Below are 104,176 nucleotides of genomic sequence, written 5' to 3' on the forward strand. Positions count from 1 at the left end.
GGAATAAATTTGATAACAGGCACGATACTCTTCCGTGTTAAACACAAGAAGTCCAATAGACATGTATAAAGCAGCTGAATGATAATGAAGAAATTGGAGATTTATTTTGAAGTTGGTTTAGGTAATCAATAGAATCTCAAACTAATATCCTTAACTTCAGGTACTATATCTGTAGGAGTTCCATGTGGTATCTGGTGCCGGTTTCATCAACGTTCGCCAAACGTACTAATGTGAAAATGGTAAGAAGTATAATACCATGCATAAGATGCAGGTTTGCATGTAAAAGCCTGCACCAGAATTTCCAAGGCAAACTATACAAACCGTCCTTCATTTTGTAAGTACTAAAATCTGCAGCAATCTGTAGATCAGCTAACCGTATGTTTGGACTACATGTCATCATTTTAGTTTGGAGAGGTTGAACGTTCTCGCAACAACCGTGGTCGTATGATGACGGGTGTCAAGGGGGCACCTAGAGTAAGCATTTAAGAATGAAATGACAGATTTAAGATACGAAGTTTTGCAATCAGAAGATCTACATTTTATTTTGGTCTCTCTAATGTTCTCTAAAAATAAGACCCCGATTCTTCAGTCGTCGAGGAGACACTTATAAAGGAACATAGTGCACATACAGAGAGCATGGCTGAAAGAAAGGAAGAATTTAAAATCCCATGTGTTGTAATGGAGGTAGAAACATATTTTGGACTATTTCGACTCTCCTGAATCTTTGACACCTTACAGAAAAATACATCCATGTAGTAGCTAATATATTCTTCTTCTTTTGTGGAAAAGGCGTCTTACTATGGAATTATATATATAAAAAAAAAAACGATAATACCACAGCCCCAAATTCCTCGCTCTTACATTTAAATCCAAATTCTTTTTTTCACCTCATATGGAACATTTGAAACATAAATGTGCAAAAACACTTAATGAAGGTGCAATCGGTCAAAATTCCAGCATTGTAATTCTGTTGCTGCAACAAGGGGATGAAAAAAGTTGTTGCATTGCAATTCGATAATCAAAATCTTAGCATTGCAATTGATATGAAAATGTGAATTTGAGATTTAGATATCCGTGACTCGGAACTTCTAAACCATCATTATGCTATTTTCGTATTAATCTAATCTGATTGATTATCAACTCCAACGTGTTGAAACTGAACATTGACACACAGACAGTGTAATACCAGTTTTATACAAGGAGTGTGGTGTTCGAGGTTATCTACAGCCAAGAAGATAGATTCAACCATTTTTTACCATAGCACCTGGTGCCAAGGCAATTGATAAGAAGGGTACGATGATTACGTGTTCTGAAGAGTGGACGGAACCACAAGGCGCAGTCCTAACTCGCTTTTGACGTATACCCGGACCTGCAAGTTGTGTAAAAACAACATCACATGTAGCAAAAAGCGGTTCGGATAAGGCAAATGTATTGGTAAATTCACTATTGTAGCAGGAAACCCCAGGAGAGTTCCCTCCGTTCTCAGAGAGACTCAAGGGTCATCCATTTCAAGATACAGCATGCAATGAAGAAACTTCTCGACGATTAAGATGACAGTAAATGCCCTGGTTTGGTTTGTCCGGGTGTATTTTGAGAGGCTGCATGTTGGGCCAGATCGGAACTTCGAGGTGTACTTTGTAAACCCATATCGAATGCTTTTGATACGTCGTAGTCAAAGACGCAAGTATACAGCCATATATATAAAAAAAAAAGGCACAAAAAATCATCGTGAAAACTACCGACCTGTCAGTCTTACAAGTTTTGAAAAGACTATGGACTAATTTCCTAATGCTTTTCTTATATGTATTGTCCATGTGTTTTGCATCATGTTACATGTATATGCTTTATGTCATTGTTATGTTTGCTGTATAATTTCATATGCTTGTCGAAGTACAAGCTCTTGAAAACTTATGTTAGCCATTGTCATATTCGACGTGAAATAAAGCTTCTTGTATCGTGTATCTTGTACTGAATTAAGAATATTCTATCAAAACCGATAATGTAATTCTAATTATCTGTGGTCTACATGTATAATTACGTGTGTCGTTAAGATGCTACATATTGGCCTAAGCTGATGATAAGAATATAGAGGTAATGGAACTAGGAAAATAATGTTTCATCTACGAGGGATGATTTATATGTTGTGAGCCTCGTATTGGAGGAGATACTCAAAGATGTTATTTCTAAGTTCTGCTATTCTCTGACAATATAGGGCCGTGTACCCATAGACTGGTCTCATTTGGTTAGTTTATATCGACGAAGTAGCACTCTAAAGTAAACAAGACAAGCCGCTTTTACAAAATGGACAAAATCGGTGAAAGAGCAGTGATCCAATATTTGGATAAAAAAGTTTAACACCTAAGGATATCCATAATGATATGGTAGCAACACTAGGGGAAGATGCTCCTTCATATGTTACAGCGAAAAGGTGGGTGGCGGAATTTAAGCGCGGCCGACAGAGCCTTGAGGATGGCCCTCGTCCTGGAAGGCCTGTCAATGTTGCAACCCCAGAAATGGTCAATACAGTTCATGATATTGTTATGACTGATAGACGACTCACAGAAAGATATATAACCAGTAAAGTTGGCATTTCACAGGGAAGAGTACATTCTATTCTGACGGAGGATCTTTCAATGGGAAAGTTTTCGGCCCGATCAGAAGCACACAAGACGCACCTTATAGTGCTTATCTTAAGATCCAGCCAACTTTCTTCAGAGATTTGTCACTATGGATGAAACATGGGTCTATCATTTTACCCCAGAGGCCAAACAACAATCGAAACAATGGAAGCACCCTGGCTCTTCCCCGTCAAAGAAGGCAAAGACTGTTCCATCGGCTGGGACGGTTATGGCCCCGGTTTTCTTGGATGCAGATGGTATTCTGCTGATAGATTATCTCCAAAAGGGACAAACAATCAATATGACATACTAGATTTCACTTCCGAGGCAGTTGCGGGAAAATATTAAACTTACGCGCCGCGGAAAGCTCACTAAAGGTGTGTTATTCAATCAGGACAATGCTCCTGTTCACAAATCTGTCATTGCCATGGCTGCCATTCACAATTGTGGCTGTATGTTGATTGAGCATTCGCCTTATTCAACTGATCTCGCTCAATCAGACTTTCATCTATTTCCAAAACTAAAAGCAGCTATTTTAGGCACCCACTTTCAGTCCTATGATGACGTCATACATGCAGTGGATGACTATCTGAACAGCCAAGAAAAGGAGTTATATAACAATAGCATTGATGCCTTTAAACACCGCTGGCAAAAGTGTATAGATAATGAAGGGGGGATTATGTTAAAAAATAATATAATATGTCCGTCATAATTCAAATCCTTTAATATGAGGCTCACAACATATCAATCAGCCCTCGTATATCATTACCCAAAGTTTTTGTTTAACAAGTTGAATTGGTACTTTCCAATGTGCGTGTTCCTCATTATACAAATGAGAGAGAGAGAGAGAGAGAGAGAGAGAGAGAGAGAGAGAGAGAGAGAGAGAGAGAGAGGAAGTTACATATATATCATATAATGTTTTATCCCTGTTTTTTCAATGTTCATTACAGATATCAATGATGTTGCTTGGGCGATAGAACTGTACCTGCTTTCCCCATTACATGATCGGAAGAAGCATCTGAATAAGAGATTTTACCTTTTCTCTCTCAAAACAACTTTCCTCTTCCTAATGTCTGCTTTGACACTTCCTTACTTTTGGCCTTTAGTCGAGCGTTCACCATTGTGAGGATGCTTTGGGTTCATTCCCCTGGCCGAAACATTCCAGAGTCTATCAAAATGATAGTTTATACTGCTATAAACTCAGGATAATGGTTCGTCCGTAGTCAGTATAATGCGACCAGATGGATTGTCCTGCTGGGTGTCTAAGGCAATATGCTTCAGTGAGGTAGCACTATAAAGCCGACATCAGTTCCGCGATATCACAAGGAGACAAACGCTTATATACCACAGGCTGCCAAAACACATACGCGTACACTTTCCACACGTATCTGATACACAGGGGAGACAGACATTCGATGACCTTAGCTGTTGTTAGGACGTTAAATAATACTAAACTTATATCACCCATTTGACCTAAGTAGCCGTCTTCACAGCACAGTTCGGGTATGCATTCCTAGCAATAAGAAAAACGTGTGCTTGCCACATATAGATAATACAATATATAACCCCAAAGTGTCGTCCTTTTCCTGTCGTTAATGAAACATTTTGCGATTCGGACAGAATTGTTGCATTTGGTTACTATTGCATTAGAGAGGGTCAGTTAAATTTCTTAGGGTGTTTATTTTGTTTGTTGACAAATATATAGATCTGCCAATTCGTTTAATAAAAAGAAACAGGATGTAGAGTTTGAGATACTCCGTAAATTAGATGAAGCCTTATACCATTTCCATCTGATCGCTAAGAAGACCGATGGAAAGTGATACAATACGCGTATAAAGGTTCACATCGATTGATTTCAAACTTTATTTTACCGATTTTAACCAATTGTAACTTTGTCTTTTATATCAAGGTAGCGAAATTGAGGGAATCATTCGCGCGCGTGTGTGTGGAGAAGGACATCTTAAACATGTTACATACCGCCCCTGCAACACTTTGAATCTGAAATATTCCCTTCTTTCGTCACTGATTTCTTTGCTTTGTTTTCTGACACTCGTCCTCAATATATCTATGGCCATCACACGAACCATTTAAAACGAATGCTTTAATAGAGTTGCGTGATTTCCAAGTTGTCCCTGCTTGCCGTAAGTAAGGTATGGCATAGGACACATCCCTACTGACATTGTATCTCGGTCCTTTATATACATTTGTACCCAGACGTGCCTTAATACCAGGTACAGTTAGGACATTCTGCATGCGTTTATCTTGTTAATCTTCCTTTAACGTTACCCCCCCCCCCCCCCCCCCCAAAAAAAAAATAAAATAATTTAAAGAAAAACAAATGAATAAAAAAAAATAAAAACTTATAAAAATTCATTTCCTATCTCAGAGTGTCAGAGTCTTAGTCGCGTGCTTCCTGAAAGTCGGCACGTAAACCTGTCTCCATTTTCTCACTCTCATATCCGGTAAGCTGTTATATATTTTGAGTATGTTAAGATGTTCACGTCTCTTATCATGTTGCAGTTTTATCTGATCTCTTGTTTTTAAGAGTAAAATTGTCGAACAGGATCTTTTAGCATTCGAATCGTGCAATATGGTCATCAGAGACAATTCCTTCACTGCCTTGTAGATAAGGGGTAAGAAATTTGTACCTATTTTCCCCATTGACATGATTCGTAAGAGGCGAATCAATGTTGGATCTTTCTGAACAGCTTCATCTCATTCCTAAAATCTTCATTTTGGCTCTACTGTATATAACCCTGAATTGAAGGATCTTAAACAATACAGTTTAATAAAATCTTGAGTGAGTATAATGCTTCCTTGGCTGAAGAAAATTCCTTTGTATCTCACGTGTATTTGGTATTAACCAGTATACCAAGAGGGTATTACTGTACATCATTTACGGCATAGATAAGCCTAATGGAAATGTGCAATAGAAATCATACATTTGATTGACCACGCTTGTGACAAAATTTATTGAATGAGCATCGTCGACAATACAGACTACTTATGTACAGTAGATTACTTATTGATGATAAATATACGATAATGAAATATACTGAACATTTGGTTAACAAAATGCCGAACGCGATATATGTCCTTTTCTCAGAATGATTCAGAAATAGATCATAGATAAACTATTGAATTATAGAACTTGTATAATCTTAGTAGGTTGAAATTATTAAATGTGTATCAAAGTCAGTGTTATCTTTTCTCCAAATCTTCTTATCCAAAATTGACTACCACGCACAGGTATATGACCACAGCCATCGATGTCAGTATTGTCATTGGACGTAGACCTACAACAAAACGGTATAAAAATCACAAAATAACGTAAATTTCCCTCATCAATAATACCAAAGTAAATCATTCTTTCCATTCTCACATAGGCCAGATACCACAACGCCAAGTTGGAATTGCTTTTTAGGTGTTTGTTATTCAGCAGGAAATTTGAAGAAAATACTACACCTCATTTCAAATAGATGATTTTTTAACATATATAGGAGTCCTTAAAATATTGTACAACAAATCGCGTGTAACGTTAGGTGTCTCCATGACACCCGTCCTCATAAATTATGAACCTGTCTGTTGGTGTCTCCTTAACACCTGTCTTCATATGAACCTGTCTGTTGGTGTCTCCTTGACACCTGTCCTGATATGAACCTGGCTGATGGTGCCTCCTTGACACCCGTCCTCATATGAACCTATCTGTTATGAGGAAGTTAAAAACCTAAGAGCAAACCAATCCCAGCAGTAATATACTCACCACCTGCTGAGCTAGGACAGCTGGCCTGAAGTGCTGCGTCACATCCGGCATACCCTACCGTCTCGTCACTTCCGTCGTCACAATCATTGGAACAGTCACACATCAGCGACCACTGGATACAGCGCATGGCTCCAGATTCACAGGTGAACCAGTTTGTAGGGCACAACTACAACGATGTAGAGTCATCGTGAACTATTTTATCGGACAAAAACATAGATATTAAAACAGTTCCATTTGTTAACCTATTAAGTACCATATTTGTTTTCGTATTTTTTATTTCATTCTGTGATTTATATAATATAATAATCTATTTTGTCCATTACGAGTATTTGTTGGCTGGGCGTGGTGTCCTGCTGGGCTTCTTCGACAGAATATACTCCATAGTTTCTTAGTCTTTAACGTCATATTATTATGTGGGCGAGATAATATCCTTAGATAGACATACGGACATATACCCCTTGGAAAACTTTGGAAAATTAATATTCAACATTCGGAAAATGTGCATCTACCGCTAAGCAAGAACAGTCTTGAATTGTTTCGGAATAATAATCTGGACACAGCTATATTTTAGTAGTTTTCTGAGGCAACTCGAAAGATAAGAATAAGAAATGACAGTCATAAGGAAGGAAATACAAGAAAAAATCTTACTGATGCATGAGAAGTTACGGGAAGTTTATTTGATTTTAACGTGATAGTCCTCACAGGTTAGGATTTCGTTAAATTTGAAATGTGTTTTTTTACCATTTGCACAAAAGCATATACTTCTGTTCTAATGGAAATGACCCACTTCAACTAATCACCAAAACAAACATATGATACTTCTCCTCTGTTTTTTTTTGCTTTTTGTTTTTGTTTAGTTTTTACGCAAAAGTGACCCTTTATCGTCAATGGTGCCATGTATGAAAAACCGAAGTAAACATTATTACCTTATTCTTTCTTCTTTTTTATCAAAATCATATTGTATTGATAAGATGCAATAGTTATTGGTAGAAAGTGATATTTGGTGTATATGACAGTGTATTTTATGACAAAGTAAATAATACTATGGTGCTCTTAGCACCGATCCATGTCATTATTGTACATTTTGTTTTATCATTGTTATTGGTTCTTACAATTCTCAACTAGCATCCTCTGTCATTCTCGTTCATACACCATTTGCTGAGACGTTGTTTAAGCATATACACGTATACAAACGAGCAAATGTCGCATTATTGCTCTCTATCTGGAAATCTCCTTAAGTTCCCTGTCACAATCACTCGGTTAAGTGCTGGGTGTGGTGTTTTAACATGTTTGTTAGTTGGGAATAAAAGGATAATCACGAGTCATCCTACATGTATATTGCAAGATAACAGTTTTTATTTTGTTTCATTATAACGCATCTAAAATATGAAATAAAATGGTCTTGCAAGGTCATTTTGAAAACTTTATGATCCACGATCGCATTTGAAAAGGTTTGAAACGGAGAACCATGTTATTGCAAAGGATTTCATTAGTATCTAACATGGCATGTGAACATATGACATTGAATTTGTTGAAACTCTTTATATATCTAGTTATATCTATTTATAAACGTTCCCTTGACCCTGACTGCGTCATAACGGGTTGTTTTATACTAACCAATCAATATTATAAGGCAACAAGCTGTGCAAAATAATGATTGCAAAGCAAATAAATTACTGTTCCAGTAGAAATGATAAGTGAACAGTGTACACCTTTGTGTATTTATCGAATATTTTGCATTTAATCCAACGCCACTTCAGTTTACGATCCACTAATGCGCTAAAATTATTAATTGGGGTCAAATCTTATATTAGCCGCGGTAATATAACCAATTTCGCATTTCCAAACTAACTAGAATGATTTGATATTTCATGCTGACAATAGTTTTAAAAGACACGGGGAAAAGTTATTGAAAATTAAAGAACAGCCGAACATTTTACATGTGTGGACATCCCATTAAAATATGCTTTTTAATCTTTCATTCAATATGATATTCTTAGGTAATAAGTTCAGCAGTTCTGCTTCTTCGAAGATTACCGTTACCCTCTAAACCAAATTAATATACCCGGACAAATACGTCAGTGGCAGTGTTATGGATAGAAACGTATAACTGTACTTGTGACGTCATCAGAACCCAATGTAAAACAACTGTAAAACAATTGGAATGACTTTGAGGCGAGAGGTGGAGTGAAGGACTAATGCATAAGTCAGCCATTCTGACAACACTCTACAACAAAATGATGCGACTTATAAGTCTACCATTCGGACGAGACTCTACAACAAAATGATGCGACTTACTTGTTGGTATACCCCGGCCGCTACAGTCGGACAGGGGGCCGTGTTACAGGTGTCCATTTCACCTGGGGAGCCAACACACATGCTTCCGTTGTTTGATGGCGCTGGATCAGTGCATGTACGTGACCTTGACCTGATGCCCGTGCCACATGACTGTGTACAATCTCCCCATTGTAGCCACGCCGACCAGTTGCCATCAACTAATAGCGAAGAAATTTAAATAGAAACGGCGTTCATGGAACTGTCAAACAGTATTGATAGCTGGTAATAGTGTATATAAAAATATGGTATTATTTACCCATGGGTTGCTTTAATGCAGCTGCGTTTGCACTATTTTATCAATGTAAATAATCTCATACTCAAAACAAGCTCATTAAGCAGTAATCTATGTGCAGTTTTTTTCAACTCGATACCTTGACCAAACAAGTCCGTCTACGTGCAATATGCAGTATTTCATTTCAACAAATTTTATTGTTTAAAAAAAAACCAATTGGATTGAACATCAGGCTTAAGCCTATTTAAAGTTCTCTCCGTATTATAATAATATTAACAAAATAAAAACATCCGGTATTAATAGCATACAATGTAGAGTAATTTATAGTATTACACACACACGCACACACACACACACACACACTCGCACATGTTATACATGTATATGTACAGGGGAAAGAAATTCAAATACTCTATGTATATAAACAGTGGGTTTTCCATTACTATTATGATTAGAATTTATAGATTTGTTTGATATTGCATGTTATCTGCCTGGATGGGAGGCAGGTGCCTAGTCAAACCAAGAGTTTCCGACAAAAATGTCCATGAGGTGCTTACACCCAGTAGTCATCCACTCATGGCTGAATACACACCTGCCCCCCAACCCAGGCAGATACTATGCACATATATGTGTTTTTAACTTTTTCTTTCCAACTTAGAATAATTACGGTAATTATAAACTCAGAGTATTAAATGGTTTAGTATTACTCATCCAAAACAGGGTCGCCTACACAGATTCTTGCGAAAAAAAACTGCACAGACATGAACAAAATTTGTAAGATGTTCATAATATCTCATCAACTATATACAAGGATAAATGACAAATACATTTTACTGAGATCTTAATTTGATCAAAAATTTGATAAAAAATATACATGTACTAATGAACCACTAATTCCTAAGTTACACTGGCTTAGGCTGACCTTTACCCTTAGGACCAACTAATAGACATATAATAGACTTCCAGTACTAAAGACTTGAATCAGACCCCGACTTTTGACTTAATGACTAATGTAATAGTATATTTGTGTTTTTAATATATCTAAATACATTATCAAAGATATGAGTGTTTATATCATCACTGTAACTGTCAGAGCCATTTAGGAGTATGTCAATATGAAAATATTCCTGCTTATGTAGAGAATTTATTAGAGTATCTATATGCACAATATAGTTAGGGCATAAAAAGAAAAAAATGATATGAAATTTCAAGTCCATATCCACAACTACAAACAGGCGATTCTATCAGGTGGTCTTTATAAAGATCATAATTTAATTGGCTTGCTATATTTCTCAATTGACACAAAAGTATGTTTTCATTTCTATTTCCTTTATATTTAAAGATTGAGGAAGTAGTATTTCTTATATCATTACCCGCTGATATCAAGTTTCGAAATTTTGTAATGGTTGGTGCATTTAATGTATCAAAATCAAGATCATTAAACTCTCGTACCACGGAGGGAAAAAAACTATGAAAATAATTTTCAGAGTGACATAGTGGTGGGTTGAAAGCCCTGATGGTTCTTAAAGAGTAGTTCTGTTCATCAATATTATTTTTAAAAACGTTTACAATCTCAGTAAGATAGGAAGGTGTATCATTGTGTATTATTTTGTACATCAGCAGATATTTATGTTTCTTCCGTCTGGACTCCAATGTTTCCCCTCCTAGCTCATTATACAATTTTTCATGTGAGGTATATGCAGTATGTCGATGATATCGCCGTCACATACTTTGAAATAGCAATAATGAATTACAAGGTAGTCATGTTAAATACTCCGGGGTACGTAAGCGTGATGCGGGTCGTATATGTGACACACTCCTTGTTTACATATAATCATGTATGTGTTTTGAAATATGTTCCTGGATATTACTTTCATCAAGATCTTTGACAATAACATATAAAGTGTTGTTCGAATGTTTACAACCTGAATAAGTGAAATACACATATTTTGTGTTTGTCGACATACCTTGGCAAGGCCCTGTGCACGACTGACTCTCTGAGTCTGTCCCAGTGCACGTGATTCCGCCATTTTGTGGAGCTGGCGACGTACATGTGCGCGTGCGATTTGCGGTACCAGGGCCACATATGTTACTACATGCGCTAAATTGGCTCCAGGAAGTCCAAGCGCCATCAACTGAAACAGATATCGAAACATATCCTTATACAATTTTCATAGCTGATTGTGATATGTTCTACACTTATCACTTACTACAATAATGATGGTCATCAAAACGAAATTGTCGTTACCACTCTTAGGATGTTTCATGTAAACTTATTAAGGGATAACAAAAACTTGCCCGTGTACATTGCACGTGATAAACCATTTATTCACATTATTGTTTAAGTAGTGTTGACATTCAAGAGATAAATATTAGCTTAACATGCTTCGCGTTTCTAATCAGAACATTTAGCATTATTATTTTGTAGCATCGGGAAGGTGTCGGTCTATACCACAAGACAAGTTTTATTTTATTTGATTTATTCGTTTGTTGGATACTTCACCATTATTCACCATTTATAGGCCCTGCGCTACTGAAGGACCTTTGAGAATATAAAAAAATAGTTATGTTTCGGGCAATTCTGATACGGAAATTTAATAATGAAAATGCCATTTCGACTTTTCTACAATGACAAGCAGGCAATTGTGTACAACCAATATATACCTGGGCATCCTTGTGTGTTGCATATTCCGCTGTCCGTGCCACTTCCGGAACATTGTGCCCCATTACCAGACGGCGCAGGGTCGGTGCAAGTTCGTGTTCTGGAAAACGAGCCGCTATTACACGTTTGTGTGCATGTGCTCCAGGAAGTCCAAAGATTCCAGAATCCGTCCACTGGAACAAATGCATGTATAAATACTTACAGTGTTTAAAGTATGCCTTTTTGTGGGCGGGCCCTGAATTCTTGATTACTATCATCTCAAACGGCCAGAATCAACTCATTCCGCATGTGGGTTAATGTTGCATTTATAATTAAAAAGAACAAAAAACATCATGTTTTAATATAAATTCAATATTTAATGATTTCCCGGTTAGTTCTGTTTGTTTTTTTGATCGGATTTTAATGTTAGGTGTCCAACGTCTTTATCGGGATGTTTTCGTCTTTCCTCGTGTTCTCGCGTGGTCACGTGACCGGCACGAAGGACTACATTAACACTTGGTCGGTAAATATGGCCAGAGCACCCGACCAACGTATTTTGTCGTACAAACAAATATGATACACTTATTCATCGTGCTAAGAAACCGAGAAAAAGTGCTGTACATTCTTCTATTTATTCAAGTATGGTTACATAACGGCGTTATAAACTGGTGTTAATTGAAGAAATGCCGATTAATTGACTACTTTTTAAGTTATTTTGACGATGTTTGTCATTTTCATAAGAATGTACAGCACTTTTCGTTGCTCTCATACAATTACCTTCACGCTCGTACCTGTTTTATAAGTATTGATTTAGGGTAGTCGGGTGCTCTAGGACGATTCATAGAGCAAGTGTTAATGTTCATTCTCCAATATTGGAACTCTTCAGTGTTTTAAGTATCGAAATCGGCATATAGAAACGAACAAACGTTAATAAACGAATGAAATGGATCGTAATTAATTCAATTAATTATTTACAGATGATTTCCAAAGACATAATGTATAGTTGGAAGTTTTCGGCTGTACACATGCAAGTTTGTAAATTCGTCACTGTGATGAAACCACCGTCCTCGTCGTTGCCATGACAGCCGATCGAAGCTGCGATCACGAATGCACTGACAAAGTGAAAGTTGAAGTATTTTTCGCAACATGCGGTTTAAACTTAAAATTACAATCACACCTCATATTGATTGGGGTTGTTTAATCATACCTGATCAATTGAATTATCAGAAAACTAACAAAAACATTAAAAAACACAGAATGAAGCCTTCGTGACAGGCAGTGCAGACACAACGCGGGATCTGTAAACAATGTGACGTCATTGGAATATACAAGTTGCAACAATGTACAACAATGTATATTTTACATGAATACACTAATGAGCAACAAAACGGGACGCAACATTAACCCACATGCGTCTTCACAAGCAACCTGCCTATTTCAAAAACAGGGAAAATCACCCTTAATCATACTAAGATTTGAGATAAATTTTTTTCACTCCATGAAATTTTATTGACAAAGCTAATTTCAGTTAATTGAATAAAATGACAGTCAAATCCGATATAATTTTTCTACATGCCATTGCAAAAGTGAAATATTCATTGACAGTAACACTTTTATGGTATTAACCCGTGTAGGGATGTTATAAAAGATTATTAATCATTGGTCATTACCAGGATTTGAGGTTTGTTTCTCCGATGTAATCTGGTTATCAGACAAACTAAAGGATACAAACAAGCACTGCTTTCCCTTCCGCGAGTTGATGGCATCTAGCGACTAAACCATTACTCTGCCGGTAAAGAACGTCGAACCTACATGTAGGTCACTCATGTGCTAATTTTGTGCGCCGAGTCCGAACTGTGTATCAGACATTCCGATTTAGTTTAGTATTTCCCCTCAAAATGTCGTTAAAACTAAGGATATGGCCACATAAACAAGTTGTTGGGTCATTAGTATTTTTTGTCTTCATTATATCATTGTTATAGATACGAAAGAAGTCATACGAAAGTAATGTAGTTCAAATGTGAAATATTGAAGAAACAATACTTCTAACCTCAAGTAGCAAAAACGAAATATATGAAGGAGTACCTGAACAATCTGAGCTAGGTGTGCAAGAGTTGTCCTCTTGGTCTGACCCCGGGCACTGCTTGCCATCATATTTTGGAACAGGATTGGTGCACGTCCTCATCCTCTTCTGGGTCCCTCCTGACGCCGATGTCTGACCGACACAAGTACAACTTCCCCAGGACTCCCATACACTCCATCCGCCATCGACTGAGAACAGAGGGCATCACTTGAATCAATCTGTACTAGAGCACCACACGGTAGATTATATTGCGTAGGATATATGATATAACTAGGTCCAGGGTATGTCGCATGGTATAATACATGTACGTCAGGAGACTCCACGTGGAGCGCGGACATTTTTATGACCTCATAGATGGAATGGTGTATATGATAAAGGGCATCACACGATAAAAATATGTCGATGGAAGTGAGGACTGTGTTTTAAAACCAAAGCGATTCGGTTCTTCTATCAGTCATATCAACATAAAAGCACATGATGCGCACGTTGTAAAATTCATAAAACAAAGTTGAATTGGATACACATGTAATATTTATATAAATAATGTTCATAATTTATGTTGTTCTAAATGTGTGTATAGGAACTCACGAATACGTTATCGAATTAAAAACAGAGGATTTTACATTAAATTATTTTTGTACGTTTTTATTTTGGTTTTAAAAAGATAGATTGGCAATTCTAGGTAAATGACATGCCACATTTCACTCTTAGATAAATTTAATTAATTTGAAATCTTCTGGGTGCTATAACTCAAAAATCAGTGTTTGTAAACAATATATTATTTTCATTATAACACGGTTATCATACTGGTAAAAAAATTTTTTTTAAAAATCGAGTTGTTCCAACGTCGGGCTCTTGCTCATAAAAAAACGGTGTTATGATCATTTTCGTATCATAACAAACCAATCTGCATTATAACGAGAAAATTGCTTGTAAATCATTGCAATAGAGTTTATGTTTTGTTGTTAAAATTTGATGAGTATATATTTTACTAGGGGCGGGACCATGTTTGTAGATAACGATTTAACGATTCGCCTACCAAACTGTTGTAATATGAATTCCACTTACTTGGAGTCGGCTTTGCACAATCCTCTTCTGCGAAACCATCACCGTCATCATCTATGGAATAAATATCACAATTGCAGGTTACTTACTAAGCATGCATACATTTACTTACATTCAAAAGTCTTTAAAAATAGTAGTTGAAGTTCCTTACTTGTCAGCCTCAATGTAACACTAGTTTGTCTGCGATACGACAGTGACAGGGCAAACAAAGGGACACAACATATATCGGTACAAATTGAGAAGCAAATCAATAGGAGCGAAAATGAACTGAATTTTTAAGGGGTTTCTTAAACCTTAAATTCATTATTGTCATCACCGGATTCAAAACGAAAACGAAAATCAATATGAAATGTCTGAACCGTGCTGCTCTGTTAAAATGAATGAAATCCTCGATGGTTAAAGTCAAGCAATAGTGTCTATCACCTATAGTTTAAACATTGTACAAAATGCAGTATATACCTGTAGCGTTATTATCCGGTGTACAAATCTCCTCATCAATTAGGCCGTCACAGTCGTTGTCAAGGCCATCACCAGTAACACTCTGAGAGGGGACACATACCTGTCGTATAAATAACCTTAAATGTACTGATTATCGACAATGTGCTTGATACAAGGAGAAGAAACTGATTAGTACGTGGACAATCATTTACACAGAAATTGACTGACACGTATAAGAAAGATGGCGGAAGTTTTTGTATCAAAAGTTACGTGCTAAAGACACTACTTTCCAGGAAAGTTTAACTCGACGACACGTTTATAAAAAGCAATAATACGTGTGTGGACAATGTTTTCGTGGAATGTTTAAGTTGACTGACACGTTTATGAAAGGTTGTGTAAAGTTGCGTATCAAAAGGAGAAATCTGCTTTATTGTGCTTATTGCAAATCGACCTGGCGGAATCCATATCTGACCATGGCCTTTTAAATCAATTGGAGATTCCTATTTGATTGGTAAACATTCTAACTAATATATGGTTTAAATATACTTTTAAAGCTTTTTCTGTCTTGCACACAAGTATATTAAGTAACACAGCCAGAATTATTTTCATCGTGGAGCCAGATCTTTCTCAATGTTTTATGTTGTTTCTGTTAGAATATAAAAAGATATTACCTCTGTCATTACCCCACTGTCATTAATATTGACATGAGGAATATGACCAGTATTGTGTAAATTCGATCTTAAAGTTCACATAACACACGTTGGATGTGACAGAAAAAGAGTACGAGTACGTGGTCATTGACATTATCATAACATTCAACTGACATGTGGTATGACAGTGCGGCGTTGACCATGTGGTGTCTTAATGAAATGCACATATTTTATTTCTACTCTACTTCTGTCGATGAACTCGTTCCTAAATGCTAAATATTCGGAATACATTTGATCGAAATTCACAATAGGTAATAGAGTGCAATGTTATTACACAAATATTCGTCTGTTAGTTGGCCCGTGGTCACCACTCTACCAGCATATTTAGAAAAACCAAACAGTTAACAACAAATCTTGATGAACCCATTGGAACGTCTATATGGTATTGTTCTATCTGCGGAAATATTTTAGGACGCCAGATAGTCTCAATTTTGTATAAAATATTTGTTTAAAATATTTTCGCGAAGCTTGTATGTTATGCTGTAATTTATCACTGTTATCAATTAAACGAAGCATTCTTACTGTGTTGATTGGAGACACTCTCATTCCAGTAGCAAAGGCATAGGATTCAGCATGAGCTCTGCCGAAGAGATATCCACCGAAGACCGAGATGGGAGAGTTATGCCTCACGGTGTGTGAGCCTTCTGTGAGTGACACAAATCCACCGACAAGGTCCGTCCCTGGAATAGTGTTGTACGCTGTATTTGACGGCAGCGCCTGCTCATCTAATCGAAGTCCGGCCTTTTCTGTCTCCTTGACGACGAACATAAAATAGTTGGTGTAGGAACCTAGCGAGTATTTCGGCGTTGTGAAAGTATAGTCTGAAGCAAACTGCTCGATGGGAGGGATAATCATCATCGCCGGATCGGCTGCCTCGGTCACCTGACTGAGGACGTACTGGGCTACTAGAATGGGTTTGTTTGAGGTGACATACGCGTAGAAGTTCGAACTATAATGCTTTTGCGAAAAAGTTCCTCCAGATGCAAGATTAATAGTTTCACTTTTAGCAGTATTACCATCCATAGCGCTGACTGTAATAACTGTGTCAGTTTCAGACGCTACAAACTTGTAATAGTCCCCGGTCGTTCTGCTCGCGATCGGAATTAAGGCAAACCGCTTTCCCCAGGAACTAACCGGCGTCAGATGTTCGACCAGATGGTCTTGTGAGTTACCAGTACCGATTTTAGTTTTCTTGTTTCCGCTAAACACGGAGATTATTTTATCCGCAACTATATATGTACCTGTCAGATCACCATATGTGTGTATTTGAAAGGTATCAAACCTGTCGATGGTCAGATTCAACCAATCATTTTTACGATACGTCACTCCGTTATACGTCACGCTGATATCATTATGGTTTGCTAACCGAAGTCCGAGAGATGTCGAATCGTTCACGCCGACAACAAGAATCTCCGTGTACCTGGTCGGCGGATACTGGCAGATTGCGTAATGTTCGGTTCCTAAAACATCTGTCGGAAGACCTAGGAAGGCATCGCAAGAATACCTCTCCTTATTGACTCCGTATATGACTACCTCGTCATCAGCAGTCAACAGAAGTCCTTTTGAACCCAACCCAGTTGCGACCATGCGAAGGCTGTTGCTAATTGTCAGTTGTTCCACTGTTCCCGCTATGACGGTGAATGACTGGTCTATGGACGGACTTGTATATCGTGGTGATGTCAGACGTACATTCACGGTTGTTGTTCGTGACGTAGTCACGAAGAGCTCTAGATTGTAGCTGGTTCCTTGATTCTCCATGAAGCCAAAAATAAACTCGGTGCCTCGATTGTCTGGTGCCCCTAAAACATATATTTGCATCATTTTATTAAAAGACATTTTGAATCTGACTCCAGTGTAGTCTTTAAAGTGGATGAGTACGATATCATGTAAGCGTTCTCACAAATTGACAAAATTTGGAATGGACACCGAAGTCCCTCCAGAAATTTATGCTGTGAAATGGCCTTAATGCATATCTAATATGAGCATATACTAAACAATTAATCAAACAAGGTTTTTTTTCATTCTTTGAACATTTCTGAAAATAAAAGAAAGAACTTATATAACTACTAATTGGTGTAATAGGGAACAACCAACCAATTGAAAAAAATAGATTTTTGAAACATCCCCTGTGTATAGAAAGTTGAGCCAAGGATAAAATGTCTTGCAGCCATTGAATGGCCAGTTTGTTATGAAGTAAGAAAATAGATATGTAGCCTGATAGGTAACTATCCATAAGAAATGTTGATATAAATTTCATAAGTCCGATTGCTTTTTTTTTCCAAAAGTTCAGGTAATAATAATTAACAGGTAAACATTTCAGATTTTTGAGAATTTTTACTGCGAAATTCACCCATTTTCAAAATGGCTACACTGGAGAAAATTTGAGCTGCAGGACCCAACTTTTTTTTCGTTTGTTTATGTGTTATATGAGACCCTAAACTTTCGTTATAAACCATAATTGTCATATTGAATTCAAGAGTTTCAATGAAATACTCCTAAACGTTAACACTTAAGTCTATGGAAAAACAATTGGTTGGTTGGTCCCTAATACGATAACGAACTGTATTTGACAACATTATACAGATAAAAGCAAATCTTGAAATCCATTTAGATTTCAAAAGATTTACAAATATAAAGCAAATTACATTAACTCGTTCGATATTTCTCGTTACGATGTGGCGACATTAGTTTTGAGGCCTATATATCTCTCTATTCTACTGATCATTCGTGTACTTATAAACCTTTGTGTTATTATATTCCTTATTTGAACCATCTCAAAGCTGTATCAAAATATTTGAGTAACCATAGCCACGTTTTCGTTTTACACTTGTCGTGGGCGTACTAATATTTATAATATATTACCAGTGGAATACCGAAAATAAGTCATAATAGTGGAAAATATCACTTTATTTCTGATATCATTCCCTAGTAAAAATATCGTTTTTTTCTGATTTCACCAATCAGAACACTGCTTGCAAACGACAATTGGGATAATTAAGATTTGCATATAGTTCACTGTCATGTTATATGACGTCATTATGCAAGATAGAATACATAACGTCACGATTTGGCGTACATTTGTGAGCCGTTGACAGGGGACCGCTATGACTATCGGGAGAGATTGAGCTGCCGCGGTGTATTTTGCTATAAAATGTAATGAAAAGAAATCTAACAGTATCTTAAGTAAGACCAAATATACTCCACTCGTGTGGCTAATGTTTTGTAAGTCGTCACTCGTGATGCACGCGTGACAAAAATATCAAAATAAGTCGTGAAATATATATTTAAATCAATAATATAAATTATATAGCACCAATCATGTTTTCTCGGGGGAGATTTAAATCAATAATATCAATGATATAGCGCCTGGAAGGGGGGGGGGGGGGGATTAATAATATAAATTATATAGCGCCGGAGGGGGGGGGTGGTTAAATAAATAATATAAATTATATAGCGCCTTGGGGGGGGGGGGGGGGTATTAATAATATAAATCATATAGCGCCTGGGGGAGGTTAAATTAATAATATATAGTGCCTGAGGGGGGGGGGGAGGGTTGTTAAATCAATAATGTAAATGATATAGCGCCTGGAAGGGGGGATTAATAATATCAATTATATAGCGCCGGGGGGGGGGGGGGGGGGTTAAATTAATAATATAAATTATATAGCGCCTTGGGGGGGGGGGATTAATAATATAAATCATATAGCGCCTGGGGGAGGTTAAATTAATAATATATAGTGCCTGAAGGGGGGGGGGGGGGTTGTTAAATCAATAATGTAAATGATATAGCGCCTGGGGGGAGGGGGGGTTTAAATTTATAATATAAATTATATAGCGCCTGGGGGGCGGGGTAAATTAATAATATAAATGATATAGCGCCTGGGAGGAGGTTAAATTAATAATATAAAATATATATCGGCGTGGGGGGGGGGGGGGGGGGGGGGGGTTAATTAATGATATAAATGATATAGCGCCTTTTCGTATATGAATTTTCAGTTTTATGATATACTTTATGATAGCAAACGGAATCGACTGTCTGGGTAACGATGATATATGTGAAACAGAAATAACAAAAAATATGATAGAAAATTATTAATTGAATAAGCGAATATACCTATATTTAAAAACTAAAACAGAAATAAAATACCTTTGACTGACGCCAGCAGCAGGACAAACGACACCACAAACGTCCAAACGACTGCCATGATCAGGTCTGTAGCACATCAAATATTCATACTTCATGATCCCATCATTAAAACAATTATATCACTTTTGCTATGTTAATGGATAACAATATTTAAATATGTGTTGTATATCTTTCAATATGCTTATTTATTATCTTCGTTTATTTCAATAAATCAAGATTTAAAGTTATAGTTTCTTTAAAATGTGGTCATAGGAATGTTCTGTGTTTGACAATTAGAAAATTTATCGATGCAACAAATATATAACAAAAAGAATCGAAAACCTAAGATATTTCTTTAAAAAAAAAACATTTCGCCTTTTTCTTATACAAACAAATGTCATCCTATTATCCACGCAGTTTCAGGAAATGTAGGAAAAATGCTAAAAAGGCGGTAACAGAAATGTATATCTGATTCGTATAAAAGAGAAAAAAAATAGCCATGCTTACAGACAATTCGGTAAAAAAAACTAATGAGAATGATGATGATGGAATCCCAAAAAATTGAATTTAATAAGGAAGTAAGAAATAGTTTCGGTAATATGCATAGAAAAATATTCGATATTGATGTTACGAGTTGAGATGACTTTATGTTTTATTTAATGATACATTATGTGTTTATTTTATTTAATAATACATTACCTGTTTTATGTTTTATTTAATGATACATTGTCTGTTGATGTTTTATTTAATGATAAATTATTTGTTTTATGTTTTATTTAATGATACATTATCTGTTTTATGTTTTATTTAATTATACATTATCTGTTTATTTTATTTAATGATACATTATCTGTTTTATGTTTTATTTAATGATACATTAACTGTTTATGTTTTGTTTAATGATACATTATCTGTTTATTTATTTAATGATACATTATCTGTTTTATATTTTATTTACTGATACATTATCTGTTTTATATTTTATTTAATGATACCTTACCTGTTTATTTTATTTAATGATACATTATCTGTTTATTTTATTTAATGCTACATTACCTGTTTATTTTATTTAATGATACATTATCTGTTTATTTTATTTAATGATACATTATCTGTTAATGTTTTATTTAATGATACATTATCTGTTTATTTTATTTAATTATACATTATCTGTTTATTTATTTAATGATACATTATCTGTTTTATATTTTATTTACTGATACATTATCTGTTTTATATTTTATTTAATGATACATTACCTGTTTATGTTTTATTTAATGATACATTATCTGTTTATGTTTTATTTAATGATACATTACCTGTTTATATTTTATTTAATGATACATTACCTGTTTATGTTTTATTTAATGATACATTACCCGTTTTATGTTTTATTTAATGATACCTTACCTGTTTATTTTATTTAATGATACATTATCTGTTTATTTTATTTAATGATACATTACCTGTTTATTTTATTTAATGATACATTACCTGTTTATGTTTTATTTAATGATACATTATCTGTTTTATGTTTTATTTAATGATACATTATCTGTTTATTTTATTTAATGATACATTACCTGTTTATTTTATTTAATGATACATTACCTGTTTATGTTTTATTTAATGATACATTATCTGTTTTATGTTTTATTTAATGATACATTATCTGTTTATTTAATTTAAGGATACATTACCTGTTTTATGTTTTATTTAATGATACATTTATCTAATGATACATTACCTGTCGGTGATCCTGAGCTAACTGTCGCACCTGACACTGATGTCACCTCCGTCCAAATTACAACCTGTTAGGCATATGTGTGTTAAGTGATATTTTAAAACTAGACGATTACGAAGCGATTTACATTGTATTTTGTATCAGTTGATTTAATGCTCAAAACCATAATATCATATGCAGTCTACAAAAGGGCCGATTATAAAGATGACCTAAATAACTGGTGACCGCTGGTTCTTGGTCTTGACCGAATAACATGAATCTCGTAAGACCTCGTAATCTGTGTTAATGCGGATATATGTATTGATCGCCAAACAAATATATATATATATATATATATATATATATCAAGTTAATAAGGTGACTATACTATTAGTGCAGGGTGTGTATACATTATTACCTCAGATCTGCATTGGATTATTACATGCAAATTGACCTATTTTAAAGTAACTGTTAGCCCTGCTTTTGGGATCTTCGGGTCGACAACTACGTTAAAGGATGATATGTTTTAGAAGAAAATTGAAACCATCAATATCAATATTAAGGAGTGATATGTATTCGTATTTAGAAGACACCGAAATGAAAAAGAAGTCAGTTACATATGTACTTTTTTATAATTCTGAAATTTGAACGAGCTTGTAAATTTTCGTAGTTATCATCCTGTGTGTCGTATATGAATCTGAGTGCCCTTTCCTGGATTTTGTCCATTTTTGTTCGTGTTGGTTGCTCCGCAAAAGTGCCATGTGAGTGGACAGAAATTGAAGTTTGAAAGGATAAACGAGTGTTTTATCGTGAGTTTGCCTAGTCTGTTTAGGTGTTTGCCAATGCGTTTTAGAGTGTTAAGTTGTCTTGATGCACTGGCCAGGGTGGGGTGCCCTGCTGGGTGTCTTCCGCAGTATGTTTCAGTGAGGTAGCACTATAAAGTCGACATCATTTTTGTGCTATCACAAAAAGACAATCAGCACATAGCCTCTCAAAGTACACTCGCATACACCAATTTAGACGCATGCATTTCGCACACGGGGGAAGCCGTCCTTAAATGACCATTGCTGTTGGTAGGACATTTTACACTACTACCACAAACCAAATCGCCTTGCTGATTCCTCGCAGGAAGAAGTGTACTCTCTTTGTTTAAAGTATATATTATCATTGATATGGTCCCATTGAATAAACCTGAATGAGCCTTTTTACTGACACAAAGGCCAAAATTGATATGTGGCATTTTTCACTTTGGTCGATGTCGGTATTGTTTTCTCTCACTCTATCACCTGTCATTAGCTAATACTGGACAAAAAAAAACTTAAACGGAAGCGTGGTGGCAATAACATCCGGAAATCTGTGTCTGTATTAGTCACTACTAAATACAAGAGAGGGAGAAGGAACAAAATATTAAACATTTCAACTTTATTTAGAAATGCCAAAAAGTCAAAATGGCATACAACTGCGATTTTCTTATTACATATCTTTACTGTTACTTTCACTCTGGTCATTAACTTCAGCCAATAACGGTTTCTCCTTGATCTTCAAAACTGAAAAAGGGTAGACATTTAAATTAAAATCGAGTTCTCGATTATATCCTTACTGTCAATTACATTACTGTTAATATATATCATTACTGTCAATTATATTACTGAAAATATATCACTACTGTCAATTACATTACTGTACATATACCATAACTGTCAATTAAATTACTGTACATACATGTATACCATAACTGTCAATTAAAATACTGTACATATACCATAACTGTCAATTAAAATACTGTACATATACCATAACTGTCAATTAAAATACTGTACATATACCATAACTGTCAATTAAATTACTGTACATATACCATAACTGTCAATTAAATTACTGTACATATACCATACCTGTCAATTAAATTACTGTACATATATCATAACTGTCAATTAAATTACTGTACATATACCATACCTGTCAATTAAATTACTGTACATATACCATACCTGTCAATTAAATTACTGTACATATACCATAACTGTCAATTAAATTACTGTACATATACCATACCTGTCAATTAAATTACTGTACATATACCATAACTGTCAATTAAATTACTGTACATATACCATAACTGTCAATTAAATTACTGTACATATACCATAACTGTCAATTAAATTACTGTACATATATCATAACTGTCAATTACATTACTGTACATATACCATAACTGTCAATTAAATTACTGTACATATACCATAACTGTCAATTAAATTACTGTACATATACCATAACTGTCAATTAAATTACTGTACATATACTATAACTGTCAATTAAATTACTGTACATATACCATAACTGTCAATTAAATTACTGTACATATACCATAACTGTCAATTAAATTACTGTACATATACCATACCTGTCAATTAAATTACTGTACATATACCATAACTGTCAATTAAATTACTGTACATATATCATAACTGTCAATTAAATTACTGTAAATATACCATAACTGTCAATTAAATTACTGTACATATATCATAACTGTCAATTAAATTACTGTACATATACCATAACTGTCAATTAAATTACTGTACATATATCATAACTGTCAATTAAATTACTGTACATATACCATAACTGTCAATTAAATTACTGTACATATATCATAACTGTCAATTACATTACTGTAAATATATCATAACTGTCAATTAAATTACTGTACATATATCATAACTGTCAATTAAATTACTGTACATATACCATAACTGTCAATTAAATTACTGTACATATATCATAACTGTCAATTAAATTACTGTACATATACCATAACTGTCAATTAAATTACTGTACATATATCATAACTCTCAATTGCATTACTGTAAATATATCATAACTGTCGATTGCATTAATGTAAATATATCATTATGTCTTTTAAGTCTTATACTATAGGTTTGTCACATTACCCGTATCACAAATATCAAATTACTTACTCTGTCTCACAAATAGGCTTTAAGAGGGTTCGACAGTCCCATGCTGACAACTTGTAGTCATATTTACTCCACAAGCCTAGACAATCCCTGCCAAGGGAATGATCTGGTTCCCCTGGTGCCCAATCTGCCGTTAAAGTTAGACGTTCACCTGTTTCATTCCATATCCACTCATTCTCAGTAAGGGCGTCTGTTGCTCCAGTCCAGAACCCATTGCCTACAAAATCAGCTCATATTATTAGGACAGGAGTTGCCTATACATCAGGCATTTTATAGATATTAAACAACAAACGAAAAATGTCAAAGAAATTATCATAAAATTATTCTGTTAAATATATGTGATGTATACAATCAATATGTTTGTCTTTGCAATTTTATCTTTTCAACTAACTGAAAACATTGGTAAGTTCTTGACCGATTTTGAATTTCAAAAATCTCAGAGAAGACTGAAAGAGAATGGGTACATTTTGTATGCAACTCGATGTTTCTCAAGCCATCTCGAGAAGAAAATACCCCGAATATTTTAGAACGATGGATGTAGCGACAATGATCTACCTCCAGCCTCTGCAGCCCTTGCCTTGACAAACCCAAATTCCGACTCTGTGTCCAAGTAAACCAGATGAGTGTTATAGCTTCGACAGAACGACTGAAATACAGAGAAAAAACTTTAAAGACGACGTGAGATGTTGACAGATATGCCAATATCGTAATGTTTGTGTATTTTATACGTGTACATTAATATACATAGGGATGAACTATCTGTTGTGAAGAATAGAATATATGTGTATATAATATCAGAATGTGATGGTGGTGTTTAAGCCAAATATCAAGTCGTAGAAGAATGGTACAGCTTTTTATGTAGATTTCTATTCTTTCATATATCGTTACCGATTATTTATTTTAAAGTGTTGTGAACTTTTTTAATTAGCTAGATGTTATCAAAACATGAAAAAAAAACAATTTTAGAAATTGTCCATTTTTATGGAGCGACGAAAATATCCGCTTTATAGTAGCATTCTAATTGATAAATCAATGTCATCGCTGCCGTTTGCTTGCTGACACTGACATTGATAAGTTGCGTCATTTGCAATAGAATTGAGTATGTTTGCCTCCTTCAATCAATTGAGGTAAAAAAAATCAGAATAGTGATAGTTTGATAAATATTCAACTTTTTTTATCATTTACATCCAACCAGTGTTTTCAAAATTTATATTACACTTTAACACATATTTATTTGAATGCAAAATAAACACGGAAAGTCCATGGTTATTTTCACTGATTTAGACACTTACCGATGCTTCTGGCCATGTAAACGCGCTATGAAACAATCTGTAGCATGAATCCTCGTGTCGGATAAACCCGTCGGCACATGCTGCTGCCGCTACAGTTAAAACATAATAACAACATAATTCACAATCAAATAATCACAAAAAGGCTGAAGTGTCTCGGTTTTATTACCGACACACATATGGCGTGCTATAAGATTTGTACCTTTACACATCAGGTGGTTTGGCTTGGTTTGTATGTCAAATCTGTATGTCAAGTTCGCCTCCGTTTAACTCTCGGATGCCATTTTAGTGAAACAGTACATTCCCAATCAACTGTCGCCATTTTCTTCATATATGAAGATAAAACAATAGTAGGAAAGGTTCTTTCTCTTTTCTCCGGACAATTTATGGACGGAGTTATAGTATTCGTTTGCCAGAGTTACCCGGTGTACACAATGAGATGTGATTTAGCTATTGTCTTCTCGATACGTACTGGTTTTTAATGTAGGCATTGAGTTTGACTTTGTGTGTTTTATGTTATTGTATTAAGGAAAAGGTAAAATCGGGGTGATGTTTTTGAATCTCTACTTCTTGACATAGCTCGGAATTGACAAGATTAAAAACTGCATTTCTCTTTTTTAATGGATTTCGGGATATTGATATAGCTGATGGATTATGTACACAATATGCAATATCGTAATGTTATGAACTATTTATTTTTAAAACATTCCAATAAACTGACAAATCATTATAGAATGTGAATTGAGGGTTTGTTTAGTGTGTTAAGTATTTGGACATTATGTTGTAACTGTCGGCGATTTTGATATCGATTTGACGTCTGTGAGGGAACAAACTATGTCCATTATATAGTTACACTGATATATAAATGAACAGGTTGGCATACCTATGTACTAATGGGATCGCATACTTTGTAACTTATCACATTATAAACATGGCGTGTTAGTCGAGGGGCCATTTCGATAAGTATTAACCGTAACTGTATAAGCTAACAATAACTTCGTTTTTGGTAGGTTAAACAAAATCTTCCGAAATTCACATGATTACTGTAATAAACCCGATTAGCAGCAAATATCAGCCAACATAAATCACGTCTTTATCTGTGAATGTTTGAAGTATACAGTCCTTGTAATTTTTTTCACAAAAAAAGGTTGTTTGATTTTGTCAATATTTCAATATCAAGTATTTGAGTATTTGGTCAAATACAAATGCAAGGCGAAATAGATGATAATCTAATCATTTAATCCTTTTCAGAATCCTACCGATGGCTGTGGTCGCCTTGTCTCACTCCCTAAGAGTGAATGACTGGTTTAATCTTACACTTATTGCCTTGTTATGTATCCAACATTAAAATTGAAAGAATGCAGCAAAATGCTGAATTTACGTAATTGAATCGTCGACGTGACGTCATCTTTTTGTTGCCAGCATGTGATATTTGTCATACCTTAGGGATTAACATAAACAGTCTAGGGAGAGAAGTGCTAGATATAACCAGAGTGTAAGAGTTTGATTGGTCAGCACGAGGCTTCCAAGTCTTATTCTTTTACTATTCAATTTTAAGTCGATTAGATTATAAACGGAACCAAATCGATCTTCGAAACAAAAGAAAAACTTCTAGACTAATCCTTTGAAGACATGATTTCTGCATCACATGTGACAATTTCGAACAAACTAAAACAGATCTAAGTAAAAATAGCAGTAATTCTATGATGTATAACATCATTACATTGAGTATGCTATTTACATGTGAGCTTATCATTTGTTGACAGGAATGGCGTATATATGTCATTACACGCCATGTACAAAGGTATATAATATAATAAAATTAAAATCCATACATACCTCCCTGGACTGCAGAACTGAGACAGACAAGACAAAATAGGACAAGCATTGTGTTGTGAGACTTGTGAATAGAAGTACAATGTAGTGGTCACCGGCAGAAGATAAGATAAGGTCGTTCATGTCCGTACAAAGTATGTATCGCAATTTTACACCACATCAAGTGCACTCTTAGCTAAGTCATACGTAATTATTGTTGATATTTCTTGTGTGCTTGGTTTGGAAAAGAAGGAAAACAAAGTTTAAATATTTCGCTTTTCATAATAACTCGTAATTACCGAGTAACCATTGCTCCATGGAACCCCACAATCGCACATCCAATGATATGTAGTTTATTATCCCGAGGTTTGATAGCAGTAATGACGTCATTTGATTCCTAGACAAGTATGCTAAATGCACCTCGTCACATATTTCGGGGAAGTATGTCGACATTGGTAATACGTAAACATTGGCGAAACATGCAGTACCCCCGTGGGCTTATGTATATCTGGACTTTAGGGGGATGCCTATAGTGAAGGGACCTTTCGCTCTATTATATAGTGAACAGGTGACTCTCCAGCATCGAACTGTTTAGGTAAGGACAGTTCATTAATCTGTTCTTGTTTTAATCTTTGAACAAGGTTTGCTGTGTAGGTATTTTCCTGTATTCAGATAAGAACACTTCGGAGTTTTGATGTCATGCAGGTAGGGTGTAAGAATTGTACCTGCTGACATACGAGAGTGTAATGGTCATCAAAGGCTACTAAATTAGGGAACATATCTTTTTATTCTTCCATCTAAAGAACTTTCTTCCCCTAATGTCTGGCTTGGCATGGCCTCACGTTTGGCCTACCATCAGCGTTCGTCACTGTGAGGAATGCTTTTGGTTCTGTCCCCTGGTCGAGACTTTCAGAGTATAGAAAATGGTAGTTGCTGCTCATACTTAACGCTCAGGATATGAGGAGTGGGAGGACAGGTTCCCCCGTGGTAAGAGTAAAGGGATCAGATGGGGTGTCTAGCTGTGCACTGTCGAAATCAACGATGGCCGCCTGTAGGTTATTTTGTTCTCACGATCACTCATAATTCAAAGGGTATAACTATGGACTAAGGAGAGCTTAAATGTGAAGTTTGAAAAATACCCCTCAACTAAGAAATAGAAATAAAAAGGATTGTTTACAGACAGACCATTGGCCAAGGTTGGCAACGAATTCAGATATTAAAATATGAAAATCCCAATAACGTTCTTATCAACCTTTATAAAATACACATATACCTTCATGAAATATCTCCCCTTATAAAAACTGATCTACCCCATAAAATACTACTCAGTAAGTTGCTAATCTACCCTAATAAAATAATCATCAACCCTCGACATTTTCTCATCTGGCCCTATAAAATACTCATCTATCCCCATAAAATACTCATCCGATTCCATAAATAACCCATATAACCTACACAATATTCATATACACTAATTTGATATAGATACGTATCTGCTGTAATAACTCAAAAAATGCCAAGAGTTTTGTCTTTAAGCAGCTCCATAAAATAGTATCTGTCTTGATATATACAGGTATTTTTACTTTAATAAAATTTTAATACTATTCTACGTTTCATACATATTTGCCTCTCTTCGACGAATATATCATTATATAGCAATAACTTTTAGACACAACTCTACTTCCTATGAAATATCATGCATCATTTAATACAAATTGATTAATAAATCTACGGTTTATTACATGGTGTGATCATGTATGCTGACCAATTAAGCCTAACACATGCTGGTAACCTCTCACCTGTAGCGTAGAATACCTGGCCTGATACAAGGAAGCAGCTAAATCAGAGAAATTGATAGTACTGCAAATTGTATACAAATTGTGTGTCAAATTTTCTGAATGTTAGGGGGTGTATATTTCATAGGGAATTATTGAGATTCGAATAAAATTGTTAAAATTAAGGGAAAACTATGATATATAGAGAATACATGGTTAGTATCTTGCAATACAAGGTTTATTTTGGGCGAGTGTTATGAAAGACGAGATGGCGGCCTTTGGCGAGATACTAACCATGTATTCTGTTTATCCTGCAACAATTTACTACGAGTTGACTACATTTAAAATAAGCAAATTAACGCTTTGTTTACCTTTCTTAGGTACGAGTGATCCCGTGTGACGGCTACATCGCAGAGGAAAATATCCATTCATTGATACCACTTGCGTGTATTTACTACCACGAAACTATCAATGCGCCATAGAAGATAGATCCACGCTTTTCATATAAATCAGAGTTCTGTTTCAGTTAAACATGTATGTATGGAAATATCACACAAATACTAACTATTCCTGACAAAGACCTAGATTTTGCAGACATCTGACACAAACGTCAAAGTACAGGGTCAAATTGAAAGTAGTCCCGTCAGATGTAGAACAAATTCACGTGAATCGTACTGACCGTATAGGCCGGCAAATTAAGGCAATTATTCATAACATATTCTGTGCGGAAATGTACTTTCAAATAAAATGTATGATTTTTAGTGTTACAAAATTGTGTAAGCAACCATTAAATGAAATATCTACGTGTGGTATATAAAGAAACATCTTTACTAATTCATTTGCATCGTGTACATCAGGTCTATTGCACAACGATGTTAACTCCAATCCACTACGGTTTGAACTCAAGGTACTACGGTGTTAACTCCAGTTCACAAGCTACTTAGTGAATTTGAGTACACTTTTTGTGCACTCCAGTTCATTAGACTACCAAGTTTAGTATGTTCCGTGCATTAATGAGGAGACATACACGAATATGCCGCTTTTTAAATTGCGATCGGTGTTATACAATTGAAACGTTGTTGAATGTGATATGTAGTAAGCAGGGTCAGGGACGGAGCTCAATAAAAGAAATCAAGGAATTTTAATGGATCATGAGATTCAATCAAGTTGATTCGGAGTATTATTAGGCAAGGAATTTTAACGGATAATAGGATTCAATCAAGTTGATTCGGAGTATTATTAGGCAAGGAGTGTTAACGGATAATAGGACTCAATCAAGTTGATTTAGAGTATTATTAGGCAAGGAGTTTTAATGGATCATGAGATTAAATCAAGTTGATTTAGAGTATTATTAGGCAAGGAATTTTAATGGATGATGAGATTTAATCAAGTTGATTCGGAGTATTATTAGGCAAGGAATGTTAACGGATAATAGAACTCAATCAAGGTGATTTAGAGTATTATTAGGCAAGGAATTTTAATGGATCATGTGATTCAATCAAGTTGATTTAGAGTATTATTAGGCAAGGAATTTTAATGGATCATGAGATTAAATCAAGTTGATTCGGAGCATTATAAGGCAAAGACGACTAAAGGTTGTATGAATGGAAGGTTTGACTTCCCTGGGGGCTGAGGGGTATTACCACGTAGTATGTTCTACAAAGTCCTGCGTTATCTTTTGTGACCAAATTTGGTCTTGAGCATTATAAGGTGAAGGGAACAAGGTTTTGTATAACCTGATAATTTGGCTCCATTGGGCTTGGTGGGGCGGAAAATAGTAGGGGATTCTCATTTAGATCATTCTTTTAGAACTCGTGATGATTCACGCTGGTCGGGATCAGTTTTTGGTGAAGAAAACTGCAGAAACTTGGAGGCGTTTTAAACCCAACCTCATCGTGACAACCGATCATGGACACAGTCAAGATGATCATGACAACATCGACAACAGCAAAGGTTGTAAAGTTTATACTAAATCAATTTATTGTGAAAACGATGCAACAAAGATATTCAACGACGTGGCTTCTGTAAGTGTTTTATTGTTTTCCATTAGAATGTCATTGTTCTAGCCAATCACTTCCGTTCCCTCAATACTGAAAAAAATAAGAGTGATTACATATAATGTAAAATATCACATAGTTAATTTCTTGAATTGTTTTCGACATAGACGCTAATTGTTTTGCAACAAACTTAAAACAAAGTATTTTGAGGTTTTAGATGTTTGGTCATTAACACTGAAGGGAATTTCAATCAAGATCGATACGTTGGGTATGGATCAGATTAACTTTTGTACGATTGAAAAACTGCCAAAAAAAAGTATTATCACGTGGCGACAGCCGCCATGCAAATATAGGTCACCTGATGTAAAGGGTGTTAATTATGTGGTTGTAACAGGGTGTGAATTATGTGGTTGTAACCCATGATGTAAACAATGTGGTAACTTTAAATGTCTAAAGTAGCTGAACATGAATTTTTTTTTTTCAAATATATATTTTCTGTTTTAGTCGAAAGGTTTAATACTGATACTTTATATAGCTGTTGAAAAATTGGAATATTTATATGTTTGTCACATCCTATATTATCGGTCGCATATGCGATATAGGGTATACACCAAAAGCTATGTAATCCGTCAATAAATAACGTGGATACAAAGTATATCTGGTAGGCTTTCCGCGTAATCATAACGGACAGAAAGGTCGGTGATACACACAAACTTGTCAAACGGGTTATAATAATCATTTATTGCTTAGTGTTGACTTATAGAACTGGATAGCTGCTTACAATTACAATTAAACAATTTAAAACCAGTCGACAGGAAAATATTCCGATTATGATCCGTCTTTGTCCTTAACCTGACTTAACATTTCCCACCTCCCTGCCCTACATAATCCCTGATTAAATCCAGACATTAAAGTCACTACATGTATTTAGATGGATGACGGCTAGCCACTCAGATTTTGAATATGCCGGTATTTCTGTCATTGAAAAAAAGACTACCAAAAACTATATCTGATAATAAATTGTGTTCAAAAACTAATCAGCGCCATCACACTAGTACATGTTTGATTTAATATACCCCTTTCATTATTTTAAGATATAACAAAGTCCCATTCTATTGCCTGAACTTTTTTCTCTATACCATTTGCTTCCTAGAAGCAAATGCCGATTCCTTAGATGACGAAACAGCTGTATGATACAGTTGAATTGGTTATTTACCATTTCCGGTTTCTGTTACAGCGGTTTATGAAAGTGCTATTCGACCATACGTCTTTGTACACTCCGTTGAACCTGGTTACGTACCTAACCTCACAAATTGGTTGTAACAAGGAATTGCATGCCCATGCGCCTAGAAGGTATCCATGATCACCCCACAATCCAAGGCAATCTTTACCGGCGGTTCGGTCAGGTTCCCCGGGGGCCCATTTACCGGTCAGAGTCAGTATCTCCCCTGTTTCTGTCCATATCCATTGGTCCTGTTCCAGAGCGTCCGAGCCCCCTGTCCAAAATCCCGCTCCTGTGATAAAAATATTGATGACCGATAAACGTCGTTTTGTATGTTCATATCGGAATAAAAAAATTGAAATCAGAACCAAATTGAAAAAAGTTGAACTGTATTTTGTTCTATGTAAATCATTGCAGATGGTCTGACCTATTTTTATTATTTGTTTTTACGTTTCTTGCAACCATAAAACACAGAGTCTTCTAGCCAACTCTTCCCGTCTCCCCACCCCCTCCTAATGGTAAAGCCGACGGCGTGTTCGATTTTTCGACCTCATCAATTTCCTTACCTCCTACCTCAGCAGCCTTTGTCATTAAAAACGCCAGCTCCGTATCGTCTTCTATTGTGACCAGGTTCGTGTTGAAAGCGTTGCAAAACGACTGCAATAACATCAGGTAATACAGGTTTAACACAATAACGTCAGGTATAGAAATGTCTAACACAATAACGTCAGGTGAAAAATGTCTAACACAATAACGTCAGGTAAGAAACGTCTAACACAATAACATCAGTTAAAAAATGTCTAACACAATAACGTCAGATAAGAAATGTCTAACACAATAACGTCAGGTAAGAAATGTCTAACACAATAACGTCAGGTAAGAAATGTCTAACACAATAACATCAGTCAAGAAATGTCTAACATAATAACATCAGATAATAAAGGTTTAACACAATAACATCAGGTAAGAAATGTCTAACACAATAACATCAGGTAAGAAATGTCTAACACATGTAACATCAGGTAAGAAATGTCTAACACAATAACATCAGGTATAGAAATGTCTAACACAATAACGCCAGGTAAGAAATGTCTAACACAATGACGTCAGGTGAGAAATGTCTAACACAATAACGTCAGGTAAGAAATGTCTAACACAATAACGTCAGGTAAGAAATGTCTAACACAATGACGTCAGGTGATAAAGGTTTAACACAATAACGTCAGGTAAGAAATGTCTAACACAATAACGTCAGGTAAGAAATGTTTAACACAATGACGTCAGGTGATAAAGGTTTAACACAATAACGTCAGGTAAGAAATGTCTAACACAATAACATCTGGTAATAAAGGTTTAACACAATAACATCAGGTAAGAAATGTCCAACACAATAACATCTGGTAAGAAATGTCTAACACAATAACATCAGTTAAGAAATGGCTAACACAATAACGTCAGGTAAGAAATGTCTGACACAAGAACGTCAATTTATCACGTGTTTACAAGTTTTCAATGTACAGACTAACACAAAGTATAAAGGGCGTTATATTGGAAAGATGTAAGCATGAAATTCCGCCATATCGCTACGTTTAGCGATATCACACTTGGAAGTAGAGGAATTACTAAGGAATACCTTTCTGGCAGCATGAGAGGTGGTAAATATAACGATCGATACAGCATCGACATTGTATAGCAGTTTTATTATGTATACATTAAACACTGCACAACGCATTCCCTTTCAAATAATTTATTGAAAACATGTATTAAAACTACCATATGGAGAGAATTGAAACCCTCATAAACTGAAACAAGCAGAAGAAAAGTGTGAAGCGATTTAGAATTTCATTATATCATTTCTTCAACGCAATTTTGTTGACAACCTCGTCAAGATCACTATTGCTTTTTTTTAGACAATCTTTGTCAGCGCTCAAGAAGTTTCATTCTTTTAAAGACTTTCATCAGACTTTACACAATAAATAAAAACCAGAATACCGCGGGCAAGAATCAGTTTCAGGGCTTCAGTCAAAGTCGGTGTTATTATTGTTTTAGAAAACCACATTTTATATCATTCCAGAGTCAAAATACTACCATTTTCATTTTTATTATCAATACATTACAATTGGGTACAAGCTAATGTTTACTCTTACATAATTAACAAGAAAGGGCACTGTCATCATAAATAATTATAGTATACTATCTACTGGGACCGGTAGAGGACATATATTGGTTTAGTAATACGCCCTAGGTTGTTATAATGGCGATAATCAAGATACTTACTATAGACTCGGGCCAGGTGAAAGTGTTGTTGAAGAGTTTATAACACGAGTTCAGATTCAGGATGAATCCGGCCGGGCAATCAGCTGCAACTGTGGAAGGAGTGTGGACATTAATTTACCAGTAACCATAGGTTACTCTCATTAAAGTCTGTTCACAGATAAAGTATGTCCATTTTCTCTCTACCTTTGTGTGAATCATTCTGTATAATATTATGTTCTTCTGTCAATATAACTGTATTCTATCTGCCAATGTTTATATCTACAGTTCAATTTAAGTCATATATATCGTTAATCATGATTCAGATCACTCGAATAACCGTAAAATCATCTATTGTTATGCCACTAGACACTATTATTTTTGAAGCGAGTTCTAAAATATGCTATTCTATAATTCTATCTCTACATCTTAAGTCGCCTTTGGTGCATATAGGCCAACCTACCAAACGATGAAACTCACCTTGACCATTTTAACAACACTCATTCACCTATAAAATCTTACTAGTATTTTCGTAAGCTGTTTAATCCTACTATTAAGTAAAATTGGCAGAGCCGATACGTACCGGTTACAACCGCGACAGCAAACACTGTATACACAATACCGTACTTCAACATTGTGTTTTGTATCAATGATGCCAATTAAAACAATTATACACTACAGTACCACTACGGATGACGCAGTTGAAAATCTAACGGGAATTAGGAACTATACGTACAGTTGTACAGATAAGATAGGTTAATACCGATAAGACAATCGACAAGCAAATGTTATCAGGTTACAAACAGGGTCATAGATACACAATACCAGGGTTGATCTGCTGATCCTATAGGGACTCTTTATCTTACCTTATTTTCCTTGTCTGTTCCGAGTTTTCTTACTTTATCCTGGGATCTTTATCAAAGCCACCTTCCCTGGTTTGTTTCGTCTCTCTTGTCTTTATCTTAAGATCTTTATCCAACCCAGTTTTCCTTGTATTTTGTCTTTTCTTTATGCATTTTATTGTTGAGCGTGAGGGGTAAATAGGTGGTTCAAAATAAGTCCCTCCAATCATTACCTCTGCGACTAGCAGCTGTCTCCACCATCGTCCTTAAATTATCGAACGCTACAGAGCAGCTTTACCTTACGGTCCCCAGAAAAATGGTTCTAAAGCATATCACCGGCAAGGAATCATGGTGCCTTATAAGGGAATCCATGCCACTGAGTTTTTTTGCTTTTTTTGTGTGTGTGTTTTGTTGTTGTTATTGTTGTTGTTATACTGTTTAAGCGTATGTTTTCAGCTTGAAAATCGACTAAGTGCAATGATTGTGGCTCGTTCCACAAACTGGAAAATCTCTTTGTTTACAGGTAGACACGTGTAGATATGCGCAGGTGCTATGTGTTTGTTAATAATAGGTCTATCCTGTGTTTTTGCTTACGATGCCATTCCGAATATGATAATTGAGTAGTATATCCATTTGTGACTGCTTCTACACCACGTCTACAGGTACAAAAGGGGGAATGGTTGTAAGTCTCTCTCTGTGGGAAGTCTAAATTTGACATTGATCATCTCCGGCTGTAAATAAACCAATGCTTTCCTTCATATAATTTAGCCTCGTTTTACAAATGCCGTCTCCATTAAGTCTGCTATTTAGCCTTCCGAAGCGACAATCAACATGATTTGCTTATTGTGCTAATTATAGTAACCAATGGCAGGTCATATGTTATTGGTGTTTGAGAAATTTCCGGGGACTGGAAAAATAAAAACTGCCGTACATTACACAATAACAGCCAATTCCTTGCTCACAATTTGTTAACAGAACAAAAAATAACAGACCTGATGGGCCGTTAAGCGTCTGCATCAGTTGAAATCTTCAAGTCAAACTTATTCGTAATATCTAAAAAAAAAAAAACACAAATCATGTGACATGTTTCTGCCACATTAAAATGAGTTTAAAACGGTAGGATTGTTACCTGTAAGAGTGATTACATATTCACAGTGATATAACCATTTAAAACAAAGTCCCTCATTAATTTCAAAATTTACATTCTCATAAATATTTTATCATTTACATGGAATCTCCTTAAAAAGTACAATGGGAATAAGGCCAGACACTCCGGAAGAGTAAGAGTATCCACCAGAATTCAGACAAGCATCAAGCACGTCTGACTTCACATCTCATGAAGAAAAAGAATATTTCAAATTGAGACCAGGATGTCGACCCAAAACCACCCATGTTTTTCATCATCATGTATCTACCGAAACCTCTTCTCCAGTAGACGACATCTGTCACGGAAATCCTAATAATGGCATTCCATGTATCAAGTGTGATTGAGCAAACTTCAAGTGTCGCGGTTAATCAAAATACTTTTACCATGCCGTTACCAGATATACACTTTAATCCTGAAATATTTGATATGATAATAGTTTGGCCCAATTATCAGTGATAACAGATGGGTTTATTTCAAACCAATATTTGTTATTGTGTCACCAAAACGACATGACCAATTCGACGGATTCTACTGTTCTATTTATCATTCGTTTCTTCTTCGTCTTTTTTTCGTCTTAAAAATGGTTACTACTCTTTGGCCCATGATAGGTAAAAGTGTCCCGATTTCAAAAATATATTTAGACAGCAAGGGTAGGATGAAAAAAATAACATGGAAATTCGTTGTGTTTTTGTCGATTTTATTGATGATAAAAATCTGGTCTATATTACACATATCGCACGATCTGTTGACAGTCCTCTCGCGGCGCTATTGCGTCCACTTAACCAACGATCCCCTGAGCAGATGTCTCAATACTGCAATATAATATGAATTTTATTAAAAAATATCTGTATTTTCCTTCACAGTTGTTCGAACCACTGTGATACTATCATTATTTTTGATTTTTATCTTGAAACCTTTGCCGCTGCGAGCGATGTATACCCCAAGCTACGAGTGTTAGGAATTATGTGCTAACCGCCTGATGTTTTTGCTGATTCTGTTAACATTCCGTATTCTATAGAGTCCAAGTGATGTCGAGTCATGTTAATAATTGGACCTTCACAATCTTTCTACCCGGCAACTCTCGGTGTACGTTAACATGGCATTCAACTGCTTTCGACAAATTGCCATGTTTTTTTAACACTGGATACATTTATAGATACCTGATGGTATTTCCATCAGTGCGTGTAGTGTTTAAATCACTCAGTTATGATTGCATTGTTCAAAAGTCATAATGCATTACACCCATGAGTCTGTTTCCACAACTCGATAAAATGTAAAGATATGTGTCACCTGTCATAAGCTTGACGAAAAGAACACATCACTTACTCTACTTCACATATAGGTCTCAGTAAATGACGACAATCATATGCGCCAAATTGGAAATCGCCCGCCTTCCAAAGTCCTAGACAGTCCCGACCGGGCGCGTTGTCGGGTTCGCCAGTTGCCCAGTCGGTCGTCAGAGTGAGTGCTGACCCGGTCTCTGCCCATATCCAGTTCCGATCCTCGACGGCGTCAGAACCTCCGGTCCAGTAGCCATCACCTAGGAGACATAGCAATTGTTAGCGATATCATTTTACTGGGAGCAAAGCTTTGATATTGTTTTAACTCCTAGTCAAACTGATAGTCGGTAAAGTCGGTAAATCGCTATTAAATGATAATGAGGCAAACTGCCATTTTGTGTGGATACAACGCCGATTACGCGTATGCCGTGTAAAAAGGTAATATGTTACCGTAAACATAACTTGTATATGTCAAGTTCACACTGTAGATGTGCGTATCATGTGTTTATGTCGAGTTAATATCTTTATATGTATGCATCTTTATATATCAATTTTACACTGTACAGGTGTATATCATGTGTATATTTCGTGTATTGTTAATATTGTAAAATTTGCATATGTGTATATGAGCATAATGCATGTCGTTTAGTCATGTTGATTATGTAATGCATTTGTCATGAACACATAACGTGTATATGTCTATATTTATCATGCTTTACACGAGAATAAACGTCGAGCAAATATTGAATATCTCGCGCATATAATGTATATCATGTCGCGTATAGAGGAAAACATTACATATGACCTGTCAAGGTTAAACAAATGTATAGCATGCGGTGTATTAAAAAGACAAGTTCTGTCAATTTCCTTTACTTGTTCGTTGAAAGTGTAAAACTATATTTCACTTGATTGTGCTACACATGGAATATTGGGTATACATTTTGTATATTGCTTTGTTTGTACAAACGTATATTTACAACATTACTGCATTAGTAGTTTTACCTCCTGATTCCTTGGCCTTTCCTCTAACAAATGTGAATTCAGCTTCTGTTTCCAATTTCAGCAGATGAGCATTGAACGCATGGCAGAATGACTAGACAATTTCAAACAAAACCAGAAAACATATGGTAGATTATATCGTAATGAATTAAAGCATTTAAATCACACGTACATGATGGTAAGGAGTTACCGCCCTTTAATATAGACAGACTCAATTTTGGGTTCGTAAAGACTGTGAAAAGCAGGTAGTATTTGGATAGAAATAGGACGATGACGTGTTTTTTTTTCTATTTAGATTACCAAAATAATTCATTGTTTCTTAACACACTATCTTATGCCGTAAGAAAGTTGGAGCATAGGTATAGACTAACTTTTAAATTGTGATCATAGTTTACACTGTTTTAAATATGTTTACACCTTCATTGGTATGAATACAGGAGAGTACTCTAACGAATAAATTTAGTATATTATAAGTATCCATACCACAGCTTCGGGCCACGTAAATTCCGTGTGATGAAATCGGTAGCAGGAACCCTGGTGCTTCATGTAACCGTCTGGACAGTCGGCATTTGCTAAAAACAGTCAGGATAATGGTAACTCCATGATATATCAGAGGGATAAACCAGCATGACGAGCATATTGCATTGAATCAATGTCTCTTGAGTTTGATACCTCATAATTATATAATGTTTATACCATCTAACACCAGGCGCAATGTTTCTTTGTTATGATTTGGTATTTACAGATTTGATATGATATATATGGGGTCTTTAGATAATGAAGTTTAATATTTTCAATATTGAAATCAAAATTGCAAGGAGTCAAGTTTTTGAGAAAAAAAGTATAATCATATATATAGGCTACTAACCGTTCAGAACGCAGAAGGCGAGAACTATAATAATAGCCAGCATGGTCTTTCCTGGGAACGCTTACTCTCTGAATGTTCCTGGTACGTGTACGTGTCAATTTAATCACCACCTGCTCTATCTTACAAATACAGCCCAATCCGACTGTCAAAGTATGGTCATATTCATATTCAAATACTGACTGGATTCTAACAATTAATACGGCTTATATTTATATACATAGAATATGTACGGTATAAATAGAAAACAAAAATATAAATATCATCTGGATATATCTGGAGGATACATCCGACAAAATACAAAAAAAACGTTTGTATCGCCAGATGTAAGCTGAATGGACAGTAAACACGTTAACTCTGTAAAGATAAGAACTATTACGTTATGTCAACGCACTACAAGAAGTATCTATCATATAATAGCTTCAATTGTATACAACTTAATATGTCTGAGCGCAGGAATCTGAGCTTCAACAAGCCTTACGTACGATGAGACGGGGATGCCATGGATTCAGTAAAAAATACAAAATATGCACACGCGAAAAAAACAAAACAAAAAAACAACGAACAAACAAACAAAATAAAAATAAAAATAAAACAAAATGCTCATATCCAAACATCAATAGCTGGATTTCACTTTAGAGTGCAGTTTATATAAGACAACAGCAGATAGCCAAAATGATCTATATCTAAGAATATATTTCCTAAAAGTTTAATATTACAGTTCATGACAGGAGCGAAGTCAACCGGCCTTTGATTTTGTCTCAAAAGTGTATAAACCGCACAGAGTAAGTGCAAAAAAGTGTATCCTCATGATTCGAGGGGACACTATAACATAAATCATCTACATTGTATTATGCAAGAGTAGCACCAATTTGCTATGTTTAGTTTAACTACAAGTGGGTTGGGGACCTCCATATTCATGTTAGGGATAACATTAGTTCTTTTAATTCCACTTACAAGTTTAATAGAGAATAAGACACATGCTAAAAATGCAAATTGAAGATTATTATAAATTTAGAACAATAATAATAAAATAATATTATTTACATAAATTAATACCTTTATTTACGAATCAACTCATATATGATGGTCTATATTTTTGCATGTCACCATAGTATTAAAGGACTTAAAAATTACCAGGCTTGTAGAGCCTTAACTACGTCAAATATTGAGCTATGCAATGCGTCATCAACAGTATTCATTTTTATATAAGTCTGAAACTTCTTACATCAAATTGCTTTTATGACTGAAGCCCTTATCTTGTAGTACATAAAAGTATCGACCTACAAGGTTTATAGAAGCCCCACTCCTTAACCTTTAAGTTCAAGTTTGAATAATTGATTTCGTGAACTTCTTTTTCTTGTGTTGTTTAACCTAAAATGACTGATTGTGGCAGGGACATACGCTAATATAAACTAAAATCAAATGATTGACATAAAAAGTAAGACATAAACGTTTCTTTTCCGTTTTCCAGCTTAAAGGTTTATCCCTCTAATATACATTTCATTGTGTATCTTTATCTCTACTGTAATAAATTACTTGTTATGTTACAAGGGGAAAATACAAATAGCATACCATGGTATCGTAGAATAGTTACATTCATTATGCTTGAAAGCATTTGCGAAAATTCATTTCTTTCATAACTTATAGCTTTGCTTTTGTCTAACCACGTACAAATATATCAACGCTTTGTGTTTCATTGAAGATTAATTTTGTTTGTCTCTTAAAGTATTTGCTGCTTTTTTTTCTTTTTAAAAATTCAGTTTGTTTTATAAAAGTTAATGAAACTACACGCTTGCGTCTATAGGTGTAGCTGGCCAACCCAACATGTTTAGTATATTATCACACTTACGTAAATCAGATTTCAAAGTCTCAGGAAAAAGGCTCAATGGTGACTGTCTTTACAATTCAATGAAACTGACTTTATTGTAAAGACTTCTCAAGTCAAACAATTCGTGGAAATTAATGTTTTCTGGAGTAATTGATGGCATTCAAATGTTCCCAAAAAATGAACAACAAAACTGTATTCTGAAAAGTACCAGATGATTTTATATTTTTGCTTTATGTTCGGAGAGAATTTCATTTTTCAGCATTTTTGATTTAATTAAAAATAAACACACACACACAAATATATAAATGTTGTGTATTTCACACACTGGAGCATAAGGTTTCTCTATGATATACAATGTCCGAGAATATATTATTGCTATTGAAGTCTTTTGTGGAAAACAGTTTTCGTCCTAGACATAGAAATGAATGGAATTTGTTAAAGGAAAGTACATTTTCAAACACAACTAAAGGCAGTAAACTAAGATGACTCCAACATAGAAAACAAATATAAGTATAGGTTCAAATAAATAAATTCACATGATAAAAGTAAATGATTCTCCGTTTTGTTCCCACCCCCCCCCCCCCCCCCCCCCTCCCCTCCCCCCTTTTAACAGAAACATAAATTTTATGGGAAGATATCAAACAATTATTCGCCAGATTCTGGGAGGTTTATCAAACAATGGTTATACACGTAAACCAATGGAAACATAGAACATAACAAGACTGACGTCATATGAGGTAAATTAACACATAAACAAGATAAAAGCTGATTGCAAAGCTTCATATTTATATGATTCATTTTCCATTGTTTGCACGCAGAATGCGGCTATCTTATTGGTTGAAATTTTTTTTCATACCACTATGGAAAAAAAGGTCCGAGAATGGCGCGAAAAATGTGACGTCACAATACGACAATTGACGTTGCGCTTTGATTTGAGAAAAAGAATCTCATATAAAACCAGTAAAATTGTACATAAAACATGTTCTAAATTGGAAAATTATTTTCAAAAATTAATTATAAGCATTGATGTCAATTATTTTTTAGTTTCATAGGAGTATGAAAAAAAAATTGTTTGCAAACTTCTGTAAGAATCCGCTACGCGGACTCATACAGTTTGCAAACAATTGTTTTTTCATACCCCGATGAAACTAAAAAAAATGGCATCAATACTTAAATATTAAAAACGAGAATATTACTTCAAACAGTATTCCCATGCTAAGACGGACAACTCTTGTAGCATTAATGTTCGTCAAGCAAATTGTTTACATTGATAATCAGACGACAGCAACTTAATTATGCAAAATATCGAAAAGATATACCTAATATGTATTTTGTCCGGATTTGATGTTTAATAAGGTTAAATTTTGTGGACTTCATTAATCTAACTTTGTAGAACTAAATTCGATTCCTTTATGGTTCGAATTTTAACAATTTTAAATTACATTGGTTACAAGTCATATTTCTCCAATCAAAAATGTTGTTAAGAATAATGTGTTAGGTTAAGCAAATTTGCTTTATCTTGGTAAACATATGTTCCGATTCTTTCATGTTCTATATTTATGAAAGCTGGATTTGTAGTTTTTATTACTTTATTGTTTTCTTGTCCTTTATTTAGATGGAATTTTTGGTGGTATCTTCAGGCATTAAAGAGCTTATTTTTTACCAAATTATTAATATCTCCGAAAATGAATAATATGATTGAGAAATAACAATTTCACATAAAAACAATATGTATATATCCAATCTGTAAAACATACAATGTAACAGCGTTACTGCTAGAAATGACGAGTTTGAATGACAACCTAGAATATACGATAAGTTAAATTTCTAGAAACTTTGACATAAGATGCATGATATCATCATTTTTTCATAAAGGGACAAATGCGGGCAAGTGTGGGAGTACCACCTTAAAGAGAAAGAGAATTCTCACATGAGCGAGTGGATGTTTGAAAGTGTAGGGTAACTTGACTGTGTAAAGGAAGTAAAAAAAAAAAAAAAAAAACGAACGTAAAAATGTGAAAATGTAAAAATATGTTTTGCATGTTTCATGTTTGCCAATAAATATGTTATTCTGACCCAAGTCAATTGTCATTGAAACGTTCAAAAAATCACTCCTGATTAATCCAAGAACCACAACAACCACGTAATTAAATGCATCATGATTTTAATACAATAACTAGTAATCCTTTTCCTGACAATTGTTTGTAAATTGTTGACGTTATTTTACGAATGATTAGAGATCTTATTTAAGACATCGATCATAAAACGTATGCGTGATGGTCAACGTGATTCGGAAATACTGTTTTATGATCGGTTTCAGGGAAGACAACTCTAGAATATAAAAATATTAAACACAGCTCTGATTATTTATATCATATTTTGCAGTGGTGGAACAATACATAATCATAATTCGAAAGCATTCAGCTCGCCTTGTCACAAACAGTCCATTATTTGAACACATTTTCCACAAATGGTAAAGAAAGACAGGGATTACTTCGCCCGGCATTCATACGCTCAAGTTGGTTGTAAGGATATGTACTGGGTAGTGCTGTGGCCTGGTCCATATTAGTCATCTACAACAACGAAATTTTACTTTTTACAGATTTCATTGAATGTGGGTTTATGCGAAGTAAGTACACTATTATGTAAATCTAACTGTCTTTAAATTTCCAAATTTTCAAAACTGATAATTCTGGTTCAAAACAACAGCGATAACATTATCATTGTTAACCATTTCAAGAGAAAAAGGGTAATTGTGACCGTCGGCTATTAGTTTAACATCTTATCAATCTCTTTGATGGTGACACCACCTAATCTCACAATCACAATGTCCATCAGTATTTGATGTTTGCAGAGAAGCATTGCTTAGATAATGTTGAACCCGTCGATGGACCACGTTTGAAATCCTTAATATATTGCATGAATGATATCCATAATCTATCACGGAGCCGGTAATATAATCACATTTTTGTATCAAGGAATTCAGACAAATAATATATGCAGAATAATATAATGTGGTTGAAAACGTGACCATTACCTCGTCCTGTGTGAGCCACCAGTCTCCTCCCGCCGCCATATTGTCCTCCAGTTGTTTTATAGATGTTACGCCAATTATTACAGACGATACCACGTTCTTCTGAAGTAACCATTTCAGTGCCACCTGGGGCACAGATTTACCTGTAAAGGTATAAACAAATACAATTGATGTACACACACTGCAGAACCATTCTCCTTAGTTAACGATAATGTTGGTTCAAAATGTTTTACGTTAATTTTCTATAGTCATATTTCAGTGTATGCTACATGTACACCTGCCCGTCTTAGACGAAACATGTTATTTGGATATGGTTTAAATATGCTACACATATTCATGTGTAAGTAGTTTAACGAAATTGTACAATTTAGCGTTAAACACATTTTATTGGATATCTTTGATCTACACTATACAATCTACAAGGTAAAGATTCTTCAACATCATAACAATTCTAAAACTTCTTCTCGAAAGTGTTTACATATGCAAACTTTGGAAATGTTTAAGCTGTTGGTCTGTGCAAAAGTTACGAGTTAACATGGCAACGTTTGTCATTTTAAATTATATACGTGGGTGTACACCGGTTTGTTTTTACTTTTTTGTTTTCTATATTTCGTGTGTTTGATGTAGTTTCGCTTCATACCATTTTTACTCACCTTTGCTTTTTCCTCATGGCCTTACCAGTATTGACGGGTCGAACTAACTAAACGGCCTGATATATTCCACTAATATAAAACCAAATCCATAAAGTATCATACCATGGTTTGTCGCCGCCTTCTTCATTATATCCACCAGGTTCCAGTAAGCCTCGTCTTCGGCATACCAACTCCAAGCAGGACAGCTGGATATCGCTGTTTTCTCGTTCTTGTGCACGTGACCAATCCTACTTCCCGAATCTTCTGGCTTCTGGCCCCGTTGAAATTTTCCAGTTAGCATCCCGCTTAAAGTTTGATAAAATAATTAGGCACTTGTATTATGAATAAAATCAAGTATATATCTTGTTAACAACCATACTTAAAATATTCTGTTAGATCTTATACATGTTTCCATGTCTAAATATCATCCTTATTTACACTCGTTTTCAACTCTAAAAGGTTAGTATTGTAGACCTCCAATTATCTGTAGTTTGATAAATTGTTTAAGCATTTTAACATTGACCTTCAAAGATGTGATATTTGTTTCATGTAGAAAATAATCATTTAATATAGAAATAATAAGAGGTAAACTGCTAACATGGTATATACAGCCTTTATCATATGTGGCTGTCATCGTCCAGAGTATCCCTAATCATGAGTATATACTTATCATTTGTTTTTAATCTAGTATTGACAATAATGTAATTAAATAAATTATATGGCTAGTGTCTTCCCTGTGTGGACTGAAACTACTTGATCTATTTTAGTCTACCTTAAAGCCCTTACCATAGCTGTCGAGTCCCTGAAGGATAGATGTAGTCCGATGTAATATTTCTTTTAACTTTACTGAAAATTATTCTTGAATTCTACTAAAGTGCTCTAATAGCTCTTTAGTATTTTGCTCAATCTTCCAAACAGTTAATTTCTTTAAAATACTCCCTTTCTCTACTTGTTTCCACTCACCCCTTTAAAGGACTCCAAACCATGACACCTAGTCCCTCGTTACGGCATACCTGGAACTCCTCCCACTCAGAATGTCTACATAGTAGATTATACTGTTGCTGGAAACATATTTAATATAACACTGTAGGAAATAAATATCATGCTAACTATTAAACTATTACGTTAAAAGGAGATGTAATATAACACTGTAGGAAATAGAAAGCATGTTAACTATTACGTTAAAAGGAGATGTAACATAAGACTGTAACAAGAGATCCAGAAGGATCTTTGGGCCAGCCAATGAAACATCTTTATTGGCTCTATATCGACTGATCTCCTCTCTACTTTTTTCCTTATTTCTTCTTTCTTAATAGTCTGAAAACAAGCACAAGTGGACCATACATGTGAAGTTTGAGAAACATCCATCCAGTTTTTTAAAGAAATACCGGTAACAAACCGTAATCCTCGAATTCCAAGCCAGCTGTCTATCATTTGTCGTTTTTTTTTTTTTTTTTTTATAAAAGATCTAAATTAAATTGGCATAATTGGGTACCAAGGGGAACCGACACATGGGGCATGAGGAATACCCTTCAAGTTCTTCTCAAGAAAAAGCGATTACAAACTTCATTCTGTGTTTCTGATCAAAAATCCAAAATTTAAATAGCATAACTAGGGACAAAATAGAATCTACGCGTGAAGCTTGAGAAATATTCAAGAAAAGCGACAACAAGGATTGTTACGGACGGACGACAGGCGGACCACGGACGATGGACTGGACGCTATAACAATAGCCTGATGATGTTGGGCTAAACATCAAAACATCACATATCAGTAACGAGGGATAACGTAACACTATGATAGAACATATCAGTAACGAGGGATAACGTAACACTATCATAGAACATATCAGTAACGAGGGGTAACGTAACACTATGATAGAACATATCAGTAACGAGGGATAACGTAACACTATGATAGAACATATCAGTAACGAGGGGTAACGTAACACTATCATAGAACATATCAGTAACGAGGGGATAACGTAACACTATCATAGAACATATCAGTAACGAGGGATAACGTAACACTATCATAGAACATATCAGTAACGAGGGGTAACGTAACACTATGATAGAACATATCAGTAACGAGGGATAACGTAACACTATGATAGAACATATCAGTAACGAGGGATAACGTAACACTATGATAGAACATATCAGTAACGAGGGGATAACGTAACACTATGATAGAACAGATCAGCATTAGTAATGGTTATACCTGTAGGCTGATGACGTTAGACAGACCTAAGGATTTAGCCGTGTCCACTATCTTCTGCATCTGCCAGCCATTCACGTTACTGACTCCTAAGTACCGGACTTTTCCAGCTTTGACGAGATCATCCAGAGCACGGAGTGTCTCTTCTATTGGGACGGCGTAGTCCCAGCAGTGTGTCTGAAAACGAACAATGAAGACATCGTGTGTATCAATAGGTTACATATCACGGGACAGGGTAGACAAAATGCTGTTTCCGGAATTACCGTTTGGCGAAGTCTTCAGCCACGACAGTGTTGTCCCAGCGGTAATTGAGAAATATATATTAAATGTGCGAGTTTACGTGTACATGTACGTGCCATATCCATGCAGCTGATTTTCTGAGATTTACTGTTTTACAGTTGTTCCTTTCAGAAACTAATTAAATATAATACAACCCAGGTATGATGAACCGCATATCAACAGTAGTATATTATATTTTGTACTATGTTAATACCAATTTATGTTTCGACTAATTGATAATATCAATTTTGCATATTCTATCGATTTCAAAAGCTCATCTTAGGGTACGTGTGAAATGCGTTAATACGCCGATAGTGTTGATGATTGCTTAGGTTTGATTTTTAACTATAGTTCTAGAATTATACAATAAAATATAAGGTACTTTTGCAACCAGTTCGTTTGATATACATGTAAGTTATTATTAGATCTTTAGCGCATCACAATTTAGTTTGAGTTCGTTGTGTTTCTTTTTGTAAACGTCCTTCCAATATAGTGATGGTTGGCCCCAAATGACTAAAACTGTCGATTGACGTCATTCTCTTTAGATAAACTTTGACAATCATAAAAGTCTTCAATTAAGTCTTCAATATAGTGTGACAAACGTACCTGATAACTAATCTACCCACCTGATACAGGTCTATGTAATCAGTATGTAGTCGACGTAGGCTGTCCTCACACATCTGTATAATGTGTCGTCTGCTCAAACCGACGTCATTGGGACCATCCCCCATTTTGGCACGAAGTTTTGTGGCGATGATAAAGTTGCTACGCTTTTGTCTAAAAAATAAATCACGAATAATCAAACAATGTTTTCGTTGTTTGCAATGGTGCAAATTTGTATCAGAGCCCAGTTGTTATAAAGGTAACAAAGCTATTCACATAAACAACAATTTAAAAATCCTGGCAAAATCATTTTCCGGTAAAACTAACTTGACAAAATGTTATGCTATAACGCTCCTCAGTGTCTTCCGCCATGTCTATTTTAAGGAATATACACACACACTCAGGATTTGAAGTAAAGCAGAAATGAGATTTTCACTAATCAGGTGATTAAATTAATCACCTTTCACCTTTTAAACAACTGGGCTCAGGTTAACTCTTCTGCAATTTTTGTTTTTTTTTATATATTAAACATAAAATAACAAAATACACCAGATCATCATCTACAATGTTTGCTGGATTTATCGCCCTGTCAACAGCACGACTCATATTGAGGCGGAGTCTTCTTGTACATAGTACAGTAGTTAGTGACTGACTCGTTGAACACGATGCGGGACACCCGCCGTATGCAATCAAGAGTAATGAGAGTAAAGTGTCTTGCCCAAGGAAACCTTCACGACATTTCCTACTTGTTTTATCAAACTTTAAGTGGTTTCCAAGTGTTATTTTTTTTATGCCGCCCCTTATGGGAAATTAACATTGTTTGAAACCCCACTTTATGTTCATTTATTGACTAACTTTAGTATTGTAAACGGGACTACGTGTAAATCATCCCCACAACCTACTTTTTTAACCACGTTCCTATGATTTCCTCCGATTGACCGAAACAGTACATATTGGCAGTGTCGATAAAGTTCCCTCCGAGAGCGGCATATCTATCTAAAATCTCGTGCGCTTTCGTCTCATCAAGTTGTGTAGGACTTGAAAATGCCTGCAAAAATGAAACTGAACATTTCAATGGTGTAGTAAACAACTCTTCCTAATAGCCAAACTGATGTCCTACATGACATTTAACTACTAGAAATCAAAGTTATAAATCATTACAATAACAATAAAATAAGGTATTAATTTAACATGTGTGGAATATAAAACCTATAAAATACGGTATTTATTAAACATGTGTGGAATATAAAACCTATAAAATACGGTATTTATTAAACAGGCGTGGAATATAAAACCTATAAAATACGGTATTTATTAAACACACGTGGAATATAAAACCTATAAAATACGGTATTTATTAATCACACGTGGAATATAAAACTTATAAAATACGGTTATTATTAAACACACGTGGAATATAAAACCTATAAATACGGTATTTATTAAACGGACGTGGAATATCAGATGTAAGATGGAATCAACTAAACCAACACGGAACAAGAGATACAAGGGGCCTGCATCGTCCACCAAGAAAATTTCAGTTATCACAAGAAACATTAGTAAATCATTTTTAGAGATTACCCCTATTTCCCCCTATTTGTTTCCAGGCCTCTTGCTCCAGGGGAAACACAGTCACCGTTTAAGCAAAATGTGTTTCCTTCCCCAAGGATTCTTGTGACCAATGATGTATAATGCATATTGGCCAGATTCGACTTAACGGTGACAATTTTCAATATCAAAAAATAAAAGTTGAAAACTGAGTTTTCGAATATAAACCTTATATCTATTACAAATATATATTCTTCTTTGACAAATTAATATTGGAATAACTAAACTTACGTGGTATAGCGAGAAATACACTACCTTTACACGGAATAATTTTCAATTCCATGTAAATTAATAGTGAAACCGACAGAACTAAAGTGTATAGGTATCGCACAACTAATTCAGCCAATCAGCTGGTGTTTCGCCTGAACCAAGTCCCTGAAGAAAATGTGTTTCTTAAGGTTTGTAGCTATTTCATGAGTAAATAATACAAGAAATTGGTACTTTCTATATACGAGGATAAAGAGGAGGGTCTTGAGATTCTGAAAAAAAGACGTGGGATCCAAATGGTGGGAATTCCCCAGGTGGAGGTTCCCCTGTCCAATGTAAATATCAGGGTTAACTATACTGTCTTCAAAGTACTGGTGGGCTCTTATATGCTATTAAACCTAACAATAACATCATTTGCTGGTAGGGAAATATTCAAACTTTAATTTGATATGAATATTTCACAACATTTGAACTTCAAATGAGCGACTGAGGGGATGGAGTCCTTTTTTTTCCGTACTCAGATTATTTGGCTCATTTTTGTCTTGCAGTGAAGTACATACATGTACATATGTAATAAAGACATCTAGAAAATATTCTCGAAGCAGACATTCGTATTTAAGCTTCAAATTAGTTAGTAGTATTAATATAATTAGTAAGCATGGTTGTTACATGTATTAGTTAAAAGTATAAATACATTTTTCTAAGTAGTTGGCGCATGTCGTTTCAATATAACCTCTGGACGGAGTCATCGGTGATAACATAAAATAAATAGTTGTGTGATACCTATAGTAGTGGTAATCGACAGACTGTATAAAGATGTAAAGTCACGTGTTTATATACCATTACATCGTAAGATAGTCACACATCGTGTTAACATCATACATATTAAAATGTAATTAAACTAATGCCCAGGTATCGGTATAGTATGTGTACACGAAATACAGATAAATTCCGGGGTCACCGATGGCTCGTCCAAAATTTCTTGTATCAGTATATATGCTGAACAAAATCAGATGGTACACAATCAAATAAGATGGTACACAATTTTTTTTTCATTTGTTTATCATACAAAATGACTGCTAATAATAAAAAAATGTCTCTAATTATCTCACATTAATATCCGGCCAGATGTATATTCCCTGGGTTTATTTTCCCCCTACACACAACACATACAATGTATAACACACTTACGGGATGACCGCCCCCAGCTTTTCCAAATGTCATTGTTCCCAGGCAGATATTCGACACTTTTAGTCCTGACCGCCCCAGAAACTGGTATTTCCCTTCTGTCGATGCTGCCATTGTCGTTGTAATGTTTACACGGGGTACCAGTGGATCTTCCGTAGTCTAGTGCACACGACCAACACACTGTGTGCGTAAAATGTCGGTTATGTGGGGGGTCGTCTCAAAGGGGTATTTGGAATATGATAACAGTATCCTTGGTCCACATAAGACTAGGTTATCACTGGAGCTAAAAGTTGTTGTTCCGTGTAGGATTAAAAAGTGTAAAGGAGTCTGCATTGAATAGCAACATGAAATTGCACTCGGTAAAAATAAAATCAGAAACCTTTGAAATATTTCATTTTTATATTAGCATAACAGTTTTTGACACGTTTAGACCGAGCTGGTGATTGGTACGGTCAGATGTATAACGTTCGTGATAGAGGCGCTATATAACGTTACATATAATGACTTAAAGACTGGTGGGCCTGGTCAAACACAGCCATATTTCTCAGTGTACATCATGTCTGGGTTTACAATCAGACGAGCTGTAGACGAGGACATCGAGGAAATATTTCGGATGTGTATGGTGAGTATACCAGGCCGGCGTGTGGGGAAAAATGTACCGGTATAATTATACTGACCAACTTATTGGTAATATGAATTAGGTTTAACATGTACGAATAGTAGATGGTGCCAACTTTACGAGAGTGAAGATACCCATTCAATCTATTTACCCCTACCTACCCCCCTTCCATCCAACCACCCACCCACCCACCAACACTTCAAACCCCCTCCCCCACCCCCCTCCATCCCACTCCCGCTACAACGAGTGTAGGACAAAAGCCCCCCCGGACATTAGCCCCTAGGACAAAAGCCCCCCCCCCCCCCCCCGGACGACAGCCCCCCCCCCCCCCCCCCCCCCCCCCCCCCCCCCCCCCGGACATTAGCCCCCCTGGACAAAAGCCCCTTCTTTATAAATTTAGCTGGTATACTTTATATAAATCTGTACTTTTGAAAAACAGAAACTATATATATATATATATTGTTGTTTTTAATTCTGAAATTTGGAAAATAATTGTGTGGAAAATGAAGGTCCTTGGTTCAATGTCAGTGTAGCATTATATGTCTGTGATTAAACATCATAATTTGTTTTTTCAAACTTTATATTATTAAGTAAGCTAAAAATTTCAGGAAAGTTCTCCATGATGAACATATTGTTACTGATTACACATAATTTTTGACTTCCTAATATACTGCAAATATTGATAATCAAAGAAATGCCTACAAAAGCAATAAACATTTGATCCCTATTTGCAGTGTCTCAAATTATAATATAATAAGTACCTAACCAAACATGTTGCTCTGCGTTGTAATAAGAAAAGTGTAATTTTAGGAATGATTAACATCAAAGAAACAATGAAGCCATTAATGATATATTTCTTTCCAGGAGAACACAACATCAATAAAAACCTACCAAACAACTGTGTAACAGCTTATTATTTATGTAACAGTTCAAGTAGTTGTTGTTGGAACCGGTTGTTTACATTGCCGAAGCCACTGATGACATTTGTTATGTATATGTAGCAATTAAAAATCATAAAAATAATGTCCGGGGGGGGGGGGGGGGGGGGGGGGGGGGGCTTTTGTCCGTACCTCCTGAATTTTATGTGGTCAATTGTGGATTATTCCAAGGTGAGATTTTGTCACCGATACTCTTTACATTATATGTTAATGACTTAGAAATGAACTTTATATATGATAATTGTCCGTCAATAGAGATTAGAACCATAAATATATTCTTACTCATGTATGCGGATGGTTCATTCCCACTCAGCCAACATGTTGTTTTTGCTATATAAACATTACCTGAGTTTACCTATGGAAAATGTAGGTATAGTCTGTTTCAGTATACGTATACATGGGACTCAAAGCTAAAAAATTAAAGTGACTAACAATAAAAGTGAAGAAAATGTTTAAGAATACCTTTAAAAATATACATTTATATTTACGTATTAATAACAGAATACATATACTGATAAGTATTACTAATATTGATAGTGATAGTACACAACATTTTAAAAATGAAATAATGGAAAAATATCTTTCGAAATTAAAAATGCACCTTATACAGGTAACAATGATATACAGTGCACTTTCAATCATTTTTTTCTTGTTTTTCCCCTTTCAATTAGATATGATTACTATGTTATAATAAGCAACTAATTCTTACAAATTGAATTATTGTTTCAACAAAAATAGGTCCATTTTGTTAAAATCACATAAAGAGTTAACGGCATAAACTTCAATGATATGTAGTCAAAACTGTTTACAAGAGTATGTGTATGTAACCAACACAAAAACAACCAATTGTTATTCCCTCAAAATTACAATAAACAGTATACACCTTGGTCCAATCATTTTACCAATTCCATTTGTTATTTTTCTCTAAACACTTACTGCACTTGACGTTCCTGGAAATAGATTATAGATTGCAATGACAAATGCCCAGATTAGGGTTGATTTCTTGGAGAATGGTAGAGTATCAAGCTGGAGGTAAACCATGCGCAAAGAAGAGGAATATCGCCAACCGGAATCGAGACTCCAGACTCTCAAGATGACACGATGGATGTGACCGCATATGCTGATGCAGCTTCACATCTTGTCCACTTGGAGTATTAAATCCAGGATAATGACAATTATATACCCGTTTATCATACGCTTGTGCTTCCTGAACATTAACATTCAGTTTCATAAATGGACCTAAATGATTATGATATACTTTGAGAAATTGAACTTGTGTATACTAAACATATATACAAGTGTAATTTAACATTCAATTTCATAAAGCAACTTGAATTTGCAAGGGCTATGATTACCATATACTTGTGTTAAAGAAAGTGACAATTATATATAGACTAGTATTTCTTTGCAATAATAAGATTGAACTATTTATTACGTGAATAATTTCGTATGTGAAGACTGCATATATGGAACCGCCGATATGATTAATTGACTTTGGTGATATTGTGAACTTTATCCGTGATTTCTAAGATTATACTGATTTGTGCTTTATTATTCAATCAGTTTCATTATCATACATGATTTGTTTTACTTAAACTATTAAAATGTCGTTAAAGTCTTTTGTTTTTTATCGTTTTCTCTAAAGTACATTATATCAGAGACTTGTATATCAGATATAAAAGTCTCTGATGAAACAGGTAACGTTGACTCAAACTTATTGATAATATGACCTTTCAATATCAAGGTTAAAATTGAACAAATGTATTTTCTGTTTTATTTATAGAACATAATTATTATGATAAAGTGTGAAATGAAAGATATAGAAAAATGAAATATTTTCACTAATTAAAGAAAGTTTGAGTTATTCTATTTTAATATTTTTTAATTATATAAAAGTATTTGTGATATATATATTTAGTATACATTATCTACAAGCTGCTAACAGCATGTATCACAGGTAATACAGGGAACACAGATAACATGAGAATCAATTACTTCTCCAAAACAGGCTATAACTTACCTGTAATTAGAGCCTATTGTTCTCTATTGTTCCTACCCCCAATGTTAAAATTGGATATGTTGGCTGAGTGGGAAGACACCATGATGATATGGTTTTTGATATCCGAGACGCCCGAAGATCTCAAAATCTTATTGAATTCTTTACCAGAGTATACCAAGAAATGGGTATTAACGGTGAATGTGGAGAAAACTAAAATTATCATTTTTAGAAATGGAGGATGCATTAGAAATAATGAGAAATGGTATTATAATAATGAAAAAATAGAGATAGTAAATGAATTAAATCACTTAGGTTTACTGTTGTATTATAATGGCAAATTCTTTAAGACTCAAAAACATATCTTGGAACAAGGAAAGAAAGCTTTATTCGCTATATTTAATGTATGTAAAAGTAATTATTTTAATATTGAAACCTGTTTAGCAGTCTTTGATACTTATGTGAGTAGTGTGTTGAACTATGGGTGTGAAATATGGGGTTTCCATAAAGCAGCTGACATTGAAAAGTTACATATCAGTTTTTGAAACGATTACTAGGTGTGAAGAAAAACACAACAAATGCTAAGGTTTATACTGAAATCGGGAGAGTTTCTTTATCAGTTGTTAGGAAAATTATTATATTAAAGTACTGGATGAAGCTGAAAAATACTGATAATTGCATTTTAAAAGAATGTCTTATAGAGATGGAAGAAAACAATCATAGTTGGATTGTACAGTTGAAACAGGAATTAAACAATTGTGGGATAGGTTATATATATAATTTAGAATTATACAAAATTTTGATATTGAGTTATTCAAGATAAAAATAAAGGATATTTTCCGTCAGGAGTGTATAACTCTGATAAACAATTCATCTAAAGGAGATTTATATAAACATCTTATCACTTCCCCTTACTGTCAGTCATATTTGAATAAGCCGTTAGACACTAACATACAGAGAAATGTAACTATGATTCGGTTATCTGCCCGTGGCTTGATTATAGAAAGAGGAAGATACAGAAATTTAGATAGAAACCAGAGGATATGTACATTTTGTAATGATAATGGTATTGAGGACGAATTTCACCTTTTGATAAAATGTACATGTAGTGTTTATGCAGATTTACGAGCAAAATATCTTAAACCTTATTATGTAAAACATCCAAGTATGTACAAACTGATTCAATTATTAAGCAAGAAGTATATAATCTTGGAAAATATATTGATTTAGCTATGTACAGAAGAAGGTTGTTGTCAGATTAAGTCCATAATTTTATACTCTCTCTCCCACTCTATAATACTATGTCAATCATTAAGTTAGTATGAATGTATATGGTGTGCATGCGAATTAGTAAAATCTGATTGAAATCATAATTATGTACTATGTATCAACAATAGTCCACGGGATTAGATATGATTTCAATTAGATTTACTGTTGTATGAAAATTTATGTGTGTTCTTTGGTTTGGTTTGGTTTATTTTGTTTAACGTCCTATTAACAGCTAATGTCATTTAAGGACGTCCTCCCGTGTGTGCAAAATGCTTGCGTGTGGTGAGTGCGTATGTGTGTTTTGGGAGGCTACGGTATGTTTGTGTTAAGTCTCCTTGTGATAGGCTGGAACTTTTGCCGATTTATAGTGCTACCTCACTGAAGCATACTGCCGAAGACACCCATCAGGACACCCCACCCGGTCACATTATACTGACAACGGGTGAACCAGTCGTCCCACTCCAAATATGCTGAGCGCTAAGCAGGAGTAGCAACTACCATTTTTAAAGACTTTGGTATGTCTCGGCTTGGGGACAGAACCCAAAGCCTTCCTCACAGCGGCGAACGCTCAACTAAAGGCCAAAAGTGAGGCATTATCAAGGGAGACATTAGGAAGAAGAAAGTTGTTCAGAAAGAAAAGAAAATATAAGATCCCAAATTTAGTCGCCTGCTACGATCATGCAATGGGGGCAGCAGGTACAATTCTTACGCCCTACATGCAGGGCATTATGTGTGTTCGTGTATGTAAATATTGCAGTATGTCTTATGTAATTGTGATGAGTTAAAAAAAACTTTAGCAAATAATTACATGTATTTGCTTTTCGCCGAAAAAATATTTAAATGAGTTTTATGTTTTACAGGAACTTGCCGACCTTTCCGATGATGGGGATTCTGTGAAGACAACACCCGAGAGTAAGATACTCATATGTACATATATATGTCGACGACTGTTACATCGAGTGTTCGTTGTGCTTTGTCGAGCATTTCGGCAGTATTATATTGATACGTTTGTATGATTTAATACATCACCTATATACTCGGAATATCCCCTGATAACATTGCATGTGATCTACTACACGAACCTACACTGTTTTTTTCACCATTTCTACACAGCTTTGAGGCGAGACCGGAAGTATTACGAATGCTTTGTAGCAGAGGAAGCTACCACCGCGGGTATGTTCATTTACGTTTGTTGTTAGGTTACGTAACTGGATTAACAAACAAAACAAAAAAAAACCCAAAAAACTGGGTCGATTTCCTTGACGTCAGGGGTAGGAAAATCAGGGGAATCTATTATTTATATTACAATATGTATTGTTTATATCACATTATGTATTGTTTATATCACAATATGTATTGTTTATATCACAATATGTATTGTTTACATTATATGTATCGTTTATATTACAATATGAATTGTATATATCACATTATGTATTGTTTATATCACAATATGTATTGTTTATATCACATTATGTATTGTTTATATCACAATATGTATTGTTTACATTATATGTATTGTTTATATCACAATATGTATTATTTACATTATATGTATTGTTTATATCACAATATGTATTGTTTATATCACAATATGTATTGTTTATATCACAATATGTATTGTTTATATCACATTATGTATTGTTTATATCACATTATGTATTGTTTATATCACAACATGTATTGTTTACATTATATGTATTGTTTATATCACAACATGTATTGTTTACATTATATGTATTGTTTATATCACAATATGTATTATTTACATTATATGTATTGTTTATATCACAATATGTATTGTTTATATCACATTATGTATTGTTTATATCACATTATGTATTGTTTATATCACAACATGTATTGTTTACATTATATGTATTGTTTATATCACAACATGTATTGTTTACATTAAATGTATTGTTTATATTACAATATGTATTGTTTACATTATATGCATTGTTTATATCACAATATGTATTATTTACATTATATGTATTGTTTATATCACAATATGTATTGTTTATATCACAATATGTATTGTTTACATTATATGTATTGTTTATATTACAATATGTATTGTTTATATTACATTATGTATTGTTTATATCACATTATGTATTGTTTTTATCACAATATGTATTGTTTACATTATATGTATTGTTTATATCACAATATGTATTGTTTATATCACAATATGTATTGTTTACATTATATGTATTGTTTATATTACAATATGTATTGTTTATATCACATTATGTATTGTTTATATCACATTATGTATTGTTTATATCACAATATGTATTGTTTACATTATATGTATTGTTTATATTACAATATGTATTGTTTATATTACAATATGTATTGTTTATATTACAATATGTATTGTTTATATTACAAAGTGTATTGTTTATATAACAATATGCATTGTTTATATTACAATACGTATTGTTTATGTAACAATATTTATTGTTTCCATATAGAGGATATTGAACGGTTTCCCCTTAATATAACAAACATTTCACGAGAATGACAGAATATCGATATTTTCACGAGTGCGAAGCAGCTGCACGAGTGAAAAATATCGAAATATTTTGTCATACGAGTGAAATATATGATATATTAAACGGGAAACCCATTCGATTTTCTTTTTATTGCATTTAATATGCTTTAAAACAAAATTGAAAACATCATAAAATCAATAGTGTCAAAAAGAGCGTCATCTCTTTGTGACGTTTTTCCACGTCAACTTGACGGCGCAATTTTGAAAGGACTGATCAACGCGATTGAAGCGTTTTCTGCTGTTATCAGAGAATCTGTGCATGAATAGCTAACGTCAAGTGAGGATTTTGTCGAAAAGTAGTCTGAATATGTCAGAAATACATCAAAATAACAAATTTATATATCTTCGCTTCGGTTGGAAAAAAGTTTCAATGAGGTGAATACAAAGATTCGCTGTGATTGGTCGGAAACGAAAACTTATATTTTCACTGCAAAACTTATATTTTCACTGAAAAAATCTTATATTTTCACTGAAAAATCTTATTTTTCACTGCTCATTGCTGCAGTGCATATATACGTTTTACTAGTTATAAATTTCTATATTTCACTGGCAAAAATGCAATAATACGATATATAGTATTGCTATTATAAATAAATTCAACATGAACTGTTTTTACCAACAATTAATGTGTGGACATTACCCAGCATTCTTTATCTGGTTACTGTGAGGTGTGTATGGTGTTATATTTATCTATATTTATATACACATTTGTATCTGTGTTTGCCAGCTTCAAAAAGCAAGACAGGATATTCACGAAATCATAATTTTAACCATAATTGACAATGTTGTATTATGGTATAAATGTTTGTCCTTTTTAAGCAATCAAAGGGGGAGAGACGTTAATGGAAAATATTACACATATCAACTTGATCCCTGGCTCCTCAATGTTATTTAACTTAATTAGACTTGCTGAAGCATAGGGGGCTATCCTAATATGCTATATTGCTTTCCTATGGGGAAATATGGAGAAGATTAGTAATTTACTTGGACCGAACACGATATCGATGTGATTTTGTAAAAATTATGATATTTCTGTTTGTACAACTTCCATTGTCACTCTAAAGGGTGTGTATTCCATTATATTTACCATTGTATGGCACTGCCACTATATAACCCTACCAATTCAGTTGCGAGTTCACCAGCTTATGAACTGCCAACTGAAATTTGAATTTGAAAATTTCAAAAAAAAAAAAATCGCACGACAAATAAAAAATCGCAGATGGTAAATATAAGCATTGAACGGCTTTCAGTTGGCATTCATAGTCAATATGAATGCCAACTGAAAGCCGTTCAATGCTTAAATAACTCTATAGGGTTTGCTATATTTCTAATTACTGTTGACAGATTCTGCGCCACACCCTTTGATAGGGTACTGTATGTTATATTTGTACATTACTGTTGACAGATTCTGTCCCACAACCTTTGATAGGGTATGTTATATTTGTACATTACTGTTGACAGATTCCGCGTCACACCCTTTGATAGGGTATGTTATATTTGTACATTACTGTTGACAGATTCCGCGTCACACCCTTTGATAGGGTATGTTATATTTGTATATTACTGTTGACAGATTCTGTCCCACACCCTTTGATAGGGTATGTTATATTTGTACATTACTGTTGACAGATTCTGTCCCACAACCTTTGATAGGGTATGTTATATTTGTACATTACTGTTGACAGATTCTGTCCCACAACCTTTGATAGGGTATGCTATATTTGTACATTAGTGTTGACACATTCTGTCCCACAACCTTTGATAGGGTATGCTATATTTGTACATTACTGTTGACAGATTCTGTCCCACAACCTTTGATAGGGTATGCTATATTTGTACATTACTGTTGACAGATTCTGTCCCACACCCTTTGATAGGGTATGCTATATTTGTACATTACTGTTGACAGATTCTGTCCCACAACCTTTGATAGGGTATGTTATATTTGTACTTTGCTGTTGACAGATTCTGTCCCACAACCTTTGATAGGGTATGCTATATTTGTACATTACTGTTGACAGATTCTGCGTCACACCCTTTGATAGGGTATGTTATATTTGTACATTACTGTTGACAGATTCTGTCCCACAACCTTTGATAGGGTATGTTATATTTGTACATTACTGTTGACAAATTCTGTCCCACAACCTTTGATAGGGTATTCTATATTTGTACATTACTGTTGACAGATTCTGCGTCACAACCTTTGATAGGGTATGTTATATTTGTATATTACTGTTGACAGATTCTGTCCCACACCCTTTGATAGGGTATGTTATATTTGTACATTACTGTTGACAGATTCTGTCCCACAACCTTTGATAGGGTATGTTATATTTGTACATTACTGTTGACAGATTCTGTCCCACAACCTTTGATAGGGTATTCTATATTTGTACATTACTGTTGACAGATTCTGCGTCACAACCTTTGATAGGGTATGTTATATTTGTATATTACTGTTGACAGATTCTGTCCCACACCCTTTGATAGGGTATGCTATATTTGTAGAGTACTGTTGACAGATTCTGCGTCACAACCATTGATAGGGTATGCTATATTTGTACATTACTGTTGACAGATTCTGCGCCACAACCTTTGATAGGGTATGCTTTATTTGTACATTACTGTTGACAGATTCTGTCTCACAACCTTTGTTAGGGTTTGCTATATTTGTACATTACTGTTGACAGATTCTGCGCCACACCCTTTGTAGGGTATACTATATTTGTACATTACTGTTGACAGATTCCGCGTCACAACCTTTGTTAGGGTTTGCTATATTTGTACATTACTGTTGACAGATTCTGTCCCACAACCTTTGATAGGGTATGTTATATTTGTACATTACTGTTGACAGATTCTGTCCCACAACCTTTGATAGGGTATGTTATATTTGTACATTACTGTTGACAGATTCCGCGTCACAACCTTTGATAGGGTATGCTATATTTGTACATTACTGTTGACAGATTCTGTCCCACAACCTTTGATAGGGTATGTTATATTTGTACATTACTGTTGACAGATTCTGTCCCACACCCTTTGATAGGGTATGCTATATTTGCACATTACTGTTGACAGATTCTGTCCCACAACCTTTGATAGGATATTCTATATTTGTACATTACTGTTGACAGATTCTGCACCACAACATTTGATAGGGTATGCTATATTTGTACATTACTGTTGACAGATTCTGTCCCACAACCTTTGATAGGGTATGTTATATTTGTACATTACTGTTGACAGATTCTGTCCCACAACCTTTGATAGAGTATGCTATATTTGTACATTACTGTTGACAGATTCTGTCCCACAACCTTTGATAGGGTATGCTATATTTGTACATTACTGTTGACAGATTCTGTCCCACAACCTTTGATAGAGTATGTTATATTTGTACATTACTGTTGACAGATTCTGCGTCACAACCTTTGATAGGGTATGCTATATTTGTACATTACTGTTGACAGATTATGCGCCAAAACCTTTGATAGGGTATGTTATATTTGTACATTACTGTTGACAGATTCCGCGTCACAACCTTTGATAGGGTATGCTTTATACGTATATACGTTTTCCACCTGGGACGGACGCTCGGCCTTCCTCAATGACATCTATGTTACTCCTGACCACAGAGGCAAAGGAATAGGTACGGATCTCCTGAGGACGGTGGCACAGGTAAGTGTAACAGAATCGATCGGTAATTAGTAAACGGGAATGATAATAGTAGCTAAATGCATGTGTTTTGATAGTGTATTTGCATCTGTGCTTCAGCATAAATGTATGAACCCAATATGCTATGTTTCGTCTCATTCTGGATAAAATGTTTTGGCCTATACCTAAGAGTTTCTATTCTTGTTTCTGCATAAAGATTATTATTAAATATTTGTTATCCACGAAAAAACCGTCTATCAAAATATTAGAAAAAAATCTTTTTTTCTCGAGAAAAGTACACATTCTTTTCTTGACGGATCAAAATTACATGTAATAATACATTTCTTTGCCCATATTTTTATAATACTTAATTTTTATAATACTTACTACCATTGTTTGGTAATTTCAATTAATCACATTCTATTAATTGGTAAGGAAAATATAATATGCAAAGACCACACGCTCAATTATGATAGCATTAGACCTAGGACCGAGGCTTGATGAACACCTGCAATGATATGTAAATGTTGAGTAAAACGCCTCTGTTGACCCCTTTGTCGCGTATCAGAGAGATACAATTTTAAATCTTTATACCAAATGACTGTAATCTATAAATTAAACCCTCATATCAAATTGTATCGAATGCTTTACTTATATCGCAAAATAAAAAAAATCATTTTCCAGTCAAAATACTTTCAGTGGTATTATATAAGATGTATTTCCATACAATGACTGATTAAAGGTTAGAAATGTTGATAACATATTGACTGATGCTTTGTTATAACATCACAATCATTCAAATAACCAAACACACATTTCGAGATTACAATAATCATACTAAGTAAGGTGTGATAGATGTTAGTCTAGGATTAGAAACGTCAATACCAGACCCTTTACCTTTATAAATAACATAATTGTTAACTGTTTTCCAAGACATCTCTTTTTCTGGGTTTATTAATAAGTAGACGGACGAGATGATGTATTAGGGAAGTAGTTATGTTTTAGTATAATTAACTGGTCTTATTGTTTTGCTTAGAAATAATGACGATTTCTAATTTTGTTGGATAATTATTTCCATCTGGAGCGAGATGTTGTCTTATTTTAGTATGTACAATATCTCGAGGATATTGAATGGTTTCCCGTTTAATATAACATATATTTCACGAGTATGACAGAATATCGATATTTTCACGAGTGCGAAGCATGAGTGAAAACATATCGAAATATTCTATCATACGAGTCAGGTCATTGTGACGTTAGCCCGAATGTCTTCTCTCTTACTGAATATTGTCTTCTTCTTCTTGAGTGCAGTTGACCCTGGGTGGTAGTATATAAAAAGATGTAAAGTTAAACAAGAAATATCTTTGAAAAAAGATAAACGGCATAGTTTTAATGCTTGTGGCTATAATGTAAAACTGCTGATGAAATAAATTAACGAACTAATGCGTTTCAGCACGGATAACAAAAATTATATCAGGTTGAATCATTTTTGGTTATAATAAGACTGCGTTTGAATCAGAAATATAATTTTATGATTGTGTCATTTGTAAAGATACATCCACTTATTCAGCTTGTATTCAATGTTATCTCTGTTTAGCTTTTAACTGCATATCTGCATTTTGCATTTACCGCTACATTAACCTATCACATACTTCATCTTCACCAGTAACGCCATCTGTCGCGTCATATCCGGGGCCAAAATAATATTATACGGCTATGCCGAAAAACATTTTATTTTTGTTATAATAGGTTTAAATCAGGCTACTTGTTTAGGGTAGGATGGTAACTAGCGGGAGCAGACCTGAAGGTTAGATCTGTCTCGCTTTCTAGTGATTATGACAGAGTGTTCCAGTCAGTTGTGGTCCTAGAAAAGACAGAATATTTGCTTACATTTTGTTGGTGATAATGTTATTGTACCTGTGTGCCCCGCGAATTCTCCTATCGCATATATAGCTAGTGTTGAATGAATTGGTGGCTCAATAGCCACAACAGGGGCTACTGTGACATCAAACTTATAGAGTCACGTGTTAATCAGGGAATATCTTCTACTGTACACAAACTGATGTCCATAAAGCATTCATACAGGACACTGTCATTGCTATTCCTCTGTATGCCGCTCTGGTGACAATGTCTGTTTCTTTTTCAGGACGTCTTAGACAATGGCTGTGTATTAATGGAATGGTGTGTCCTTAATTGGAATTCGAACGCCATCGAGTTTTATAAATCAAAAGGCGCCTTTGATCTAACCGAAGCGGAACATGTCCATATATACAAGATGCCGAAATCTAGCCTAGAAAAATTAGCAAAGTAAAAATTTAGACTCCATTAAAGTTCGTGTTGGTAATATATGAAAGTCTCGTACACTGTATTGTTTGTTGTTATAGATAACGAGAGAGATTAAACACTGATTCAGTCTACAGTAAAAACACTAAAGTCCACTGTTTATAGAACTTTTTCTCTTCCCACACTGTACTATAACAACAAATCACCGTCTACCAATATAATATTTAACAAAAGACAAGTCATGGTTTAGTTTACCATACTGTAACAAGAAATCACCGTTTACCAATATAATATTTAACAAAATACAAGTCATTGTTATTTGTGTTTATTTTATTTGCAACAACAATCTCAATCGACACCAACAATACATACCTATTTACACTATAAATAACATATACAAATGAACATGGTAATTACACACTGTATGTTGATGCCCAAATGGAGTTTCACGGTTTTGACTCCCAATTATAATATTACGTCGTTCGTTATAAATGCATGATACTTGTATGTTGAGCATATATACACCTGATGATGATATGTGGGTGATTTTGTAATTGGTTGCAGGAATATTACATACAGTAAACCTCATTCTACAAATGTGAGTATTTCTGACGATATAAAATGAGGACAAAATAAACGATAAACATATGATGTTTTGGTTGTATAAGGTCAATCGGTCTCCGTACACATAGAAGAATCAACAGATATTTTTCCGTCAGTGAAATATATCAGAAATTGTTTCATATTTGTTTTATTTAATCGACAAAAAATATCGGCTGTTTGTCTCTTTGCGGATGTATGTAAACTGTCGCTTTTCCTTTTATTGATACTATTGCACAATGGTTATTATACATAAGTGTATAGGAATACCTTACTGATTAAACAAACGTACGACAGGATAAGAGTCGGTGACAATAAGTCAAAATGCTTTCAAAGTACATTTTTGGAGACCTTTGAAACACGTAGAATGTATGATGGCAGTAAAATACAGAGACGATTTTCAATGTTTCTCAAACATAAGCAACGTCAGGGCTATCGACACTATCAGACAGCCTTGAGTAACTAGGTCAAATAGCGTGCAATGCTACTCGGTAAACATCGTGAGTTGCGCAGTCGGTTTCGTGTCCAGTTTTACACCTGACATTTGGACCGGGTCAGTGTTTACTGTTGTTCGGTACACAGAATTCTATAGAAATACAAGAGGGTCAGGTCGCGCCGTCCTCCGTTCCCATCCTGCTGGAAGTGTTGTTGGATGGAAAGGTCGGTTCACTGTCTAAAGACCCACTTTCATCTGAGCGAGATGACCTTTTCCTGAAGAGGCCGAAACATCCGAAACAACAGCTTGCTGTTTCTTCGTCTTCAAATCGGTCTATGTTGGCTCTGAACCCCGGTGATGTCTCATCAGTCGAGTGGATATCACGTGTTAGGCCCACCATCACCTCTTGTTTGACGACGTGGAACAGAGTAGATACCGGAACAGCTTTAGAGTTACACCGATGTTTATTCGCGGATTGTAGGGCTTGACATCCACCTCATTTCTACTAGGATAGTATTGTATGTATACATCTGAAACACAATAGATGAGTAAATGCATTTTGAATATTTCAAGTAAAAAGTTCTGAATGATATATAGATTTAAAAAACACACTATAATCAACATGTGGTTCAATATGCAAGACAAATACAAGGGGATTCAAGACTTAGGAACTAGGGTAATCGGAATTGGCGGAATGGAGGTTTTAATTGGACTAATTTAAGTAATTACGTTGTGTTCTATGTTTAGTTGTGGTGTATATATAGTTGTTGTATGGGTGTCGTTGTGGTGTAAATGTAGTCGTGATGTGTATGTAGTTGTGTTGTGTATGTAATTGTGGTTTATATGTAGTTCCCTTACTCTTTTTCACATTTTGAGGTGGGTGATTGCCATACCAAGATAAAACAAATCCTTACTTTTGAACAGCAGGCATTCAAATCCGGTTCCGTAACGGCCATCAGACTTGACTCGACGTTTGAACACAGTGGTATGATCGTCAGTATCATTCTCAGTCTAAAAAAAGTAAATGTTTAACATTTGTGTTAAGTAATATGGCGTTGAGTAGGATAATATGAAAGTTACTGCTCTCTATCTGTTTCAACAATATTGTTAGTAAGTGAAGTCTTTTCCTGTAACTTGGAACTCGTGAGAATCATTAGTATAATAATTTGCTGCAAATTTATAAAAGGTTAAGTAAGAGAAATGAAAAAAACAGTGCGAGTTATCAGGAATGTTTATGCGACTAAGTAATTTTTTGTTTTTGCTTGTTTTTTTGTTTGTTTTTTTTTTTGTTTGTTAACATCTAGCAATGGTTAAATATCATTGATTATCTATTCATTTACCAATAAGAAACCTGATCACTTTCACGGTAAGATACAAAACATTTTACATTTAAAGGCAATCAACGTGCCGCCGACATCAATGACCTAATTAGAGCAATTCTGGTGTTATTGTTTCTATATCTAAATGCGGTTACTATCGTAATCACGAAACCTGTTTCTAATATCTACACTGACAATGGATGTTTTATATAGCCCGTGTTAAGAAATCGAATTAATTATGGAATCATATGCACGTATATAGCACAAATATATATTTAATAATTGCATTCCTTTGCCGATGTTTCGTTAGAATGGCAGAATTCTCCGATGATTTTCTTACCAATTCCATTTCGAATTCCCCATCACTCCCCATGCTCGTTTTTAGCCAGTATGAGTTCCAACGCAACTTGCAGCATATCACTACTTTAGTTTTGAGCCTTGAATACTTGCTTGAGTAGGCTGCTGTCCCTGGCACCAGATCAAACAAAACTGAAAACATAAAACGAAACACCATTTCAATGCAAAATTATATCATTGTCACAAATAATTTACATAGTCTTTGATAAAAAAAATATGGAATTTAAATAATCAAATGACCGATGGATAACCTACATTTTGTAGTGTTAATGATATTATATTAAAATATAAAACTTTGTCAATGTTTTTCTATACATATGAAGGACATTTGAAAGAGTTGATGCATTATGATATAGACCAGAGAAGGTATATATTAGTTGATATACTTGTGAGTTACACCGGATGTGGTACATATTCCATTATTGTTATCGAGCACCTGTACAGGACAAGCCGTGTATGCTAAGACATTATGTTTCATAGCAATGTTAATACACAAATTATACTCAAAAGTGTTTATACGTTAAATAAATCTAAATAAACCAGACTATAACATGAACATATATATATATACACTAAATAGCTGAGTGATCTATATTAAAACATGTTTAAGACGAACTGACCTGATACAAATTTACGTTTATTACAAAGTCAATAAAGATTCCTTTCAATCTTATTTTCATTAAAATCCTATAATGAATTTTGCGGACATTACGAACTGTTCTCTCTGTTCCCGTGGAATTCGTTATAAGTACGTTTTACTTTGTACTCCGGTGTAACATGTCTACGTATGGTGAAGTTAAATACGACTATAAACCTGTAACATCACACAACGATGTGGATTAATTCACTTACACTCTCTCTTGTTGTCTTCGCCCATCTCTTCCCCGACGATGGCGCCATTCCTGACCGTTAGAAACTTCCTGTTGCTGGTTCGGATGAACACCTTGTCTGCTCTTTCCCTTTTCAGCTGTACCCACTGAACCTTCCGTGCCTGATGTCGGGGTCCAAGTCGTTGTCGTCTTCGAGGGAGTACGAACCGTGTTTGTATCCTACTAGCATGTTCAGCATTTATCATTTTGCTCATGATGGCGACTTCCACGTCGATCTCCTCTGTCTCTCCATCCTCTGACTGAGTCCGTCTGATAGTCTAATAACGATATATATATGACGTGGTCAGTGGTACACATATACACAGGACACGTTATAATGAATGTGACGTGGTCAGTCGTACACATATACACACGACACGTTATAATTAATGCGACGTGGTCAATCGTACACATGTGTCGTGGTCAGTCGTACACATATACACAGGACACGTTATATTGAATGTGACGTGGTCAGTCGTACACATATCCGCAGGACACGTTATATTGAATGTCACGTGGTCAGTCGTTCACATATACACAGGACACGTTATATTGAATGTCACGTGGTCAGTCGTACACACGACACGCTATATTGAATGTCACGTGGTCAGTCGTACACATATACACAGGACACGTTATAATTTATATGACGTGGTCAGTCGTACACATATACACACGACACGTTATAATGAATGTGAGGTGGTCAGTCGTACACATATACACACCACACGTTATATTGAATGTGACGTGGTCAGTCGTACACATATACACACGACACGTTATATTGAATGTGACGTGGTCAGTCGTACACATATACACACGACACGTTATAATTAATGTGACGTGGTCAGTCGTACACATATACACACGACACGTTATAATTAATATGACGTGGTCAATCGTACACATATACACACGACACGTTATAATTAGTGTGACGTGGTCAGTCGTACACATATACACACGACACGTTATGATTAATGTGACGTGGTCAGTCGTACACATATACACAGGGCACGTTATATTGAATGTGACGTGGTCAGTCGTACACATATACACATGGCACGTTATATTGAATGTGACGTGGTCAGTCGTACACATATACACACGACACGTTATAATTAATGTGACGTGGTCAGTCGTACACATATACACACGACACGTTATCATAAATGTGACGTGGTCAGTCGTACACATATACACACGACACGTTATAATTAATATGACGTGGTCAATCGTACACATATACACACGACACGTTATAATTAGTGTGACGTGGTCAGTCGTACACATATACACACGACACGTTATGATTAATGTGACGTGGTCAGTCGTACACATATACACAGGACACGTTATAATGAATGTGAGGTGGTCAGTCGTACACATATACACAGGGCACGTTATATTGAATGTGACGTGGTCAGTCGTACACATATACACATGGCACGTTATATTGAATGTGACGTGGTCAGTCGTACACATAGACACACGACACGTTATAATGAATGTGAGGTGGTCAGTCGTACACATATACACAGGGCACGTTATATTGAATGTGACGTGGTCAGTCGTACACATATACACACGACACGTTATATTGAATGTGACGTGGTCAGTCGTACACATATACACACGACACGTTATAATTAATGTGACGTGGTCAGTCGTACACATATACACAGGACACGTTATAATGAATGTGACGTGGTCAGTCGTACACATATACACACGACACGTTATATTGAATGTGACGTGGTCAGTCGTACACATATAGACACGACACGTTATAATTAATGTGACGTGGTCAGTCGTACACATATACACAGGACACGTTATAATTAATTTGACGTGGTCAGTCGTACACATTTACACACGACAGGTTGTAGTGTAGATTATTTCGTATAATACGTTGTACTCTATGTTACAATGAACATTTATGCTAACTAATTGAATTGTTTTGTAATCTAACAAAAATATTGTTGTTTCTTGCGATGGCATTGGTTATTTAAGTTTCGTAAATGTGTACAATAAAGCAATACATCTACATTGATTTTGACTGAAGGACATTCGTATTAATATCTGTGTTGTCAAAGTAAGGCCGATAACATGAACTTTTATAATATGATGGTATAAATTGTAATTATCATCTATCGCCACATTCACAAACGAACATGGGAGTTTAACATGTATATTATTTTGATATGATGCAATCCAAACTGGTCAGAATATAGCGAATCAAAATGATTTAAACTTACCACAGTTTTTGCTCGCCTGCCATTTGAATCTGCATCAAACGAGAAATGTTTCTGTATACTCTCAGTTGTGGTTTCGGTGAAAACTACATTGTCTAACTTAACGAGTTCATCTCCAGGTCTGAAACAACAAACCACATACACTCAACACACAAACAGTTAATACTCTATAGAATTTGATCGTTCGAGACGAGATACATATCAGATTATAAACCTAGGTAAATACAATGGGAATCATCCGAACGTAACCGGAGTACGCGCGCGGGATCAGGATCCAATGAATGGTTAGTGCCTAATACACATTGATTTACTTAAATATTGTTTTTTTTTTTTAGTCTTCAAGCTGTCTGGACATTGTACAGAGAAGTCGTACCTGGTGGTCATGTAAGTAAAACCATGATCCTACACATATGTATATAACTTGTGTAACCTGGACAAGTACAGTCCGAGACGGCAACGTTCACGTGACATAATTTTGTAATATTCCGTGTTAATTATCTATTTATTTATTTATTTTTATAATTATGAATTAATATACAATTGTGAGTATTATCATCAGATATAGACATTTGCAGTTAAGCTCTATTATGCTGTTCATGACGTCGACGCGACATTGTCTAGAAGGAATTTCCATACATACAACACGCTAAAATGTACCGTTGGGAGATATAAGGAAACGTTTTCATGATAAGTATGGATGATATATACTTAAACCACTTTAATGATAATTTAGTGTTTTATTTTGTATTTAAACTGTACTATCTGCTGTTACGGAACCGTGTTTGTGTTTTATAGACTTCTAAATAAAAAAAAACAAACAAACACAGGTTCCTTATAATAAAACTAGTGTATTGAAGATTATTATCCGGGGGAAATAATTAATGGATTCTCACAAAAACTTATACATGTAAGTGCAGCATATCTATCTATCTGGGTAATACGATACATTAATAGCTCTTTAAAATAAACCAAAACCTATGACAACGCTCACGACCAACTGTCACCTGTGTAACATTATTGTTGATAATGCGTATTGCCATACAAAGTTCTGAAATCATGTAAATATTGTGAGGTTTTTATATTATGATTTAAAATAAACACTCATCAGCGTCCAACCATTATGTCGGTAAGAGAAAATATCGTTTTACATCCCGAGCACTGACACGAGAAGGTGAAAAATACATAGAAAAACTACATTACTACCGCCACAGGCGTGACAATCATGTTAAACAGGGTACATGTTTATGGTATCTGGTGGGTATTTACAAAGTTATATTTAGAAATAACAGCGATTGCTAAAACGAAATGTAAAAACAAATTAGTGGTAAATATCATATGAATTAAAAGGGCGCTGCTCAGTGAGATATAAAAGACATATTTTGTATATGTGTAGCTTGTCTCAGTCTAAGATATGCTAAGTAGTTTTTGTAACTTTTTTTAAATGCAAAAATCTAGCGAATGATTACTTTATGTAGATAACACGAGGTTTGTAAAACAGCATTATAGTTACCTTAAAACAGCATTATAGTTACCTTAAATAACATTATAGTTACCTTAAATCTGACGGTAGTGTAGTATGCAGCTCTTCGATGTAAATCCTACCGTTCTTGTCCTGTGTGTTTTGTTTGACTGTCATCAGTTTAGAATGAACCAGCTCCTCGATATATATGTTGATAACAACTGTATTGTGCTTCAATAACGACAAAATAAATCAATCGGCAGTTAATTATTCATCTTTATTCTCTATAAACATAATTTGATACGAATTATATTAAATCATCAAATATTATCTTACTGTTTAAAATTATATTAAGGCCAATATTGCCTACAGCTCATCCAAATATTTATTATAATAGAATATCATGAATGTTGTTGTAGGCGATAGCTTATATCAGAATGAAAAGTATTGAAAAATGAAGAGAAAAGCAGAACTCATAAAAGTTTGTTGATGCTATATCCCCCTCCCGTTCCTGTCATTACCCAGTACATGTACCTACTTCCTCTGTTACTTTATACAGATTAGAACGCCTGTCAATACCTACTTCATCTGTTACCTATACAGATCAGAACGCCTGTCAATACCTACTTCATCTGTTACTTTATACAGATCAGAACGCCTGTCAATACCTACTTCATCTGTTATCTATACAGATCAGAACGCCTGTCAATACCTACTTCATCTGTTACCTATACAGATCAGAACGCCTGTCAATACCTACTTCATCTGTTACCTATACAGATCAGAACGCCTGTCAATACCTACTTCATCTGTTACTTTATATAGATCAGAACGCCTGTCAATACCTACTTCATCTGTTACCTATACAGATCAGAACGCCTGTCAATACCTACTTCATCTGTTACTTTATATAGATCAGAACGCCTGTCAATACCTACTTCATCTGTTACTTTATACAGATCAGAACGCCTGTCAATACCTACTTCATCTGTTATCTATACAGATCAGAACGCCTGTCAATACCTACTTCATCTGTTACCTATACAGATCAGAACGTCTGTCAGTACCTACTTCATCTGTTACTTTATATAGATCAGAACGCCTGTCAATACCTACTTCATCTGTTACCTATACAGATCAGAACGCCTGTCAATACCTACTTCATCTGTTACTTTATATAGATCAGAACGCCTGTCAATACCTACTTCATCTGTTATCTATACAGATCAGAACGCCTGTCAATACCTACTTCATCTGTTATCTATACAGATCAGAACGCCTGTCAATACCTACTTCATCTGTTACTTTATACAGATCAGAACGCCTGTCAATACCTACTTCATCTGTTACTTTATACAGATCAGAACGCCTGTCAATACCTACTTCATCTGTTACCTATACAGATCAGAACGCCTGTCAATACCTACTTCATCTGTTATCTATACAGATCAGAACGCCTGTCAATACCTACTTCATCTGTTACCTATACAGATCAGAACGCCTGTCAGTACCTACTTCATCTGTTACTTTATACAGATCAGAACGCCTGTCAATACCTACTTCATCTGTTACTTTATACAGATCAGAACGCCTGTCAATACCTACTTCATCTGTTACTTTATACAGATCAGAACGCCTGTCAATACCTACTTCATCTGTTACTTTATACAGATCAGAACGCCTGCCAGTTCTTCCTGAATCAACTGCATCTGGCGCATCTCCTGGTATAACCCTCCGATCTAAAATCCTTGTTTCAACATTTGCTTGAGGAATGTCCATGTTTCCTGAGTGTTGTCTCTCTTGGTTCGGTTATGTGATTAAATGAATGTTTACATCTGGAAACAGTTGGATATATATTCATAGCAGGTGAAAATCCCCAAGTTTATTTAAGTCCTACCTATATATAACCAGACGTAATATATATATATGCACCGGTGAGTATTTAGGACAGCATACCTTACCTATTTGATTATAAATAAAAATGACGTGTTTTATTTATTGCTACCGTGGTACAATAAAACAAATTCCACGACTAGATACGGCAGCCTATATTCACGTCTTGTCATTGCGTATTAAACTTTCATTTTGCACGTTGAATGTTACGTTAGAATAGTACGTGTTTATCAAGAACATGAAAACTCCTAATGATCAACGGTTCTTTACAAATCCACGTGTTCAATATTATGTTTTGTTTGATAACATATTACATTACAATATTATTTCCAAGTGTAAATCAGGTCACATACGATGTTTATCGCCAACAAAATGTCATGAATGGCGTAGTAGGTGATAACTAATATTAGATACAATTATTATTTTCTTTCCAAGATAAGCACAAATCATAAATGTTTGTTTATTTTTCCTAAAATTCTGCTTTTGTCTGAATGTATTGTTTAGGTCAGTACCTTCTTCGTGAAGTGGAGAATCTTACTTCTATGGGAGCTTTCGTGGTGAATTAGCCGGAATATGGGCATTTTTCTTTGGTTGATGGGTTTTTAACAAAGCATTATTGTAGGGGGAAAATGATATAGAGGGTCGGTTTTGCATATTTTATAATGAAACGGAACATTATATAAGAGTTGGGGACTCGGAGAGGAAGTCTAGCTTGGCTATTATCACTTATTGATAAAATTGAAATACTATTGAAACGAAATTGCTTTGAGTCATCCTTAGAAAGATGATGGTTATAATTCAAGGAATTGCTGATTTCCATGCATGGCACTGAGGGGTAGATACAAAAAAGAACAAAAATAATACTGGCATAAAAATGAGGTGTGAGTGCATCTCGTTGTTTTGTTAATTTGTAGCGTATTGGTTGATCTTTCTGACCTACATGTTACCAGATATGGAGAATCGCAATAATAATATATGGTTCGGATTATTTCTAACGTACTAGATGATCTTTCTGGCCTACATGTTATCAGCTATTGAGAAACAATAACAAATCGTCCCCTCTGACACTTTAATGGTTCGGATTATTTCTAACGTACTAGTTGATCTTTCTGACCTACATGTTATCAGCTATTGAGAAACAATAACAAATCGTCCCTCTCTCACACTCCATATGCTTCGGATTAGGTTCATTTAACAATCACATTCCAACATGTTTCGTGCACGTGATTGTCACTATATTAGAAACTTTATTTGGAATTTCCAGTTTTGACTATATTTGGTATGTTTCTCAGCTCTATAAATATACGAAAATGTGATGTTTAATGATGTCTACCAGAACAAGTGAGAAAGCACGGTTAGTGTGTTACTATAATAGAAACTTTATTTGGAATTTCCAGTTTTGACTATATTTGGTATGTTTCTCAGCTCTATAAATATACGAAAATGTGATGTTTAATGATGTCTACGAGAAAAAGTGGGAATGCACGGTTAGGGTGTTACTATAATAGAAACTTTATTTGGAATTTCCAGTTTTACCTAGTTTTGATGTTTTACAGCTCTTAAATATTTTAAAATGTGATGTTTTTTTAGATGTCTATGGAGTGGTATGTATGTATCCTACGCCACATTAGCTCAGTCATACATAGCATACATGGAGTGTTCTGACTTAATTTCTACTAGTAAAAGAGATAACGAAATTGTAAAACAAGATGTCAATTATATTGTCACTCACCTCCCTGGTTAGAATTTCTTGACAAAGCTATTATTTTTCTGACAACCAAATTTCGATGGACAGTTTAATACAGACCTGTGATTATTTTTATTACTTATAATTATTATATTATTATTCCTGAACTAGTAATATCTTCCAACGATATAGGTAAAAGATTAACACTCGTTCATGTTTTCACATTAATTTCAATATCATCTAACAGACGTATAATCATGGCAGCTATCGGGCCGACAATCACTGTGTTATTGATATGATTTGGTGTTGTAAATTAAAAAGCTGCTGACCTGTATTTTGCGAGTTCGAAACCTACGTGGGGCAGTTGCCAGGTACTGACCGTAGGCCGGTGGTTTTTCTCCGGGTACTCCGGCTTTCCTCCATCTCCAAAACCTGGCACGTCCTTAAATGACCAAAAACAAACCAAACCAAGTAACTATTTAATAGGGTATCATTAACACTGTGTTGTTGACACTGTGGTGCTACCAGATTTGACCGAAACCTTTAGTGTGACAGGCCTAGCTATCTAATTCCCAGTCTGATAGAGATGTATGTGATGCCTCAACAATGGAGAGCTTGGTCATGCGTCATGTTTATTGTCAGATGTGACTTGGTTAAATACAGATAGGACTATATATAGTACATGTCTTCCTCCGGTACATGTGTGTCGGTGTTCTAAACATCGCGTGTGTGAGATCCGAGACGTTATCAAATACAGGAGACCTTTAGCATACCCCTTCTGTTAGGCTATATATAGAGTATTGTCTATTTATAGTAACACAAATAACGGTTTTCCCTACTTTCACGCTAATGCTTTTCAAATCGAGCTTAGCATAATATCTTTCATTGCATTGGATCATTTTTTTGTAGTTACTAGGAAAGCTGAAATCGTTGACGAAAGACAATGTTTGCTCAATAAAAATCCGACCTATAATTACACATCCCTCCTCTACTTCCAGGGAGTGGTATAGCTTAAATGTATCTGTTATGAGGATTGTTTTCGAGTGATTGTTATTTTTTCTTTTTATTACCTTTAGCACAATGCTACAAATTTCACATAACATTCCTATAAACATATATGATCATAAATGTGTATCTTTTAGATCATTGACAAAGGTTGAATGGATAAATTTACACCAGTTTAAGCATAATCCCCTTTAAAGGCGCATACTCACAATTAACCTAAAATTCTTGTTGCACACGCAGACGTATTAATGGCAATCAAAGATGCTCATTCACGCTGTCCTAATATCAAAATGACCACCGGCCTGTTCGCTTGACCGCGGGAATCCTTGAGACATCAGTGTGTAAAAATGACTTGCGAGATTTGTCACGGAGCCTAGAGCGAGGCAATAACACATGGCCGTTGTTTCAATATCGAGTATTCGTGAAATTTGCCTAATAATGTTTTCATTTAAACATATTAGCTGAATAGACTGACCAGGATTTTGTTTTTCATGGAAGAATGGTTTCCATGATACCTCACATGATTGCATCCCTAAGAGAATACTGGAAAGAGAGCTCCATGAGCATATTTGACGTTGTTCAACCGTCCGCTTGGGAAGCGGAGTCGTACGTGGCTGATGCGTCTGGGAGAATCTTCGATTCCTGCTGCGAGGGCGGGCTTTTCATTTCTGATGTTGCCGTGAAGTTTTGCCCTGGTCATTTTGGTTCAGTTGCAGTTATGAATTATCGATAAGAGCACATTCCAATATCAAAACGAGGAGGAGTGTTGTTAATGTATGTGGCGAGGTGACTTCTAAGTGAGGTGTTTGTGACAGCTCGTCCCTGAGGTGATATTCAGCCGTGCATGACTATAGTTGAGGTCTACACCTGAATACGGAAGTATGTACACGTACGTACCTACCCTAACGTGATCGTAGACTACACTTACCACTGTCGCCGTATTATACCTTGGTGTGTATTGCATTATACATCCAGTCGTCTATCACAAAAGAATCGTCAAATTGAGAATTTACATCATATGTCCAGCGTAATATATAGCATTTGGAAAACACACTGGTATTATTACTGCTGATTCATGTGTATACAAACAGGAATGACGTTGGTTTTATTTATTGACACTGATGCCAAGTCCCACGACTATGGCCTGATATAAACAGTCAATATTGCTCACAGTATCTACCCGTTAAAACTTGTTGTAAAGTGTACATACTCTTCTTCTGTCATTCTGTCTTTCAGTTCGTTTGGCTTAAATATTATGTTAAATAGTAGTTAAATAGAAAACGAAAACTCCTTTAGCTCGACGGTTCGTCAGAAATCTATACAGATATGTCCCATCTCGTTTCGTGCAGCATTTTTGTCTTTCCGTTTTGATTACATATTACATTTCTTTACGTCATAACATTATTCAAGTGGAAATTTGTCACACAAAGCTAAGTGCCTTAAATAACTGTTACTAACTCCTCGATGATCTTTCAGATAAATAAAACGTTTGACGTTCTTTTTATTTCATTTCAAAACATTATCTAAAACACATACGAAAGAATATAAGTGGGATAACAAGTTAATCATTGTAACATACTAATGATATGTGGAGATGATTAAATGTATTAATTGTCAGAAGACTACATTTGTATACCGAGAAAACATATCTATTAAATATTGACATGAAATAAAAAAAAAATCACGATCATTGTAACATGTAACTCGTGTCAATTTTAAGTGGTCATATTCTCTGTTTCTGCGTCGGTGTCGATAAATACCCTAGTCTTGTTCTGATAAACCTTAATACTGTTCACATAGTGTTAAACTGACTACATAGTTGTTTCAATATCACCCAGCTCTTTGATATAAATAGTCATTATGGGATATGTATTGTTACTTATCCCGTCGCCATTTGTGTTACTATGTTATGTATCAATTAATTAGCACAGTGTATCATAATACGTACTGTGTGTTGTTGATCGGAAGGTAAAGATTTGAATTTCCTGTCGTAGTTGTACTGTGGTGAATATTTATAATATGTGACAATTTGGATGCATATATATGTTCATATCCTTTGTTATAATATATTACAGTTTGAATTGTAACCATGGTACGTACGATATATCATTTTCTTGCCTTTACACACGAGGAATTCTCAAAATCAACTGACCTTTTTTCGCTTCCGCTTATCACATCAATTTTAAACTGTATATGTGTTTTATAAGAATGGACTACAAAACAAGCTAGAACCCCGTATCGATATTCCCTTTTTGGTTGGAGTTATAGCCCTCTGGATATAGGAAAGTGTTTTCATTACTGTTTCTTCACATCTTTAACAATTGCTTGCGGAATCAATTTGAAAGTCAGTTTGTGGCTTTTTTATAATACATTTCAGTTCGAGTAAAACTTTGATAACACTATTATATTTGAGTTCTGCTTATGTAGAATAGTAGACACTGATAAAAAGACACTAGAAAAGATTGAAGATTAATCGTTATTCCCCAAGTAAACTTCATTCAGTTCATCCCTTAGAAAAGGGTTGAGGTTGAGTATAATTCATGGAGAAAAATTAGGAAAACAAATCTGCCTTCAGAAAACTTGAAATTGATAATGATATTAAAGAAGTAGTATGCTGCGTTTAAAGGCTACAGCATTTGTTTGAAATTGTTTTTCTTCTCATAACCGAATAGGCACAACTAGGGACCAAGGAAACCCAGCACGTGAAGATTGAGAAACATACCATCAGTACTTACAAGCAATAGCGATAACAATCTTCGACTGTCCACTTCAAAGATCACCGCCTGTCGGTCATTTTGATTTTCCAATCAGACTCAAAATTGAATGGATACAAGTAAGGGCAATGAAGGAGATATATCACTCCAGTTCTTCTCAAGAAATAGTGATCAAAAGGATTGCTCACAGACGAACGACGGACAACCACCGACCACGGGCATAGGCGATTTGAATAAAAAATGTTCCGTGTAATACTGAATACACTCTCTATGAATATATATTAGTATTTAAACTTTCTTATTTGTGAACTTGTGCTTTTCTACCTTTTGATAATATCTTATATAGTCCCTAACATGATTCTCTACCTTTTTCAGTTAAATTTCTACTCGCTTCTATGACGCTTCCTAACAATATCATTTTTAGGCGAATTTTGATAATTGGTTTGAGAAATCTGCTGTTTGTTTTCCATTGCATCAGAAGTGTGGTTGTCCACAACATAGTACTGTCATAGCTGTATCTTCCATTGTCTTTAAACTCAGATGGTGGTTTCCTTTTTCTGGAGAAATGAACCCAATAATAGCAGGCATGTGCAACATATACATATATAGTGACGTTTGATATATCTTGATTTTTTATTTTTTTTTTTGTGCAATTAGAACTGAAACGAGAATATATGTCAGAGTAATACAAACCTTATTCAAAATTGCATTATCACAATAAGAACGATGTCCCCTTTCTTTCGTTCTAGATTATTCGACAAACTATTTTCTCTTTTTGGTCATGCTTTGGTTCATCTTATCTTAACATTTTATACAGAGTGTAATATAGGATATAACCTCTACCCCATGGTGAGTAAGGAGGGACATGAATAGACAAATAGAAAGCATTCATTTTAAGTTCTTTTTCTAGATGGCTAAATGATGTTTCTAAACTTGGTCCGGAGTATTACATACTAAGAGGATGAAATCTTTAAAAGAAGTATATGGCTTACGAGGGGAGGGATTGGACTCACGAGGGAGATTCACAAATATTAATTAGAGCCCTTATCATGAGATTCTGTGACCTAACGTAATATTGTTGTCTGTATGTTTGTTCGTCTAACTGTTTTTAGCTCACATACCCGAAGAAGGATTAAAAAAATAAATGACCTTAAGCTACAATCATGTTCATGAGATCAAATATTCTTAAATATTTACATGTTGTCTTTGAATAACCAAGATTCCTGACATTTGGTATCGGCCCTGTGACATGCTTGGCTGAAATATGAACGACCTTGACCTACATCCAAGATTACACGAGTCAATTTTGTTTTGCTAAAATCATAGAGCAACTTTTTTACCCCAATTGCTAAAAGGCCCTGATCGATACACACTCAATGGTTCATTTGTTTTGTTGATTAAGACGTACATTTCTGTACCCGATACTTCTTTTTTAAAAAGTGCTTGTTTTGAAAAGCTTTTCCGACAAAGGGTATCCAGCGGTTATTTGAAAATAGTGCTTACTTTGAATATCTTTTTCTGGTCACGGTGTAAAGGTCACTGTTACTATAAATTGAAAACCAGTTGATTAACGATACATTTCGAATGTTGTTGGACTAACTTCCCTTTTAAGACTTTATTAATTTCTAATCCTTATAAAGTACACAATGCACCTGCTTTGGATAACAGGCGCGGTGAGGTAGTGAGGTGAAGACTGACCATGATGGGTAACTGTTACTATAGAAAGTACTCGCTTGACAGTCTTATGTCAGGACATTTATAATAGGAAAAACACTTCATGCACATGATCTGGGAGTCTTGTTTGGTTGTATGCACTCAGAATTTATCCAGTGTTTTATCAAAGATAAAATTTGCTTTCACAAGATATGATGTATTAAAACCTATTGCTAGCTACAGTATCTGCATTGCATGCCACACAGAATAGTGTTTGCTACTTGGATAAATACGGCAACATTTTAAATGCATTGGTATATAGATACTGATGACCGGTAAACTGGTAATAATAAAATTAATATTGGAAAAAATACACTTATTTTATTATTTAAAAAAGAGATACAATGAAAATACAACAATGCGAGATCATGACATCATCCGTTCCCGTCCTTCCCATCAATTTTGTTTGATCGGAAACTGGGTTCACTCACCTTTGTCTTAGCGAGAGAATCGTTTCGTGAAGAATTGGAAACAGGAACTTGGTGCTGCATCATCTTCATATTGGTCTGTGTTAGCGCTACACCCCACAGTTGTATTGGTATTCGACAGGATAGCAGGGGTACGACCCATCATCACCGAATCTTCGAATACGTGGAAGAGAGTAGACGCCGGAACAGCTTTAAGAGTTACACCGATGTTCATTCGCGGATTGTAGGGCTTGACATCCACCTCATTTCTACTAGGATAGTATTGTAGGTATACATCTGAAACAAAAGGATGATTTACACTATTTTGAATAATAAAGGAAAACACACTAAACTAAATGTAATTTAGCATGCAAGAAAAAATCCATAACGATGCAAGGTTTGGAACTTATGTAACCAAGTACTCGGAATTGGTGGAATGGAGGTTTAAATAAGGCAATAGTTTTAGTAATTAAGTTGTGCTGCTATATATATATCGTTGTGTTGTATATGTAGCTGTTGTGTATATGTAGTTGTGTTGTATATGTAGTTGTGTTGTATATTTAGTTGTGTTGTATATGTAGTTGTGTATATGTAGTTGTGTTGTATAAGTAGTTGTGTTGTATATGTCGTTGTTGTGTATATGTAGTTGTGTGTATGTAGTTGTGTTGTATATTTAGTTGTGTTGTATATGTAGTTGTGTTATATATGTAGGTATGTTGTATATGTAGTTGTGTTGAATATGTAGTTGTCTGGTATAATTATGTATTTGTGTTGTATATGTAGTTGTGTTGTATATGTGATTGTGTTGTATATGTAGTTGTGTTGTATATGTAGGTATGTAATATATGTAGTTGTGTTGTTTATGTAGTTGTGTATATGTAGTTGTGGTGTATATGTAGTTGTGGTGTATATGTAGTTGTGGTGTATATGTAGTTGTGGTGTATATATAGTTGTGGTGTATATTTAGTTGTGTTGTATATGTAGTTGTGGTGTATATATAGTTGTGGTGTATATATAGTTGTGGTGTGGGTGTCGTTGTGTTGTATATGTAGTTGTGGTGTGTATGTAGTTGTGGTGTATATGTAGTTGTGGTGTATATGTAGTTGTGGTGTATATATAGTTGTGGTGTATATGTAGTTGTGGTGTATATGTAGTTGTGGTGAATGCAATACCACAAATGATTGTTATGTGAAAAACAGTCCAGATGAAAATCCAAAATCCTTACTTTTGAACAGCAGGCATTCAAATCCGGTTCCACTACGGTCCATTCGACGTTTGAACACAGTAGAATGGTCGTTATCAGTATCATTTACAGTCTAAAGAAAGTAAATGCTCAATCGTTATTGTGTTAAAAGTAATATTATGTTGAATAGAATGATACAAAAGATACTGCTCTCTATATATTTTTATAACATTGTAAGTAAGGAAATATGTCCATACCAGTAATAAAACTCGTGAGGAATATAGAAATATGAACATGCATTATGGTAAGAGAACTAAATAAACAAAATGTGGGAGTTATCAGAAGGTGTTAATGCGACTAGATTATTTTTCGTTTACATCCAGCAATGATTTGATATCATCAATAATCTGTCCACGTAGCAATTAAAAAACCTGGTCAATTTCATAGTAAAATACAAAACAGTTTACATTTCTAACAGAAATTAAACTGGATATCATTGTTCCGACATCATTGACCTATTAAGATCAATGTGATTATTGAAGTTCCTATATATAACTGTTGTTACTCTCGTCATAATGACACATACTCCTGTTATCTACTGTGCTAATAGATGTCTATATATAACCAGTGTTAAGAAGTCGAATTAACAATGGACTCAAATGCACGTATACAGCTTAACATATTTATGATAATCGTCTTCCTTTGCCGATTTTTCGTTAGTATGTCATTATTCTCTGTTGTTTTTTCTTACCAATTCCATGTTGAATTCCCCATCACTCCCTAACCTCGTTTTTAGCCAGTATGCGTTCCAACGAATCTTGCAGCAAATCACTCTTTTAGGTGTAAACCGTGCATACTTGCTTGCGTATGCTGCTGTCCCTGGCACCAAATCAAACAGATCTGGAAGGCATTAAACGTAAAGCCATTATATATAAATGGGGGACATTCGCAAGAGTTGATCTATTATAATTTATTACAAAATGCGTTTGATTTTCCTTAACTATCCTCATAAGGTTTATTATGAATTATTTCAGGCAAAAATGACTATTGCACGGTCACGTGCGAACTATTGAACACCTGTGACGCTTCGGAATTTGGCCACGTGCGAACTATTGAACACTTATGACGTTTCCGAATTTAGGCCTACTTTTTCAAGCGTGTAAGGCACTCAGACGCCAACACTCTCAGACGACAGTCATGGCGACTTCTAGAACTTCAGGAAAGTCGAGATTTCAGTCATTCTAAGTGTGTTATAGTGATCATGTAATAAAGTCGAGATTTCAGTCATTCTAAGTGTGTTATAGTGATCATGTAATAAAATAAGATTTCAGTCATTCTAAGTGTGTTATAGTGATCATGTAATAAAATAAGATTTCAGTCATTCTAAGTGTGTTATAGTGATCATGTAATAAAGTCGAGATTTCAGTCATTCTAAGTGTTATAGTGATCATGTAATAAAATAAGATTTCAGTCATTCTAAGTGTGTTATAGTGATCATGTAATAAAATAAGATTTCAGTCATTCTAAGTGTGTTATAGTGATCATGTAATAAAGTCGAGATTTCAGTCATTCTAAGTGTGTTATAGTGATCATGTAATAAAATAAGATTTCAGTCATTCTAAGTGTGTTATAGTGATCATGTAATAAAATAAGATTTCAGTCATTCTAAGTGTGTTATAGTGATCATGTAATAAAGTCGAGATTTCAGTCATTCTAAGTGTGTTATAGTGATCATGTAATAAAATAAGATTTCAGTCATTCTAAGTGTGTTATAGTGATCATGTAATAAAATAAGATTTCAGTCATTCTAAGTGTGTTATAGTGATCATGTAATAAAGTCGAGATTTCAGTCATTCTAAGTGTGTTATAGTGATCATGTAATAAAATAAGATTTCAGTCATTCTAAGTGTGTTATAGTGATCATGTAATAAAGTCGAGATTTCAGTCATTCTAAGTGTGTTATAGTGATCATGTAATAAAGTCGAGATTTCAGTCATTCTAAGTGTGTTATAGTGATCATGTAATAAAATAAGATTTCAGTCATTCTAAGTGTGTTATAGTGATCATGTAATAAAATAAGATTTCAGTCATTCTAAGTGTGTTATAGTGATCATGTAATAAAGTCGAGATTTCAGTCATTCTAAGTGTGTTATAGTGATCATGTAATAAAATAAGATTTCAGTCATTCTAAGTGTGTTATAGTGATCATGTAATAAAATAAGATTTCAGTCATTCTAAGTGTGTTATAGTGATCATGTAATAAAGTCGAGATTTCAGTCATTCTAAGTGTGTTATAGTGATCATGTAATAAAATAAGATTTCAGTCATTCTAAGTGTGTTATAGTGATCATGTAATAAAATAAGATTTCAGTCATTCTAAGTGTGTTATAGTGATCATGTAATAAAGTCGAGATTTCAGTCATTCTAAGTGTGTTATAGTGATCATGTAATAAAATAAGATTTCAATCATTCTAAGTGTGTTATAGTGATCATGTAATAAAATCAGATTTCAGTCATTCTAAGTGTGTTATAGTGATCATGTAATAAAATAAGATTTCAGTCATTCTAAGTGTGTTATAGTGATCATGTAATAAAATAAGCTTTCGGCCTCGTGCAATAGAACAGTTGTCGATTACCAGTACCTCGGGTCAAATAATCTGCACTATTGAACTGACACCCGTGATTTATTTGTATAAAAGACAAGAGAAGGTATCTATTAGTTGATATACTTGTGAGCTAAACCGGATGTGGTATACCAATAATCACTCGACTACCTTTAAAGTTAACGCCACAATGAGACATGGGTACGACTCAATACGAATTACCGTTTATTACGAAGTCAATAAAGATACCAGAATTTGGCTTAACCTTATTTGTTTATGTTTTAATGTATTCTGTAATCCCGAGTTACATGAGGACAATGTACATGTTTTTACATTGAATACGACTATGAACCTGTGATTTCAAATGACGGTGGGAATTAATTCACTTACAATCTCTCTTGTTGTCTTCGCCCATCTCTTCCCCGACGATGGTGTCATTCCTGACCGTTAGAAACTTCCTGTTTCTGGTTCGGATGAACACCTTTTTTACTCTTTCCGAGTTCAGATGTACCCACTGAACCTTCCGTGCCTGATGTCGTGTTTGTATCCTATTGGCATGTTCAGCATTTATCATTTTGCTCACGGTGGCGACTTCCACGTCGATCTCCTCTGTCTCTCCATCATCTGCCTGAGTCCGTCTGATGGTCTAATAACGATATATAACACAGTATGATATTACCCTCACATATTAACGATACAACCACAGTGTGATATTGCTCTCACATATTAACAATATATACCATAGTATGATATTACCCTCACATATTAACGATATAAACCACAGTGTGATATTGCTCTCACATATTAACGATATATACCACAGTATAATATTGCCCTCACATATTAACGATATATATCACAGTATAATATTGCCCTCACATATTAACGATATATACCACAGTATAATATTACCCTCACATATTAACGATATATACCACAGTATGATATTACCCTCACATATTAACACTATATACCACAGTGTGATATTACCCTCACATATTAACGATATATACCACAGTATAATATTACCCTCACATATTAACGATATATACCACAGTATAATATTACCCTCACATATTAACGATATATACCACAGTATGATATTACCCTCACATATTAACACTATATACCACAGTGTGATATTACCCTCACATATTAACGATATATACCACAGTATGATATTACCCTCACATATTAACGATACAACCACAGTATGACAATACCCTCACATATTAACGATATATACCACAATATAATATTACCCTCACATATTAACGATATATACCACAGTATAATATTACCTCACATATTAACGATATATACCACAGTGTGATATTACCCTCACATATTAACAATATATACCACAGTATCATAATACCCTCAGATATTAACACTATATACAACAGTGTGATATTACCCTCACATATTAACAATATATACCACAGTATCATAATACCCTCAGATATTAACACTATATACAACAGTGTGATATTACCCTCACATATTAACGATATATACCACAGTGTGATATTACCCTCACATATTAACAATATATACCACAGTATGATATTACCCTCACATATTAACGATATATACCACAGTATGATATTACCCTCACATATTAACGATATATACCACAGTATAATATTACCCTCACATATTAACAATATATACCACAGTATAATATTACCCTCACATATTAACGATATATACCACAGTATGATATTACCCTCACATATTAACGATATATACCACAGTGTGATATTACCCTCACATATTAATACTATATACAACAGTATGATATTACCCTCAGATATTAACACTATATACAACAGTGTGATATTACCCTCACATATTAACAATATATACCACAGTGTGATATTACCCTCACATATTAACAATATATACCACAGTATGATATTACCCCCACATATTTACAATATATACCACAGTGTGATATTACCCTCAGATATCAACAATATAAACCTTAGTATCATATTACCCTCACATATTAACGATATATACCACAGGGTGATATTACCGTCACATATTAACAATATATACCACAGTATAATATTACCCTCACATATTAACGATATATACCACAGTATAATATTACCCTCACATATTAACGATATATACCACAGTATGATATTACCCTCAGATATTTACAATATATACCACAGTGTGATATTACCCTCACATATTAACAATATATACCACAGTATGATATTACCCTCACATATTAACGATATATACCACAGTATGATATTACCCTCACATATTAACGATACAACCACAGTATGACAATACCCTCACACATTAACGATATATACCACAGTATAATATTACCCTCACATATTAACGATATATACCACAGTATAATATTACCCTCACATATTAACGATATATACCACAGTGTGATATTACCCTCACATATTAACAATATATACCACAGTATCATAATACCCTCAGATATTAACACTATATACAACAGTGTGATATTACCCTCACATATTAACAATATATACCACAGTGTGATATTACCCTCACATATTAACAATATATACCACAGTATGATATTACCCTCACATATTAACGATATATACCACAGTATGATATTACCCTCACATATTAACGATATATACCACAGTATAATATTACCCTCACATATTAACAATATATACCACAGTATAATATTACCCTCACATATTAACGATATATACCACAGTATGATATTACCCTCACATATTAACGATATATACCACAGTGTGATATTACCCTCACATATTAATACTATATACAACAGTATGATATTACCCTCAGATATTAACACTATATACAACAGTGTGATATTACCCTCACATATTAACAATATATACCACAGTGTGATATTACCCTCACATATTAACAATATATACCACAGTATGATATTACCCCACATATTTACAATATATACCACAGTGTGATATTACCCTCAGATATCAACAATATAAACCTTAGTATCATATTACCCTCACATATTAACGATATATACCACAGTATGATATTACCGTCACATATTAACGATACAACCACAGTATAATATTACCCTCACATATTAACAATATATACCACAGTATAATATTGCCCTCACATATTAACGATATATACCACAGTATGATATTACCCTCACATATTAACAATATATACCACAGTATGATATTACCGTCACATATTAACGATACAACCACAGTATAATATTACCCTCACATATTAACAATATATACCACAGTATAATATTGCCCTCACATATTAACGATATATACCACAGTATGATATTACCCTCACATATTAACGATATATACCAAAGTGTGATATTACCCTCACATATTAACGATATATACCATAGCATGATATTACCCTCACATATTAACGATATATACCACAGTATGTATTACCCTCACATATTAACAATATATACCATAGTATCATATTACCCTCACATATTAACGATATATACCACAGTGTGATATTACCCTCACATATTTACAATATATACCACAGTGTGATATTACCCTCACATATTAACGATATATACCACAGTATGATATTACCCTCACATATTAACGATATATACCACAGTATAATATTACCGTCACATATTAACAATATATACCACAGTATAATATTACCCTCACATATTAACGATATATACCACAGTATAATATTACCCTCACATATTAACGATATATACCACAGTATGATATTACTCTCACATAATAACGATGTATACCACAGTATGATATTACCCTCACATATTAACGATATATACCACAGTATGATATTACCGTCACATATTAACAATATATACCACAGTGTGATATTATTGACACATATTAACAATATATACATGTACCACAGTGTGATATTGCTCTCACATATTAACGATATATACTACAGTGTGATATTGCCCTCACATATTAACAATATATACCACAGTGTGATATTGCTCTCACATATTAACAATATATACCACAGTATGATATTACCCTCACATATTAACGATATATACCACATTGTGATATTACCCTCACATATTTACAATATATACCACACTATCATAATACCCTCACATATTAACAATATATACCACAGTATGATATTACCCTCACATATTAACGATATATACCACAGTATGATATTACCCTCACATATTAACGATATATACCACAGTGTGATATTACCCTCACATATTAACGATATATACCACAGTATAATATTACCCTCAGATATCAACAATATAAACCTTAGTATCATATTACCCTCACATATTAACGATATATACCACAGTATAATATTACCCTCACATATTAACGATATATACCATAGTATCATATTACCCTCACATATTTACAATATATACCACAGTATGATATTACCCTCACATATTTACAATATATACCACAGTGTGATATTACCGTCACATATTAACGATATATACCACAGTATGATATTAACAGACACATATTTACGGTATAAACCACAGTGTGATATTATTGTCACATATTAACGATATAAACCACAGTGTGATAGTAACCGATACATATTAACGATATATACCACAGTGTGATAGTAACCGATACATATTAACGATATAAACCACAGTTTGATAGTAACCGATACATATTAACGATATAAACCACAGTGTGGTATTAACAGACACATATTAACAATATAGCCCGGATGGATTTTATAGTAGGCGATACCTGATATAAGAGTTAACAAACACAAACCACAAGTGTTTATTTGTATTTACCTCCCACCACAATTCACGTTTCTCTTTCTCTGTTTTCCCTGTATTTACATGTACTTACTTCTACCGTTTCATCGGTACGCGAAGCAATTGTGTCTGGTACTTCTCCCTGTATACTACTTTGCTCTGAATTTCTTGTTCCAGCATTTGGTTGAGAGAAGTCCATGTTTCTTGACTATTGTACTTGCTATTACTATTGCATAATTGTTATCTAAACGCTCAGTATATGTCATATAATGAGGAATTCCCCGACCACTGGATGTAGTATACATTGTACGTTACACATCAGTAAGCATTTAGAACAACATACTGGATTATTGTCGTTCATCGTTCATTATAAACAGAAATGACGTAACCGACACCGTAGAATTATACTACACATTCCATGGTAATAACAGGGTATGTTTTGTCAATATTAAAAACGGTAGCCCAATTAAAACTGGATTTACTCGAGATAAATACATTGTACGACAATCTCTACTCACTGCAATGTAAACTCGTCTTCTTTCCTTGAGTATTTAACAATCAGTTCATTGGGTACCTGGAATATTAAGTGTGTAAAGAAATCTAATCATTGTATTATACTTAAATAAATGATGGTGATAAACAAAGAATATAAATCATGTTAAAACTTATTTACATATCTATTCATTTCAGTTAATTACAATGTTCTTCGTGTGACTTATTAATGTAGCAATGCTCAATCAGCCATTGGGGATATTTATTATCAATAACTTATAATGACTTGTTTGAACCTTTCAGAGAAGAAATCATTTGGAAGTGTTGAACTTACTGTCCACATGAGTGTGTCAACATCATCCATCTCCTGAATCGGATATGTATATAACACAACGAATAGACTCCACTGGCTTCTGCACTGATTGGCCACGTATTATTCGAACTCTCATCTCAGTCAGAATATCTTTACTGGAAGATAAATCCTTATTAAAATATAATAAGTGATTGAAGGTTTTCAAAAATCCACAACTGAACACTGTCGACAATGAACACACCTGACACTCCATTCAGACCCAAAGAGCATGATTCGACATGAGTCCCGACCCTGACCTTCGACAATAATCCTAATCCAGACCTTCGACATGAGTCCCGACCCTGACCTTCGACAATAATCCTAATCCAGACCTTCTACATGAATCCCAATCCAGACCTTCGACATGAGTCCCAATCCAGACCTTCTACATGAATCCCAATCCAGACCTTCTACATGAATCCCAATCCAGACCTTCTACATGAATCCCAATCCCGACCTTCGACATGAATCCCAGTCTCGACCTTCGACATGAGTCCCGATTGTGACCGTCGACATGAATCCCAATCCCGACCTTTGACATGAATCCCGATTCTGACCGTCGACATGTATTTCGACCCTGACCTTCAACATTCATCCCGATCAAGATTTTCGGCATGAATCCTGATTCTGACCTGCGACATGAATCCCGATCAAGACTTTCGACTTGCTATTTTGGAGCCCAATATCATTTCGACTATTTGATTAAGGAAATAGACAAAAAGTGGTCTGGAGCATTATTTTTTTCTAATCAGTTCCAACTTATATTTGAATGGAAGTGCTGTAGGATGTGGGAGAAAACGATGTTGAGTTGAGGATCTGGGCGGAGGGGTGTGTTCAATAGGGGGAATGGGTCTTTTTGAAAATGTTTTTTTTTTATCATATTTGTAGCATTTATCGGGCCCAACACCTCCGGTTTCATTAATGCTAGGAAGATTGTGTATTGCGTGAATCGTGATTTACGTTATTCAGATTTACTTTTCGATAGGATCTGGAACTGTAAATCACATTTCACACAATAGTTAATCTCTCTGATCTAAATGGAACATTATAAAACAATGACAAACCAATCGTCATCTCTCACCAATGACCAGATTCGGGTTATCTTTCATTCTACATGCTCGTTCCAAACTTGTTTCACACATTTCCATAATAATAAAAGGTTTATTTTGATTTTGTTGACAGTTTATTTGGATTTCCAGTTTGAACGTTTTTGATAGGTTTCTTCAGCTCTATAAATGATTGAAAGATGGTGTTTTATTTACGCCATGTATAGATGTCACGCCACGTAAGCCAGCCTCATGTGACAAGCATGACGTATTATGTTCGTATCCAATATCAAATTGAAATGAGGATGTAGTTATTTAGATGTCTTACATAATATGTGAATCGTGCGGATTTGTTTTTCTGGCGATTGCTATTTTCTGACCTGTGTGAAATGGCGAAATGTCAATGTTAAAACGCATGGCAAATTAACATAACATTTCGTAAGATTATGATACGTGAAAGTAAACATCATATAATAGTATTTAACTTATCGGAAGGTGGAATAGCATATGGATGGTAGATATTTGTTTTAGTATTTTTTCACATGATGATACCGTAGTTGCTAGGTTAAAAGACACTGTTGTTTTAACCGAGGTATTAAAGACACGCGTTGTGACATCACTAATAGTTGATAATACATCACTGTATTGTTCCCATTTCAATTTTGTGAATGGAGAGCTCATTTCTCAATCCAAGGATTTTGAGTTGACGAAATACAGAATTGTTTATTCTGTTTATTCATGAGTATGAGAGAATAATAATCAAATAGTTCCGTGGGCAGTGATATCTCAATTCCTGTATAAGAGTTTGGCTGGACTCAGCAAACCACGAGCTGAGCAGCCAAAGTCTAACACTCTGTACCTGTCATCCGAACAGACCAGATCAAAGGACGGAGACATAAACGTGATCCAGGGTTAGGAGAGAATGTACAAACCTACCTACCGTACATCACCATTGTTTAATCCTGCCATTGACACGTCCTACGTGTACTAGTATGTGTAGTTCTGCCAGACGAGTTACCGTTTGGGCTTTTTTAATACACTATGTCCTTTTTCGTTTCTCGGAAATCTTTAAATATATGGTTACAAAGGAGTGTACAAGTAGGGAAGCCGGAACCATGTCATCAATAGGGTAGGACAAAATCGGATTGTTATTTTATAACGAGACAAGCTGTTGGCTAATTTATTCATAAACAGGATTTTATCGTGATACATTTAATTAATTGTCCTCGTTCTTTATTAGAATGAACTGCAGAAGTCACATTTCACATACCACTTACAGGTAAGTCGCTTGTCTTTGATCGCTGGTTGTGTACATGGGGGTTAAGCCGGGTTGTCAGTGATGTAGGATTCATATCATAATCCGTCGATTATCTAGCTGTTCTGCTGAAGAGGCTTTTATATTAATTACGTCACACACCTAATATTCCGACTTTGCAAAACCAGGAAGAAAATCTTTTAATAAACACACATTAAATTATATGGCTATGTATTGTTTTTTATTAACGCTACCTTCCAGACGTTTACAATACTTCACAATGTAAATACCGAGTTAGAATCGCAGTTAGTTTACGACTGAGTTAAAATAACAGTTAATGCACTATTAAGTTAAAATAACAGTTAATCTCTATTAAGTTAAAATAACAGTTAATCTCTATTAAGTTAGAGTAACAGTTAATGCACTATTAAGTTAGAGTAACAGTTAATGCACTATTAAGTTCAAATAACAGTTAATGCACTATTAAGTTAGAGTAACAGTTAATGCACTATTAAGTTAGAGTAACAGTTAATGCACTATTAAGTTAGAGTAACAGTTAATGCACTATTAAGTTAGAGTAACAGTTAATGTACTATTAAGTTAAAATAACAGTTAATGCACTATTAAGTTAGAGTAACAGTTAATGCACTATTAAGTTAAAATAACAGTTAATGCACTATTAAGTTAGAATAACAGTTAATGCACTATTAAGTTAGAGTAACAGTTAATGCACTATTAAGTTGGAGTAACAGTTAATGCACTATTAAGTTAGAGTAACAGTTAATGCACTATTAAGTTAAAATAACAGTTAATGCACTATTAAGTTAAAATAACAGTTAAAGCACTATTAAGTTAGAGTAACAGTTAATGCACTATTAAGTTAAAATAACAGTTAAAGCACTATTAAGTTAGAGTAACAGTTAATGCACTATTAAGTTAGAATAACAGTAAATGCACTATTAAGTTAGAGTAACAGTTAATGCACTATTAAGTTAGAGTAACAGTTAATGCACTATTAAGTTAGAGTAACAGTTAATGCACTATTAAGTTAGAATAACAGTTAATGCACTATTAAGTTAGAATAACAGTTAATGCACTATTAAGTTAGAATAACAGTTAATGCACTATTAAGTTAGAGTAATAGTTAATGCACTATTAAGTTAGAGTAACAGTGAATGCACTATTAAGTTAGAATAACAGTTAATGCACTATTAAGTTAGAGTAACAGTTAATGCACTATTAAGTTAAAATAAGAGTTAATGCACTATTAAGTTAGAGTAACAGTTAATGCACTATTAAGTTAAAATAAGAGTTAATGCACTATTAAGTTAGAGTAACAGTTAATGCACTATTAAGTTGGAATAACAGTTAATGCACTATTAAGTTAAAATAACAGTTAATGCACTAGTAAGTTAGAGTAACAGTTAATGCACTATTAAGTTAGAGTAACAGTTAATGCACTATTAAGTTAGAATAACAGTTAATGCACTATTAAGTTAGAGTAACAGTTAATGCACTATTAAGTTAGAATAACAGTTAATGCACTATTAAGTTAGAGTAACAGTTAATGCACTATTAAGTTGGAGTAACAGTTAATGCACTATTAAGTTAGAATAAGAGTTAATGCACTATTAAGTTAGAGTAACAGTTAATGCACTATTAAGTTGGAATAACAGTTAATGCACTATTAAGTTAAAATAACAGTTAATGCACTATTAAGTTAGAGTAACAGTTAATGCACTATTAAGTTAGAGTAACAGTTAATGCACTATTAAGTTAGAATAACAGTTAATGCACTATTAAGTTAGAGTAACAGTTAATGCACTATTAAGTTAAAATAACAGTTAATGCACTATTAAGTTAGAGTAACAGTTAATGCACTATTAAGTTAAAATAACAGTTAATGCACTATTAAGTTAGAGTAACAGTTAATGCACTATTAAGTTAAAATAACAGTTAATGCACTATTAAGTTAGAATAACAGTTAATGCACTATTAAGTTAGAGTAACAGTTAATGCACTATTAAGTTGGAGTAACAGTTAATGCACTATTAAGTTAGAGTAACAGTTAATGCACTATTAAGTTAAATTAATAGTTAATGCACTATTAAGTTAAAATAACAGTTAATGCATTATTACGTTAAAATAACAGTTAAAGCACTATTAAGTTAGAGTAACAGTTAATGCACTATTAAGTTAAAATAACAGTTAATGCACTATTAAGTTAAAATAACAGTTAAAGCACTATTAAGTTAGAGTAACAGTTAATGCACTATTAAGTTAAAATAACAGTTAAAGCACTATTAAGTTAGAGTAACAGTTAATGCACTATTAAGTTAGAATAACAGTAAATGCACTATTAAGTTAGAGTAACAGTTAATGCACTATTAAGTTAGAGTAACAGTTAATGCACTATTAAGTTAGAGTAACAGTTAATGCACTATTAAGTTAGAATAACAGTTAATGCACTATTAAGTTAGAATAACAGTTAATGCACTATTAAGTTAGAATAACAGTTAATGCACTATTAAGTTAGAGTAATAGTTAATGCACTATTAAGTTAGAGTAACAGTGAATGCACTATTAAGTTAGAATAACAGTTAATGCACTATTAAGTTAGAGTAACAGTTAATGCACTATTAAGTTAAAATAAGAGTTAATGCACTATTAAGTTAGAGTAACAGTTAATGCACTATTAAGTTAAAATAAGAGTTAATGCACTATTAAGTTAGAGTAACAGTTAATGCACTATTAAGTTGGAATAACAGTTAATGCACTATTAAGTTAAAATAACAGTTAATGCACTAGTAAGTTAGAGTAACAGTTAATGCACTATTAAGTTAGAGTAACAGTTAATGCACTATTAAGTTAGAATAACAGTTAATGCACTATTAAGTTAGAGTAACAGTTAATGCACTATTAAGTTAGAATAACAGTTAATGCACTATTAAGTTAGAGTAACAGTTAATGCACTATTAAGTTGGAGTAACAGTTAATGCACTATTAAGTTAGAATAAGAGTTAATGCACTATTAAGTTAGAGTAACAGTTAATGCACTATTAAGTTGGAATAACAGTTAATGCACTATTAAGTTAAAATAACAGTTAATGCACTATTAAGTTAGAGTAACAGTTAATGCACTATTAAGTTAGAGTAACAGTTAATGCACTATTAAGTTAGAATAACAGTTAATGCACTATTAAGTTAGAGTAACAGTTAATGCACTATTAAGTTAAAATAACAGTTAATGCACTATTAAGTTAGAGTAACAGTTAATGCACTATTAAGTTAGAGTAACAGTTAATGCACTATTAAGTTAAAATAAGAGTAAATGCACTATTAAGTTAGAGTAACAGTTAATGCACTATTAAGTTGGAATAACAGTTAATGCACTATTAAGTTAGAATAACAGTTAATGCACTATTAAGTTAGAGTAACAGTTAATGCACTAGTAAGTTAGAATAACAGTTAATGCACTATTAAGTTAGAGTAACAGTTAATGCACTATTAAGTTAAAATAACAGTTAATGCACTATTAAATTAGAGTAACAGTTAATGCACTATTAAGTTCAAATAACAGTTAATGCACTATTAAGTTAAAATAACAGTTAATGCACTATTAAGTTAGAGTAAAAGTTAATGCACTATTAAGTTAGAGTAACAGTTAATGCACTATTAAGTTAAAATAACAGTTAATGCACTATTAAGTTAAAATAACAGTTAATGCACTATTAAGTTAAAATAACAGTTAATGCACTATTAAGTTAGAGTAACAGTTAATGCACTATTAAGTTAGAATAACAGTTAATGCACTATTAAGTTAAACTAACAGTTAATGCACTATTAAGTTAGAATAACAGTTAATGCACTATTAAGTTAGAATAACAGTTAATGCACTATTAAGTTAGAATAACAGTTAATGCACTATTAAGTTAGAGTAACAGTTAATGCACTATTAAGTTAAACTAACAGTTAATGCACTATTAAGTTAGAATAACAGTTAATGCACTATTAAGTTAGAGTAACAGTTAATGCACTATTAAGTTAAAATAACAGTTAATGCACTATTAAGTTAGAATAACAGTTTAAGCACTATTAAGTTAGAATAACAGTTAATGCACTATTACGTTAGAGTAACAGTTAATGCACTATTAAGTTAGAATGACAGTTAATGCACTATTAAGTTAGAATAACAGTTAATGCACTATTAAGTTAAAATAACAGTTAATGCACTATTAAGTTAGAGTAACAGTTAATGCACTATTAAGTTAAAATAACAGTTAATGCACTATTAAGTTAGAGTAACAGTTAGTGCACTATTAAGTTAAAATAAGAGTTAATGCACTATTAAGTTAGAATAACAGTTAATGCACTATTAAGTTAGAATAACAGTTAATGCACTATTAAGTTAGAATAACAGTTAATGCACTATTAAGTTAGAGTAACAGTTAATGCACTATTAAGTTAGAATAACAGTTAATGCACTATTAAGTTAGAATAACAGTTAATGCACTATTAAGTTAAAATAACAGTTAATGCACTATTAAGTTAGAGTAACAGTTAATGCACTATTAAGTTAGAATAACAGTTAATGCACTATTAAGTTAGAGTAACAGTTAATGCACTATTAAGTTAGAATAACAGTTTACTATTTAGTAAGAATACAGTTAATGCACTATTAAGTTAGAATAACAGTTAATGCACTATTAAGTTAGAATAACAGTTTACTATTTAGTAAGAATACAGTTAATATTTAGTAAGAAAAAGAATTTACTATCAAGTTAAAACAAGAGTTTGCTATTTTGTAAGAATAACAGTTTCAATATTCAGTTAGAAAAACAGTTTACTATCTAGTTAGAATAACAGTTTATTATTAAGTTAAAATGGCTTTTTGTTGCCTTAGAACAACAGGTAGTTTTCTGTTGAATCAGAATAAGTTTACTATTGAGTATGACAAAATATAGTTTTTCATTCAGTAAGCATGACGTTATTTTAGATTAGTATCAATGTAAGTGAAATATTTAGTAAAAAACAAATTTACTTTACTAGTTTGATATTGCCTAGTTTACTGTTGAGTTTTAATATCATACAGTTTACTTTTGATTATTAATGCGTTATGCTGGTATTGTTTAGTTTACTATTGAGTTTTAATATGTATAGTTCGTGTTATCTTTAACACATTTTATTCGAGTGTTCCTGTTAGTATTATCTGCGTATCTCATAAAAGATCGACAACGAATAACGGATTAAGGGTGATTTGTAGACAATGAACGACGGATTAAGGGTGATTTGTAGACGATGAACGACGGATTAAGTGTGATTTGTAGACGATGTACCACGGATTAACGGTGATTTGTAGACGATGTACCACGGATTAAGGGTGATTTGTAGACGATGAACGACGGATTAAGTGTGATTTGTAGACGATGTACCACGGATTAACGGTGATTTGTAGACGATGTACCACGGATTAATGGTGATTTGTAGACGATGTACCACGGATTAAGGGTGATTTATAGACGATGTACCACGGATTAAGGGTGATTTGTAGACGATGAACGACGGATTAAGGGTGATTTATAGACGATGTACCACGGATTAAGGGTGATTTGTAGACGATGTACCACGAATTAAGGGTGATTTGTAGACGATGTACCACGGATTAAGGGTGATTTGTAGACGATGTACCACGGATTAAGGGCGATTTGTAGACGATGTACCACGAATTAAGGGTGATTTGTAGACGATGTACCACGGATTAAGGGTGATTTGTAGACGATGTACCACGGATTAAGGGCGATTTGTAGACGATGTACCACGGATTAAGAGTGATTTGTGGACGATGTACCACGGATTAAGGGTGATTTGTAGACGATGTACCACTGATTAACGGTGATTTGTAGACTATGTACCACGAATTAAGGGCGATTTGTAGACGATGTACCACTGATTAACGGTGATTTGTAGACTATGTACCACGGGTTAAGGGTGATTTGTAGACGATGTACCACGAATTAACGGTGATTTGTAGACGATGTACCACGGATTAAGGGTGATTTGTAGACGATGAACCACGAATTAACGGTGATTTGTAGACGATGTACCACGAATTAAGCGTAATTTGTAGACGATGTACCACGGATTAAGGGTGATTTGTAGACGATGTACCACGCTTAAAGGGTGATTTGTAGACGATGTACCACGAATTAAGCGTAATTTGTAGACGATGTACCACGCTTAAAGGGTGATTTGTAGACGATGTACCACGAATTAAGCGTAATTTGTAGACGATGTACCACGGATTAAGGGTGATTTGTAGACGATGAACCACGGATTAACGGTGATTTGTAGACGATAGACCACGGATTAAGGGTGATTTGTAGAAGATGGTACTTTCCATAACTGTTTATAAGTGCGACAAAATCTCAGAATTCCATTAGCGTCACACTATTTGTATTATTGCCTTATAATCAATGAAGCATGAACTAGCTAGGTAGAATACATTGCGTTATGTTTAAATATAACATCAATTATGCCAATATTTAACTGTGACTCATGGGATTTTCTCACGTTCTTACCTTTGGAAAGTCTGAAACACTATACCAATGACACCTGTTCTCTGGAAATAGGGTGTTATATATAGAAGGTTGGTCACGCTACGTAAACACACATTGCATAAATAGGTTAGTATTCCGATGTACGTATGTGTTTTAATATAACATTTTATCTATATTCAACTATGATTCTAGTGACCGCTGGAAAACATGAAACACTAATATACAATTTCTAAACCTCCATATCTAGAAATTCATAATAAAATCAATGTAATAACATCAGTATTTCATAATGACATTCCTGTAAACCTCCGATTCTAGTAATTCATTGGAATCAGTGTAAACCCTCGTGTCCAATAATTAACCCTAACGTCAATGTAACGTTGTATCGAGTAATTTATCAATGTAAACTAAGTATCGAGTAATTTACCCTAACATCAATGTAACCTTGTCTCGAGTAATTTACCCTGACATCAATGTAAACTCGTTATCAAGTAATTTACCCTAACATTAATGTAAACTCGGTATCGAGTAATTTACCCTAACATCAATGTAACGTTGTATCGAGTAATTTACCCTAACATCAATGTAAACTCGTTATCGAGTAATTTACCCTAACATCAATGTAAACTCGGTATCGAGTAATTTACCCTAACATCAATGTAACGTTGTATCGAGTAATTTACCCTAACATCAATGTAAACTCGTTATCGAGTAATTTCCCCTAACATCAATGTAAACTCGGTATCGAGTAATTTACCCTAACATCAATGTAACCTTGTATCGAGTAATTTACCCTAACATTAATGTAACCTTGTATCGAGTAATTTACCCTAACATCAATGTTAACTTGTAATCGAGTAATTTACCCTAACATCAATTGTTAACTCGTTATCGAGTAATTTACCCTAACATCAATGTAACTTTGTATCGAGTAATTTACCCTAACATCAATGTTAACTCGTTATCGAGTAATTTACCCTAACATTAATGTAAACTCGGTATCGAGTAATTTACCCTAACATCAATGTAAACTCAGTATCGAGTAATTTACTCTGACATCAATGTAACCTTGTATCGAGTAATTTACCCTAACATTAATGTAAACTCGGTATCGAGTAATTTACCCTAACATCAATGTAAACTCTGTATCGAGTAATTTACCCTAACATCAATGTAACCTTGTATCGAGTAATTTACCCTAACATCAATGTAAACTCTGTATCGAGTAATTTACCCTAACATCAATGTTCCCTTGTTTCGATTAATTTACCCTAACATTAATGAAAACTCGTTATCGATTAATTTACTCTGACATCAATGTAACCTTGTATCGAGTAATTTACCCTAACATCAATGTAACCTTGTTATCGAGTAATTTACCCTAACATCAATGTTAACTTGTTATCGAGTAATTTACCCTTACATCAATGTAAACTCGGTATCGAGTAATTTACCCTTACATTAATGTAAACTCGGTATCGACTAATGTACCCTAACATAAATGTTAACTCGTTATCGAGTAATTTACCCTTACATTAATGTAAACTCGGTATCGAGTTATTTACCCTCACATCAATGTAACCTTGTATCGAGTAATTTACCCTAACATCAATGTAACTTTGTATCGAGTAATTTACCCTTACATTAATGTAAACTCGGTATCGAGTAATTTACCTTAACATTAATGTAAACTCGGTATCGAGTAATTTACCCTTACATTAATGTAACCTTGTATCGAGTAATTTACCCTTACATCAATGTAACCTTATATCGAGTAATTTACCCTTACATCAAGGTAATCTTAGTATCGAGTAATTGACCCTAACATCAATGTAACCTTGTATCGAGTAATTTACCCTAACATCAATGTAAACTCAGTATCGAGTAATTTACCCTAACATCAATGTAAACTCGTTATCGAGTAATTTACCCTAACATCAATGTAAACTTAGTATCGAGTAATTTACCCTTACATCAATGTAACCTTGTATCGAGTAATTTACCCTAACATCAGTGTAACCTTGTATCGAGTAATTTACCCTAAAATCAATGTAAACTCGTTATCGAGTAATTTACCCTTACATCAATGTAAACTCGTTATCGAGTAATTTACCTTAACATCAATGTAAACTCGGTATCGAGTAATTTACCCTTACATAAATGTAAACTCGGTATCGAGTAATTTACCCTAACATCAATGTTACCTTGTATCGAGTAATTTACCCTAACATCAATGTAAACTCGGTATCGAGTAATTTACCCTAACATCAATGTAAACTCGGTATCGAGTAATTTACCCTTACATCAATGTGAACTCGGTATCGAGTAATTTACCCTAACATCAATGTAACTTTGTATCGAGTAATTTACCCTTACATCAATGTAAACTCAATATCGAGTAATTTACCCTAACATCAATGTAAACACGTTATCGAGTAATTTACCCTTACATTAATGTAACCGTGTATCGAGTAATTTACCCTTACATTAATGTAAACTCGGTATCGAGTAATTTACCCTAACATCAATGTAACCTTGTATCGAGTAATTTACCCTAACATCAATGTAACCTTGTATCGAGTAATTTACCCTAAAATCAATGTAAACTCGTTATCGAGTAATTTACCCTTACATCAATGTAAACTCGTTATCGAGTAATTTACCCTAACATCAATGTAAACTCGTTATCGAGTAATTTACCCTTACATCAATGTAAACTCGGTATCGAGTAATTTACCCTAACATCAATGTAACCTTGTATCGAGTAATTTACCCTAACATCAATGTAAACTCGGTATCGAGTAATTTACCCTAACATCAATGTTACCTTGTATCGAGTAATTTACCCTAACATCAATGTAAACTCGGTATCGAGTAATTTACCCTAACATCAATGTAAACTCGGTATCGAGTAATTTACCCTTACATCAATGTGAACTCGGTATCGAGTAATTTACCCTAACATCAATGTAACTTTGTATCGAGTAATTTACCCTTACATCAATGTAAACTCAATATCGAGTAATTTACCCTTACATCAATGTAAACACGTTATCGAGTAATTTACCCTTACATTAATGTAACCGTGTATCGAGTAATTTACCCTTACATTAATGTAAACTCGGTATCGAGTAATTTACCCTTACATTAATGTAAACTCAGTATCGAGTAATTTACCCTTACACCATTGTAACCTTGCCTCGAGTAATTTACCCTAACATTAATGTAAACTCGTTATCGAGTAATTTACCCTTACATCAATGTAAACTCGTTATCGAGTAATTTACCCTAACATCAATGTAAACTCGTTATCGAGTAATTTACCCTTACATCAATGTAAACTCGGTATCGAGTAATTTACCCTAACATCAATGTAACCTTGTATCGAGTAATTTACCCTAACATCAATGTAAACTCGGTATCGAGTAATTTACCCTAACATCAATGTTACCTTGTATCGAGTAATTTACCCTAACATCAATGTAAACTCGGTATCGAGTAATTTACCCTAACATCAATGTAAACTCGGTATCGAGTAATTTACCCTTACATCAATGTGAACTCGGTATCGAGTAATTTACCCTAACATCAATGTAACTTTGTATCGAGTAATTTACCCTTACATCAATGTAAACTCAATATCGAGTAATTTACCCTTACATCAATGTAAACACGTTATCGAGTAATTTACCCTTACATTAATGTAACCGTGTATCGAGTAATTTACCCTTACATTAATGTAAACTCGGTATCGAGTAATTTACCCTAACATCAATGTAACCTTGTATCGAGTAATTTACCCTTACATTAATGTAAACTCGGTATCGAGTAATTTACCCTAACATCAATGTAAACTCGGTATCGAGTAATTTACCCTTACATTAATGTAAACTCAGTATCGAGTAATTTACCCTTACATTAATGTAAACTCGTTATCGAGTAATTTACCCTAACACCATTGTAACCTTGCCTCGAGTAATTTACCCTAACATTAATGTAAACTCGTTATCGAGTAATTTACCCTTACATTAATGTAAACTCGGTATCTAGTAATTTACCCTAACATCAATGTAAACTCGTT

General features: G+C 34.3%; 8 protein-coding genes across 13 annotated transcripts; 1 reads left to right on the forward strand and 7 right to left on the reverse strand.

Annotated features, from left to right (window-relative positions):
- Positions 1-5,610: 5,610 nt before the first annotated feature.
- On the reverse strand, positions 5,611-20,092 carry LOC117342583. Its single transcript, XM_033904778.1, has 10 exons — positions 20,035-20,092; positions 16,410-17,686; positions 15,199-15,298; positions 14,743-14,793; positions 13,677-13,862; positions 11,615-11,785; positions 10,918-11,085; positions 8,680-8,876; positions 6,382-6,547; positions 5,611-5,914 (listed from the first exon to the last, which is right to left on the reverse strand). Exons 1-10 carry the CDS (start codon positions 20,090-20,092, stop codon positions 5,841-5,843), a joined length of 2,448 nt encoding a protein of 815 aa, XP_033760669.1. The 3' UTR covers positions 5,611-5,840.
- Positions 20,093-23,138: 3,046 nt separating this feature from the next.
- LOC117341594 (perlucin-like) lies at positions 23,139-28,054 on the reverse strand. The gene is made up of 5 exons (XM_033903446.1): positions 27,846-28,054; positions 26,010-26,098; positions 25,273-25,363; positions 24,721-24,934; positions 23,139-23,283 (listed from the first exon to the last, which is right to left on the reverse strand). Exons 1-5 carry the CDS (start codon positions 27,892-27,894, stop codon positions 23,250-23,252), a joined length of 477 nt encoding a protein of 158 aa, XP_033759337.1. The 5' UTR covers positions 27,895-28,054; the 3' UTR covers positions 23,139-23,249.
- Positions 28,055-31,553: 3,499 nt separating this feature from the next.
- LOC117342985 (perlucin-like) lies at positions 31,554-35,807 on the reverse strand. The gene is made up of 5 exons (XM_033905315.1): positions 35,652-35,807; positions 35,093-35,181; positions 33,382-33,472; positions 32,894-33,107; positions 31,554-31,686 (listed from the first exon to the last, which is right to left on the reverse strand). Exons 1-5 carry the CDS (start codon positions 35,701-35,703, stop codon positions 31,659-31,661), a joined length of 474 nt encoding a protein of 157 aa, XP_033761206.1. The 5' UTR covers positions 35,704-35,807; the 3' UTR covers positions 31,554-31,658.
- A 1,930-nt stretch (positions 35,808-37,737) lies between these two features.
- LOC117341949 (perlucin-like) lies at positions 37,738-40,332 on the reverse strand. Its single transcript, XM_033903832.1, has 5 exons — positions 40,205-40,332; positions 39,820-39,908; positions 39,340-39,430; positions 38,384-38,597; positions 37,738-37,869 (listed from the first exon to the last, which is right to left on the reverse strand). The coding sequence occupies exons 1-5, from the start codon at positions 40,245-40,247 to the stop codon at positions 37,836-37,838; spliced, it is 471 nt and encodes a 156-aa protein (XP_033759723.1). The 5' UTR covers positions 40,248-40,332; the 3' UTR covers positions 37,738-37,835.
- A 3,847-nt stretch (positions 40,333-44,179) lies between these two features.
- Positions 44,180-52,226, reverse strand: LOC117341950 (1-deoxyxylulose-5-phosphate synthase YajO-like). The gene is made up of 8 exons (XM_033903833.1): positions 51,807-52,226; positions 49,703-49,848; positions 48,824-48,974; positions 47,922-48,095; positions 46,662-46,759; positions 45,822-46,003; positions 45,070-45,209; positions 44,180-44,605 (listed from the first exon to the last, which is right to left on the reverse strand). The coding sequence occupies exons 1-8, from the start codon at positions 51,915-51,917 to the stop codon at positions 44,480-44,482; spliced, it is 1,128 nt and encodes a 375-aa protein (XP_033759724.1). The 5' UTR covers positions 51,918-52,226; the 3' UTR covers positions 44,180-44,479.
- Positions 52,207-65,201, forward strand: LOC117341953 (diamine acetyltransferase 2-like). 2 transcript variants are annotated; one of them, XM_033903841.1, is made up of 5 exons: positions 52,207-52,425; positions 57,486-57,537; positions 57,739-57,798; positions 62,721-62,872; positions 64,995-65,201. In XM_033903841.1, exons 1-5 carry the CDS (start codon positions 52,360-52,362, stop codon positions 65,157-65,159), a joined length of 495 nt encoding a protein of 164 aa, XP_033759732.1. In that variant the 5' UTR covers positions 52,207-52,359; the 3' UTR covers positions 65,160-65,201. The 2 variants fall into 2 exon arrangements, with proteins under 2 accessions (XP_033759732.1, XP_033759733.1); XM_033903842.1 differs by lacking the exon at positions 57,739-57,798 and having other exon boundaries at positions 52,217-52,425.
- Positions 65,202-65,440: 239 nt separating this feature from the next.
- LOC117341951 lies at positions 65,441-77,988 on the reverse strand. 5 transcript variants are annotated; one of them, XM_033903837.1, is made up of 9 exons: positions 77,221-77,988; positions 76,386-76,448; positions 74,077-74,261; positions 72,521-72,657; positions 70,971-71,088; positions 68,696-68,990; positions 67,827-67,975; positions 67,082-67,178; positions 65,441-66,697 (listed from the first exon to the last, which is right to left on the reverse strand). In XM_033903837.1, the coding sequence occupies exons 3-9, from the start codon at positions 74,203-74,205 to the stop codon at positions 66,567-66,569; spliced, it is 1,056 nt and encodes a 351-aa protein (XP_033759728.1). In that variant the 5' UTR covers positions 74,206-74,261; positions 76,386-76,448; positions 77,221-77,988; the 3' UTR covers positions 65,441-66,566. The 5 variants fall into 5 exon arrangements, with proteins under 5 accessions (XP_033759728.1, XP_033759727.1, XP_033759725.1 ...); XM_033903836.1 differs by lacking the exon at positions 77,221-77,988 and having other exon boundaries at positions 76,386-77,132; XM_033903834.1 differs by lacking the exons at positions 76,386-76,448; positions 77,221-77,988 and adding an exon at positions 76,336-76,384.
- Positions 77,989-81,744: 3,756 nt separating this feature from the next.
- On the reverse strand, positions 81,745-90,691 carry LOC117341952. The gene is made up of 5 exons (XM_033903840.1): positions 90,488-90,691; positions 86,022-86,277; positions 83,780-83,928; positions 83,071-83,161; positions 81,745-82,142 (listed from the first exon to the last, which is right to left on the reverse strand). The coding sequence occupies exons 1-5, from the start codon at positions 90,590-90,592 to the stop codon at positions 81,877-81,879; spliced, it is 867 nt and encodes a 288-aa protein (XP_033759731.1). The 5' UTR covers positions 90,593-90,691; the 3' UTR covers positions 81,745-81,876.
- Between the last annotated feature and the right edge of the window lie 13,485 nt (positions 90,692-104,176).

The sequence above is a fragment of the Pecten maximus genome, chromosome 14 (assembly GCF_902652985.1).
Source record: "Pecten maximus chromosome 14, xPecMax1.1, whole genome shotgun sequence".
NCBI lineage: Eukaryota > Metazoa > Mollusca > Bivalvia > Pectinida > Pectinidae > Pecten > Pecten maximus.

Bases quoted from the DNA above. Each gene is read 5' to 3' on its own strand.
- LOC117341953 (XM_033903841.1), top strand. From the start codon at position 52,360: ATGTCTGGGTTTACAATCAGACGAGCTGTAGACGAGGACATCGAGGAA. The intron at 52,426-57,485 runs GTGAGTATACCA...TATGTTTTACAG, and splicing joins AAATATTTCGGATGTGTATG to GAACTTGCCGACCTTTCCGA. The intron at 62,873-64,994 runs GTAAGTGTAACA...TTTCTTTTTCAG, and splicing joins TCCTGAGGACGGTGGCACAG to GACGTCTTAGACAATGGCTG.
- LOC117341950 (XM_033903833.1), bottom strand. From the start codon at position 51,917: ATGGCAGCATCGACAGAAGGGAAATACCAGTTTCTGGGGCGGTCAGGA. The intron at 48,975-49,702 runs GTAGGTTGTGGG...TTTATTTTTTAG, and splicing joins ATAGGAACGTGGTTAAAAAA to ACAAAAGCGTAGCAACTTTA. The intron at 46,760-47,921 runs GTATAACCATTA...ATATGTTTCCAG, and splicing joins CTAACGTCATCAGCCTACAG to CAACAGTATAATCTACTATG.
- LOC117342583 (XM_033904778.1), bottom strand. From the start codon at position 20,092: ATGGCAGTCGTTTGGACGTTTGTGGTGTCGTTTGTCCTGCTGCTGGCG. The intron at 17,687-20,034 runs GTATTTTATTTC...TATATGTTTTAG, and splicing joins GCTGCTGGCGTCAGTCAAAG to GGGCACCAGACAATCGAGGC. The intron at 15,299-16,409 runs GTAAGAATGCTT...TTTATACGACAG, and splicing joins GAGTGTCTCCAATCAACACA to GTATGTGTCCCCTCTCAGAG.
- LOC117342985 (XM_033905315.1), bottom strand. From the start codon at position 35,703: ATGTTGAAGTACGGTATTGTGTATACAGTGTTTGCTGTCGCGGTTGTA. The intron at 33,473-35,092 runs GTAAGTATCTTG...ATGTTATTGCAG, and splicing joins TCACCTGGCCCGAGTCTATA to TCGTTTTGCAACGCTTTCAA. The intron at 33,108-33,381 runs GTAAGGAAATTG...TTTTTATCACAG, and splicing joins AAAGGCTGCTGAGGTAGGAG to GAGCGGGATTTTGGACAGGG.
- LOC117341952 (XM_033903840.1), bottom strand. From the start codon at position 90,592: ATGGACTTCTCTCAACCAAATGCTGGAACAAGAAATTCAGAGCAAAGT. The intron at 83,162-83,779 runs GTAAGAAAAAAC...TACTTTCTTTAG, and splicing joins GGGAATTCAACATGGAATTG to ACTGTAAATGATACTGATAA. The intron at 82,143-83,070 runs GTAAGGATTTTG...CTTTTGTTTCAG, and splicing joins TGAATGCCTGCTGTTCAAAA to ATGTATACCTACAATACTAT.
- LOC117341594 (XM_033903446.1), bottom strand. From the start codon at position 27,894: ATGCTTGTCCTATTTTGTCTTGTCTGTCTCAGTTCTGCAGTCCAGGGA. The intron at 26,099-27,845 runs GTATGTATGGAT...TTTTAACTGTAG, and splicing joins CAGTTCTGCAGTCCAGGGAG to CGGCAGCAGCATGTGCCGAC. The intron at 25,364-26,009 runs GTAAGTGTCTAA...TCTGTATTTCAG, and splicing joins TTACATGGCCAGAAGCATCG to TCGTTCTGTCGAAGCTATAA.
- LOC117341951 (XM_033903837.1), bottom strand. From the start codon at position 74,205: ATGGACATTCCTCAAGCAAATGTTGAAACAAGGATTTTAGATCGGAGG. The intron at 68,991-70,970 runs GTAAGTTTAAAT...TATCGTTATTAG, and splicing joins GCAGGCGAGCAAAAACTGTG to ACTATCAGACGGACTCAGTC. The intron at 66,698-67,081 runs GTAAGGATTTGT...ATTGTGTTTCAG, and splicing joins TGAATGCCTGCTGTTCAAAA to ATGTATACATACAATACTAT.
- LOC117341949 (XM_033903832.1), bottom strand. From the start codon at position 40,247: ATGCTGGCTATTATTATAGTTCTCGCCTTCTGCGTTCTGAACG. The intron at 39,909-40,204 runs GTTAGTAGCCTA...GACTGTTTTTAG, and splicing joins CGCCTTCTGCGTTCTGAACG to CAAATGCCGACTGTCCAGAC. The intron at 39,431-39,819 runs GTATGGATACTT...GAAATTGTCTAG, and splicing joins TTACGTGGCCCGAAGCTGTG to TCATTCTGCCATGCGTTCAA.